The sequence below is a fragment of the Diplotaxodon limnothrissa genome, linkage group LG19, assembly GCF_057381915.1.
Source record: "Diplotaxodon limnothrissa isolate DT_005_m linkage group LG19, D_limnothrissa_male_GT1.1, whole genome shotgun sequence".
Taxonomy (NCBI): Eukaryota; Metazoa; Chordata; class Actinopteri; order Cichliformes; family Cichlidae; genus Diplotaxodon; species Diplotaxodon limnothrissa.
Window position 1 is genome coordinate 31,411,025 of NC_140614.1, and position 122,094 is coordinate 31,533,118.

Below are 122,094 nucleotides of genomic sequence, written 5' to 3' on the forward strand. Positions count from 1 at the left end.
ACAATGGGAGATTGCGACTAATCAGATCTACTGCCCTTGTCATTTTGCACACTTTTTATGTGTACTTTTTACTTTTGGTACTGTAGAATTATACAAACAGGCGACAAATCGAAGGGAAATCCATCAGAAATATGTCTTGGGTGTTGGGCCAATACATGCCAGAGTCGGAGTAATGCAGCTCAGTTCTTGTGGAAAATATTACCTAATTTTGTGTGAATAATTGTAGTGGCAAGCAAACATAAGATGGCCAAAATCTCCTCTTTATGGTCAATGTGGTTAAATTCTGATGACTTTAAAGGCTTAACACATCTTATTTTTTATAGTCATTAAGTGTCCCAAGTGTCCAACAGATGTGGCCTGATCTGAGCACCACTTTGCACAGTTGTGCACCGATCCTGAGTGGACCTAAACAGTGCCAATCAAATGCCCTCCACCTGTTAGAGCCCAGGGTCAAAGGCTCAAGTGGTTTAGTGTTTTCCTTCGTTTTGTTGCCTGTGTGTATTTTATGCTGTGTAACCAGTAGTTGTACAAATTTTTACTTCAGGTATTTTTAGGAAGTTGTCTCGAAATGTTGATATTTAATTAGGACTTTTATGTGTCTGTGAGAGGTTCTAGTTAATCTTAGTCTTAGGCACTTTAAAGTGCTGTGAATTTTCCACACCCTTAGAGTTTTTGCTATTTTGGCATGATGTGTAGTTGATCCAGTCAATAAGGAAAAAATGAAACTGCAATACAAACTATGGGATTTTGAACACTGTACCAAAAACAGAAACTAAATTAAGAACAAATCTATATATTTATAGATAAATAAGCCCTAGCTAAATGTGTCTGTGTATTTTTGTATTTCACCACAATGTGGCCATGTTTAAATCAGGAGATTTATGCTTTCTTTAACCCAAATATGAGAACAGAACAAAACTGGGATTTCAGTCTTTAGCACAAACCGTGCAAAAACACAATTACACCTTGAAGGACACTTCAAACAAAGGACTACAAGACTACAAAATACTATTGCCACAATTATTACAGCAATAAAAAGCATAAAAAATCAAGATATTTTTAAAAATTAAGTTTTATACAAAGTTATTTGTGCATAAATTTCCAGGATGTACAAATCTTTCACAGCACACAACAAACATCAAACCAACCTCTGCTGTATGATTTTTCTAATGAGGTGCGTGGTTTTCTTCTGCGTAGCCTTCCGACATCTTTGGTACATCTGGGCTTGCTTTGATTGAAAGACTAGAAAACTGTACTTTCTATGCTCTGGTGCAATAAAACAATCATGGTGACGAGAAAATGTGTACTGTGGTTCTGTTTCTACGGTCAGTCAGCGGCACCATAGCAAAACCGAGACTGAGAAAGAATACGCTATCTGTGCTGTTAAGACAACATAAAACTCCAGATATTGCTCTTTTAAATATGAAATTATTACAAATTCTAAAGCAGCACACATTGACCACTGTATTGTAAGATATACACCAATCGATCACAACATTAAAACCACCTGCCTAATCTGCTGTGTTCCTCTTGTGCTGCTAAAACAGCTCTGATTCCTCATGAAGGCAGGGTCTTTGAGGATGTGCTGATTGGGAGCATGACAGCAGCAGTTGTCCCCAAAGATCAGCCTTGCTGGGGCACATCCTACAAAGGCTCATTTGGATTAGGGACTACTAGCGTCTTCCTGTGTTTGAGCACATCATCAACTGCAGTCGTGGACCAGGAATCCCAGGTCCCGACGTTTCCCAGCAGAATATTGCAGTTTCACAAGATAATGTTATTTATTTGACCTGTGAGGGGTTTTAATGTCATGGCTGATCTGTGTAAATGTAAATAATGTCACAGTAGAAAGTGAATTTACATCAGTATATCCTGTTCTTCAAGGCAAGAAGCAGCACACGAGGACCAGTTCACAGAAGGCTGGTGGAGGTGGATTCAGTTCAACAACAGGAAACTCCAGATTGCTGGGACTCAGTTATGCTTTTTCTGTCGCGCTCCAACTTCCTCCTGTGTTTCTGGAAAACACTGGAATCCAATGAGCATTCCTATGATGGAAAAACCTGCAAAAACACAGTGATGTACTTTTAACTGTGTATTCCAGTGTGTTGTGATTTAACTTAAGACGTCCTGATGGGGAGTCCAACAGAGGTTATTATCACTATTATTCATTACTCACTAGCCACAATGAGAGGGGCCATGACTCCGATAGTCAGCGGTGCAGTTTTATAGATAAAAGCCTCAGATAGGAAGTGGCCCAATGCCAGGACAAACGTCCATAAGGTGATGTGATACAGCCTGCAAGAGCCAGGGTTACACAGTGAATAACCCATAGACTTCCACCAGAAATGAGTTTTTATGGTGCAGGAAACAACACGATGGCTTACGTTCTATTCTGGATATCAATGGCACAGGCACAGCGAATGATCGATGACAGCAGCGTCCAAATACCAAAGGTTCGAGCTTGGAGACCATTTACTGAGAAATTAAATAAATACAGATACAATATATCATGATAGAGAGCATCCATTATTAGTTGAGAACAATGCAGGAGGGTTTCTTGGAGCATTTCTTTCTTTCTTTTTTTTTAACCTTTTGAGCAGGTTTAGCTGAGGACATTGATTTATTATCTAATTCTAAGATCCTATACACTAACCAGACACTTTATTAGTTACACCATGCTTGTACCAGGTTGGACCTTGTTACGTTTTCAGAACTGCCGTAATTCTTTCACAGCATCCCAAACGTGTTTTATTGGATTGACTTCTGGTGACTACAGAGGCCATTTGAGCTCAGTGAACTCACTGACATGTTTGAGACCAGTTTGAGATGATCTGAACATATCCAGTAGATGGGTACACTTATGTAATCATGGCCACAACAATACTCAGTCAGGTCGTGGAATTTAGCACTCAGTTAGTGCTAAGGGGCTCAGAGTGTCCCCCCCAAAATACCCCACATCATTACACCATCGCCACAAGCCTGAAAATTTGGATTTTGGATGGATTTATACTTTGATGTTGTTTTACAACAAATTCTGACCCTATCATTTGAATGTCAAAGTAGAAAATGAGACCACCAAACATTTTTCTGGTCTTCAGTTGTCCATTTTAGCTGATCCCTTGTTACCTCAGTTTCCTGTTCTTAGCTGGCAGTGGTAGCATCTGCTGCAGTCTTTTGCTGCTTCAAGGGTCCACATATTGTACTGAGTTGTTGCCACATGTTTAGGTGGTGAGATAGCAGTTGAACAGGTATACCTAATAAAGCGTCCAGTGAACGTAGAGCGGTGTCTGGTTTGTTATGCCACCTGTAAGTGCATTTTTCTGGAAATGTGCCGCAGTACAGAAGTTTTCTGCAATACTACTTACTATGGTGAAGATTATAAAAAAACAAGATTTTAATGCCCTAAATTACTATGGTTTATTCAAGTTTTTAATACAAAGTAAGAAAAGAAATTCAATATTGTGATTTCACAGGATTAGAATTATTGTTGCAGTCCAGATCAATGGGAATAACAGCAGCTAACAGCAGCTTATAAAAGGCAACATAATACTACAAAGGCTACAAGGGCTAATAATTATTATAAATGAATGCTTTCAAACTAAGTATATATTTTCCAATCTAAAGTGAAGTCTTGCTAATAACTACTACTATTGGTTTGGCTCCTATTAGGGAGAAATGGCCTTGTATATTCTGATTATGATTAATAAAACATTTATACGTGCTCTATATAGACTCTGCACGCCAGTGATATGCAGGCTAATAGGTAATTAGTTGATGATCATCACGTGCATTTTAACATAAAGTGTTGCTTGGTATTCGAAGCGTGTGGTGTTTGCCTAATTTATACTAATACTAGAGTCACAAACTAATAATCACGTTACTTTTAAGGTTGTCAGGTTGCACATTCCACTTCTGTCAGAAAACAAAATCCAGTTTTCTCACCAAACTCTGGCATGCCTGTGTAGAGCTTTTCGGACAGAAAACTGTGATCTCTGAAACTCTGCACGGTGTTTCCCATCGCGATGACGGACACCATCACCAGCCAGCTCCGCAGGACGTTCAGAAAGCGACTCATCTCTTCTGTGTGGAAGAAGCACCTATCAGAGAGGAAAACTGCCGGTTCACTGCAGGACACACCACTCCGAACTACAGGTCAGTACAAACCCCGGTTATATAACATTAGCATTGGACGGAAGAATAGATGTATTTCTATTTCATGTCTAACATAAGACATTAGCTGGCAATACATCAGTAACTCATATGACATAACAAGCTAACCCTGGATTAAGCAGGTTTATACAATTAGCTAGCCTATTATACTTTAAAACATCACGAGTACGTCATGTATTTACCTGACTGCGCCTGTCAAACTATCATATTCCCGACAAAACAGGAGTATACTGGCGCTATAAAAAGTGGGACTGAAGCCAACCGAGTGGCGAGTCTTTCAATCTTGGCTCGTGGGGTTAACCAATAAGAGCGCTTAAAATGGCTCCTGTTAATCGTACCATGATTGTGATTGGTGATTTCAGGCGTTAGGGTTCCGCCTATTTTCCCCTCTAACCAATCTACATATAGCAATCCTGTCGCGTGTGGACAGTGCTAGACTGCGTCCAAACAAAGAGTAGCTGTAGAGCAAGAGAATTATGCAGGTGACGTGCCTCTACGAGCAAGGCTTGCCACTTGGCAGCCACCTTTGTAACGTTTCCGAGCACTTATTCCGAATCTAAATCCCAATTAATTATATTATTAGGTAATTGTGAACATGAAAAACTGCATCTATAGAAAGACCTATGAAATAATGCAAAAGACGTTCGAATTTTGACTCAACTAATCTACGACTAAACACGGTCTAAAATACGATTTTAACAAGCATTTATCCACTGGAAGTATATATACATTCTCTCACAATCTTAATTCAATACTCTTTGAAAGCCATGCATTTCTTTTATATAAAAATAGATGTAGATTTGAGGGGTCCCAGTATTTTGGAAAATGCTTTAAAAAAGTTATAAAATATTATAAATGTTATTAAACATTAAGGCACACCAGCTCACTGTGCAGCAACTGAAGCAACACAACAATATCAAAATATAAAGAACATATGAAGGAAATCGCTCTTTGTAATATTTCTATTGAAATGTTTTTGCCTATTTATTTTAAATGTACGGGCAGTTCAAAGTTTCGTCACGTGGATCAATATTGTCGCGCGCATGCGCCTTTCTCTGTTGCTATCCACTTGTTGTAGTTACAGGAAGATTAACGGCGATTGCTGGACTTGGCGATACCAACTAGCTTACTGTTAGCAGCCTCCACAGAAATTCAAGGCAAGTTTTTGTGGTCCGGGTATAGTGGTTAACTCATTTGCCTTGCATGTGAAAGGTTCCCGGTTCGTTTCCGGGAGGAAACAAACCCACCCTCAGAGTGTTATAAGCTAATGTACTCTCAAGTGCTGGTCCCAGCCCAAAGGAAGGGCATCCGCGCGTAATAGTCAAAATACGCGGATCTATTTGCTGTGGCGATCCCTTGGGAAATAAGCGAGCAGGCGAAAGTACCTTCTTTCTGTTGCTGTATGTATTTGTACTTCATTATAAAAACCTCAGTGGTGTCAAATTAAGCAGACTTTGCGTAGTTGACAACGCGTGCAGGCATAAAAGTAACGCTTTATTTAGCAGTTTGGTTTTGTCTTAACCATAGACTGTCTATAACGTGTTAAGATGATTTCACTGCCACAGCAGGCAGACTTAGAAAGCAGCAGCGGTTCTCAGGTGAGAGCATGCTAACTGTAAATCACTGTAGGACGCTGTTAGTGTTGCAGTCTTCGTGTTAAGCTGTCGTGGAGCAGAGTGTTATTAATACATCGGCGTTTTTATGAGATCATCTTAGAAGTGACTGTTGTGTTTTCCCTTGGATGTTGCAGATGCCAGGGTAAACACTAGATACCGGTACTTGGTCCCACGAAGATTTCTCCGGGCAGATCGTACCCCCCTTTGCAGTGAAAATGCCAGCCGTGATCCGTGATAAAGAGGACTCTGAATCCTCCTCAGAAGACGAGCAAGAGTAAGTACAAGTTAGCAGTTCATATTAATATGTCTGCTGCAGAATAAAGGACAGCCTGTGATCTAAACAGAGTCAAGGTCAGAGGTTATAGAAGCACCTGGGATTATCTGCTTTATATCACAAATAAAACAAGCTGCCTCAAATCTGTCTTTTCTCATTTAAAGAAAAAAGCAACAACTCTCTCAATCAATGCTATTGGTGCCTTTGTTTTGAGTATTTTGTCCTTCAAGAGGAGCTACTGTTGCTTGTTTGCAGACACACTGGAGAAGAGTAGGATATTGCTCACAGTCCCTGCAATCCCTGTGGGACTTGGCAAGTCAGTTAACTTCTTAGCCTACTGATCCTCTTGGCATACTGCATAAGATTTCCAAATAATACATCTTGTAATATGACATTATGGTGAACTAAAAGCATTGTTCATTTTCTCTCTCATTGCAAGTTACCAAATCAATTTAAGGTGAAATGTAATCGGTGAGGGATTACAGAAGATGTCCTGAGCTCTGTTTAATCATTTATGTCAAGATACATGCAAACAAAATGACACCTTCAGGTGTCTTTCATTCTGTATAATTGATGACTGTCATTTAGACAAATGAGTATATATCCCTCTGCTGTGGATGCACCAGCTGGTCTTTGCTTTCTTGTCTCGGTCTAATAATTCCCTCTTAAGCCGTGCTTAGTCATACCTTTCTGGGTTCCTCTGTATCTGCTTTTAGGCTCCATCTCCTAAATTAGTTTGGATTGCTTAGAGTTAGCATTTAACCTTCAGGCTACCAACGCTGCATTTATTGACATGGCAGTAATTATACATTGAGATGCTACAACATGGTTGTTCAAAAATATCTACCCCATAAACACATCTCAGTTCCATTGCAAGAGTAATATTGCAGTAGTTTTTTTTAAACAACTGCTGTCTGCAATTTTTTACTTGCACACAAAAAGTCTTGACACCATGAAAGAAGTGTTGACCTTCCTCAAAAACACAAAAGGAAAGTCACCATGACTGTGATAAAAGGACAGTACTGTTTTGGTGCGAAAATGAGAAATAGGTGCCGCGGTTTACTGAAACAGCAAACACACAAGGTAATATAGTATATAAAGCAAAAACAAAGTTTTTACAATTCTAAAGAGCTTGAAAGTCATATTTTGTTTGACCGCCTTTATTCTTCAGCACAGCCTGAACTCTCTTGGGCAAGTTCCGGGCATCTTGAAGGACTTTCAAAGCTCTTCTTTGGATGCCTTCTGTTCTGTTCTCTGTCAAGATGATCCCACACTGCTTCAATAATGTTGAGGTCCAGGCTCTGGTGAGACTGATAGTGTTCCACTGTGGGTTTTTTAATCCAGGTATACTTGTACTGCCTTGGCATTGTATGCGGAATCATTGTCATGCTTAAAAATGAAACTGTTTGCAATGAGATGCTTTTCAGATAGTGTTGCATTGTAGAAGAAAATGTGAAACCACTTTTCTTTGTTTATAATTATATAAATAATCCACAACATCACTGGCTGAAATGTAGCCCCAAACCCTGACAGAGCCTTCAGTGTGTTTTACAGATGGCTAAAGACAAATTCTGGATTCACCACTCCGTAAGGCCTGTTGCTGTGCAGTTCTTTTGAATTTTGGCATTTTTCTGTCCTTTCTCCCTGTTTCTCTTCCTTAAGACTGGCTTTTTGACAGCCACCCTTCCACTTAAACCATTGCTAATGAGGGCTTGGTTTAGAGTAGCAGATCAACTGAAGAGCCAGATGCATCTCTCAGGTCGTGTGTCAGATTTGTACTTGTCCTATTCCTTAATGAACATTTCATCTGCTGTAGATAGTTTTTTTAGACCTGCCACATCTTTTTCTTCTTTAACTTGTCCAGTTTCCCTTTTAAGGACACACTGCGCATCTCGCTACACAAACAGTTCAGCTAATAGCTCTTTGGAAACAACACTGGTTCACGCCTTGAGTTTGGTGCCTTTTAATGCTTGCTTGTATTATAGTGAGCAAAATGCAAAGAAATTGTGTACCAGTTTTTCTTAAGTTCAATTTAAAATGGACAAAATAACAGGAGTATGCACAGTTTCACTTCTGGTAAGTAAGGTTGCACTCTTTGCCTTAATTACAGTGTATGCGGACCTTCATGCCACATGGGATGGCTACATGGTATAACATTACAGGCTGTCACAAAAGATGCACAGCACACATAAAGGCGAAACCATCCATTGGAAACCTACCATGGCAGAAACACAAGTCTACAGCACAGGCCTTTATTTCAACGTTTTGTTGAATTTAATAAAAACAGAAAAATCATAATCATGAGAATAAATGTTTTACAAAATGCACCCTGCACATGCTGATAGATGTCTGTCCAATAAGCCGTTCTATTTAAAATAAGATAAGATATACTTCATTTAGCCCATGTGCCAAAACATTAAAGACAACCTATAACAAGTTTAGATAAAGTACAATAATGCAGTAGACGTGGGACTGGAACCAAAATGTAATAGAAAAAAATGTCAGTTCCTCTTTGAATTTTACTGTTACAAATATCAACAATGCTTTAAAAGTACTAATATTGCACGATCATATTCAGAGATGATGGTGGTGATGTTAACACATTCTTCTGTATAAGATCTTAACATCTTGTGTGTATGCAGGTGTCTGGGTAGTCTCGGTGATGGCTTATGCTCATGATAAACAACAAGCTTAAATACTATCAAAAGACTCCTCTTAACAGTGAGCAACCCAGCCGTGTCAGTGCGATAATCTGCGATATTGTCTCACATACCTGGATACTTGAGCTAAGGGCAGCAGTTGCTTGCATGCCCCACCTCTCCCACTTGTCAAGGCTGGTCATACCTGATTGACTTCTACTCCATCATCATGTCACCTTATCTTATTTTGACCCCCTGATAAGCAGGCTGTGTCTGGTACTGTTAGACATTCTCGACTTTTACAAGGGTATTTGGAGTACTGTACATGGGTTTGTTATTGCCCAGCACCTCACAAAGCTCTGTGTGGTTCTGCCTCTATCTGCTTGACTGAAATAAACACCACGTCACGAGGCATTCCCGCAGCCTTAGGTAAGATGCCCATATAGGTCAGTTCATGTCATCCTGGAAGATTTTGGGCACTGAAATTCACCCCAAAGTGCATCTCTGAAACTTTGCTCCTGTTATTTTTATTAAGTGTCTGTATAATTTGTCACCCACTAGAGACCATCCCTGCATCTCATGGGGCAGCCTTAGCAAGACCATCCCGATTCTCCTGTTTTTCCCTGAAGCTGTTGTTTCAAAAGATGGAAGCATATCTTCTGTTGGAGGTACAGTGCAGAGTAATAAAAATGACATTTTGGGGGGAATAAAAATGTCATTTTGGAGCCTATAAAAGTTCAATGCTAAGAATATCTTGTTGTGCTTTTTGCACAGAACGATATAATATGGCCTTCAAGATTGTGCGCACAGAGAGCCGCCTGGTACGAGAAATACTCACCAATCACGGATTCCATGAGGTAATGTTCTCACTTAAATCGTACAACTTTAACAGATAATCTTGTAAAAATACATTGTTTTTCTTTTTTTCTTTCTTTTTTTTTTTGCGGCACATGCAATTGTAGGATACGCTTTACTGTAGGTCTGTTAATCTTCATTTGACTGCTGGTGACAAAGCCCGGGAATGCACCCATGGAAAAAAACAAAATGACCTCAAAAAGCATTAATCTGGTTTCACGAGGGCACACAATCCCCGTTATTGCTCTCTCCAAGCAGCTACAATTAATTCCCTTTTTATTTCATTTCAATGCTTCTCGACTGCTGCTAACCCATCATCAAAAGGCAGACGAGTGTCTACCGCAGCCCGGACAGAGCCAAACTTTAATAAGCCTTTATTGCGAACATCTGGCTCTCCACGGGACGCGGACAGAATGGCCATGTGAATCCCGCCTCCTAACAAATTGTTGGAAAAATACACAAATAAAGAGATAAAATAACATGACAGTGATGGAAATCTGTGAACTGGCCTTCCCTTTTGAGATCGTGTCAAAAGCGTAAGTCGTACAGTAGTTCGTGGGGTTAGTGATGGGGTAATGGTGGTGATGCTGGAGTCTGTTTCTTAGATTCAGCCGAGCAATCAAACGTGATGGACGTCAGAATACGATGCTTCTGTTGGTGGCTGGAAACTCTTGAGAGCTTACCCTTTTAATGATCCCTTTGCTGGTGTATTTTACTTTTTGTGCGCTAAATCAAAATCATTTCATCTGGCTTGTCTGCTCAGTTCAGTCTTGCTATTTTTCAGGTTCACCCAAACAGCAATGACTTCAACCTCATGTGGACAGGGTCTCACCTCAAGCCTTACGTACTACGCAGCCTTCAAGACTTCCAGAAGGTCAACCACTTTCCCAGGTATAATAGAGGTTTCAAATATAGAGTGTGTTTCCACTGTTTCCTCTGTTATAAATATCGCCGTATGAGGCAATGTGTTTGTTGGCTTTCGCTTGCAACGTGCGATTTATTTGGGACCGATGTCTTTATGAAGCATGAAGTGAATCATACCGTCAGGCCCAGGGTGTTCTGTAGCCGTTATGTGTTCCTATATTTGTTCTTCCACACGTCCAGATCGCACGAACTGACACGCAAAGACCGTCTCTATAAAAACATCCAGCGAATGCAACAGACTCATGGCTTCAAAAACTTCCACATTGTTCCTCAGACCTTTGTGCTTCCCGCCGAGTACCAGGAATTCTGCAGTAAGATACCACCCACACATAATCCTGTTCGTCTTAGAAGGGCTATATTTATGACATGTTTACAGTCATTTTGAATGACTGCAGTTCTCTGCGTTTCCTGCTTTCCTCTTCTTCTTTTCTTTCTTTTCCTCAGATTGCTTTGCCAAGGACAAGGGCCCGTGGATAATTAAACCAGTAGCATCTTCAAGAGGACGAGGTATCTACTTGGTTAGCAATGTGAGTTTATTTTATTCTTAGACTTCTGTGCCTTTTGATCCTTAAAATGTGAACACTTCACACTTTTCTCTCCTTTCATTTTCCCCTCTCCCCAACCGGTCACACCAGATGGCCACCCTCCCCTGAGTCTGCTGTCATGGCTGCCAAGTGCTTGTTCATAGCAGATAATTGGCTCCCTGGCCTTCTGTCTGTAGTGTTTTAGTCTTTTCCTTAACATATAATGTGTACTGTGGCTATTACACTGTTTTAAATGGCTCTGAGTCTAATTACATTTTTTAATTCTAAACTTCAGTTGTCAAAACCTTCAGAGGACTTCAGTGATATAATAAATATAATTTGACAGAAAAATACTTCTACAAATTCCACCTCATTGTTTGTTCCTGGTGCTTTGTGGCTACAAACCTGGGTGGTCATCGAGGAAAAAAGAAAGCAAATTAGTGGACTTTGTGTTGCAAGTATGCTGCCAACCTAGTGTTTTTGAAAGGTTAAGAGTAAACCTTAACCTTTAAGTAAAGTAATTTTGAGTCACGGTTATAGGTATTTTTCTTTCTTCCTTAATTCCCTGTGTAGTTTAGTCTTGGTATACTTGGTACTGCTGATCCCCAAGTTTGGAGGATGTCAACTATTACTTCTTTCCCACCTGTGTTTGAGCTTGGTGTGACTGCACTGGCGTGTGTTTGCAAAGATGGGGAAAGTTATTCCACATCGCTTTTATGTCGGACTAGTGTCGGATGTTGGAACTCGGAAGTGATGTCACTCCAGAGTTAGTGCATTCCAGTGCTAAAGTTGGAAAAGCGAGAACAAAAACAGGATTTGTTTTGATTCTTAGCGAGATAAAGCCATCCAGGGCCCTGTGCTTCGTACGTCGCTTACTACATCCAAGATTAAATGAAACATCCAAGACCAAATCATCGCGCTAACTCTGAGCTCGCTATTCCGGTTCCCCGAACACACCTGTTGTTGACGATTAGTATAGCTGGATGAAGTAATGTGAGATCACTGGGTGGCCCAACAGGGGCTACGCATCGATAGTAGAAACATTGATCGGCAACCCTTTGATTGGTCGGCGAAAATATCGAAGGAGCGCGCTCGGTATTTTTCGGCAGCAGAGCAAGAACTCTTGAGTGAGGGATTTCAGGAGTTTCAGAGTTTAATTAAAACGCAAGGGAACACTGCAAAGGCTGCAAAAGCAAGGAGAGAGGGCTGGCAGAAAGTTGCTGACAAATCAAACTCGTAAGTAATTCAATAATAACAATAATAATGGAGTGGATTTATATAGCGCTTTTCAAGGCACCCAAAGCGCTTTACAATGCCACTATTCATTCACTCTCACATTCACACACTGGTGGAGGCAGCTACGGTTGTAGCCACAGCTGCCCTGGGGCAGACTGACAGAAGCCAGGCTGCCATATTGCGCCATCGGCCCCTCTGGCCAACACCAGTAGGCGGTAGGGTAGATTTATCATATCACACCATATTATCCAATATTATATTACATTATATTATATTATAATATGTTATATTATATCCCCTTTCACATTAGAGCCACAACAGGACCCACTAGAACATGGGAACAAGTAAAAGTGAAATATAAGAATATGCTACAGAATGGTAATATTTATCACTTATATTGCTTGTCGTCTCTTGGAAAGAGACCCTGGAATACTCTGTTTGTTTGTTCATAACAGCAACCAAGAAAAGGGCAGAGCAAAAAAAAAGACAGGTGGTGGTCCTGCACCCCCTCGTCAACAAGTTGGTTAAGTGAATAATACCCTCACGGGAAAATCGATATCTCTCTATGAGCACACTGTCGCGCTGAGCTAAAGGATCCTGTCTGTCCCGCAATATACGCTGAATTCTGAGGACTCTCCTTATCAATCTTGCACCTTCCGCAATGGGTGGCTCGCGTAAACGGACAGGATATGACTGCGACAGACTTCCCAAATCCACCTTTGCTTTTATAGCCGTGGTCTCTCATCTTGATTACACGAAGTAATTTACAATTACTACTCTGAAATATGAATTACATCTGTAATAATCACATACATGTAATAGAATGTTAATAGTACATTTCCCTTTTTTAGGGAATGACCTGTATGTATCTGTGTGACATCAATAAAAGGATCAAGTGCTGCATTATCTTTAGTTACATTGATGTTATTTATTTATGGTGAAACAGTGGTGGAATATCGCTGTTGCTTTCGTATGAATGACGCGGACATACCTGCGTGGCCACGATCTAATCCTGTTTACATAAAGTAAACCTGCTCCCCAGCAGGTTTACGCTTACGGCTCTGTTGCTATGACAGCAAGTCCCGGATGGGCTTCGGGGAACCGAACGATCCAGGATCACGCGAAATCGTCAACAATCTCATCCAGCTAACTCACTTAGCGCGGTACGAAGAACAGGCCCCAGGTATCACAAGCAATACAACATAATACTTGTTTTTTATGTGGTGTTACAGGCATGGTCCTTTAAGGGTGAAGCCTGATGGGAAATGTATGCGGGTGTGTGTAGCGGAACTGCCTGTCGGGTGTGTGAGGGTGAGCGGAGAAGGAAAAGAAAAGTAACGGTTAACTACAGAAGAGACGAAGAGAAAGTAAATAAAAGGAATATAATAACTCCCTCGGCAGCCAAAGTTGTATCGGCGATGCCCGCTGTGAGTAAACTGTTTCAGCCCACTGTACGCGGTGTTCGTGCCTTGGAGGAGAAATAAAGGTTCGGTAAAGCAGTTTCCTACGCCTGCCTCGATCTTCTTGCTAGCGGAGTTGACCTGTATAGTAAGCTGTTGCCGGCTGCGAGTCAAGTAACTGCCAGAGGTTTCCTTACTACGGTTCGGGGCCGCGGATCTGGCGCGGTAACACTGGGGGCTCTTTTCCGGGATAAAACTCCGCAAAGCGCCGAGAGAGAGGGAGCGAACTTTCTTTTTCTCCTTTCCCTCGGACGACAGAGAAAATGGCGGCTCCGAGAGATGCTGAAGGGGATGGCATGGGAATGTACTTCAGTAAGAGCAGCAACCCATTTTTGCCAGAAACCCCAGAGAGTGGCACAGCTAATGTGGACCGTGCCACTTATGTAAACAATAGAATCCACAGCAGCAACCCCTTCATCACGGACATAGAGTTAACGCCAGCGGCGAGCATAGCAGCAGTCTATACGACGGAGTTTGAGGCTGCATGGCATCTCACCCCGCCACCTTCAGCTCACACCAACCCTTTCTTAACACCAATAGCGAAGCAGAATGCAGTGTGCAGTGAGTTTAAGCAGTTGCAGTGCTCAGACTGCGGAGGCCCTGGTAACACTGCATCTACACCGCTCACAGTGGGACAGCATGGCTCGCATGATCACCCACCTCGGATTGTTACATCTCGGCCATGCAGCCAGCCATTCACCGCCGTGAACTGTACCTGCAGTGTCCCTAGAAAAACGCCGTTTACTGAGCCAGCGAAGCTACACATTATGCCGGGTATACCCCAACCTGCGCAGTACAGCTATGAAATGCCAGCTCAGGGCTATTTTTCCCCAACAACTCGCATGGCAATACCAGCACCAGATGGGGGGTGTGGGCTTTGCAAGCATGACCAGGGTCACAGTTCAAAACAAGCCATGCCAGGGCCACGCGGCTGTTTTCCTGGTGTAGTGCAAGACGGGGGTTTTGCAGATTGTAGTGCTGATGGACAGACGAGGGGCAAGGAGAAAATTCCCACATTACAACCAGACCATTTCGATGGGTCAGGGTCATGGAAAGACTTTCTCTATCAGTTCGAGACCTGTGCAAAGGCCAACTGCTGGACGGAGAACACCATGGCTGTCCAACTGAGATTCAGCCTGAGGGGCGCAGCTGGAGCCATAATCCACAAAAACCCCAAATCTGCTCGCTGGAGTTACCAGAGGATTGTGGAGGAGGTGGAGGCTGCCCATGGGCCGTGTTCAGAGCATGCAGCAGCCATTGGCATTGAGCTACGGCAGAGAATCCGGAAACCAGGTGAGGCCCTGCACACCCTCAGAGATGATATATACGAGAAGGTTTCCATTGTGTATGCCAACCGCTCCGAGCTGGAGCAGGACTGCATTGCTGTAGAGATCTTCACTAATGCTTTGGCAGATGCTGAAATGGTCCAGAAATTGTTGGAAGAACAACCACGCACCCTGGCAAGAGCCTATGAAATCGCCCACAGGTTCGAGACAACGAAAAGGGCCGCCAGGGCAGTCACACAGCTTATGCAGCCAGGGCCACGAGTCTCTACAGCACAGGGGACCCGAACAGCTGCATTACGGGAGAGTGTTCATATGCTAAGTTATGAACCACCGGAGAGGGCCCAAAGACCTATCCAGCGTGGGCGCCAAAGCTGGAGCACATCTAACAGGTCAAGCAGGAAGGAGGCTGTTTGCCATAACTGCTCCGGCATAGGACATCTACAGAGGAACTGCCCCTCTCCTCGCTCACCTGCCCAAAAGCCTGTAAAAGCTGCTAGAGGCCCAGCCCCTGACCCAGGCACAGTGTTCCACAACGGAGGCCAAGATGTGATGTGTGTCCAGATAGCAATACAGGGACGGGAAATACGGGCCTTGCTGGATTCTGGTGCACGGCGGAATGTGCTGCCCCTCCACTATTTTAACACCATCCCCGCAGAGTCAAGACCTCAGGTGCAGGCATCCATTGCTCAGACTCTACAAGGCATTGGTCCAGAGGGATTGGCCGTTCTGGGCGAGGTCATCCTGCCTGTACAGGTGGGGAGCGGTGTTGAAAATGTAGACTTTCTTTTGGCCGACATGGCTGAAGGCACTGAAGTTATTCTGGGGCACCCTTTCCTGCAACAATCGTGCGCTTGCTTAGACTACGGCCGCCAAGAGATAACCCTGTTTAATGAAAAGATACCATGTTCTGGCGTGGGCCCTCGACCCCAGGTGCTTGTTGTTAGGGTGGCACGCACTACGGTTTTGGAACCAGGCTGCGAGTATGTGGTCCCCGGGTTTTCCAGCTCCCACTGTGCCGCCCATAGAGACATGATGCTAAGCCCTACAAAGGGCTTTGTGGAGAAGCACCAAGTACTGGTAGCTCACGCAGTTGTGCAACCTAGTAAACCCTCTAGCATCCCAATCAGAGTCTTTAACCCTGGGGCCGCAGCTGTCACCTTAAAGCGTGGTGCCGTGGCAGGGGTTCTTCAGCCCGTGCAGGTCCTGGAGGGGTCGGGGGGTCGCCCACCAAGGGTCCTGGCAGCCCTCGAACTTAATGGTACTCCCCCTGCTTCTGTACCAAGCCATTTGCAGGCCCTTTACGCCGAGAGCAGCCCCGGTTTGACTCACGTTGCCCGCTACGATCTGGCAGGCCTGCTGAGGTCCTACAGTGATGTCTTCTCCACTGGCCCGAATGACCTTGGTCGCACTGGTGTTGTCCAGCATGACATCCTGACCACGCCAGGGCCACCAGTTAAGCACCCGCCGCGCAGGATGGCAGGGGACAAACAAATAGCGGCCGACCAGCAAGTACAGCAGAGCTTGGAGGCTGGGCTAGCTCAACCTAGCAATAGCGGCTGGGCTGCTCCAATTGTGATGGTGAAGAAGAAGGACCAGAGTCCCAGACTATGCGTGGACTATAGACCACTAAATGAGCGAACCCTTAAAGACGCTTATCCCCTGCCACGCATCCAGGACACCCTTGACACGCTTTCTACTGCCAAGTACTTCAGTACACTAGACCTGACTTCAGGGTACTGGCAGGTAGAGATGACCCCCAGAGCCCGAAAAGCAGCTGCATTTTGTACCCGTAAGGGATTGTTCGAGTGGAATGTGATGCCGTTTGGACTGTGCAACGCACCGGCCACATTCCAAAGGCTTATGGACAGAGTCCTGGCTGGGCTGCAGTGGGAGACATGCCTAGTGTACCTAGATGACATCATTGTCCTGGGCCAGGATAGCACCCAGATGCTGGAGCGGCTCGAGCAAGTGTTCATCAGATTGCGTGGAGCCAACCTAAAACTGAAGCCATCTAAATGCTGCCTGTTTCGGGAGCAGGTGGCCTATCTGGGCCATATCATCTCTGCTGGAGGTATTTCCACAGACCCCCAGAAAGTCCAGCAGGTGACGGACTGGCCTGCACCGCGGACCGTCACAGAAGTGCGTCAGTTTGTTGGCTTAGCCTCATACTACCGCCGGTTCGTGGAGGACTTTGCCACAGTGGCTAAACCCCTCCACGAACTTACTAAGAAGTATGCCCGTTTTAACTGGACTGCCGACTGCCAGGGAGCATTCCAGGAATTAAAAAGACGGCTTACGGCAGCCCCTGTCCTGGGTTACCCACTGGACCAGGGTGACTTCTTCCTCGACACTGATGCCAGCAATTGTGGGATTGGAGCGATTCTCTCCCAAGTGCAAGGGGGCGAAGAGCGGGTCTTGGCCTATGGGAGCAGGCGGCTGTCGGCTACCGAACAAAACTATTGTACGACCAGGCGAGAGCTTCTGGCGGTTGTGGCGTTCACTTCCCACTTCAGACAGTACCTGCTGGGTAGGCCGTTCACTGTCCGGACTGACCATAGCAGCCTCCGCTGGCTGACCAGGCTGAGGGAGCCCGAGGGCCAGCTGGCCCGCTGGTTGGAGAAGCTGGCAGAGTATAACTTCCAGGTGCTGCACCGACCTGGGAAAAACCACCAGAATGCGGATGCACTTTCCAGGAGACCCTGCCGCGCTTCATGCCCGTGCACACTCCCAGAGCCCACCATCAACAGCGACCGGTTCGAGCATAAAGGTGTGCAGTGTAACTTAGAGGACTGTGGTACCAGCATGACCCCCCCAGGGCAGCCCCCAGTGGGGGTAGTGGGGCCTGATGGTACCGATGGGAAAAGCCGGGTAGCAGAACCAGAGTGTGCACCCGTAGCAGCAGTGGACTGTTGTTCCAGTAGTAGCCACGACACCTGCCCAAATATCCACCGGGTGGATGAGTCCCATCACACTAGCTTGTTCAGTGGCTGGACCCCAGAACAGCTCTTGGCTAGCCAGAAGAACGATGTGGATATAGGCCCAGTTTGGGAATGGAAGGAAAAAGGGGAAGGTCGGCCCGTCTGGGCCGATGTAGCGGCATGCAGCCCCGCAACCAAAGCCTACTGGGCGCAGTGGAAGAGACTGTACCTAAAAGATGGAGTGCTGGTGAGGAAATTCCACTGTACAGAAAGTAATGTGTTTTTCCCCCAAATCCTTCTGCCTCACGCCTATCGTCACTCCGTAATGCAGCAGATGCACGATGGCCCAGTGGGTGGCCACTTTGGGGCAGAAAGGACCCTGGCACGCTTGAAGAATAGGTACTACTGGTACAACATGAAAGATGATGTGACCCTGTGGTGCCGCACTTGCACCAGTTGTGCTGAAAGGGCGCGGCCCCCAAAAAACCCCCAGGCAGCGATGGGCACGGTACGTGTTGGCGCCCCCATGGAGAGGATTGCAGTCGATCTGATGGGACCGTTGAACGAAACAGAAAGGCATAACCGATTCATATTGGTGGTACAAGACTACTTCAGCAAGTGGGTGGAGGCTTATCCAGTCCCCGATGCACAAGCGCCCACGGTGGCAGGAAAGGTTGTTGCGGAGTGGGTATGTAGATATGGAGCCCCACAGTCTCTGCATAGCGACCAGGGCACCAACTTTGAGTCGGCTGTGTTCCAGGGGATGTGTGAACTGTTCGGAATCAAAAAGACACGCACCACGCCCTTTCATCCACAGTCCGATGGCCAGGTAGAGCGTTTTAATGCTACCCTGCAGAAGGCCTTAGCCACCACCGCGGAGCGCTGCCACTGGGACTGGGATATAATGATCCCCTATGCTGTCATGGCTTATCGGGCAACTAAGCACAGTTCCACAGGATTGACCCCAAACATGATGCTTCTGGGCCGAGAGATAACCGAGCCTATTGACCTGGTCGCGGGTCTGCCGGCCGACGACACCCCCAACTGCACTACACCACAGTATGTGGTGCAACTCAGGGAAAGGCTGGAGCTTTCCCACCAACTGGCACGGGAGGCTCTCGGGAAATCTGTTGAGCGCGCTAAGAAACAGTACGATAAGAATATCTGCCAAGTTCAGTATCCAGTCGGCGCTGCAGTGTGGCATCTGATCAAAGGGACCAAGAGAGTGCGGCACAAGGTTCGCAAGTTTCTGCCTTCCTATGAGGGCCCCTACTTCGTAGTGGGCCTATTGGATGATTTAGTCTACTGCATTAAAAAGGGGCCCCGAGCAAAGGCTAAAGTGGTTCATCACGACAGACTCAAGCCTTATCACTCAAGAACGCCGCTGGACAACAGCTGGGTCTTCCAAGACTCCGACCAGGCAGCACCCACCGAGGTGCCTCCTCCAGCGCTCGACGAAAGCGATTCTGACATTGATTTCGGCCCCTTCGACTTGTGGGAGACCCCAGCTGGGGCAGATCAACCAGATACTGGTGCTTCCCTGAGAGCTGGCTCTCCGCCACCCGCTCAAGGAGATGGTAGTGGGTTGCCAGCCAGCCCTGTTCAGCCTTACATGGATGGGGCTGAAGGACCAGAACAGCACCCTTCCTTCAGGTCCACACCCCGTTCCAGACCACAGCGTGTGCGGCGGGCGCCGGACATGTTTGGTGACTGGGTCAGTCACTAGGCTAGTATGTCCTAACTGAGTCGGGGTGTAGGCGGATCGCTGCCCTGCTCAGTAGTTAAAAAAAAAAAAAAAAATTGTTCATGTTACATATGTTAAGGGATATGACTGTTGTAAATTGAGTTGTTACAGGGGGCTATTCTTACGTGTACTGTTGGGCTTGTTTGTCTTGCTGTTTCCTGGCAACATGGCTGTCGACGGGCTGCAAGTTATTGTTTGAACTGTTTATACTAATGAGGTAAAGCTGGATATAGGGGTAAACGTTCAGCTGTAGTGCCTTAATGTCTTTCTTTATGAATACTGTCTATGTGAAGGGCCGGATATGGACATTGACTTGCACCCTCCTCAAAGTGAACCCTGTACATCCTATGTTTTCTTGTGCTTAAAATATGGACAGTTGTCTACTTCAAGATTGTTCCATCCTAAGGATCGCCATTTTTGGACTGGGGGCACGAATGCTGTATGTTTCCTTGTTAATGGGGGGTTCATGTGCTGGAATGATGTTAAGGGTTTAATTATCATCCAGAGTGGGGGTAGTGTTACAGGCATGGTCCTTTAAGGGTGAAGCCTGATGGGAAATGTATGCGGGTGTGTGTAGCGGAACTGCCTGTCGGGTGTGTGAGGGTGAGCGGAGAAGGAAAAGAAAAGTAACGGTTAACTACAGAAGAGACGAAGAGAAAGTAAATAAAAGGAATATAATAACTCCCTCGGCAGCCAAAGTTGTATCGGCGATGCCCGCTGTGAGTAAACTGTTTCAGCCCACTGTACGCGGTGTTCGTGCCTTGGAGGAGAAATAAAGGTTCGGTAAAGCAGTTTCCTACGCCTCCCTCGATCTTCTTGCTAGCGGAGTTGACCTGTATAGTAAGCTGTTGCCGGCTGCGAGTCAAGTAACTGCCAGAGGTTTCCTTACTACGGTTCGGGGCCGCAGATCTGGCGCGGTAACAGTGGGGTGGCTGTAGCTCAGGAGGTAGAGTAGGTCATCTGCTGATTGTCTGCTGATCAGAAGGTTGGTTGTTCGATCCCTGGCTTCCCCGGTTTGTATCTATTAGATTATGAATGTTAGTTAGAAAGCACTGAAAAGCATAGAAAAGAGTCTGTGTGTGAATGGGTGAAAAAAGTGCTTTGAGTGCTCCAGGAGAACAGAAAAGCACTATATAAGAATCAGTCCATTTACATACTTAAAACCAGCATTGGGGCACATTCTTGGGTAGAGCCTGGTCAGTGCTTTGTGTATAGCTTTTTTTAACAAGTCACAAACATACAACATTGGCTATGGAGATTTTACAGTTCAAGTTGTACTACTGTTTACAGTAGTACACTTTACATTCATTGCCACCATTGCAGACTGTTAACTGGAGGTTGGTGGGGCTTCTCTGACTTTCCGAATAGGAAATATGAGTTGAAGGGGGCATTCGAGATTAAATTTCGGACCAGGGACTCAGAAATCCTGATTTCTGACCTAATCTGAAATGCACAGTTCTTCTCCCCAAAATAGCCTTTTCAAAAAAATAAAAATAGTGTTGGCATATTTGTAAAGTATGAAAGATAAAACAACACTGAACACAATTAACTGAATCTTTCTTTGTTAATGGGGACTCCAGCACTGGGACTAGTGTTTAATAGTAACTACAAAGCTAAAGCCAGCAGAGTTTAAGAATAGGTTAACACGGACTGAGAAACGGGGAGAAGAAAACAGCTAATCTTAATGCCAAGCAAAGCTCAAAACAATAATACTGACTGTCAGTCAGCTCTTCTGTTGTGTGTGTGTGTGAGAATAAACCATGTGCAAGCATGAATTCGCATTAAGGGTAAAACCTTAGTGGGAGTTAACTATAAGCACACTGACATAAAAAAGTACCATGTGAACTCAAACAGTCACTTGGCCAGATGTTATCTAAGTGTGGGGGTTGCACTGATACAGCTGTCTTCGAAGTAAGTATCAACCAGCGTTTCAGACATTAATAAGCTTCGCGGAGTAAATCACACACTTTCAAGGCCCCGGGCTCTTGGAGGAGCTCAACAAGGTTCTCACCCTTGGAAAACATGTGCACGATTCTTCTTCTTCTCAGGCATTTTTATGAAACAGTGGAAAGAATGTCAGAGCGATATTTGGAGAAAAGAAAGAAATACGTTCATCTTTTTTGCTTTGCTTTTTCTCTGAACTGTAGCCAGCGCTGAGGTTACTCCAACTCCTACCCCCCCCCCGCCCTTTACCCCATCTCTTCTCAACTTCACCACCTGCAACACATTTCAACCTCATAAATGACCCATCTCCCACCACCAGATTGTGTTTTTATAGGCTGTTATTGAAGCTTGACCCGCTATGACCAGCGTCACTGAAACTTTTCTTCATCTTATTATCCTTTGATGTTTATGGTTCACTGCAGCGTCTCGTCAGCCCAATGAACTTGAGTATTTAATGCAGTTCTATATGAATCATTCGTGGTGTTGTAGCTTTAAACTTGTGATAAAATACTGCCCGCATTTTCTTCTGTGTTCATCATATCTTCTTTTGTGCGTCCTGCTTCTCATCTACAGCCAAATCAGATTTCCATGACTGAAAACATTTTGGTGTCTCGCTATATTAATAACCCGCTACTCATTGATGGTGAGTTGTTACAGTTATATTTTTGCTATTTTCTTTTGACAGATTTGCACTGAACAATTTTATGACTTAATCTAATTGTTGTTTTTACAGGGTTCAAGTTTGACGTTCGTTTGTACGTGTTGGTAACGTCTTACGATCCTCTCCTCATCTATGTGTATGAGGAAGGCTTGGCTAGGTGAGTGTTTTTACCTTTGAAATGGTGACTAATACAATAGAAGCTATCTCCTGGTGCTTTTACATAAGATTTTATATTGTCTTTTTGGTATCCATCCATCCATACAGCCATACATCTTGCTGTTTATCTGCTTTTAGCTGATAGAGACGGTAATTTTATTTTTTATTTTTTATTTTTTATTCCTATTTATTCTATTTATCCCCTTTGTATATTTTATTTATATTTGTCTCTGTATTTATATATGTGTGTGTGTGTGTGTGTGTGTGTGTGTGTGTGTGTGTGTATATATATATATATATAACAATTCTGTAACTGTAACTTCGGTCGTTGCTGTGCTTTTTTTTGGAAGTCGAATTTCCCAGAGGAACCCACCCGAGGGATTAATAAAGTTCTATCTTATCTTATCTTATCTTATCTTAATTTAAACAAATATATTAAACAAATATATATAGACTTCCCTTTCTCCAGCCACTTCCTCAGCTCTTCTGGGCTGTGTTACCAAAGTGTTCCTGATTTAGCTGAGAGACAAATTCTTTTAAGTGTGTCCTGGGTCTGCCCCAGGTTCTCCTACCGGTATACCCCAAGACACCTCACTTAGGAGGCACTCACAATGCTTCTTATGTAGAAGTCACCTTAACTTGATGAGATGATGATCAAAGTCTTCACTTTTATTTTTTTGCAACTGAAAAATAACAGTATGTTACGTCTTTATGATTCAACACCTACATTTCCACTCTGTGTTGTTTGCTGTTGCTGGCGTCGCCACATCACGATGCATTTGATTGACACACTTCAACTGCAGTTCACACACTTCTCAGAGTCATCCATAGGGTTGTATTTGACTTTCTAGTTGGTCAGTTCTGGCTGGATGGCATAGATAGAACAATAAGTCACCATCATCTTCATGTCCATTCAACACATTCTTTTACTAAATATAAGTTCTTTCTCTCTTCTAAAACCACCAGTTATCAATTTAAAATTCAGTGATGTGAGATTGTCCTTGCCTCTCACTCTGTCAGCCCTGTGAAGGACTAGCGAGCTGTCCTCTTGGCTTCTGACAGTTTGAATAGGCTCCCCTAATTTAGATAAGTGGTTAACCAACATGAAACTTCCTGTTTATATGTGTCACGTTATATTAGGTTTTTGTGCCACGTTGCGTGTTGTTAAGGAAAGTCTTGTTTATTATTATGGATCCAGCGGGACTTTGTGAAACACTACATTCATCTTCCTTTAGCACCCACAAGAGGGCATCCTAAACTTTGCAGACTGCCTGTGTGGAGCGTGTGGCTTTGGCCACTTTAAAACAAAGCGCTCTATTGTTTCACTTGTAGGATGTGCTAATCAAATGTTTGCTGATTGTGACATTGTTCAAAGCTCATATCTATCACGACTTTATGTAATTGCGCTCGAGTTATTAGGCCTGGGTGTTCAGAGCAATAATAATTTCTTTAACAAAGAAAGGCTATTGTCAGACACGGTTGGGTCAGGAGAGGGTTGATGATTTATAGAATGACTGGCTCCTCACCTCGCTCTGATAGAGGTGCGTGCTCATGCTGGAAACACAGTGCCACTTCCCTCTTATTTGCTGGCTTCATTATCAACTGTTTTCAGTAAATCATGGCCGAATCTTGAATCCCACTTTTATCTCCTGACATTCCTTCACATGTGTTGGTATTCAGGTACATGGTGTGTGCCAAAGGAATTCTCATTATTGCACATGTGGCATCCACTCCTCTCAAACACTGCCAGAAACTAATCTCTTTCCCAAGTGCCCTTATTATTTATAGTCAAGTGTCTTACAAATGTGGATGTTACGGCACATGGATATGTAGGGGAATAGTTGGATTACGTAGAAGGATTTTTCCCCCCCCTTTTTCCTCTTGTGTAAATAAACCCTGCTCCTTCACAGATTTGCCACAGTTAAGTATGACAGGACTTCAAAGAACATCAAGAACACATTCATGCACCTCACCAACTACAGCGTGAACAAAAAGAGCAGCGATTATGTCAGGTAAGTCCCTTCAGTGATCAAAATACAACGCGGTGCTGTTACGGGAAGGCTCCCCCTCTGACTCATCCATTTATTACGGCTGGAGTGTTTGAAGCTCATTTCTTTCTTTTCAGTTGCGATGACCCCGAAGTTGAGGATTATGGGAACAAATGGAGTATGAGTGCAGTGCTGAGGTATTTGAAGCAGGAGGGGAAGGACACCACATGTGAGTTAGACCTTCACCTTGTTCTTTTCATTTTTAATATCCATGCAATGACGACAGAAGTAACTTTTCAATCTGTTTTCTTTTTTAAAATATCTTATTTTCCTTTGATGTTTCTGTCGCAGCGCTGATGAAGCAAGTTGAGGACCTCATCGTCAAAGCTGTACTGAGCGCTGAGCTACAGATAGCCACCGCCTGCAAGACATTTGTTCCTCACAAGACAAACTGCTTTGGTAATCATTTCCTATTCTTCTTAAAACTGTCTTTTTTCCCCAGCCACAGTTAAAACAATCTAGTCCCCCAAAATATGCTTACACCTGCTACAGCCACTGTGAATTATGGGATCCAGCTGCGTTTCCAAAAGAATTTGCTAAAATTCTGAAAGACTAGTCTGAATGTGAAGGCCATCAGCACAAATGTGGCTCCTCAAGAATTTCTTTTGAATGAAATTTGAACTCCGGGGGGAAAGAAAATCTCTCTTTTTGCTCACGGTGCAGAAGCACTCACACATACTTAGTCATACATATTACCACACCCCTCACATTTCTCTTCAGCTTCAGATTCATTGTCCAGCAGCTCCTCCATACTATTTGTCCACTGAACCGTGCTGAAGTTGTAGACATTCATTCCTCAGTGTGGAACCTTCCTGCATGCTTGCTGCCCTCTGACTGGCTGCCGGGTCGTGGACGGCCTGTTGACTGAAGCAGGAATTTGCTTCCTCTCCTCTGTTGCCATTCAGCCTGATTTAGACTGACTGTTTTCTTGGCTAGTCTTGCCTTGCAGTGGGCTCGTGTGAACTCCATTTTGGAGCCATTACCCATGTTAGTGTTGGCACTAATTGTCTGCGCTCTTTCTTCGTGTCTGGCAGCCTTTCTGAGATTTTGGGTTTGAAAGCGAGTACGCTGGCCTAGCTTCTCTCAGCACCACTGCCTCTTTTTCACTCTCTCCCCCCCTTTTCTCTTGCTGTTTCTTCTGCCGCGTTATGTTTATAATTCGCCCTTTCATGCTCACATTCTCCTCACCTCTCAGACGTTAGAAAAATAAAGGACTCCACAGTTGTGACAGGCCTCTTAGACGTAATAGTCCTACGATGGGCGGTTGTTTGGGCTGTACTGGATGCATATCAGCAAAATATAACCATCAGACATTCGCCTGCATAAAGATGCTATCTGCACCCTGAGCATCACTGCAAGGTTGAGAAAACACACATTAACCCAGGGTGTAAAAGGTGACCATGCAGGTATTTACTTACCAAGCCTCAACCTGGCTTTCATACATACCTGAGAGACACTGTATACAACGCGATGACATATTTTTGGAGAGAGGGGGTGAAAAACAAGAATGGATAAACAGGTTTGCTCCTGTTCTCATTCATTATTTTTGTCAGTGCTTGTATTCTGTTTTTGTGTTTTGTTTTGTTTTACCGGGCGATCGTGGCTCAAGAGTTGGGAGTTTGCCTTGTAATCGGAAGGTTGCCGGTTCGAGCCCCGGCTTGGACAGTCTCGGTCGTTGTGTCCTTGGGCAAGACACTTCACCCGTTGCCTACTGGTGGTGGTCAGAGGGCCCGGTGGCGCCAGTGTCCGGCAGCCTCGCCTCTGTCAGTGCGCCCCAGGGTGGCTGTGGCTACAATGTAGCTGCCATCACCAGTGTGTGAATGTGTGTGTGAATGGGTGGATGACTGGATATGTAAAGCGCTTTGGGGTCCTTAGGGACTAGTAAAGCGCTATATAAATACAGGCCATTTACCATTGTTTTGTTTTTTTAAATGCATTCACAAAAATGCTCCACAGATGCATGCAAACAGCACACTAGCAACTGAATCTGATCTTGCACCAACCTGTAGACGAGTAAGAATGTGTTCCTGTTTTATATTGTTTTGTTCATAGCCTGCTTTGAAACTGAACTAAAGGTGAACAAGTGGTAAGAGGTGTTTACATTAATATTGCAGAAACCCAAGTCTGCTTCATGTATACAGTAGCTGGACTGAACAATAACAATTAGGTACTGCACCTTTTGATTAGGACCCATAATACTCTGGAGTCTGTTGTGAGCTACTTTACTGTTGAATTTAGTGCAGTTTTGTTGTCTTAGATGGCCTCAAGCAAGTTAATTACATCATTCATAGTCTATTTACAGGATTATATTTCCAAAGATAGACAGTAGACCACCCTCATCCTTTCTCTGTTGATCTGTCTCTCCCAGTGTGGTCATGTTGCTCTCTGTGTGTATGTGCATACATTATGAACACAGGAACATGTAGAAACCAGTATAAACCATGTGTTTTCCAAACATACAAGCTTAAAGCTGTCTAAGCTTCAGGCAGTCCAGTCCGATATCTTTGTGGGCTTCTTTTTCTTGTCCCTGAAATAAAAACCCACCCTAACCACCTGGGAGTCATGTTCACTCAGCCACTGTCAGCTCCTTTGCTTCTCCTCTTTCACTTATCCTTACTATATTTTCCCACTTCACAGCCACCACTATCCTCAGCCTTCTTCCTGGCATGCCTGTAATAGTAAACAGGTAAAGCGTCAGAATGCGTGGCAACAAATGCATGTGTGTTAGCTCAATGAACGTGCTGATAAAAGCAGCCATTGTTTAGAGTTTTAATACAGTCTGTTGCTTGTCTGGAAGGGAGCCATGCGAGACCATAAAGCACATTATAATCTTAATTTACTGCAAATTGTTCCCTGCCATTTTAATGTCCATTAATGGCTTTAATACAATGTTTATTGTTTTCCAATTGGATTTCTTCCCTTTGCTTGAATTGCACGGTGTGTCTAAATGCACATACTGTAACAAAATCTTTTTATAGCTCCGTAATGTCTCATGTGGGAAGAAATAAAAACAGCAGTTTTTTCGTTTTACATTGTAAGGAGTGGGTGTAAGTGTGTGTGTGTGTGAGTGTGTGTCCGTGGAGAGAAAATGCCACCCATGCAGCTCTTTACCGCTGCTGTGTGATTAATGGACAGGGTTTTTTGCTGAGAGATGCTGATTATGAGATGTTTTGACTAAGATCTGATTAGCCAAGCCAAAGGCCTATTTTATTACACACAAAACATTCCACTTACTGGTCCTATGTTTCACTGAACGTCCCTCATTAAGTGCTGAGTGTGGTTGGATCTCCCGTCTGCGAACCACTCTGCCTGTCTTACATTTGTCAGATACTCCCACACTTCACTGCGGCACAGTGTTTGTGTTCCTATGATGACAGTGCAGCTGCTGTGTAACTGAGTGTTTTCGAGAATGATTAATGGTTTTGGGTCCCACTATAACGCTATAGAGTGTTAACAGCGACTTAATTTGTTGTCCTGGGAGTGTTTTCTCGATTGTGGCTCTGAGGCGTGCCTGTTAAGCTCCTTGCGACAGCAGTGAAACAGTTCAGCGCCATTAATTTATTTCTGAATTTAATTGTCCTTGCTGTGAAAAGAACACACATGAAGGAAATACTTTATGTTGATGTTGTTATTGTGGACCAACAAGCTGCATGGGCAGGGTGGGGGAGATCATTGTTTTTGGGCATTTGTCTGTTGTGGTGAATTTTCCAGCAGCGCCCATCCAATAACAAAAAAGAAAGCACACCAAAAAAAACCCTCAAAAAACTCTTCATCATCCCTTTTCTCTGTCATATTTATTCTCTCCCTCCCTCTTTAATGGGTGTGATGTGGATGTTCGCTGCCTCTCGTCTGCTTGTCTGTGATGCTTGTTGTGGGCTCTCTGTGGGCACATTTAAAAGTGTTCCCCTGGCAGCGGTCGAGCCGCAGAACAAACGTGCCTAACAGTGAGCGCTTCGACAGGCTCACAGGGAAGGAATGGCGTCTGCTACTAATTGGGGGAAAATTTGTGACACATGGAGCCTGCATGTCGGGGGGGACGGTGAGGTGGTGTAACACCTCCTGTTTTTTTTCTTTTGTTGTTGTTGTTTTTTCTCCCTGTTGTTGTGGTGCCACTGAAGTGAGAGCGTAAGCTAAGCCATTTTATTCCAGCGCTCTTGTCTATAAGCTTTATGATACACACACTCTCTCCCCATCTTCCTATAAAATGGATTGAATGGTATAAAGCTAGCAAGTGGAAAATAAAATGCTTTGCTAAGTGAGCACTGCTTAGCAGTGGGGGTCCCGTCCATCCGCAGAAGTTAAAGAAGGTAAAGATGGCAGTGGCAGCTTATGTTGCAGCTTTTGGCTTGTGGGCGTAAGGCAGACTTTGCTCATTTCCATCACGAAAATAGTGTTTGCACTTTCACCAATTTGGACCCTATGACACTACCATAAGTTCAGCTCTCAGTGCATGTGATATACAGTGACCCAGTGATATTGTGCTTCCCTGATGTAAAGAAATGTTCTCAAGGTGTGTCCTGAAAAAATTACATTTAACAAACTCATTCAAAGGTACAGTAAGTCATTCTTTGTTATTTAATAGAAAAAAGAATGTTGGACTCATTAATATACATAGATTAATGTGCAACTAAATCTTCTAGCAAACTGATACATTCTCATGAATGTAAAGAATTAATCCACTAAAAATATATAGGAGCAGGTGCCAGTGTGTGGATTTCAACATGTTGCCCATCATCTCGAATAAAGTGGCTGAGATGGACATCGATGTTCCGTCTAATCAAATTTTATATATGTGGCGAGAGATCAGTCACTAGCTATTCAGGATATTCTCAACAACTTATAGTATCGCTGTCAGTAGACAGAAGTGAGCTTTACTGACTCATCGAGTTCTATCAGACCTTTTCAGCCTTCTCCAGTGTTGATCGATGTGGACACAAAGCATGTAGACAGCTGAGGTAAACAGAGGACTGACCGCCTATACTCACTACACATGAACAACAGCCAGAGTTGTTTGTCCTACAACAGCCACTATATCTGGGATTATGAATTGAAATAAGACAGGTAATGCCGCGTTCCAGATACCTCGGAACACTCCCAAGTTAGGATCTTCCAGAAAAAGCTAGGAGAAACAGGATTTGTTTTGGTTCTTGGCAAGGAAGAGTCATTTAGGTATCACTAGAAATACAGCATACTTATTTTTTGCACTTAAAAAACACATTCATGTATCGAGCCTGATCAGTTCTGTGTATGGCTTATTTAGCAGTGGAAGTACAGATTAAAAATTCACAATTTTACAAACATTTAAATTCAGCACCACCTTCTTGGATTACTAAGTTGGGGTATGTCGATTTGTTCTGATTTTTCAAGTTTCAGTCCGAGTTGAGGGGGCGTTTCACAAAAAATCTCTGAATGGGAACTTCCGACTTATTCAGCAACGCACCATAATAAAAGAGAATTCAGTATTCAGTTGACTGCAATCTGAAATCTATTAACACCTAGTGGAGAGATTTTAAACACTGTTCCTTTAATGTTGAAAATAATTTTATTTACAGCAAACAAGAACCCTATGCCACAATTTCAGTTCAACATATTTTCTCTGTTGGTCCAGAGCAGATTTGTTTCTTACAAAAACTGCATGGCTGTTGCATTTCTTTTCAACAGAAACAGTTTATTCATTCAAACACGAATGAGCAGACAGCTTTACATTGCATGCGGATAGCCTATAAATTACATACACCAAACAGACATGTTTGTATGAGTCATGTTTTCGCCATATAACGAAATCCATATAACCTTTTATAAGCATATGCTCCTATAACCCATTTGTCACTCACAGAAAGGAAATGTAACATCTGTCCTCAGATACAAAATGCATTTCATTCTAAAATGAATTGAAAGTAATAAATGGAGACCCGCATTTTTTACCAAAATGAACAAAACTTCTTGACCATTTCTGATGAATATCAAGCAGTTTTACTTGACATCTGCCTCCAGGATTTTATTTTTTGTTCCAACATCTGCAAGTTATTTAGACATGCTCCAGTGTACATACTATACACATCTCATACAACTCATGGTTTGTTTGATGGTTAACTTCACGAGTTTTTAACTATATACAACATCACATAATTACATTTACTCATCCTTTTAAACTTGATCTGCTCTGTTTTATCAATGTGATACTGAGTGTAAAGCTGGGGCCACTGGTGGCTGTCATGCTGGCTTTTGTGTGCTTAACACTGGCATTGACCTGAGATGTTAGAACAAACAGTGCTGCTTACAGCAGCTTTGAAACCTCCAGCCACCCAGGCCTATTCTCAACATAGCCTGTTCTTTTGAAGTGCCATTAGAGGGATTTTTTCTCTGCCTCTTTGGCTGGGCTTCACGCTATCCCTGTAAAATACTGCGGTTTCCCTGCACGCTGCTGCTGGGGCTGATGGCTCGTTGGCTTATTGGGTGACACTCCCCAGAACAGTGTGAGAGCTTTCATATGGCACATAGGGCAACTCTGCCACTGTGAGCCATATATCAGTCAGTGAAACAGGAGAGAAAATTGGAGTAGAGTGGATTAATTTTTACATGGGGAACTGCCTGACCACTTTTTTATTGTGTCACTCAGTGCTCAGCTATAACTGGGGTGAAATATATACTATAATAATATATTGTCTAAGGCTTTCTAATTCCCTAGATTTTGCCACTGTAAGTCATGGTCCCAGTTTAGTATCTGAATTTATTTTCCAAGTTAAAAAGATACTAACTTATGATGGTGCTGGAACTCTTTCTGGTGACCATTAGGGCAGTGTCCTTCTAGGTAATATCTAATGAAACTATGTACATTTGACTTTAACCTTCTCAACCAAAATTATTTGCTGGACAGTTTGTTTTTGAGCCACCATCTTATGTAAGAATCTTCATGAGAGATGTGTATATATATGCTTGGTTAAAGCATTTGAGCCAGTCCCTCAGTAGCAGGCACTGGTAAATGTTTCTTTCTTGAATGATTGGGTATATAACATGCGTGTAATCAATAGCAGAAAGTCATGGGCCATGTTGCCAGATGCCACATAATGAGGTTATGACAGAACTCTGGAAGTGCTTCTGACTTTGATATCCTTCATCCTTTAACTGAGCAGATCTGGGAGATTTTTTCTTTTTTTTTTTTAGTAATCCTGTTTCTGCTGACTTCTTTGTCTGCAGTAAAACCTTTTGATTCATTTTGTGCTTCCCTCTATAGAACTGTATGGTTTTGATGTGCTCATTGACTCCAACCTCAAACCCTGGTTGTTAGAGGTGAACCTTTCTCCCTCCCTAGCCTGGTGAGTGACTCAATTACTGTATTAAATTGTTGTCATTTGTTATTTCAGGAGGATCTCTTTTCCAAAACACGCAGTACTTTGCAAAAGTATTGAGACACCCCTCATTTCTTTATTATAGTTTGCTTCAAAGGAGCCAGCCTTTCTTTTATTATTTTAAAGTGCTCTTGAGCAGTAGTTCTCCATGTAAAATGTAAAGCTGTAGGTGTTTTTTTTTTAATCATCTCAAGGTTGTAAAATGTTCCTAATTTCAGTGCCATGTTGAAGGCACTCAACTGATGAGCATTTTAGTCTGACATTATATGCCAATAATGTTTTTGTTTGTGAAATCTGCTTATTTACAGTGATGCTCCCTTGGATTTAAAGATAAAGGCCAGCATGATTGCAGACATGTTTTCACTTGTGGGTGAGTGCATCCGGCAGGAATGAATGCAGCTTATATTTAATTCCACAGTTTTGCACAAGTGGGTGGACTTTATAGACAATCACTTCATTTAAAATGTGCACTTTGAGCTTGATGTAGACTTGCATAGGAAATGCTGGTGAATTAAAGTAGCCTCAGGCCCTGATACCTCACACATTGGTGTTTGACTATTAGGAAGCAAGTGCTTAGGCTTAGGCATAGATAAAAGCCCTTGTAAGAATGTGTACAGGTATTGGTGAATGGGGCTTGTAGTGAGAAAACACTTTGAGTGCTTAAATAGAAAAGCGCTATATAAGTACCAGTCCATTTACATGTCTGTATCTCCATATTATCAGCCACTAAATAAAAATCAAAGGACAAATCTTGGGAGAATATCGACATTAAAAGTTATGGGGAAAAAGTAAACATTAACAGATGTCAGGTTTAAAGCAAACAGTTGCATTGGTACATGTTAACAATGTTAAAAGGGCAATTACGGGAGCCTTTTTGGAACTTTGTAGGCATCGATCTGACTAAAGTCAAAAAGAATAGTTGTTATAATTCACAACTTGTGACAACAAAACAAGATTATTTTTTTATTGCCTTTTCATATTATCCTAATAAGGACTTATAAATAACTACACATAAAATATTAGCGAAGTCTGTTGATGTTTTATGTCTCTAAAAGAAAAAAACATATCTTTCAATGTATTGAATTTTTAAATCACCAAATATCGTATCAGTATGAATCTTAAAAATACTATAACGCTGACGTTCCACACCTACAGTAAGCCATCAATATACAAATCGCAACGCAGAATGAAGCTAGATTAACTGTTGAGTAACAAGGAGTCAGAGCCTATAAACAAATTGAACTGAAGATTTAGATGTTCTTTAAGGTTAAATTTTGCATTACTCATGCTTAAGCTCTGGATGGAAAAATACTTAGGCACAATTAAGAGATCATTCAGTGAGCATTTATTGCACAAGTATATATTTGGGGAAAAGACATTATTTTGGCGAGGCTAACATGAAACGAAAAGTGCTGCAAGTATGCTTTTTTTCTGTGCTAGTGTCACTAAAAGCCATAACTGCTAGTTGCTTCTTTTAACCAGCAGGTTTTAAGTGGAGACAGTCGACTATTGTTTAATGCTTAATGTTTTCCTGCATTCCACGAGTTGAGTTTTGCAAAGTGCCAAAAATAGCTGTATGGCTTCCTAATGGGCGCTCCACTGTTGAAAGAACAAATCGTAGCTTTCATTAATTGACATTAAATGACTTGCAGACAAAAAACGTTAACGTAAGCCTACTTTTTGTGGTCATTAAGCCTGGCCCAAGGCAGAGATCAACATTGTTTTTTAATGTTTGCTGCAGGGAAAGAGAGATACTGTGTCTTTGTTATGTTTCCTCCCTTCTTAATTATAAATTCTCATGTAGATGAAGACTTCAGATATGAAACTATAGGAGCCCACATAGTTTTAGACTTTATCCTTTTCTTTGTAGATACAAAATAAATCCGTATACGTGGGGAAAAAGATCTTGATTATTTAACTTTACTTAATACTCTTCTTTATCCTTGTTACCAGTTATATTTTACACAGAGCATACTGATTAGCAGGCGTCCATCTAAAATGGCACCGAACCATTAAGTCTATCTGTGGTCACAGCCTAATGATATTAAAGGAGTGGTGATTACGCCCATGTGAGTGAATGTGTGCACACATGTGCATGTGCGTCTTAACCCTAGGCCATACTGTGGCTTGAAACCCTCTCCACTGGCTCATTAAATGAAAGGGTAGAATCATAAATTGCCAGTTATCTTTGGACGGAGACGTTACTGCGCGTCTGGGGAAAATAAGCGGTGGCATGTAAAACATAGCACATCTATTATGTACCAAACAAACTAAGTCGCTGTTGGCTGATAACACTTGGGCTGCCTCCCAGACCTGTAAATAATGACAGCATTCCATTTGCATTAATTTTCTGCTTGCGTGTAGCTGTCAGTTCTCTGTCACCAGTGTTTGTAATAATTGCCGTGTTTAGGCAAGAGCATGGTGGGGGCCTGAAACTTACCTGACGGCTTGGATGAGGTAGAATAAATAGCCCAGAGCTCTAAGCTGTCAATAGATTTAATTCACCCAAAGTGTGAGAGCAAGATAGAACATAAACCTATTTATTTAAAAGGTCACTGTGACAACTAGTTAGCTATGAAGGAATGTGGGAATCAATAAACAAAAGATTCTAGATTTAAATCTTTTAGACAGGGTGGGAACGTCTTGCTAAGACTGGGGCTCCTCATGGTAGTACATGCCCAGAAGACCTTGCACAGGAGGCGCCCAAGGGGTGCCTGTCCGAACAGATGTCCGAACCTCCTTTCGATGTGGAGGAGTAATGGCTCTACTCTGAATCCCTCCTACAGTAAATGACTGAATTCACTAAGGTAGAGCCCATTCATCTTTAGCCAGAAGCTCATTTACACTGTTGTATCCACGGTCTTTTTCTTTTGGTCCCTTTACTGTCACGTCTCTTTCCCATCACTCGTGAACAAGATCCAAAGGTATTAAACTCCTCCATTTGGGGCAGCATCTTGTTCTTGACCTGGAGTTGGCACACCACCCTTTTCCTGCTGAGAACCGTGGATTCAGACTTGGGGTGCCAATTCACATTTCTGCCGCTTCACACTCAGCTCCAACCTACTCCAGTGCAATCTAGAGGCCACCACCTGATGAAGCCAATACAGCCACATTCTCCCAGGAGGAAAATGGAGTCCCCACCCTTGAGCACCACACCCATTATCTGCAAGAAGTGTAAATGACATTCAGTTTCCTATCCTTAACCTAAACACATGGTGGAAAGTAACTGTTTTGTCCACCAGGGAAAACCCCAGCATATAGGCAGGGACCTGGGGGGATACTAGTGCCCCTACCTGCTGCCTCTCCTCGAGGGAAACTCCAGATTGGAGCAGAGTCCCATAGATGGGTTCTAGACCCAATGTGTGTGTTCAGGTGAGCCCAATTATATCTAGTGGGTATCTTTCAACTTCACACATTAGCTCAGGCTCTTTCCCCATCAGAGAGGTGGCGTTCCATGTCCAAAGAGCTTATTTCACCAGCTAGAGATCAGACTGCCGAGGCCTCCACCCTTGAAAGTCACCCACCCACCATACATTGCACCTGAACCCTGTAGTGCCTTCTGCAGGTGGTGAACCCAAAAGAAGGTGGGCACATGTTGCCTCTTTGGGCTTTGTCCGAATGGGCCGAATGGACTAAAGTTTAGCCACCAAGCACTTCCATGCTTCCTCAAGGGTGTGGCCCCAAGGTTACTGGGGCCTCAAGGGTGTGGCCCCAGTAACCTTGTACCAGGCAGGGTTAGAATCAGTCTCGCACAGAGTCGCAAAGGTTTGAAAATAATAATGTTTAATTTATAAACAAAAACAGACTGAATGCCAGTTCTTGCGATCACTATGAATCAGTCTGCACTGATGAGCAGAATTCATCTGCAGGAGACTTGGCTCAACTTGTTGCCAACTTTTTTTAAAGTAGTTATATTCCTATGTAAAAGCAAGGCAGCTGAGCATCTTTGCCAATTTGCTGTTAAATAGCTGATTTTTCCTAATTCCTCACATTTAATTACCAATTTATCCCAAACACATTGCATGCAATTGTCAACCTAACCCTGTTCAGTTGTAAAGTCATAAGGGACTAACTCTTCTAACTCATCTTGATGCACCAAAGTTTTCAACTGTCTGCGAGTAGTCACAGACCAACTCCCCATCTTCAAAGCAGGCATTTCAAAGGCAACAATATTGCAAGTTCCTTGCATATAGTCGCAGTAATTTTAGTTGTACAGTGATCTCCAACTACTGTTTTCTATAGTGTGACTGTAGCTTAAGAAACAAACCCATTCAGCATCAGGGCCTGGGTTGCATTATGCTGCAGTGGGTCCCTATTTTGAAACACTTCTTTCTGACCTAAATGTATTTTTAAAAAATTCATGTATTTGATATAGCATGATATTGTTTAATTTATTGCCTTTCTGTCGCTCTATGCTCCACATTGGTTTCTTGCACAAACATTAAGAAGTTGATGCAATACATGAAGGTCATGGGAATGTAACATATTTAAGACCTGATGTCATAAACATGCCCCTTTATGGCTCTTCTGTATCCCTGCAGGCTTTGTGTGTCAGGACCCCCTGTCGAGACAGCCTCGCTCTGACCAAAGAACACAGGTAGTGGTGGACACCAGCACACACGCGAACACAACCGTCAAGCCAAGCATTGCACTCATTCACCCTTCCTTGTGAAACATTCCCATTCTTGTCTTCATGTCTCTGTAGTTACACTACATTCCTGCCACTGCCACTGAGCTCTTCTCTTACCCTAATGGAAAACTCACTGTAATGCAAAACAACTGCTAATGCAATTACAGTGTTTGAGTGACCTCAGTTTGTAAGTGCTACACTCTCAGTGGCTTATTGTTTTATCATTTCTAATCAAGTGACTAATGCTCTCTCTAGGCCTTGTTGCCTAATGATGCCACAACAGCTAATACACTTGGCTACCTCCACTCGACTACTGCACTAAGATCTGGCAAAGGACCTGCTGGAGGGATATTACGAAATCAGACAGATTTCTGCTCCACCTTATATTGTGTAAAAGGCCTGTTTAGACATAAAGTAACAATGTTTCATTGTTGTATGTTGATGTGGTTTGGATGTTGTCTGTATGTGCCTTGATACAGGCTCAATGCTGATGCAGTGTGTTCACCCATTTCCTCTTAGAAACTTTTTTCTGCACATCCAGCCACTACACACAGCAGAGTGGTAAGCTTTTTTTTTTGTTGACTCAGACGTATTAATCTTCCTTTGCTTTGTCCCTTTGCAATTCCCTGATGCCTGTTTCATTACCGGTAAGAAATCGCTTGCTGCTTTTTGCTTATTTGATTATGTGGCTAAAGCAATTTTTCACAGGGACAGACAGATGGCTTATATAAATCCTTAATGCTGCGTTTATAGTCAAAGCTTCGTTAGCAAAAGCACTTAACAAGCCGCAATGCGCTACTTTGCGTAATGAGTCGAAAAACTTTCTTCCCGATGCTTCAGGCACACCTAAATCAAGCCAAACACTAGCTGTTGAAGAACTTCAGGGGCCCATAGAGAACCTGTCCTATCCCTTCACTCTGATCAGGGGCAACAGTTGAGACCTTTTCTGAGGGATTAAGCCTTGTCACTTTTTGGCTGCCTTTGTATCCCCACTATCCGTGTCAGGGTAATTAAATATAATCCCCCTGCTATTCAGATGACAAATTTTATATGTGATCATGCAGGGTTGTGCCCCTCTATCTGGCCCGAGTTCCAAAACTGCATGCCAAAGTTGTCAGTCACAGCCTAGTAGTGCATGCAGCAGGGAGACAACCAGAAATGCCACTGCTTAACAAAAGCACTCTATTTCTGTGGCGAAGACAAAAGAGGAGAACGGGGTTTTGGTTATCTGTGATGTAGCTTCTACATTTTCAACTTAACATACAAATAGATTTTTGTGGATTACCCTTACGGCCTTTTGTTCATCCTGATTATGAAGCACCTGATTTGCTTTAACAAAACTGGATTGAAAAGAGGAAACATATTACACCGTTTTTATCAAAAACTGTTTGCATCGTCTCCGCTTCTTGTAGCGACAGAGGCCGACGTCAACCAACATCTCAGAAACCGAGGATCTTAAGGACAAGCGAGGAGCTAAGCATGGCCAAGGAGACAGCACTCTGAACCTAACTGTTGAGGAGGTAAGGTCTTAATAAAGATGTTGTGTAAAGTACTTTTAGTATAGGCTGTGTAACTGTATTTTTTCTGTATAAACATTGCTTCTTTTTTTTAATAGATGGTATTTTACTTTCCTTCACTAATATAGATCAGAGTGCTGCGGAGGATAAAGGAAGAGTATGAAAGACGAGGAGGTTTCATTAGGATCTTCCCCACCGCGGATACATGGGAGCTCTATGGGTAATCTGAGCCAGGAAAGAACAGACAGATCCCTTGTAGGCCGCAAGGGAAGTTTGTCTGTAATGTTACTCATTACTGATACTGTGCTCAGATAAGCAGGACATTTAGCTTAAAGCCAGACTAAGCGACTCCTGTTTGCATTTGCTAATTTAACCACCAAACTACGATATAGCTCCAGAGTCACTGGAAACTTGTTGGAGTCTATGTTCCAAAAAAAATGATCCCACAGTGACTTTATATTAAAATGCTATTAAACTCCTATTAAGAGAGGAAATCCATCATTGTGCTTAAAATTTATATTCCTATATGAGGATTAGTTGCATGATTAAACCTCCGTTAGCAGCAGGGTATTTTGTGGCATTTTTAAAAGCGTTTTATTGAGCGGTCTGGGGAGCTATTGGTGCAGTTAAGACCCGTTCCTTCCACAGGATCACAGAAGTCTCATTTTTAACACATTTGCCACAAATAAAGACGCTGGAGCTCACTGGGGCCCCTGCCTTTATGATTATTGTAATTTGCTTATTATCTTCTTCTCTCAGAGGATATCTTGAGTCCAAGACATCAATGAACTTCGTGTTGGCGAACAGACTTTTCCATGGAAGGTAAGCATTTCCACTGTGGTCGGGATGGGAAATAAATCTCTCCATCAGTTTGTGGAAATGGTGGGATTGTAACGTGGCATTTGTTTGGTCTTTTGACTGGATAGGTGAGACGAACAGCTTTTCCAGCGCGCGCCTGTGTCTATGTGGCATTGTGGCATTGTGGCATCGATTCGGGGGCAGGAAGGGAAAGATAGTCACAGATGAATTGTGCCGTTTTATTGAACCGCATTTTTGTTATTGTAGTACAACGTTCATTTAGGTTATTTGAATCTGCGCAGGCTTTCAAAATTTAACCACAGGTTTGACTGTATTGACTGGAGATTTGTCCCCCGACTAAGCTAAGATTTTCCATATTCATTAGGTAGTGAGTTCAGGGAGATGGTTGCTGCTGCAGTACCTAACTTAAAGTTGAAATTTACAGCTGTTTCTCTGCTTTATACTTGTTGATAATATCCATATAAATCATTATTCTTGTTGTTATTATCATTGCGTTGACACGTCTTGCTCTGCCTCGCAGGAATGTGAATGGGAATGTGCAGCTGCAGGTGGACGTGGTCCATGGCTGTCACGTTGTCCAGTATGAGAGGAAGCTGCTGTCTCTGGAGGCACGAAAGAGGAGACAGCGCCACCTGACTCATGGCTCTGCTGCAAGGAAGAAAAAATCGGGTAAACTCAATGTGTTCTTTCTTTTTTTTTTCTCCTTCAGTTTGAAATAACTTTTTTTTTCCAAAACTAGGAAGAGTGTAGCTAAGTAGAACAACATCTCACGCTAATGCACTTTTGGTTCCAATAAATAACTCCCCTGTGTCACGGTAAGGTTGGCCAAATATGACTCTGTATGAGTTCATTTCATTGCAGCAACAATAAAAAGCCTATTTTGAGTGCATGTGTGTATTTTATCCCAAATGCCAGTGATGCAACTGACATTTGTCTTTTCTTGCTGTGTTGCATACCTCAGGGAAGGAATCCAAGGCCTCCCTGACTGAGAACAGCAGTCAGGAGGGAGAGGAGTGTGCTCAGGAGGAGGTGAAACAAGCTCTTGAGCCAGTTTCGCACAAGGCTTTGGTAGCAGAGCAAAGAAAACAAGTGGCCACACCACTGGAGCGATGCCACAGTAAGGCTCAGTCCAGCTCAGAGGCAGCCGTGCACAATGCCAGCCCTACAGTCAACCTGCTCAACATCCTTCAACAGGGCTGGGAACTCAGGTCAGTTTGCATTCTGGGCTGCTGCTCCCATTCGTCCTCATTGAGTAAGGAGTACTGTGAAGTTGCAGGTAGAAACGAGGACGAACATTTACACGTGTTGATGTTTTAATTCCTCTCACTACCTCTGACTGGCTGGGCCTCAACGAAAGTCAGTGTTATTCTTGTACGCCATTGAGTCCAGACATAATAGTTTACTTTTTAACTTTTTCTGCTTTGATGAAAACACAGTTTTAACTTAGATTGAAGCACATGGCACTTCAGTAAAAGGGGGCATGAAAAAGTGTTAAGGTTCATGATGGGTCTGCAGAAGGTCCCGCAATTTAAGTAGTTTGTGACCGTCTAGTAAATAAACGTTGGTTTATTAGCACAGGCAGTAGCTTTCCTTTTCCTGAGCTACAAGTAAACAGTCATTGTTTGAAAATGGTATAAAAGCAGATGTAAAGGGTTCAAAATTTGCTGAGGATCAAGACACTCACTTTTCTTTAAATAAAGACACGCAGATACAATATGCTTTCACCACTGTACTTAGACTCAACAAAGGCTGCAGTCTCCTGTCATTTCAAACGTGTGCCTGAAATTATAATTTCAGGAAGAATTACGATAACAAGTCTGAGTTTGTAGAAATTCCTTAGTGCTTGCCAGGACTGTGCACGAAGCTGGGAAATTATAGTATAGCATGTCTTTGTTTGTGTTTGACAGCTACAATGTTCTGGCAGTACTCTCTCCAGGTTCACCTGGGCCACGAAGACAGTTTGTCATTTTGATACTGATACAGGACAAGATACAGACAAGATGCACTGTGTTCCAACAGCATTCTGTTATCAGCTATTGTTGCATATTTCTATTTTTCATTGCTTTATATTTGCTTTGCCTTTGATGCTTTTTCCTCTCTCTTTTCTGCTTTTACCTCTCCTCTTCAGCAAAGTGCAGGCTCGTATTGCTTTCTCCTCTTACCTGCAGCGAGTCCAGCAAAGACTGTTAGCAGAAAGCAGAGACAACACCATCTCAGCTTGGCCCGACAATGGCAACGATCAAATGGTACAGCTATAGCATTTTTTTTTAACTCCTTGTAAAAAATGAAAGCAATCGAACACTCTGTAACTTTGTTTTCTCTGTATGTATGTGTGCATGTCAGTTTCCCTTATTATTCCTCTGTTACTCATCTGCACCGTGGAAATCTGCACGTGGCATTTGTAGCCACATAGAAGGAAAACGTGGACTCTGTAAAAGAGAGTCTGTTTGGAAAGTTTGCATTGTAATGGCATACATCATCATCATCATCAGCAACCTTAAAAAACCTGAGGAAAATCAGTGTAAAATCGTGCCTATCTCTGACCTTTAAATTCAAAAGTGTTTTAAAGTGAGTCAGACCCAGAGTTAAGACGACAGAGACGGCTCAATGAATCAGTGATTCGGGAAACTGATGATAAAAGTTTTTTTTCTTTGTCTTTACAGGAGCTCGTGATTTGCTTTCTGAGAAAAGCAGCCAGTAACCTTCAACAAAACATAAAGGTAGTCTTGCCCAGTCGGCAGTTACCACTCCAAGACCGCAGACGCATCCTGTCCCATCAGTTAGGGGAGTTTATCCACTGTTATAACAAGGTACCCCTTCCCAGACTGTAGAGTCATTGCAGAATTACAATTCAGAGAGGTGCTTGAAACACAAAGGACATTGAGCTGTTTATTTCCAACAGTCAAAGTACATCTGCAGTTCTGTTCTTTTCTCTATGTTCCCAGGAAACTGAACATATGGTGAAAAAACAGGAGATTAGTAAAGAGGAGCGTTGTGTTAATCCTAAAGTGTTTCAAGAGTACATCAGTGCAGCCAGGTTAGTGATTTGGCTCAACTTTTTTGAGCCAAGTTTTCTGTTACACACATTTATTTCATGTCTTTTTTTTCTTCTTGAACTAACAGTGAAAACGACCTGGAGGAAGTACTGACATTCTACACGCAGAAAAATAAATCGGCCACCGTCTTCCTAGGAACAAAAGTCAGAGGCATTAAGAAAGATGTTCGTGAAGCAAATGCCTCAAGAGATTCAGGAAACTGTGATAATTCTAAATGTGAGTTTCTTGTTTCTTTTCCCATGTATGCTTTTTGTTTTTTCTACTGTACATCTGGTTCATGTTTTAATTTTTTATCATTCAAGCATAGTAAACAGGAACTGTTTAGATTTGTGAATCTAGAACAGTGAAAGGAAAAAAGATTGAGTCATCTGGGGTGAAGAAAAGGTCAGCTTCAAATGATTAGAACTTACTGCGGGAAAACAAATGTGTGTCAGAGCTGAGGAATGAGTAACTGATGATAAAGGAGCTCTGGCTTATTTCCTCCTTTGAACAGCTTTGGCCGTGGAAGCGGATTCAGAGTTGTCGCTCCTAACAGGGAAAGTCAGCTCCGACTCAGACAATAAGGCCACTGATGGTCAGCCTTCTTTTTGTTTGCTGCCTGAAGACATACGGGCTGAAGTAAGAATGGTTAAAACCCAGCCAGAAGTCCAGTCGTCTCAACACCGCTCCAGTTTTCCTGTGACCTTGGACTGCGTGCACAATCATGTGCAGCACTGCTCTCCTGCATCCCTGCCTCTTCACTGTCCACCGCCGCCTCCACCTCCTCAGCCACCATCTTATGCACAGTCCTTGGCAAAGTCTCACCTCTGCCATTCTGAGAGTATTTCTGACCCTCCCGCATACACCTCTGCCCATGTGGTCACACAACCTCCAAGGGTCCTGTGGACGGCTGCGCCCACGGGCTCAAATGCGGCGACTACAGGGCCATCGACACAGGTGCTCAGAAGAATTCAGTCCTTTACCTCATCCATGGCTGGCTCTGCAGCGGCCTCGTCCGTTCCAAGTGCCACACACATCTATAGCCAGAAGCTCTCTAGACCCACATCTGCAGGCCAAGGTAATCTTTCCTGCACGGCGTGCTGGTGTTTCAAATCAAATTCACAAAGATGTTCTCACCTTTTCCTTTTTGTTTTTCTTTCTCAGTGATCAGGAGGAGCACTTCCAGTAAGCTCAAGTCAAACTCAGTGGGAGCTTTCAGGGAGTTGAGCACTCTGACCGCCCAGGCCCAGTCCAACCAGCAGGCCTTCATCTCAGCCCTGCAGAAACTGGCAGACAAGCAGGTTGCTCACCACTATGCCAGCTCCAGTCACATCAACCTGCTGACACAACATGTAAGTTTATTATGCTCTCAGCTTCTGCAGCCCTGTGACTCAACAGCTACAACTACTTTGAGTAAGAAACTATGTTGAGTTATTAAGCAACTGTAAACTGATCTGTGTAATGGTTCATGTAAGGAAGAAGAATCTGGCCTCTCTGCAGTAGTCCTCTCACTGTGAGGTCTTTGATATTTCTCTTTGTTGATGTGTAAACCTGGCTCAGGCCCCACGCTGATCGGCGGCATCTAACTGCTTATTCATTCAGCAGACCTGTTGGAGCCCGAGGGTCTGCACCTTCCTTCTTCAGCCTTCAGCTCGCCTGCAGTCTGCGGGCTGGGGTTGGTATGGGGGTGGGTCTAGGAACTGGAGTTTGAAGCTGGCCGGCCCAAACAGTGGTGAGCAGCGTCAGCCCCTCAGCTCTGTGTGAGGTCTCATTATCAGAAGCACCATGGGGGAGTGATTTCTGTTGATACTTAACAAGCAGCCACCTTTTTTTTCTTCTTTTTTTGTGGTAATTGATGCTTATAAATCAAGGAATGTGGCAAATTGGCACCAAGCAGGGGAGTGGCAACTTGGTTGTCTCTATCACCACCTTGTCGCATATTTCCCAAAGGTTTGCCCTTCAGCTTTGGGAGCCCATCAACCTTTCATTCTTCCTCCTGTTCCTTCACCTCCTCTTCTGCATCGCTGGATTATTTATTTATTTATTTTCAGTCAGAGATTTTTGCGATGGCACCAGACCACACAGGCGGCAGTTTTATGGCTTCCTTATGACTGTATATTATTCTGTCTATCTGAAAGGTGTTTGCTGTATTTCCTGTCGGTAGTTAATCCTCAACATGGCAGCAGCTTATTTTTCAGAGTAAAGTAGTTCAGTGTTTTGCACTTAAAGGCTTAGAGTACATTTGCTTTTTGCTTTTTTTTCCAGGACTGAGATTTGAAGTCATTAAATCACTTGCTGGACTAAATGGAGAACTTTGTAAACATGAACAACACCCTGTTGCACAGTTGACTCCGTAATTACTCACTCTCATGCTAGGGCACATATACAAAACAGAAACTGAAATTGAGTAAAGCCAGACATGCTGAACATCAATGAAGTGAATATACTCCTGGGCTGTGATATATTGATGGGCATATATGTGCATACACAGCTTGTGCCTTGAGTGAAAAGATTTCTTTTGACAGATCTATACTCCCATTTTGGTCTCTTGACATGTTATAATACATGTTCTCCAAAGGTTGTTTTAATTTCTGCAGATTATATTAAACACTTTATAAAAAAATATGACCAGTCTACCTTAATAAACCCCAATAAACCAGAGCTGTAGCTATGTAACAAAACGCCAACACTCTCTTTATTAATGCCATGCAAGGCCCAGCAGCTTCAGTTTTTTTCCCATTGGTCCTTTAGTGCACAGAAGGAAATAAAGTAAATAAAGCACCGCAGCGTTATGTTTAATTCTCCCACCAGATTTCATCGAGCATCATTCCCAGGCTAGCACAGAGCAGTACTGGGGCGCTTTTGCCACACAAGTGCTGATGTGGTTGCAAACACTGTTGGCCTGGAAAGTCATGATAGCTGATTCTGTTGAGGATGCAGGAGGGGGAGGGGACCGCTTAGATTTAGTGCTGAGCGGAGACTGGCTGCGCCATGTGCTGTGTGTACATTTCACACAGCCCCCAGATACGAAAGATGGAGGTGATTGGCGTATGAAGAAACACAATGTTCCACCTAATCTTATTCATCACTTCTCTGTATTTAGACATGGGATCACTATTAGCGAGATGTTTGTTTGTACTTATACAGAAAGTGCGGTTACAAGTACATTATGCTTGTAAAATGCAATCAAGATGAATCCTCCCTTCAAGTTTTTAAGCCTTCCTCTCTGCCCACAGTTGACCAACCTGAACCTGGCGAACAAGATGCTGAGCAGAGAGAGCTTCACACTGAACCCTAAAGCTGCTACAATCCAAGGACCAGTGAGAGCTGTTCACCCTGAAACAGATCTACCGAACAGCACTGGGTGAGTCCAAGGAAGTATAACTTACAATAATCTCCCCTTGGAATAATGGTTTGGATCCAACATGAGTTCTCAACAAAGAACTCTTAAAATCCAGATATCCGAGATGCTTTCTACTGCATTGTAAAGTCTGTATATGCACAGAATGTAAGCATAAATAAAGTCCCAGTACAGCAAAGGCCTCAAGCTAATTTAAGACGACCAGTAGATGGACAGCTGTATGGTTTCAACTTTGGGCATAAAACACTTGAGACAGCGTCAAACATGTAAGTAAAGTAACATTCACCAAAATCCTGACAGTGAAGCAGAAGAGGAGGTGAAGGAACAGGAGGAAGAACGAAAGGCTGATGGGCTCCCAAAGCTGAAGGCCAAACCTTTGGTGCACAGCGACTGGAATTTCATTTTAATACGACTCTGTTCTTTAAAAGAAAAATTGGTTTAGCCACATCTGAAAATTGCATTTGTTGGATATAGATGCACTGGAAAGCACACTTTATTTACATTTACTCTTCAGAATTGGTTCACAGATGCCTCTCTGTTAGCTCGCTTTTGCATTTAGCACATATGGTGTCTCTGCTACTTTGCAAAAGCTTCAGTGCTGCTTCTGGTCAAGTTTCACCATTGTGCTCATGTGTACTATTTATTTGCTCTCCCCTGAGGCAGCAGACACAGATTAGTGCATTACAGTCTCAGTGGGGTTCACTGCCAAGGTAAACAGCGTGTCCTTCCTTTGACAGACTTAAGTTTGAGATGTGCACAGATGTTGGAGTCAGGACACACAGAATCTAAGAATGCCTGAAGCATTCAAATTAATGTTTAACTTTCATGAATATTCTTTGCTATTCTCAAGATTAATGTTTGTAAAAGCTTCAGAAAAGCTGTTCAGTGTGACTCCTTTGGCTAAACTACTGTCTTGGGGATTGTCTGCATAATCACTTTTATGCTATAATTACTATAAGTACTGTGCTTTAGTGTAGTATATACAGTAAGTATAAAGCCTGTTTGGTGAGGCTCATTACATTCTAAAGACTTTTTAAAGGCTTCTGACAATTTATTAGATTAAAGAAGTTTGTCTCTGGAAAGGGAATGAGAATTTCCAACACCTCTTTGGGCAGGCTAGTTTATCTGCAGGCAGGGAATTGGGTCTTTTGTTCCCCTTTTTAACTGTGCTCCGTGGACATAAGTAGTTGTAGAATTGGCTGCTGAGTGTCGGCGTTATGTGGAGCACGCTGGCAGCTGAAAGCGTTCTGTTGGAGCGGTGCTGGAGGCAGTGGTACAATGTCAACACCCACAAAGTCTGTCTACTCAAGGCTCTCGCCTCAGTACCCACTGAAATTCCTCCTTCTTCACCCCGGCTCACTGCGCTGAGAATAGGAGGAAGGAAAGAGAAGGAAAATGATCGCATCATCATGGCTTATGGCACCAGACCAGGATTATAAACCTATAGGCAAAGAGGGGAAACCTTAAGTGTGTCATCTTCTTCTTTTATTTGCTTATGTGTGAGTGGCAGTGTCTCAGACTGCTTGGCCCTGATTTTGGACTCTGTTTTTCCAGTCCTGCCCTTCCTTATGTATGGAGCTGTCAGGGAATTCCTGGAATGTCTGGCCTTTTCCCTTTTAAAAATGTTTTTATTCCCACAAACTAAAAAGAGACTATTAATAGCTTATATCATTTTTACAGATAGATTCACAACAGAAATCACGCTTTGAGCGATGCAGTCCTCTGACGGATCAGAGTTACAGTGTGATTTCAGACATTGCATTTGCTTTTCCATATCATGTTTAAACACTTCATTCATCAGAAAATAAACTGGCCCACGATGCTCTTGCAAAAGAGATTCTAAGATTTAAAAATGTTTGTTTAGGTTTGCCTTTCAGCTATTCACATTTCAGAATTACACTTTCACAAATCTAAAGAGAGAATATAAATTAGCGTTTTCTTGCAATACAAAAAGCTCTTGAGGGCCCCGGAACACCGAGCCCTTGGTTAGGAATTATCTACATGAAATGTCTTTAATAAGATATTAGGATAAAATGTCTTGATTTCATCCCGACTCTGTTTCTTAAAACACAGAATTTCCTGAGCCCCCTCCCCCCTACGTTCGGGCTCATGGCTTGTGCCAAACATACTGAAACTGTTAAGCGCACTGGCTCTTAAAGCAACCACAGGGGTGAAGTATGATGGGTTTCAAAGTGTAGCATGGCTCTTTGAAGTGCTGCTGCCAGGATCTGCCAGGTATGCTGCATCAGCACTCTTAGAGCTCCTGCCTAAATTCAGTGTGCTGACAGTCAGGGGGCTTTGAACCCATACGGCCCATCTTCATATACTTATGGGGTAAGTTGGTGATCTCTTCCGGTGTTGGACCTCCTGGTACATTTATGATAATTTACATTCAGTGTACCTATAAATTGAGGTATTGGATTACTTTGAAATACTTGACACCTTTTACTTTGTTTAAAAGTATTTTCTGTTACTTAAGTTTGCTAATACCGCTTGTGGTCTGAGTTTGCACTGGACCTCCATGTGGTCATGTATTATTATTAAGTCAGCAGCTGGTCATGGTTGGTTCTCACCATTTGTGTTTGTTATGTGAATAGTTATTGCTGTCTTATTACCAGAGCCGCAAACGTTCCTCTCTGTTTTCTTCCCCTCTACGTTCATACCAGCTTTGTGTTTTGAGAAATGCCACAACCCTGCTTACACAAGGTATTTTTAGTCCTGTTCAATACTTTGTTAGATTGGTGTTTTACTTGGTTGAATTTTCTAGAGGCGAATGATTCCAAAGGGTTTTAAGGCGGTCCATTTTCTAAACCAACAGCTCGAGTAATCAGAAAAACGCTGGTGAAAATGTAAAAATTCTTTGATGGGGGACAGATTCCCACAAAATTGGTCTGATGTCTCTCTTCCTTTGAATTTAAAAGGAGAGATGTTTTTATTCACGTTGATTGAAACCAGATGTGGCAATGGGAAGGCAAACCCTTAAGGTAAGAACAAGTGAAATTCCAGGGAACAGATTTAGTCATTCAGCAGAAACATGCACCTTTAAAGCAGTTTTCATTCCCACAGTGTGCAATATGGTTATATGTACTGTATATAATCTGCTTTATGGAACTGACAAATGTGTGACCGTGAATTAGGGTTGGGTTGCACCAGCTATTTTTAAATCCATTGCAGGTTTGTGTGGAAAGCCCTTACTAGTCTTAGGATCACTAACAAGTATGAAGTTACTGCTCAAAATTTAACCTTTAAAGCTGGTAAATACTTCATATTCTTAGAACTACTGTCAACAATGTAAACAGGACATGCAATACAGAGCACTGAGTTTTAATATAATTTCTAAATAACATATATGTGTTTGAATGTTTGTGTGTGTCCCTTCCCTTGTCACAAGGACTTGCTGTAGCAGGTGGTTCCACATGTTTGATTTGGCCCTTCCTGACATAACTCCAGAGGGGATTTGTGTCTCAGGCTGGAATTCAACCAGTGACATTTTGCTTGCCAAGGGAATCTGTAAACTACGCTACTGAGTCACTAAAAACAAATAAACTAGTAGTAATTTCTAGATGTATGTGTTAGTTTGTTTTACATTAGACATGCAGGGAAAAATCTTTGTTGCGTGTGCAGGAAATGTTAATATCCATCGATGCATTGTAAAAAGCATGTAATTTTATTATTGATTACAGCAGAAATTCCTTTGTCGTTAGAAAACTCTCTGAACTCGACTTTACAAAGAGAATCAATTGGCTGCTTCTCTTTGTTATCAATCATAGTAATCTGAAGGTCTTAAGTTTTTGGATTACTGTTAAGACAAAATCATATGTTTTTTTATTTATAAAATAAAAATAATAAATGTATTCATTACAAAATATGCAGGGAAATTCATCATGATAGTATTTTTGGTTATTATGAAACAGGAGCATACTATTTCCATCAGGTAATATGTTGTGGTATCTTGGCCATCATATGTATGCTGCCATCAACCACTTTAGTTACAGTTTGCCTTTTGTCTTCAGATTTCTTCATGGCACAGATTTTACAAGCTGCTGGAAACATTCCTCAGAGATTTGGGTGTATGATAGCAGTTGGCTGCACATCCATGATGTGAATCTTCCATTTCACCATATCCCAAAGATGCTCTATTGGACTGAGATCTGGTGACTGTGGAGCACTTTTAAGACCAGTGAACACTGTCATGTTCAGGAACTCATTTTGAGATTATTTAAGTTTTGTGACATGCCGTGTTATCCTGGTGGAAAGGACCATTAGAGGATGGGTCCAATGTGGTCATAAAGGGATGGAAACGGTCAGCAACAACACCCAGGTGGGCTGTGGAGTTTTAGAAAATTCTCAATTGCTCCAAAGGGGTTCAGAACCTATCCTCCACCGTATTACACCATCACCACCAGCAGCTTAAACCACTGATACAAGACGAGATGGATTTCATTTTTTTTTTACATCAATTTCTGTTATATTGTTTTCAGTAATTCAGGTGACCCTTAACCTCCCTTAGTTACACTACAATAGGCATAAGCTGCTGGGGGCTGGAGTATCATGGGGCTTGACCTTATAATATAAAGCACTTTGAGGTAACCGTTGTTATGATTTGGCGCTATATACTAGAGCAGGGCGATATGGCCAAAAATATTTATCACGATATATATTTGAAAATTTGCGATAACGATATAACCGACGATATAATTGATGCGAGACAAAATACAACTCCACAACATTACTAGCGCAAAAAGACAACCTTCCATTTATTTTCACTTAAACAAGAAGCTGGTTTTTATGTACATTAAAGCTTTATAAAAATGTAACAGTGCAAATGCAAATTCCTTGCTGAAAGTTTAACCAAAAGGCATTTCCAGTAGAAATGGGCTGACATATCCTGAGCATAACCATGTATAATATCCACTGAAGTTAAAAAGAGGTGCTTTGCAACATTAAACTGCAGTGTGCAGTACGTATTTTTCGGACCATAAGGTGCACGGGATTATAAGGCACATTAAGCGAAACAAAGCAGTCAGATAAATCAAACTTTATTAAACTCATTCTTCTTGCTTCCTCCACTTCTGTACCATTGATTCATTAATGTTGAATTCTCTGGCAGCGGCTCTATTCCCATGTTGTTGCAGTATATTAATGACTAACCTCGTATTGTGGATGGATTATCTCAGTTGTTCTCCTGACTGAAGTTTGGTCCGTTTACAGCATCCTGCCATGCGATTGCATTTGTCTCTAACCATGAAGAACCTTCACGTTAACTTTTATAAGTGGAAAAGTCTTAGTGTTTGTCCTCCAGCTTCACTGTTTATGTTATGCTAACATAGCTGTGTCGCTAGCGATCACGTAGCACATCATTATATACCAGCTAGCCCAACTTCAGTAACCCTACAAACGTCACTGCTGTTTAGTTTCCTGTCTTCATTTATGTTGGAAGTGATAGCAGAGCTGTACGTTTGATTTTTTTTCAGAAATCTCTCCGTCAGAACATGCTATATCATGCTTAGGTAACTAGCGAAACTAGCGAGCTAACTTCCGCTAGCTTCCTGCTAACTTCTAACTCCGTTAAATGTAATAACTTTTGTTTTCATGGATGCCTGGAAGTTAAACTTTATAGTTACACCTGGTAAAGCAGCAATGCTGATCGTTTTATTAAAGATGAAAGAATTTAGACAGTTTTTAACTCTAAGTGATGCTGCAGTGTTGTTTGACCTGAAGGATACGGAGTTTAGGACCCAGATTACTCCCAGATTTAAGAGCATCTTAGTCCGACAAATATGACAATAACAACGGCCGCTTGCATGTTCTGCAAAAAAATGTGCTTTGTTGTGTATCTGACGGACAAACACCAAACCAGTTCCACATCACTGAAGTTGCACCATTTTTACAAACCAATTCTGGTTCATCTGTTTCACTCAACAATCGGCCATGTGCGTATGAAAACAAAGGCACTGCGCATGCGCGTTTTACTCCCATTCTATCGCGATATTTCATTTTCCTATCGTTGCCTAACATTATACCGGTATTACCGTGAACGGTATAATATGGCCCAGCCCTACTATATACATAAAATTGATTGAATTTGACTCAGCCTTTAGTGTAAATGGTTATAATCCCTGTTTTGTTTTGTTTTTTCATTTGTTTGTTTTTTTAATCCATTGATTTTACTTATCCAGAACTGTTTTATAGCTTTCCTTTTTTGGATTTTCAAGTGAAGTTGTGTGAGTTTAAAACAGAAGTGTTTAAAAAGTAACCTATCATCCTACTTGGAAGAAAGCACTTGTAGTTTTCAGTACCCCACATTGCTCACCACTGCCCTAATGTAAGCCTCATCATCCCCGGCACTGCTGAACTCAACAAATTGTATTTTAAGAACAGACCTACTTGGTGTCATGTTTTTGCAATAAAACACGATAAACAAACACTGATTAATGGTTGGAAATACCCCTACACTCTTGAGGCTGCTAATGTTTACACTGACCAGGCAGGGCTTTGAGATAATCTGGCATGATGTCATCTCAGACGGTACATTTTCCCACATTCACACTGAGTTAGATTGATGCCGCACATGTGCTCAACTCGCACGGCTGTGTTGTTCTACAGTAAGTTATATCAGCATATTAAAGGATGGCGAGCACAGCGGGGAGTAAGCTGACACCCACGAGCAGAGGTCCGGCAGTGAGGGAAGTCCCAGATAGCTGAAGCTCCGCACATGTGCTGTGATGAGAAACTCAGATGTAAAACTATTCCGCTCACTCATTTAAGAAAAAATAAAAATCAGATTTTATTGGTTGCTGTTTTGGACAAAAGTGCTTCCTCCTGTTTTTAAAATTCATGGTCATCTGTAGTAGTTTTTTTGTGTGGTGTTGTGTTGACAAGTTTCCCCCCGTCACCCCCCTACCTTGTGAGGTTTTATAGCGACATTGTACTCAAGGAAAGCCTGTGCTTTTGACCTGAGACAGTCCATTTTAGACCATATGGTAATAAAATGGTAGCACTGAAGGTCCCCGCGGTCCAGTCTGCAAACTGCAGCCAAGTCAAAGGAAATCGCTGCTGTAAACAAAGAACAAGTTCTTGTTTTGTCTCCTGGTGATGTAGAATCTCTGGCCTTGCAAAGTTCACAGACGAGCCTTTGTTTCCAGGAGCAAAAAAAAAAAAAATGTATTGGCCTTTGGTCACAGCAGTTGTTTTTGCAATATATGTGCTATTATGTGAACTGAGAAATGCATGGGCGGATAACATGTTCACATGAGTTTAAGATCCCTTGTGTCTTGGCCACACAGGGAAGGAATTTATTTTTTTCTTTTACATTTTAGCAACACAAGATTATTATCCCACACTATGCATTGTTGTTCAAGATTAATTGAATTCTAATTTTAGCACTTATCATAGTTTGGTCCTAAAAATATTGTAGCTATTGTGAATCTAAGTGTGCAGTGTTTTCTTTAACTGTAGACCAATAGACAAATGTTATTGCATGTGGGAGGAATTTCCAAGAGCTTTTTTGTCATTAAGACCTCCAGGGATCCCATTTCTTTAGCTGTACGCGTATCTCTTTCTCTTTTTTCCCCTTTTATATTTTTCCTCGCAGCTCCCAATAGTGCTCTTTTATGGCATTATTTTTGGCTGAGGTGGTGTATATATACAACAGCACACCAGACTCCACAGACTCGATTTAAGCATGTCTGAAGGCTGAGGCTGGTCACTTCATTGCTTTAACAGTGGTCAAAAATGGTTGAAAAAAAAAAAAACTGAAACAGGCTTAGGCCTAATGACAGATAATCCAGTTACAAACTTGTGGAGCTCGTCAAAAGGTTTGCTTTCCAGGTTGTGGTTTTGTGATGTGGATGGAACGTGAAGCGAGGAGGAAAAGTTTTTAGTTCAGCCTGTGTTTGCCACAGGCTTGCCCTCTGCTTTCACTCTGATTTGCACACTTTGATTTGAGGCTCTGTGGGCACAGCGGCCACTGGTTAGGATGTTGTGAGATGTCTTGTTGTTTCACTTTTTACTGGTGGTCTTGCATCTCAACATGGAGTTTATAGCTATTGTCACATCTGCCTGGAATGCATGGTAAAATAACTGACGAGGTAGCAGTGAGTAAATATATTAAGCTATTTGTGGACTCATCCTTTGTTGTTGTGTAACAAAGCATGAGTTATAGTAGAGTAGTAACATCTGTGTTTCAAGCAAGCATTTCCTTATTTTCTGTCATATATATTAAACAACAGTGGATGGCTTGAATCACACCAAGGCTTGAATGTGTGTTCTTCAAATGGCATGCAATTGCTAGGGTGAAATTGGTTGCAAAGTTATATACAGTGCTGCACTAATAAAATACCTTGTAATTGGTTTGGTTGCTAGCTGGTAGCCATGGTGGCCCCTCAAACTGCTTGCCAAGCAGCTGTAAAAATGTAAACATTGTGACATAAAACAGAAACACCGATCGACTGCCTTCAAATGAATAATTGGTTGGGAAGGCATTACTTTTATTTTGAAGGTGAGTGTTCTCTGTTTGTTGTTGGCATTGCACCTTTTCACATTTCAGTTTTGACGGTTAATGGTTAGTAAAGAGAGTAAATGGTGAGTGTTTGCAGACAAGTTGTCATCTTCCTTGCAAACTACAGGCAACCGTAGAAACCTTCTAGATCTTCTAGACTGCATCTGATCTCACCTGGTGACCAGTTAGGGAATAATATTTTACTCTAGCAATCAGCGGTTACTAGGGGGTCACCAACAGGTCTCTAGGCCTGTGAAACTGAGGCCTGGACATGGTCAAAGTTTCAAATAATGATGTCAGTGTATGCATAGGTAACCCCTGTGAGTCAAAATGTCAGGATTCAGGCTACTCTAAATCCTTGGTATCAAAGAGTGTTTCCTGTCTTGGATCTGCACGCTGTCAAAGAGACTGGATGTCATAGACAGAAAGCTCTAGCCGTGAGCACGACAGCCCCACCCATCTGCTGTTTACAAGGGGTAGCCAGCCAGTCGAAAGTTGATCTAAAGAGAGCGAAGCTAAAACTGTTTGTTTGTATTCTTGCCAGAAAATGTCTTTAAAGAACACTTTTTGGGGTGCAAATGTCACTGATATGCAATTCAGAAGAAAGAGTGACTTTGTTTTTTTGTTGGTTTGAAGTATATTACTTTTTCACCCTGTGTATCTGTGTCACTTCTCTCTAAGCCACAGGCCGCTAAAGGAAGAGGACTGGCAGATGCACAATGACTACAGCCTGGTGAGAGGGGTGACACCCAAGCAGCACTACCAGCCCACCCAAGGGAGCTACCAGCTTCAGTTTGCTATTCAGCAGTTGCAGCAACAGAGACTTAAGGCTCATCATCAATTTCTGGACCAGACCCGCTGCGGACATCAGGTAAGATGTATCATTTTCTTAGTAAAGAATGTTTGTTTTCATTTAGCATCTTGGATGCTAAACAAGTGCACTGCTCATTTTTCCATTGGTAGTATTTGCATTTCTATTTTTTCTTCTTTCTTTTTTTTAAATAAAAATAGCACAGACACTTGTCTGTTAACACAATAAGATTATTTTTCAGATTCTTTTCTTTGTTGGTTTTCAGTAATGGCACCATGTAGAACTTAACCTTAAGAACTTTTAACCCATAAAAACCTCAATATTTGTGTCTGTATAATTTGTGTCCTTACCTAAGCTCTGCACTTTGCAAAATAGTGCAAAATGCACCCACGTTAAGAGAAGAGATTCCATGTTAGCCTCTGGAGAGCTATTTAGAGGTTCGCCTTCCAAACTGTCTAATAAAACAGTGTTTGGTGGAGACAGTAGCTTAATTCTAAAGACCAAAATGGAACAACTCTCTCCAATATCACATCATTTGAGTGAATGACTCTACTAGGCATATGGGAAGGTGAGTAGACAAGAAATTCTACTCTTGAGGGTACCAGCAAATCTTGACTTTTCAAATAGCTCCATTAGTTTTCCTATTTTAAGACAAATAAATTCGGAATATGATTTTCTTAGCAGTAGAAATGTAGCGGCAAAAAACCTTTTAGTTATGGCTAACAAGCCGTGACAGATGTGATTTGGCTGTTTTTACAGGGAGATTAGAAAGTTAGAAAGGCCTTAGCGTAGGAGTTTTTTGTTTTTCTTTGTTTTTTTTTTTTTAAATGTTTAGACTAAAAAAGAGTGGCTCTCGCTTTTAGCGCAGTGACTTTGAAAGGAGATCTCACCAAGAAGGAGGATGTATGTTTCCATTTTCCAGAGGATTTGGTGGACTGAATCTATGGATTGAGAGAAATGGAGACAGGACAGTGCCATGGGACAGCTTAAAGGCTGGAATGACTGGATGCGCCCAATTTTTTCCGAGTACTGGAGTTGGCCTCACGTCATTGTTGCTCATCTTGGTTGGAACTTAATTAATGCAATTGAGTTGATATTTCTTTTGGCTTGGTCGGCAGCCTTACGTAAGGCACTTTATGATTCCTTCTCTGTTCCGTTCATCTCTTCTCGTACTTTAAACACATTTAACCACGTTTGTCTTATCTGTGACATGCTCCACCATAATTCAGCCATATAGCGGCATGAATATGTCTTACAATTTCAAATCCCTTGTGCCTTTAAGGACTTTATGTGTACAGAGCAGTACAAAGAGTCAGAAGACAGAGCTTTTTTGTTGTTCACCCTCTTAAACTGAGGTAATAGGAGGGCTGACTCTAGATATGGTTGTCTCACCATCAAGTCAGGCAACCCTCCCTAAAATCTTGGCTATCCCACCCCATTCATTCCCTTCTCCCCAGCTGTCATGGCAATGTGTGCCACTGCTTAGCTCTTAGGCAAAATCGTTTTGCATGGTATAGACCTTAATCTGCCAAGGAATTTGTCAGTGACTTGATTTCATTCTTTAGTGCCATTAGATAGGGGTTTTGATCTTTTTGATACAAATGTATTTTATCTCAAATTCTTGGATTTCCTGGCCTTGGGAGAAAGTTACCAATACTTTTTGATAATATAAATACACAAAAGGATGTTCTTAGTCGAATGTGGGTGCTCGTGTGCATACACGTTCTTCAGTGTGAGAGAAAGAGACAGGGGTCTGTTCCGGCACTCCAGTCCACGTTCCAGTTACTGGGTGCAGACTGCACGGCTCCTCCACAGGATTGGCCCGGGGCCACCTGGCAGCCAAAGAAAGGTGCCCTTCCTGGCCCCGCTCAAGCTGAATTGTGGCCATAGGCCTTGCAACCAGGAAACTTAGCTTCTCATTTATCAACACAGAAATTACATCAGATATTCCCTGTCGGCCCTTTGAACGGCCACACTGTGAAACTGGAAAACCATTAGCTCGTTAGATAGCCGTATAAAGCTGCAGAGAAAATAGTGTGGACGTGAGATGTGGAAGGAATGTATGCGAGCATTCCCCGGCATTGCAAGGACAGAATGAAATGTGGCTCTAAAATATTATGTCAGAAAGACAACAGCATTTTCCCTCTTCACAAGCCTTTGAAGAGATCTTGTATAAACAAATGAATAATGTGAAGAATTTGCTTTTCACTGGAGCCAGCTGCGAAAAAATGTCGAGCTTGTTTTGATACCGGATGGCATTTCATTAATATCTGCACTAATTTATGTCAGGCACTTTGATATTTCACCTTAATGACCAAAGGCCACATTTTTTTCCATGACTCACCCATTCCAAATTTGCTCCAACTTCCTTAGGCCTTTTTTGGGAGGGAGTTTGATTTTTATTTTGTCCTAAACAGTTCACTACACACATGTGAGGAACAATCCGCATGTCAGTCTGTGGCACATTTAACCAACCGAGGGAGAGTTGTTTTTCTTTTACTTGGCCTTTTGAATTTTGTGATGAAGCAAATGGCCCAACAGTGATCTACCGCTACATGATGCCAAACAATTAAAATGAAACGTTTATTAAGGTTAAAATAAACAGGGAGAAAAGGCTGAGATATTTTAAATTACACAAGAGGTGGACTGAACATCAGCGGCAACACGTCTGATGAATGATGGAATGAGGATTTGAGGTCAGGAGAGATGTACTACAGTGATTGTCTATAGCCGTCTGTAAAACACAGCAGAGGCTCTGTCTTGGTTTTGTGGCTCCATTACACCCATTGGTGTTGGAGATTTTGTCAAAACTGACTACAAGGACTACATTTAAACATGTTAAAGAATGAAGGCAGTCTTACCAAATATTGATGTTCAAGCTTGTTAGAATTGAACCAAGTCTGTTTTTACATTATACATTATATTATATATGTGTATAACATGTAAGTTTACACATGTTTCAATAAATCACTGCACCCATTTCTCAGTTTCAAATGAGAGGTGGCTCAGTACATGAGGGAACATACTGTATATGTTTTGTTTCTTTTGCAGCTTTGTATACAGCCTGCGGTTGTACACAGTTAATGTCTTGACCAAGTATGTTTCAAATTACACATCAAATTTGAAACTTTGAAACTGGATTTATATTTCAGTTAAGATCTTTGTAACATGTTTATGTTCTCTCAAAAGCTGAGTTTTACAAAAGCTTGCTCGTTTTTAGGGTTAGTAATCACTCCACAGCCACCATCACTGGTCCAGTATCATTTTAAACCATTGAAGCCACAACTGTATGCTCCATGTTAACCTCTCTCAGCTAGTTATTGAAAATCCTTTGAATTCCTTAAAGCAAACTATAATATCACTAGATTTACCAGTGAGTAGTCATCCTTTGTAGTTGCTCTTATTGTACTGTACTCTGCCCAAAGTTTAAATTAAAGGTCTCAAACCTCTTTGCTTTGTTGGTTAAGTTTCAAAGTAGCTTGATTATTGTAGTAGTTTGATATTGCCCATAAGTAACCGACTTTTGTTTTCTTTTTGGTTTCACAGGCTCAATTTCCAGACCAGACACCACATAGCCAGGCTCTCACAAAATCATCCAGCTGCCCTCCTTCCAGCTTTCACACTCTGCCCAATCAAAGCCATGGCCTAAGCCATGTCCAGACCTGTGTTAGCCCAGCTCTTGCTCCAAAGCCACCCAGCGGTGCCCGAGAGGGACAAGTCAGGAGAACGACTGCAAAGCGTCTCGTCAAGTAAGACAAATGTTGGCTCTGGATCACTCTGTTTATTAACCATATGACAGTTATAGAGCATTGTTAAGTTAAATGAAGCCAAGGTCATCTGAACCTCTACTGACATCACCCGACAGAGGTAAATGTCTGAATGTGAAGGTACGTCACAGCTGGACTGGTCATTAAATGATCGAGCGAGTGGGTGTCAGTGGTCCTGCCTACTGTCCGCTCTGCTCAGAAAGCTTCTTCACAGAAACTAAGTGCAGTATTTAACAGCAATGAAGAAGAGTGAAGCGGACTAGCTCCATTTTTTTGCTACACGTGAGAAAGGGCAAGATCGGACAACGTCCCAGCCTCCTTCGCCCTATTACACTTCCCATAGTTCATATGTGAAAACTGCTCATTTAATTTATCGCAGACATAGTGCAGTGTGGTGGCAGGCCCTCCACCACCCCCCCGCTTGTGGAGTGAGACAGAGTTCATGGGATTGGTGAGCTCAACAGGACATGGCTAATGCTAATGAGAGTTCGAATATGCGTGTAGTGGAGTGCTCCCAGTCTTTTGGCCGCAGGGTGTATCTACCCGTTCAGTAAACAACCTCATCACAGGCCTGATTTCTGCCTGAACCGTAAACAAAACGTGGTTCAGTGAAAGGGCCTGGACTCGGAGCGCCGTTTAAATCCTGTTTGGTTTGGAGATAAGCTGAAGACTGCATAAGGAAAAATAAAAGGAAAGCAGTGAAGCCGGGCTGAACTGCCAGCTATTTTCCTCACTTATTTTATGACTTTATTACTGCAACATCTGGCAAAATTACCCAACAACAGCAAACCTTTGTGATCGGCGCTGACTGTTTGTTTAAAGTAGGTTGTTGCAGCGGTGAACTGCTCTTCACACTTATTTAATGTTTAAGAGGAAAGGATACCGCTGGACTGGAACACGGGCTGTTTTTGTAGTATTCCGGGTAAGCCCTTACAGTGTGTGAATTACCCCAGAGTCCCAACAGTGCATTTCTCTGTTTGACTTAATTCATTCATTGCAAGTTTGCAGGCCTGCTGATGCCGCAACCGAGCAGAGCCCTGGCTCTGCTGACGTGTTACATCCAGTCATCTGACTGGACTGGACAAACTGTACCTGGCAAGAAAATAGTTAAGAGGGCAGTGCCGTGGTGTAGGGGTTGTATAGAATAGGTTAGCGAGGCCATGTAGGTGCCGTGTTTGCTCGTGTGTGTGCATGTGTGTCTTCCTGGCAGTGGTTGTGTTTACCCTCTGCATGTGGAATTCCTGAGCCCCCTCACACTCTTCTCTGTCCTGCATTTTTGCGGTCGACTAGTGTGACAGTGGAGAGTGTGGGAAAAACGGAAGCTTCAGGACCAAAAATGCGCTGATGGAAACAATGAAGAGAAAGAATAAAGAGAGGAGAAAAGAAAGAATGACAGAAGAGAAAAAAAAAAGGTTAACTCTGTCCAGGAGAACAGAGATGATGGTTTGCAGAAAACGGTGGGATAATAAGTTGCTTCCCTTTATTTCCAGCCCACATTTTAGGGGCAACTTAATACCCCTGTTATTGAGGCACATCTGAAACACATCCCAGTATAGGCTTAAGCCCCTCCAGCTTATAATAGTATCACTGTGCTGGATGTGTTCAAGCAGTTCAAGGTTATCCACCTTGAACACCTTCCTCCAGCCAACTGTAAAACTGTTGTTCGATATAAATACACCAGCACTGGCTTTGGCTGGTTTCCCCACCGCTGATGATCATCGACAGCTTTTAGTTAAATCTATTGATCAGAATGAGATTTGCATTTTTGAACATTTGTGATCCAATTTGATCCAACCAAATAGTTTCCTTCAAGTAAAAGTTTATTGGGGTTGTTTTTTTGGTCCCAAAGTTGGAAATATTATCCACCGAGCGGGCAAGGTGACTGTGTAAAGTCACTTTTAAGTAAAGCTGAACGGAGACTGGTGCACTCTCATGAATGACAGTGCCTTTGATTTTAAGCTCAGCTAACACACTTGAAGCAAATGTGCAGCTTGTTGGTATCACACTCAACAGGGCAGGGCTCTGTCTGCTCTATCAACATACCACAGCTGCCAACTCGAGGGGCTGCAAGAGCTCAAAGTGGTATGACTTCAGTGAAGGCTTTGAAAGGAGCAATTTGTAACACAAATAAATGAGCCTGTTTGGTATTTTGTTTGCAAGGTTTGGTTAGTCGCAGCTGTAACTACGGAAACCCAGGCTGTCGTGTGGCATTACTAATAGGGTGACAATTACAGCAGCACCATTAATGTCAGCCTAGCTGCTGCTTTCACTCCCTATTAATCAGCCACAACAGTAGTTATTTTCACGGGATACTGTATACACACAGAAGCTGCCAAACGTGTGTTTATGGTTAAACTTTATCCCCTTTGGTCAGTTTGAGTAACATTAAGTCACGCTAACTACCTGAGCGCACCGAAAAGTAAAGCCGCACATCTGCTGTGTTTACATAAGAACTTCAGCTCTGTGAGAATAGCGCGAAATTTTCGGCACTGGGTCATGTGTCATGTGCGCACACTGCAAGTTCAGAGTCGGTTCTCACCAGCAGTGTTTCTGGCTGCTGTCTGACTCTTGAAGTGACAGAGTGAGACTGTTGAAAGTGATGTGAAGAACCCAGAGGTCAAGTTTTTTTTTTTTTCGCCCCCCTGAATATGAAAGGGGTTTCTTCCTGTTGAGTTATGCCTCGCTTAAAGTGGGCCAGTTCTATTTGTGGTTGTGTAATGGTATGAAAGAACAGCTGTGCAGCCCCTTACAAGGAGGCAGTGTGTACCCTCATTACCTTATTAATGCTCTTTTGGCAAGCTGCTGTCCTGGGGCGAGAGGTTAATGCCAGCTAAGCTTTATTTATTGTTCCCTCTAAAAAATGGTTAGCAGATTTAATGTATAAGGTTGCAGACACGTCTGCTCCTGCTTTATGCTTCAGTAGCTCTTATAATGATTTTCTGTTTGAAAATGTTATGTTTGCAGCCGGATTATGTGAAAAGGGCAGTGCAATTCCTTGTTTACGGTTGTCAGACTGTATGTATGACGCATTGTAAGAATTCTGGGCTCTGCCTCCGTGTTCCTTTTCTCTCTGTAATCTTTGCTCATAGTCGACATAGTCCCTAATCACTACAGTGTTCTTGCCAGTGTGACAATCACATCACCAAGGACAAGGAGAAGGAATTTCTCCCCTTCGTGTCACAATAGCTCCTGTGAGGCACTCAGTAAACACAGTAAACAGCCTCACCAACACTGTGTGCAGTCACTCTCCAGTGACTGCACACAAAGAGCAACTGTTAGATGCTGACTTCACTTTTCTTATGACAGAAGGTGGCTTGTCAGGCATTTTATACACAAATGAGTCTTAAAAAGCAGAAAAGTGTCTTGGTTAGGATGACATGAGCTGCGAGGATCAGAACATGTAGCCTCTCTGACCAATAGATACTAATTACCCAAGTGATACTGTAGTTATTATGACATTTTATTTCATTTATAGTATAGTATCAAGCGATATTAACGATTTGCAATCTATTGGTATCTGCTTTTCTAATAACCAATAAATGATGGTTAAAAAAGTAAAGAGGAGACAGGAGAAACACCCTTCAACTATATTATAAATGTTGGCATTGCATAGCTTGCAATCTGCAGCTTCCTTGTTGGAAACGCACTGCTTGGAATGCCACAACACAACCAGCTGATCTGAGCAGAGCCTGGCAGATCATAAATGAGTACACAAATAATTACACTTAAAACATTTAAGGGCATCTGTTTTTTGTTTCATGTGTTTAAAAGAAAGAAAAATATCAGCTCATATGTCGAATCTCCAAATATCGGTATCAGTTATTAAACTACTATAGAAAAATACCACACTCCACCAGGTTCTGCTCCGAAATATTTCAGTGTTGGCATTTATCTTCTTGGCACAATTTGAATTACCACAAAGGCTGTTTGGAGTACTTTGGCATGTGTGTACATGTATATGTGCGTCTCTTTAAGAGGACAGATTTTGTCCCTGTGGATAGCACTGCAGTCCACATTATACCTGGATTTGTGGTGGCAAACATACAGCCCGTGGGCTATAACCGGCCCATTAAAGGGTCCCATTCGCCCCACTGGAAGGCTTTAATATCAATGAAATCCACGGTTTACTACACAGCAGTGAAAATCTGTGCAACATTAAGGGCATTTCTAGATCTTTAAAAATTGTTTAAATAATAAATAACGCTGCTATGTTAATGAGATTGGGCTGTGCGTGATCCATGAAGTAGATTGATTTGGATGAACTCTAGATGAACTACGATGGGAAAAGGTCTTTTAGCTTTAGGGAAGGAATTGTCAGCGATCCTTTGGTACTCCTGCTTCCAGCACTCTTTCATTCAGTACTCACAGCTTTTGCAGCACACATTTTTGAGCTCTGGCTTAACACACCTTTATAGCTTTGTGACTCTGGGGCCTGTGCTTCGTACCGCGCTAAGTGAGTTAGCTGGATTAGATTGTTGACGATTTCGCGTGATCCTGGATCGTTCGGTTCCCCGAAGCCCATCCGGGACTTGCTGTCATAGCAACAGAGCCGTAAGCGTAAACCTGCTGGGGAGCAGGTTTACTTTATGTAAACAGGATTAGATCGTGGCCACGCAGGTATGTCCGCGTCATTCATACGAAAGCAACAGCGATATTCCACCACTGTTTCACCATAAATAAATAACATCAATGTAACTAAAGATAATGCAGCACTTGATCCTTTTATTGATGTCACACAGATACATACAGGTCATTCCCTAAAAAAGGGAAATGTACTATTAACATTCTATTACATGTATGTGATTATTACAGATGTAATTCATATTTCAGAGTAGGGATAGCTCAGTAGGTAGAGTGGTTGCCCCATGATCGGAAGGTCGGGGGTTCGATTCCCCTTAACAGCTACCCTGAGGTACCCCTGAGCAAGGTACCGTCCCTACACACTGCTCCCCGGGCGCCCAATGGCTGCCCACTGCTTCACTGAGTGAATGGGTTAAATGCAGAGAGCAATTTCCCCACGGGGCTCAATAAAGTACAATAATGTACACACTTTCTTCTTCTTTCTTTCTTCTTAATTGTAAATTACTTCGTGTAATCAAGATGAGAGACCACGGCTATAAAAGCGAAGGTGGATTTGGGAAGTCTGTCGCAGCCATGTCCTGTCCGTATACGCGAGCAACCCATTGCGGAAGGTGCAAGATTGATAAGGAGAGTCCTCAGAATTCAGCGTATATTGCGGGACAGACAGGATCCTTTAGCTCAGCGCGACAGTGTGCTCATAGAGAGATATCGATTTTCCCGTGAGGGTATTATTCACTTAACCAACTTGTTGACGAGGGGGTGCAGGACTACCACCTGTCTTTTTTTTTGCTCTGCCCTTTTCTTGGTTGCTGTTATGAACAAACAAACAGAGTATTCCAGGGTCTCTTTCCAAGAGACGACAAGCAATATAAGTGATAAATATTACCATTCTGTAGAATATTCTTATATTTCACTTTTACTTGTTCCCATGTTCTAGTGGGTCCTGTTGTGGCTCTAATGTGAAAGGGGATATAATATAACATATTATAATATAATATAATGTAATATAATATTGGATAATATGGTGTGATATGATAAATCTACCCTACCGCCTACTGGTGTTGGCCAGAGGGGCCGATGGCGCGATATGGCAGCCTCGCTTCTGTCAGTCTGCCCCAGGGCAGCTGTGGCTACAACCGTAGCTGCCTCCACCAGTGTGTGAATGTGAGAGTGAATGAATAGTGGCATTGTAAAGCGCTTTGGGTGCCTTGAAAAGCGCTATATAAATCCACTCCATTATTATTGTTATTATTGGATTACTTACGAGTTTGATTTGTCAGCAACTTTCTGCCAGCCCTCTCTCCTTGCTTTTGCAGCCTTTGCAGTGTTCCCTTGCGTTTTAATTAAACTCTGAAACTCCTGAAATCCCTCACTCAAGAGTTCTTGCTCTGCTGCCGAAAAATACCGAGCGCGCTCCTTCGCCAATTTCGCCAACCAATCAGCGGGTTGCCGATCACTGTTTCTGCTATCGATGCGTATCCCCTTTTACGGCACCCAGTGATCGCACATTACTTCATCCAGCTGTACTAATCGTCAACAGCAGGTGTGTTCGGGGAACCGGATTAGCGCGCTCACGGTTAGCGCGATGATTTGATCTTGGATGTTTCATTTGATCTTGGATGTAGTAAGCGACGTACGAAGCACAGGGCCTCTGTCTTGAACAGTTGCAAAATGATAATATTTTGAATAAAAGTTGGGGGGGGGAAAGAAAACTCTTTTGCAATGGCAAAATGTATAAAAAACCTTTCTCTGTAATAGTCGTAGATACAGAGGGTGTCTCCAGGACACACACAGGGTGAAAACCAAACATGCTACAGTATTGCAGCTGGAAACAATCACACACGCTGAAAACCAGTTTTCTTTATATATTTAGTTTGATATTTTGCTAAAAGCAGAACATTGGCATGAGACATGTGATGTGTACCACAGCTTGGATGAGCGCTGCAGAGACGAATTTGGCCTTTGCAGTGCAGTTCATCTTTGCATAACTCCTCTGGGAATGATAATTTTTGGTCTTCACGGATTTTTGTCCTGTGTCTGATTAACAGGCAGATGTCCTCAGAGAGTTCAGCCAGTGGAACCGTTGCCAGCAGCAAGCAGGTGGTCTACGAGGCCATCTGCAGTAAAACAGGTGGGTTTAATGTTGCAGTTCCACATATTATGCTTAGTGCTCTGCTGTAGTCCTCAGGCAGGAGTGAAGTTATGCCCACTCTATGCCAGTGTTAGTGATTACAGCTAGGCATAGTGGACATTCCCCATGGAGGTCTGACTAACACCACATGATATTTTTACCCACCTCCTGCTCGTTCAGTCGTGTGCAGGATCCGTAAATGTTTTCGACACACTGTAAGAAAGTAAATAAATAGATACATACATACATAAAGGCATTGTTAAGTGATTAATTAATTACAACCCTGTTAGAGGAGTGAGGCTCTATTAATTAGGTCTTACAGTGATTTGTGCCCCATTAAGGGTTTGTGCCAAAAAGAGTTAAAGCAGCCAGAGCTGGAAGAGCAAAAGCAAAATTTCCATTGCAGTCATTTTCTGTTTGAAGAAGACCTAGCATGCCGTTTGCCAGCTCCATGTTTTTTGCTTCTTGTGCTTTACTAGAGAAGTTTTGCACCAGTAACTGTTCAAAATAGTTCTTATTTATCTTATACTGGGTCTTGGTGCAGGCCCTGAGTTCATGCTCCATCTGAAACAAGCTGATTTAGCTCCTCCGCCTTAAAGGCCGCTGTCCCTTTAAATTGAATCAAAATCAAATCAAATTTATTCACAGGACAAGTCAAGACATAAAACACAACCAGAATACTTTTCTCTTACGTGTTTAGTAAATACTATAATGTCATTATTTGAAACTTTTTCTGTGTGACAGTGTATAACAGAAGATAAGGTAAAGCATAAAAGGTCCTCTGTAGTTGTACAGTCCTGTGCAAAAGTCTTGCATCACCCTTCATTTCTTTCTATTTTTCCAGGAAAATGTCGTTTTTTGAAACCTGTGCAAACATACATACTCTATTTGTATGTTGGCTGGTTCTGTTCTCTGTTAAGATGACCCCACAGTGTTTATAATGTCGAGGTCCAGGCTTTGGGGAGGTCAATCCATGATAGTGTTTCATTATGTGTTTTTCTATCCAGGTATGCTTTTACTGCTTTGGCAGTGTGTTTAGGATCATTGCCATGCTGAAAAATGAAGCTGTTGCCAAACAGATATTTTCCCTGTGGTATTACTAGTGAATCAAAATCTCATGGTACTTTCATGTGTTTGCATTTTTGTATTAGTGCTGACACCATGACCATGACAGAGCCTCCGCCATGTTTTACAGATGGCTGTGAATACTCACTGTTGTACCTCTGTCCTTTGTACAAAAGAAATTGAAATTTGGATTCGTCACTTCATCCGATTTGTTGCCAGATGCAGCTCTCAGGTCTTGTGTCAGGTCTTTGCTCTGACTTTTTTCTTATTTCTTAAGGACTTGACTTTCACAAACTGTTCATCTACTGTGGATAGTTTTTTTAAGCCTGCCACTTCTTCTTTTGGCCTCCTCTTGTTCAGTCTCCTCAACTTTTTTAAAGATGCTGTACATGCAGCGCTCACATATGCCACGTTTTGGTTAATAGCAAAAAAAAATACTATTTTATGTCTGAAAATGAGGGGTGGCTCAAAGCTTTTACACAGTACTGTGTGTTCTGCATGTGTTCAGATCCAGAGGAACGACACCACTCTGGGATTAAAAGGCACAGCAGTGAAGACATCTTTTTTTGAGATCAACGGATGGGAACATTTGGGGCATTTCCATCTGTTGGCCATTGCCATGCAGTTGTAATTACTGTCCATTTGCCAAATGCTGTACCGAATAAATAACACCTCTCAAGAGAATGACAAATGCAACTCAGACTTTGTGGGTTCGTGCACTCACGTGTGTGCTTCTGTCATCTTGCCTTATTTCCACAGCTCTTTCCATCCTGAGAGAAGTGTTGAGCTTATTGCAGTGATATTAAGCAGTTTGCGCTTATGCACACATCTGTTTGCCTGATCACGGGCTTTTTCCACAGCACTACTATACATTAGCATTAGAAAATCACACCATTCTTCACATCATGTCAGTGTCGCAGTCAAGCGAGATCAGCTTGTTGGAAAAACGCAGTAGCTGTGCATCGACCTGTCATCCCTACAACTCCTATCCACACTAAAACACACACACACACACACAAAATATTTTTTTAGTTCTCCATTTTCCTCCTCTTCCCAAACTATGAAACCTGGCTAAGGTTAACAAACATCTTACAAACTCATCAATTACTGTAACTGGATCCTTTGGGAGCAACTTCTGCATTTAATGAATGCATTTTTTTCCACTGTTCAGGGTGCAAAGGGTGCTTCACTCATGAATTAAAACATATCACTAATATATATATATATACATACATACATACATACATACATACATACATACATACATACGTGTGTGTGTGTGTGGAGAGTTAAACCACTTAGTGGTGCAGGTTTAACCATGCGTTTTTAAATGAGGCTGAGGGTAAAACGGAGACTCTGTGTGGTGTTTTGGCAGAGGGAGGGGTTATTGAAAGGGACACAGCCTTTGTGGAGCTTCAGAGTGCATCAGGTCTTTCTGCCTGCCCGGTGTACCTCTGTTATGAGATGACTGAGCTCCCCTGATCGACTCTGACAGGCAGTTAGAGCGAGTCCAAATGGAGAGCATTCTCTCTGATCAGCTGTCAGCCGTCATTAATCACACTCTCCCTTTATCTCTCTCTTGTGCTCTCTCATAATATCTTCCTCTCTTTGCTCCTGAAACCCTCCCTTTATCCTCTGCAAACCTTTTCTGCTCACTAACCCCCGCCTCGCCCTTTTCCCCACTTCTTCTGTGTTGATTTTTGACATGACACGAGGGCGGGATTTTGATGAAGACCAACCGGAGCTAACAAGACGAGATCGTATCGGCCACATGTGTTTCAGAGTGCTTCCCTTGAAGTTTCCTTGAAGCTCTCAGTGCTCCACAGTCGGTGACTGTGAGGAGATTTATTGCTTGAGTTTGAGAAGGAAATGAATGCTGAACTTGGGTCAATTTAATGGAAGTCTGATCATGTCAGGACAGATGGCTTAGGCCTCTCTCTATCAAAATAAGACTGTGTGGTGTATTGTTAGGATAGGAAGGTAGTTTTTGGCTGCCATCCCTGTTTTCAGATATATTATGTAAGTTACTGGATTTAATTTACCAGATGGATTTGTAATTGACTCACTCTACTGAACTATGTATGTGAGTAGGCATTTTATTGGTAGATTAAGATTTAGTGTAGGGTATGTAATACAGTGGTGTGAAAAAAATGTTTGCCCCTGTCCTGATTTCCTATTTTTTGTATGTTTGTCACACTTAAATGGTTCAGATTGTCAAATAAATTTAAATATTACACAAAGATAACACAAATAAACACAAAATCCAGTTTTTTGATGAAGGTGTTTGTTATTAAGTGGGGAAAAAATCCAAACCTGCATGGGCCTGCGTGAAAAAGTGATTGCCCCCTAAACCCAATAAGTGGTTGGGCCACCCTTAGTATCAACAACTGCACTCAAGCATTTGGGATAAGTGGCATTGAGTCTTTTACATCGCTGAGGAGGAATTTGGCCCACTCATCGTTGCAGAATTGTTGTAATTCAGCCACACTGGAGGGTTTTCAAGCATGAACCACCTTTTTAAGGTCATGCCACAGCATCTCAATCAGATTCAGGTCAGGATTTTGACTAGACAACTCGAAAAGTCTTTTTTTGTGTTTTTCTTAAGGCATTCAGAAGTGGACTTGCTGGTGTGTTTTGGGTCTTTGTCCTGCTGCAAAACTCAAGTGCACTTCAACTTGAGGTCATGAACAGATGGCCGGATATTCTCCTTCAGGATGTTTTTGTAGATTGCAGAATTCACAGTTCCATGTAGCAGAGTAAGTCTTCCAGGTCCTGAGGCAGCAAAAAAAGCCCCAGGATATTACACTACCACTGCCATAGTTTACTGTTGGTATGATGTTCCTTTTCTGAAATGCTCTGTTAGTTTTGTTCCAGATGTAACTTGACTGAAACCTTCAAAAAAGTTCACCTTTTGTCTCATCAGTCCGCAGAATATTCTTCCCCAAATCTTGGGGATCATCAGGATGTTTTTGGCAAATGTGAGACAAGCTTTCGTGTTGTCAATCTTTCTTACTGTTGAATCATGAACTCTGACCTTAACTGAGAGATGTGAAGCCTGTGGTTCTTTAATGTTGTTTTGGGTTCTTCCGTAACCTCCTGGATGAGTCGTTGAAATGCTCTTGGAGTAATTTTGGCTTCACCATTGTTCCAAGTTTTCTCCTACTTCTACAACGGCTCTCACAGTGGTTCACTTGAGTCTCAAACAGAGCTGGGCAGTAACGCGTTACTGTAATCCGATTACTTTTTTCAAGTAATGTAATTAGATTACTGTTACTTTCCCGTAAGCATGCTGCTGTACTGCGTTACTAAACTGTGATTTAGTTTGTGAGAGTGTCTCATGACAATGACGTACAAGTGTGTGACGTCCATGGCAGCAACAGATGTGTGTAGATCAACAATGGATAATATGGAGTCCGGGAGAGAGCACGACCGTGCAGTGTTTAAAGCTTGGAAGTACTGACATTACTTTAAGTTTGATTGCGTAAAAAGTGATAAAAACATTAGCGTCCACAGTACAATCTACATGGGAAGAAAACTTCTTTCCGCAGCGAAAAATTAAACTTCAAATCTGAGCAAGTACCTAGCACGCTGCCACGAGAGTGTGAAATTCACAGGGAAAGGGGTTAGGGGTTGCAATGTGCATAAAGTTAACAGATTAAAACTAAAAAAAAAAATTTAAAGGAGACTTTTTCATTTGATTCAATTTTATATCATGAAATATGCAGAAAAATAGAATTGGGCTTTAAGGTCTATTGCTTTTGAATTACTTTTGAAAATAAGTAATCAGTAACTTTAATGTAAAGTAACTGGATTGCCTTCTTGGAGAAGTAATCAGTAATTAGTAATTAATAACTATTTTCAAGTAACTTGTCCAACACTGGTCCCAAGGCCATTCTTTGAGACCCTTTCCAGACTGACTTTGTTTCTCAGGTCTTTCTTCAGATTGTGACATGATGTACTGCCAGGTTCACTTTGTCAGACAGCTTCTATTTGAGTGATTTCTTGATTCATCAGGTCTTCCAGTAATTGTTTTTGTTTTTAGTGAAGCTGAGCACGGCTTTCCAAAAAATGTGATTAATCACAGGTAATTCATGATTTAACAAGAGGGGCAATTACCTGGTCCTGTGTGAAAAAGTAGGCTTGTATAACCTTTCTCCTATAATCAATGATCATAATCAATCATCATTTAAAAACTGCATTTCCTATTTACTCAGGTTATCTTTGTCTAATATTAAAATTAGTTTGATGATTTGAAACATGCAAGTGTGACAAATATGCAAAACACTAGAAAATCAGGAAGGGGGAAAACACTTTTTCACACCACTGTGCAGCGTTTGACTGAAGTTGTTGTTAGTTACCGTTTCAACCTTTTAAGTTTAGCTTGCTTGACGATCCCTTGATTTCTCCTTCTCGTTTCAGTTTCATTCAGAGTGGGCTATAAAGCAGAGAATATTGTCCCTTTATCTTTCTTTTGCTGAGCTAGAGGAAGCCACTTCCAGCAGCCCTGTCATCGGGTTGGAAGCGAGGGAGATGTTTTTCGTTTTCCAGCTCAGTCAGTCAGTCCTCGCAGTGTAAAAAAGCACCAAAACAAACTGTGCAGAGAGGGAATGAAAGGGAATACTGTTTGGGAGCACAAACACAGCAGCTCCAACTGTACTTGGAATGTCTTTTTCTACCGGATACCTGGCTGCACGCCAGCCGATAGGATCAGGGGGTGAAGGGGTTGAACACGAACAACTGAGCTGACTGACGAGATCAGCTGGTATCCACCTTGACCATGAATAATTGAAGAGGTGGACTCCACAACGGTTTAGCAAACTCTTCTGAAGAAAAACTCTTTTGGGCTTCTGTTTCTGTACACATGAGGGGTAGACCTTTGACTGCCTTTCTCACTCTTGTTATTTCTTCTTCTTTTTTTTGTTCTTTTAAAAAAAAAAATAAAGGTCTTTCTGCATACCGCAAGCTGTTCCAGGATCAGGAGCCCACTCACAGATGACACGAAGGCGACCAGAGGCACGTCCTGCCACTCTGCAGGCCTGACAGGTGTCTCTGCATGTAACTGCATCTCACAGAGGTTTATTCTGGGACGGGACAACAGATAAAAGTATGCCACACATCGAACAGGGTCCTATTAATTTCTCAATGATACAGCCACAGACATGCAAGAGGATAGTGTGCCAGGCCAAAAATGCCCGGCTTTGACGCAGGTCGGGATTTTGTTGCGCAGCTCCACCCCCTCCCCTCATCGCCCTTGGCTACAATCAGTCCGTATCCCACAGTGCCCGCCCTCATTCTCTCCATGCTGTTGATGCCACAGGAAGATTTCACTGACAGATAGCCTTCAGCAGATGGTTCTTCAAGCCCTGTTGGTATTTTAACTACAGGATTCGTTGTTTTATTCTGTGCTCAGGCAGTAGCATGTCCACCACAACCATGCGTGCACATTTTTCTTCTTTTCTCTTTTTCTTTTCTTTTTTTAAACACAGGTGATATGCGGGTTTTGGTAATGAGAGACCTCTGTTAAGTTTTTGACAAGCATTGTTCAGCCCGCATGAGCAACTTCTCATTTTACAGTCATGAATGATAAGTGTGCAGAGAAGTTCTTTTCATGTGTGGCTTTCCAGCGTTAGACACTCCTGACTCCCACTCCTCGCTGGAAGCCACACAGTTGCCAAATCTGACTCCTCTGCCTTTTCGCCCTGAGGACATGTTAAGCATAGCACCCTTTTTCTTGTGGGCCTGATAATAAAATGTGATTGTATTAATGTTGTTCCCTTGTTTGTATCTACAAAGATGACCCAACAGGGATGTTCAGGTTTCATGTAAAGAATGCAGTCGGCTTGTGATTATTCCTGTAAACTGTTGAGATGCTGATATTGTTTTTCTGGATGGACCAAATTCATTATTTTTGATTAAAAAATAAATAAATTATTGTCATTACATCAGTATTTATTTACTGTACATTGTCCAGCGTAACCTTTTTGGCCCATTTCTGTAGCTCAAAGCCTAAAATAAAAAGGAAAAGATCTATAATGAAGGTCGATGCTGCACCAGGAGACCAGTATCCTCACAGATATTCTGTGGCTTGGGACCATATAGTGAGTTCACTCAGGGGTGTGTTTATTTAAAAAAAAGAAGATGTGAGGTAGTGGTCAGCAGTTTTACCATGTGTTTATAATAACTTTGGCTGAAATACTTGAATTTTGTGCATGATTTTCTCACATCAGCTGATGACTATCACCTGGGTGAGTGTGCACAGATTGTAGTTTTCAATGCAGTACAACAGGTCAACTGTTTTAACATGTAACTTGACGGTGAATGTTTTTGTAACATGTGCTCTTTGACGTCATGTTGTGAAGTCCGACCTATTAAAGCCAGAACTCCCAAAAGCAAGATCCAAATCAGTGTGTGTAATGTAATGTGGTGACAGCGTTGTTTACAATGTAAAGAAAAGAAAACTGAGACGAAAAACAACTCCTTTCCTCTAATAGTAAATATTTATGTTTTATTAATACATTTAACAGTAATTTGCTCATACAGGTGTCCCCTCTTGGATTTTCCCTTTATAGCTAATGTCTCTCCTATTCAATTCCCATATTAAGAAAAATACAAAGAGGCCACTAGGATGAGTAAATCACTGTATGGGATGTGAGTTTTTGAGACATGCTTAGAAAACATAAACATTTACTACAGGTGTTTTTTCTTTGTTTATTTTCCATATGGGCTGTACCATGTTATAATCTCTTTGACTGTTTACAATATGCATGGAAATGTAGTATTTTTGGGACCAGTGAGGCTGTTTGTAGCAAACAAAACTGAAATGAATACTTGGAAAGCATTAAAAAACACGATGACTGTGACTCTAACCACTTTTGTTCATTTTGTTCGAACACTTGAAATTCAGCCCCTGACCTTTTGAAATAAAAACACCCTAAAACATGTGTAAACTAAAACATAAATACCACAACAGTAAAGGAGAAAAAAACGAACTGTCCAACATTTTTAATTAAAAAAAAAAAAGTGTTTCCAAGAGTAATAAGAAAAACATTTACAGTTTGTGATCTATTAAAGTTCACTTAGTGACATTACATCATCTCATACAACAGAAAAGGCTTCATTTAAAAACAAAACAATCCCTGGAATCACCAGTCCTGTTGCATTATAGAGGTAAACATAACCATGGAAATACTACTTTGAAATAACGATCGGTTTCCAGCATGTTGTCTTTTCATTTAGATCATTTTTAATCGACAGCATTTAATCCTAAACAAACAGTGTAGGGAGCCGCGGCGCGCACAGCGTCAGTTTCCAGCTCGGACTTTTTGAATGTGTCCCGTGTGATGTGTTTGCTCTCTTTTGGCGTATGCTGAGTTTAGTCTGCATTCTGAGTCCTTCTCTGTCTCTCCCTCTCTCTCTTTTTAATGCATCCTTGAGAATGGATCAGTCATTTATTGTTCTGTTTCTCTTTCACTGAAAATGGCCTTTGATTACCAATAGTCGTGGACATGAGGTACAAAATGCTGGAAAAACAAAAAAATATGAGAAACACTGATGTCAAAAAGTAATTAACTACCAAGAGGTCTGATGGGTTTGAGAGCGCTGTTGGTGAAGTGGTGTATGACAGGTCTTCTAAGTATAGCTGTAGTGGACTCCATCTCTTTTTTCGTTTGTTTTTTAAGAGCTTGGGCAAAGCTAAAGCATGGGAAAGAGGTACTCATGGAGGCCAAACTGTACATTGCCCGCTTTAATTCCTCATACCCGCTTCGGGCAGTGCTGGGAGTGATCAAATCCCATGCCTTGCTTCTCACAGGGCACCCCCCCCCCCCCCCCCCCCTCCCTCGAAGACCTTGAAGTTTAGCTGCACTTGCAGGACTTGACGACCATGTTTGAAAGCTGCTCGACTTTCGGGGAGCGACCCACGTAGTAGAGGATGGTTAGGGGCTCCAAGTCCTGAGGAACACAGCAGGGAGAGGCGGACGCTTCGGGGTTCAAGGTGTTGTACAGGCTCAGCAGCTGTGAAAGGAAGATGACAAAAGAGATGAGGGTTGGCAAGCACATTTCCAAACACCAAAACGGATTCGAGAAGTGGCACTTTTTCTCACCGAGCTGTGGGTGGTGTCTGCACTGCGTAGGTAAGGACAGGGACCAGAGCAGAAGTTGGCATAGTACCCTTCGGGCTGGTGTATCCACCTCCATCCCAGATCCTCACGGAAATTAATATATAGTTGTCGCACGCAGCAGTTCTCCTCGTAATTGCTGCAGAAATGAAAGGGGGAGACAATGATTACCCTCTTGATTTGGAGGATAACACGCAAATTTAAGTATACATTTTCCGCCCCGTGGCCTCAGTCAGAGATGAGACTCAAGTTCAGAAATTCCAGTCTTAGGTGTGCCCTTTTTTTTCCCTCTTGGAGTCAGCCCAGGTGTCTTTGGTACTGCCTGTCATAGGAAATCCAGAGTTGAGGAGACGGTGTGTAAGAGGCGGTAGTGTTTGCTAGTACCGAGACAGATCCTGACTTGTATAATCTAGTACCTCCGCCATGCTCATCTGGGTGATTAACAAGTTTATTGCATGTATTCTTTGTGTGTTCTGCGCTTATTTACACGTCTTCCCTGTCATGTTTTTTGAAACGTGACAGCTGATATTTTAATTGGATGCGGGTGCTTTATTCAAGTGTCCCTGGAATATTAGCCCAGTAGGCAAATGTCTTAAATTGTCAGCGCAGGTGCAGCCAGAGAGAAACGGTTTTGGGAGAATTTATTTTAAGATGATGAGCAATAGTCTAAGTAGTGCATTACATTTTCCAGGGGGAGCGAATGAGGCTTACTTGAAGCAGTAATTGGTGTCAAGTGCCCGCTTGCGCCTTCGGGAGGAAGCCTGGGCATCCAGCCTGTGGGGAGGGAGCATCATGAGGATGAGGTGGGGGTACAGCTGCTCCTTTTGGCTTTTCACACGGCTCTGCTCGTCATACTCTGCTTCCATCCCTGCAGGAGGAGGGTTTTTTTAAAGATATCAAGGGGAAAAAAACTACACATTTTTTTTAAAGACTCTTCAACAGCTGATGTTAGTGAAAGTAAGATTTAGTTTCAGTCAGCATAATCAGTTGTAACTCTTACATATGAATACTCTCCAGGCCCAACTTCATTCACTTCTGTCTCACTTTTCTTCCCTTCCTGGATTTCACACTGGTCCCTCTAACTTCCTTTCTTCCCCTCCATTCTCCCCCTGGGCCAGTGTCTGCTCATCCACTCTATCCCTGATAGCTAAAGCAGTGGATATCTCAGGAGAGATGCTGCTGGTGGATATGTACGGCCCTCTTTAATTTGGGGCCAAACGTCTGAGCGCCGTGGCAGCACATTCCTTGTGGCCAAGCCAGTCAAGAGCGTTCCCAGGACCGAGGGCCTGGGGGCCCCAGCGCTAAGTGAGATACCAGATCGATTGTATTCCCATGCTCTGTGCCTCTCTCTCTTCCTCTTAGAAAGGAAACCCATTATCTTAACAAAAAGACCTCAGTGAGTTTTGCTGCTAGAGGAACATGTTGATGACTGGACTGGAAAGTACTTTTATAGACCGGTTGCATAATAATAAAAGTATTGTGAGTGATATTTTATGACAAATGCATCCTAATTCACCATGAGAAACATTTTTGTAGAGCACACGAGGACTCCTCATCAGTGCTTCAGGCAACTTTAATTGAGGCAGTAAATGCACTAAAACAAAAGATTTCTTTTTGAAATGTAGGCCAAAAATCCAGAAATTTCCAGTCTACCTCCTTTTGTACAAGTATCTCTCTGCCAACTCGACACAGCATCAGCAAACAGAGCAAAAGATTTATAGCTGTTATTCAACATTAATACAGGGAGTGCAGAATTATTAGGCAAATGAGTATTTTGTCCACATCATCCTCTTCATGCATGTTGTCTCACTCCAAGCTGTATAGGCTCAAAAGCCTACTACCAATTAAGCATATTAGGTGATGTGCATCTCTGTAATGAGAAGGGGTGTGGTCTAATGACATCAACACCCTATATCAGGTGTGCATAATTATTAGGCAACGTCCTTTCCTTTGGCAAAATGGGTCAAAAGAAGGACTTGACAGGCTCAGAAAAGTCAAAAATAGTGAGATATCTTGCAGAGGAATGCAGCAGTCTCAAAATTGCAAAGCTTCTGAAGCGTGATCATCGAACAATCGAGCGTTTCATTCAAAATAGTCAACAGGGTCGCAAGAAGCGTGTGGAAAAACCAAGACGCAAAATAACTGCCCATGAACTGAGAAAAGTCAAGCGTGCAGCTGCCAAGATGCCACTTGCCACCAGTTTGGCCATATTTCAGAGCTGCAACATCACTGGAGTGCCCAAAAGCACAAGGTGTGCAATACTCAGAGACATGGCCAAGGTAAGAAAGGCTGAAAGACGACCACCACTGAACAAGACACACAAGCTGAAACGTCAAGACTGGGCCAAGAAATATCTCAAGACTGGTTTTTCTAAGGTTTTATGGACTGATGAAATGAGAGTGAGTCTTGATGGGCCAGATGGATGGGCCCGTGGCTGGATTGGTAAAGGGCAGAGAGCTCCAGTCCGACTCAGACGCCAGCAAGGTGGAGGTGGAGTACTGGTTTGGGCTGGTATCATCAAAGATGAGCTTGTGGGGCCTTTTCGGGTTGAGGATGGAGTCAAGCTCAACTCCCAGTCCTACTGCCAGTTTCTGGAAGACACCTTCTTCAAGCAGTGGTACAGGAAGAAGTCTGCATCCTTCAAGAAAAACATGATTTTCATGCAGGACAATGCTCCATCACACGCGTCCAAGTACTCCACAGCGTGGCTGCAAGAAAGGGTATAAAAGAAGAAAAACTAATGACATGGCCACCTTGTTCACCTGATCTGAACCCCATTGAGAACCTGTGGTCCATCATCAAATGTGAGATTTACAAGGAGGGAAAACAGTACACCTCTCTGAACAGTGTCTGGGAGGCTGTGGTTGCTGCTGCACGCAATGTTGATGGTGAACAGATCAAAACACTGACAGAATCCATGGATGGCAGGCTTTTGAGTGTCCTTGCAAAGAAAGGTGGCTATATTGGTCGCTGATTTGTTTTTGTTTTGTTTTTGAATGTCAGAAATGTATATTTGTGAATGTGGAGATGTTATATTGGTTTCACTGGTAAAAATAAATAATTGAAATGGGTATATATTTGTTTTGTGTTAAGTTGCCTAATAATTATGCACAGTAATAGTCACCTGCACACACAGATATCCCCCTAAAATAGCTCAAACTAAAAACAAACTAAAAACTACTTCCAAAAACATTCAGCTTTGATATTAATGAGTTTTTTGGGTTCATTGAGAACATGGTTGTTGTTCAATAATAAAATTATTCCTCAAAAATACTACTTGCCTAATAATTCTGCACTCCCTGTAGAGACAAGCGTGTGTCAAGATCCGCTGATAACTAATGAGCAAAAAGACATAAAAGAGCACCACCACTGAATCAGCTAGTCCTGAGACCCCCTAATGTAAATCATCCGAAAAACCACCTGTGCCTCTGCAGCACTAATGAGAATAAATGGAATTTTTCAACAGAAAAATAGATGCCTATCTTCAACGCTCGACAAATCAAACAAAAGCCAAACAAACTGAAGCGCTATCTGGCTCGTAATCATTAATACAACATCTCAAGAGACTGAAAGATCAAAAGCAGAGAAAAATCCTGACCAAACACAGACTCAGAGACCACAGTCTGGGCCAGGGAGTTGGGACAACACACGAGTCTCGGAAACCTATAGAAAGAGGCCGAGTCTGAGACTGAATTCCTGGAGCTATTTGTTAGATTTCTGATTTCACAGTGAATGAAAGCAACAACAGTGAAAGTGTTGCAGTGGAAGGTTTTCAGTTAGACAGCCGAGGAGAACGATTGTGTATTTTTCTTGCTTCCAGTCATAGTGCTTGCGACGTTAAGTTACACTGCTTCATATTCATTGTGGAGAGAAGAGAGAAGCCTCGTTCTCCTCATTTAGTTCTTCACTTGTTTTCCTAATTTTACCTGAAAACACTCTTCTTGATTTATTTACCTGATCACAGTTTAAAGCCTTGTTAAAAGCACAACATTCATAACTCTGTGAAATCCATCACAAGTTGGGTATCAAATGCAATCTCACCTTTGAACTTGACCTCTAGTACCTCATGGGCATTCTCAATTATATCGCCATTAGGCCTGAAGGTGTGGCAGGGGCAATGCACACTGATCTCCAGGCCGAGATTGGTCCCTGAGGGTGGGGGGAGAGGAACAAGAGCAGAGAGAAGTAAGGAGCAGACATTTTCAGCCCTGAGGCCGTTCTCCTTTGTTTCACACGAGCCGGTTATTATTTGGCAGGACATGTAATAAGGTGTGATGCGAGGAAAATGTGGTGTCCCACTCACGTCGATTCATCAGCCACTCTCTCACCGTCTCCGTAACATCAAAGGAGACCCACTCAGGCGTTCCCTTGGTCAGGACGTTCTTGCCCCCAATGTAGCGCTGTTTGGCTTTGGGGTCATCTTTCTGGAGGATCTGCGAGGAAAGATGAAAATGTGACCCAGCTGCATAAACTCTTTTTATTTTTACACACACATGCGCGCACAGAATCGAGACTGTCTGTCTGAGCCAGACTCTCCAGGATGCCTTTGGGCCAAATGTCTACTCTTCATGGAAAAAGTGACTCCGTGTGTTGATATCCCCATTTTGCAAGTTAATGCCTGTGTCTTACCCTCTTGCCAGTGGGAACCTGGCCGTCCTTCGAGTCAGCCGTTTAAACTTTGACTTATCCTTCACACACAGTGTCAGAAAGTATCTCTGAGGGCATTTAAAGCTGCCGCTCTGTTAGAATGTCGACGCTCCCACTGGGCAAAGACTGACAGCGGAAAATATAGTTTGTATCTGCACCAGCATGTATTTGAACAAAGGTGTTTATCTGTAGGGAGAAATGTGTTTGGGTGGTGGGTATGAGCGGTGCTATGGATAACCAGGTTTCTGAACAATGTCAGCATCTAATCTGTCTTCCTGTGGGAACGAGGGGCGGCAGGGCTGCCAGCGTCAGCCATCTGCCAGTCAGTTCCAGTCTAAAAAATGTGGGGGCGAGTGAGTGGCTCCATTTACTCCCCCCAGTGGGCGACCCTGCCTCTATCTCCTCCTAGGCTCCTGGAAACAATCTGAAGCCCTGACAGTCTGTATTCAGCACTGGCCAGAGCCTTGCCTCAGAGGCGGTATGCAGTCCGGAGACGCTTGTCTCCCTGGCAGGAAATGTTGGAACCTGATCATTACTTCTAGTCTCTCATGGGAGATTAATGAGGAAACAGAAAAAGAAAAAAATCTATTCCTGCCACCCCACACGAGCCTATACCAGATGTATGCATTAACACGCTTCTAAAATGCTTAAGATCACAGAGATTTATATATATATACTCCGTGCTTAATCCTACATGGATGGACAGCTGCTTTGATTGACAGCTGTGAAAGAAGAAACTGCCGAATGGTAATCTAGGGTTTCTTAAAGACGGCTGCACAAGCTCTTAAATCTGTCCTGATGTAGAATCCATTTGATTTTAACCACACGGAATAATGATCAGCACTTGAAAAGAGAGGTTGAGGGAGCCGGACACCCTAATATAAATGTTTTCATCTTTCTCACTGACCCACACAGGCCTTCTGAGAGAAATTCAGCTCTCCCCCTCTTCACCCCACCCCACCTCTGGACTCTGCTAATAGTGGAAATGAACGGCCAGTTCACACACCTGGTAGAGCTCAATCCTCTGCTCGTTTCTCCTGGCGCTGGGGTTGGGGATCCGCAGGGCTCGAAACTCAGCCCGGAATAAGTTGGTGGCGTTCTTCTCCATGATCGACACATTGAAGCGGAATATCTTGGGGGTGATGCCCCTGGGGCAGTTGGGGAGGTCATCTGCAGGTAAAATGGAAAGAATGACATAAAAGATCTGATTTGTTTTTGGTTTTTTTCTGTATTCCCTTAAGCTCCTACTTCACTGTGAAAAGCATATTTTCACAGTGACATCCTCACAGGGGTGGACATGTTTATTGAGCCGATAATTGATAAACCTTTTGCCGAGGATTCCCTTTCTACAAATTTGAATAGTTTAAAGATAAAAGCAAAAGTTCTATTTTTTTAAAAGAAAAAAAAACAATTTCTAGTCTATCAAGGGAGCCATTACCGCAAACCATCTGCTTATGCTTTGTGCGGTCCGAGTTAGCAACAAGTTGAAGTCATGAAATGAAAACCAAATGTCCCATGTGTTAGTGGAGCAGGCTACAGTGGGACAGCAGCGTGCTCCTCCTCCCACCAGCACTTGAACCCAACAGGTGCTCCGAGGGCTCAGCCAGAAGCCAAGTATTCCCTGGAACTCAGAGGTTTAGCTGGGAACATGCGGGCTCACGTGCTGGAGGAGAACAGCACCTGAGCAGGCACCGAGGAGAGAGAGAGACTCCACCACACCAGGGAGAAGCAATAACTCACTGGACACTGTAACATGGTGCATGTGTGTGTTTATGACTGAACACTGACCTTTAGCACAATCGGCCCAATGAATGGCCACACCGCGATCCCATCTGAAAAAACTTCCTGCTGCATTGAAGCCTTTCTCCTTTTTATACCATAATACCATAGAGCAGTTTATTATTTTAACAGGCCCAGCACATGCACTGTTGAGCAAAACAAGCGCATAGCAAACTTTTTATGAGCCAAGTGGAAACAGTCACTTACAGCCAAGCCATGGCTAATTTATTACTTCAAGCTTAAGCTTTATTACCAAAGCCTCGGATTTGCTGATGGTTGAAAGGGGCACTGCACCTTTATCTGATTTGCACCTCGAGCAGATTTGGGACAAATGGAAACTCAGAAGTGAGGCCGTTTTCTGTGTCATGCAAAAGGAACTTGCACATCTCCGAGTATCTGTACTTCATTTGACCCATAATCCTATTTCAGTGTCCTCCCAGTCATTATCTGATATTTCCACAAAGTTTTTTTTTCTTTTTGATTTTATTTCAGCTTTCCCTATTTATAGTTTGACCTTTCAGCATTTGTCCCCAGCCAGATATCTGTCCAGCGTTTCCACACAATCTATAAGGAGGAAACCTCAGTAGCCCTTTTCCTCCCCTCACTCACTCACTGCTCCGTCTCCCCCACAGAAGGTGGAAAGCCCCACTTCGAGGGGAGATTTGAAATTCTAATCAAGTCTTTGGTTTCCTTTTTGGATGACCTCATTTTTCCCATTGCAATGGTTTTAGGTGGATTTCACATTATGGCTTATTTTTGCCAAGGGTCTGAAAGGTAATTTGTTCCATGTTGGTGAGTGGAAGGGGATTGCTTGTATAATTAAAGTGAGATACAGTCACAAATTGATTTGACCACCACTCCCGACTCCCCCGTCCATTTTTAGATGATAGAGTTTAAGGCTGAGTATCAGGATGCTGACACAAGCTTAATGTATTAACTGTTTGACACGGCACAGGTTATGTCAATAAGCTTCTCCAGAGTTTAATTTCTACTAGTAAAAAAAATCAAGGTGTATAGTTTTCCATGCCAAACAAAGCAACACTCTATATTTTAAACACTGTATAAGTAATTAAAACAACTTCTCATGTTATTTCTAAAAACGCTGTAAAATAGCACACTGCTCTAAGGTCAGAGCATGCTTATTTTGAGTTTTATTGGGAGAGGCTGTCATTAACACATCTGCAAAAGTATATTTATAGTCACACTTTTAAAAAAACCTGGATAACAAAATGATGCCCGCCTGACTCCATTCTCGCATTATCACCCAATTAATTTGAACATATGGGTTTCAAAGGATGGATTAGGGAGTAAAGTTGTCCAAAATGCCCGAAGACAGACATTTGAATAGTTGCTGCTGCCTCGCCCAGACGCTATCGACCACACCTCAGCTCCTGACACGCGTTCAGCCTCCGGTGTCTGGGATTCTCTCCATGACACGGAATCTCCCGGAACGAAGCTCAAAGGAATCACCTCTCTTTGCTCTTTTGCCCAAAGGATACTTGTGATGTCAGTCTCTCCACAGCTTTGTGGATGTAAACAAAGGAAACAGAAAGCACAAGTCAGCAGGTGCTAGCCAGCTGCTGTGGTGTCTAGATCTCATAAAGCAGAACAGAAATTGCATTAGCTGGAGTTCTCTTATTATTTTCCTGAAATTGCTGCATCTGGGATGTGAATTTGCATCATGCTCTAATGGAAAAGTTTGATTTCCCCTCCCCAGTTAGCCGAGGGTTTAATGTACCAAATTCAAACGTTGCTTTTCATCAGAAATAAGTCCATTCCTACATCGGACTGCAGATATCAGCTATGGCAGTGTGGAGGAAACAATGCAATGAGTGACGACCCCCCCCCCCCCCCCCCCACACACACTCTCCTCCTACTGGATTGAAGATGAGGAAGCAAAAATGGTAAAGGCGTGGGAGTTTGATGGAGCCATGCTGTTTCTTTGGAAGCAGACCAAAGACCTCTGTCTCTGTTTGTACAGATGACATCATCTTTCTACTATCCCATATATCAGACACTCTGCTGTCCTCAGAGTTGGTCCTCATTTTTTCTCTACTGACCCAACACTGAGGCAGTGATTGGCTTGAAATTTCACTGAGGCTGCAGGCTCCAATGAGCTAGTCAAGGCCAGTCAGCAGACTCTTAAACTGTTATTGTGTTGCAGGTCGCCCCTCAGTTCAAATATGTCTTTATCTAATTTCCTCAGCAGCACTATCCCCACCGGCTTTGTGATGCACCAGGAAAAAGAAAAGGAAAGGAAGCTCCAAATTCCTGTTCTCACTCAGTTTTGTTTCATCTGCTCATAAATGGCCAAAGCTTTGAATTGCATCGCATTGCATTCGCAGTCGTGTCTAGCAAAGCAGTCTGGGTGCAAGCGTCGCATTAAAGAGTGTGTGAAAGGTTTCTGTTTAACTTCCTAACTAAGCACGAAAAAAGCCAAACTTGACTTTTTTCCCTAAACACTCCCACCTTCCAAAAAGCAGCGAATGCAAAACTCATTAGATTCAGCAGGAATGAAAATGAACTACACAGCAGAAATACCAAGGTGACAGACATTATGTTTCTGCATACTGCAACATGCCCAGCTCTCCTTAAAATTACATAATGGAAAGGAAGAGAAGACTGCTAATTAATGCATGTGGCACCTTCTGTTAATTTAAACAATCTGTGACTCTAGTAAGCTGTTTGGGAAGAAAGTGCTGCCAGTGTGTTCATGTCTTGTATTATCACCTACATTATGGCCCACGGTGTGAGACCAGTGATGTGTCCTGGGCACCTGGCCATCACTGATCCCACTCCTTAGACCTCTGTTTGTTTTGGGAGCTCTGACTACCTCTGACCAGTGGATAAACCCGGAGCTGTGTATTTTGAATGTCAGAAGCACTTTGTGGGACCTGTGAAATGGATTTGATTCAGGGCTTCTGCTGGAACCGGCAGAGGTTCTGCTCAGCGTCACAGCATTGCACAAACACCTGTTGATTTCAGAATCACTACACCGTGCGCTAACCGGCCTCTGACCGTGAGTGGGCACCAATCCAATTGCTCCACTTAGGCTTTCTCTGGAGAATCTGCAGCTCAGCGGGCTTCTGCTTCTGATTTCTGGAACAATCAATGGGCCATAGTTTATACAGGAAATACCAATATGGATGAACGAGGGAATTAGATCATAACGCGGAGCTACTTGAAGGAAATAGTGGGGGGGAAATAGAAGTGAGTGACAGTGGAAGAAAAAATATTGGGGATCTCACGGCCAGAAAAATGGAAATGAGGTATTGGAGTTGGCAATAAATAGCAGATTTAACAGCCTGAGAATTTTCCTCGCTTAGGAATGTGTCAGACTAAGGCTGGGGTTCCCATGGATTTGGTGTGAGGTATGCATGAGGAATTGTGCTCATTCCAATTAGACTGTTTACTTTGCCCTTTCCTCTGCGCGACGCCACGGAGCGTCTGCGCGTAAAAAGCCGCACAGAGAAGAATGGACTTTCACACCAACCGGAAAAAAATATTTGTCTTTCACCCCCCCCCCCCCCCCCCCCTTGTAACCTCGCGTAATAATTAGGTTGGACATCGTGACAAAGATAAAAAGCGTTTGCGCAAGTAACTGGAATGATTTGGGATTGCGTGTGGTCATCAACTCTTCTTTAAAGTTCAAAATAAACCACAATTATGCATCTACACCTAGAACAGGAGGAGTTTCTACTTTATTGGCTTATAAAGGAAAAATTGGAACATTCATAACCCCAAAACAGTACACTCACTGTTTTCTTGTGGCCCATTGATCATGTTGAACTTGTAAATCTCTTTGGCGTAGTACTCTGTCTCCGTGTTATCCTGTCCGCAACTCTGCTGCCGGTCTCTCCCCAGCTCCTCAATGAGCTCCTTGGTGCTGTTATAAAGTGCCAGAACCTGAAACGGTACTTGACTTGGACCTGTTGTTTGAGGCGGACTGGTCATTCGGAGTTTACTGAGAATCTGTCCCCGGACGGCCTCCACTCTCTTTTTCTTTATGTGTTTGATGTCCACTGTGGTGCAAGTGGATAGCAAGAAAGTCACTGTCACACAGTTTGAGAGGAGGAAAAACACAAGTGCTTTGCCCAGATTCATATTTTAATCTGCGTTCGCTCACAGCCGAAGCCTTGTCAAGTAATATTAGAAGAAGGAGAAGAAAAAAATATCCCTTTTTATCTTTTCATTGAAGTCGCGAGTGAGTACTGTTCCTGGAGGAATCCCATTTTCTCGAGTGCTATGTCATCTTTGCCAAATGCGCATTTCCATGGGAGCGAATCCGCGCAATTGTGCAAAAAGGTCTCGACTCTTCAACAAAACTCTTAATTACACTCTTCATTCCCCCTTGTCTCATTCAGGCACCTCTTCCCCTCTCCTTTCTTTGTAGTTTACAGGGACCCGATCTCTCCACCGCCGTTTAGTTGCTCCATTGCATTTGGGGTCTTTCCATCCACTTGTGCAAATATATATATGGAGTCAGTGCGTCTTTGTTGTCTTCTTGCAGTCCAACCTCAAACACACTAAAGACGCTTTCCACGCTCACTCATACTTTATACCCACCATCGGTGACGTTTCTGAGGGAGGGGCCGCGAGCTATAGACCGAGTGCGGACAATGTGCTCAGTCCCACTCCGTAGTAAGATAAATAAGACTTTGAATTTCATGCTGCCAAACAGTGTTTGAATCATACGCAGCGTAATATTGGGCAATGAGATTTCGCAAGAGAGAAGGGTTGCATTCATTTGTCAAGTGAATAGCAGCATTTTATGGATGTGGCTGAAATTAAGTCACGTTCTGTTGTGTGCCCCACGCGCGCTCACAGCAGTTCAAAAATCTAAACCTGAGGAGGTTTACGTGCTTAATATTTTTAATCGTGGGCAAAATAAAGTGCCAATGAAGTAAAGTTCAGAGTTAACATGCAGAACTTCTGAGGGTGCGCAAGGGAGCTGCGGTCCTCTGCAGGCTGCTACCGTTCAGCGCCTCCCCAGTATCATAATGAAAGGAGACAGCGACATCTCGCGGACCACGCGGGGAATTGAAGGTACAATTTGATTTCATCTTTATTTTTTGCCTGCGTCCTCAAATGAGATATTTTGCACTGAGGACAAGAGTATCACTTTATCCATTTAGAAAAAAACAACAACAAAACAAAGAAACAAACAAAATAAATATAAAAATAAAAAGCGACAACAATACCTCCTGTTTTTCTTTAGTGATGTAATTTTTACTCTTAAAAATGAATTCATATTATGAGTTTTAAATATATATATATTTGCTTGTTTGTTTGTATTTCCGGACGTAATTATCCAAGGATTTTTTTTAAAATTATTTTTTATTTTTTGGACACACCATAATTATCTGTTGACTCACCATTAAATCGGAGAGAAAAATGGGGCATATATTCGGAGTAGGCGTCTTATTTATTCAACAGTAATGTCTGGGGAGCTCCAGTAGTACAAGGAAACATTGTTATCATTACTTTATATACGTTCTCACATACAAACGAGCAGTAGGGGCATTATAGCAGATTCCCTATCAATATCAATACACGCATCTATTTGTTTGTTTGTTTGTTTGTTTACTTACTAACGATATTTGGGGCGGTCCAAAGGCACTTTCCTCCTGATTTGCGTTACCATGGAGAGCGTTGCTGTGTGACGCCTGGTGGTATCCAGGAAGAAGGTGAACTAGCTGGTAGGAGGAAAAAAATGGACGATAATTTCCAACAAGAAGATGGTGGAACGGCAAGAAATGTAAGTAGGGTCTTATATCATTAAAATGCACATAGCAAGGTAATGGGAGGAAAGTAGCATTCATTCTGAGCTGAGTTGTGGGCACTGTATGACGGTGCAGCGATGCTAGTTAGCTAATTAGCTTTCTGTTTCGCTAATGCGAGCATCAGTAATAGCCAGTCAGTAAATGATATGCCAGTTTAACCTGTCAGTTACCTGCTCAGAATCATCATCATTCACTGTTTTTGAGCACTGGCAGCGGGAAGGTTTGTCTGCGTATTCAGCTAACTTTAACTTCGGGGTTAGCCACAGATGATGCTAGCTGAAATTTCCCCCACAAGCATAGCTCAGTGTTTTGGTAGCTCCGTGTAAACTCTGACCTGGTTCTGTGTCTGGCATTACTCCCTCAGAAAACGTACAGGGAGCATGCATACTGTGTTCCCACTGCTACCGGTTTTCTCCATAAAAGGCAAGAATGCCTGCTGTCCTGATAATGTTTCGGGGATACACTCATCTCTTTTTGTTGGTGCTTGTGGTTCACACACGTTCACATTTCTATAAACTACACAGAAAACATGACTTCAAATCTGAAATAAGACCAACCACTTTTAGTTGACAAAAAGACAATGTTTTATTTGAATTATACTATGTGTCTTTGGACTAATGTAAATATTGATACGTTTTTATTGATAGTAAATCCAATTTTTTTTAAAATTAATCATATAGGTGATATTCTTTGTGAATCTACTTTTTTTATTCCTCCAACATGTAAGCTTCACGGGTCACTCCATGGAAAATGGGTGCCTCCCACCTGAACCCCTCAGAATCAGATGTTTTGTTTTAATAACTTTAGTTTATATTATATTTAGCTTATATATTGAAGCCATACAAAATTCTGCCTATATGCTATAAATGTTTTCCAAGTTACAGGTCCTTGAAGTAAAAAAGGGGTGGGTTGAGATTTGACGCTTTTTTATTTCCTAATTTTTTTCTGGCAGTTTGTGCCATCATACTCTGTTACATATACTGAAGCTAGGCACTTACGATTTTCATGGCTGAAAAACAGTTTTAAAAACTGCAGCCACATCACTTGTACCCACTCCAAGTTTCACAATCTAAAACCAAAATCTTGTTTTTGTTTTGCGGCTATGCAAACCACACCCATTCATAGTTGTCTTTCACTCAGTATTGTCATGGTTTTAATTCCTTGAACAGATTAAATGGGAGTGGTAAGAAGTGATTATGTTGAAACCGAAAGAATCATGGCTAGAAGATGAGCCTGGTATCAGAATGTAGGTAAAAATGTATCTTTGTTTCTGTTACTTTACATCATAGACATTACTTTGATACAGTTTTGCTATTTGAACAATGATCTGTGGAAAGATATTGATCCTCAAAGTTGTAGAAAATGTCATGCTGAACCAAAATAACATTTTGGTTTCAGATTGTAATATTTGGAGTGGGCGCTGTTTTTAAAACTGCTTAAAGGTACAGTGTTTTAAAATCTCACCATGAGATATTAGTAGATTGCAAATTGGTACATAATCTGCTGTCAAGAAGGAAGGTGTGATTTGTTTAAGGACACTTGAGCCTAACATTAGCTGGCATAATGTTAGCTTATATCCAGCTGTTGTTGTTGTTTAGCCGGCTTGTTGTCAGCTGTCTGGAGCAATGACAGTAGAAAACAGTTTTCTACTGTCACTTGTCTGGAGATGGGAGGGTCCCATGTCTAATCTTCTGATAGTAAGTAATTGCGACAATATTAGGAATAAATTAGCATGTTTTCATGTGTTAGAGGATCAGGATTGAGGTGAGGAGGAAGAAGGGGAAATAAGGGAGAAGAGACTGCACTGATGGCAGGGAAGGACATAATGAGAAAGATATGAAAAATCTACATGTGAAAGTGTTAAATGGCCACATATAATTTGAAACATCTATTTTTGATCTTTAAATTAAAAGTGTCTTATATGGTGTTTTCATTTTGGCCAGTCTTCTGCAACATACATAAAAAGCAATTAGGCAGAAGTACGATGTCCATCTCGGCCACTTTATTCAAGATGGCGGGGCAATGTGGGAACTTCCAAAAACCTAATTATTTTAGTTTATGAAAACACATCAATTTGTTGGAAGACACAGATAAACACTATTCAGTGTATATTTATAGTACTACATTGTCTTTTTTCTGTAACCTCAAAAAATTACTCACTGTACCTTTATTTTCTTTTATTCCAGACAATTTCTTGTGCATCTCTTGTACTTAAGAAGTGATGAGGGCTGAATAAACCAAATCAAAAAGCACCAAATTTTGACCTTCTGCTGCTTTCTTGCTCCTAGGACCTGTAAAATGTTCACAGTGGTGTAGTACTTCTAGCTGCTCGGTTATTCCCAGTAGGTACTACAGCAAATGGATCCACATATGGGATATGGCACAGAGTTTACAAAAACGGTCCTTTCTGACACAACCCTCCAATTTATCCTTATCTTATGACTGTCTGAGGCTGGGTTGTGTTTTCCCATATGGAAAAGATATATATAGATCTTATAAAGTTTGTATCTGTCTTGTGTGAAACTTGTATGAAAAGCATACAAGAGTGAAAACAGATATAAGATCCCTTGAAGAATTATATAATGAAACTTGTATGTTTTGGATACTTACTAAAACAATATATGAAAGTAATGAGAAAGTGGCCACTTTCATGAGTAAATCATGTAAGTTTTTACTATTTCTTTTCCATATGGGTTTTCCCAGGATGTTAGGGGAATGTTGAAAACACTACACCACTGACCCACCGGACGTTTTCATAGTATGGAGGTAAAAGTTTTCATGGCTTCGTAAAATATTCTGAAGTTATTGTGGAGAAAAAAAAGCAAACAGCTATTTCAGATTTTTGACATCATTTCAAATCTTTAAAATCTGTACATGTGTGCATGAGTGGAAAACAAATGACTCAGGTGTGCAAAAGCTCCACTTCCATGAATTTGACGTCATTGTTTAGCAATGTGCAGCTGTTGGAAAAAAGAAAACATGCCAGGAATTGATAAGGTTGGATGCAGAAGTTTCCAGAGAATTAGACCGTTTGGAACCTCCTTTTAACTGGAACCCGTTCTTGATTCCCATCCCATTTTCAGAAAACATTTAATGTGACAGTTAAAGCAAATTAAAACCACAAATTATTTTATAAACCCCAAATAACTGTGCTAATGTCTGTCACATACAGTGGTTTTACATGTTGAAATTACACACATTTCCCAGGTTGCCAAGTCTGGACGAAGAGCTCGCCCTGCGGCACACCAGTCATCGTTTGAAGAGACTCGTCACATAAGGAAGTCCTCCACCTCTGCTTCAGCAGGAGAGGTATGCAATCATGTGATAATAAACCTCTGCGTGTTATAACATTCATTTACAAGGTCATAAATATGCATTTTGGTCTTGTCTCATACATGAATTACAGGATGATGATGAGGTAGGTAGCATAAATTAAGCGATGACTTTGCATGGCTTCTAGTCCTAATGCTCAGCTTATCAACTTTATACCATTTCCGGTTATCTTACATTTCTTTTATCATGAAGTGTTTTACTTCAGTTCATCTGATTAGATTTGATAGGACTCAAATTACAGCTCACCTCGAAGAGCCAGCTTGACACACATGGTATAAAGTTTGATTGGAGTGCATAATGCAGGTGATGAGATGTTTGAGTTGCTGTTTTTCTACTTTAGCAGGTTTTAAAGTGCTCCGAAACACTCAGAATAGCTGCTCTTTATTTGTTGGCCTGTATATGTTGGCTCTTATGTGTTGCATTAAGGGTTTGAAGTGTTACTTCATATAAACTCTAAATCCTTTTAACCTTGTGAGTCACAAAACATTGTAGTTGTCTTCAGTTGGCTTATTTAGTATCACCAGCAACTGATAAATCCTCTCTTTCTACAAGTGCCTTTTTTACACAAATCACTTCAAGTCATGGCACAGTTTTCATTGTAAAGTTTGCTTCTTGTTGCCCTTGAATCATGTTGCATGTAATCATAAGAAATCAGATCATAAGTGACAGTTGAAATACAACAAATCACTTCACTGTCGTTGGCATTTATAGGATCAGTCACATCTCCTGGATTGGCAAACTGTAAACCAGCCAGCATTCCCAGAGCAAATATTCCAGCAATGCCCTTGCTTTAGGCTAATCTTCCCAAATTAGGCCAACTTTCCTAATGTATGAACCGGTATTCTCGCGCCCTCTCTGACCTGCTGTGCACATGCAGTACATTTTTCCAGAGTGTCGTGCGACTGGGTGGCGTTTTTGCAGTCTTCGTTTATCAAACCCGTTCTCTTCTGCCCGAAATACCCAACTGATTGGTCGCATTCCCGACATCCTTTTAAACAAAGACTCATTGCTTTTATGGGCTCATAGAGTTCGGTCACTACAAGTTCCTCGCCCTAGAGACCATCATAGAATCCCAAATTAGAAACCTTAAGGCCTAAGCTAATTGGCATAATAGCCATAACTATTTTACTACAGCTGTGAGCTTCATATTTGGTCATGAGGAATTGGATGCTCACAGTTTTTGTTTTGTTTCTCAGGACTATTTTGGTCCTCCCCATTTTTGTTGAGTGAAATAACTGCCACAGGATACATTTATTGCACACAGGATGCACTTGACCTTATTATCTCATCCCTTATGAAAATTCTCCATTGTTGAAATGCCACATATGAAACATCAAAGAGATTTCACATCATGTGAAAAAAATGTTTAAATGCTGCTCTAAAAAAGCCTCCATAATTGTAATCCCTTTTTTGTTCCTATTAAAGAGACAGTTACTAATTGCACAAAGTTGAGGGAGCTCGTTCAGCCTCAGCTCTCTCGATTAATGGTAATATACAGTGGAGCAGAGTGGGCTCCCCCTCCCTCTGCCCTGCTTAATGGTGACATTCAGATTTATAAATGGCTTCAGTAAAGGAACCAGCCATGAAAGATTATTTCCTCTTTCATCATAAATGAAAGAAATTCTTCACGAACACTTTGTCCTCTGCAGACCCAATTTAGTAATGAGAAATGTTGTCCCTCTTTTTCCCTAATTCATTTGTCTAGTGCCCACCCTTGTGCGCGCTGAGGAATTTATTCATTCAAACGCTGGCCTCAGGGTCCCGGTCTCAGGATCAAGATTCTTACTCCGTTTACTATTTTCAGAATCAAAGAAGTAGACAGAGTGGGAGGTCATTTTTTTCCCCTCTGGCTCAGTTTTAGGGTCAGACTTAATTCCCACACTCTGCTCTATACGTTCTAATGCTTCAAATGGTTACTGCTGAAAACTATAATAAACTAAACTATTTAGCGCACATGCAGTAGACAAGCGGTCCCCAACCCTGGGCCATGAACCGGTATCGGTCCGTGAGTCGTTTGGTACCGGGCCTTGGGTGTGAAATTCATGGTTTCGCCTTTTTTTTTTTTTAATTGTTTTTATTGTTAACTCAGTTTCCCTGGGTCTTTTTCCGTGTGTTATGTATAAATCTTCTTTTTTGGTACCGGTTCTGGATTTATTTTGTTGTATTTATCCGCGACACCTTAATGGCCGGTCCATGAAAATATTGTTGGACATAAACCGGTCCGTGGCGCAAAAAAGGTTGGGGACCGCTGCAGTAGACGATCCTTTGCTCAGCAGATCAGGAATGTTGTTTACTCCACAGGTGGTTCGATCAGCATACCTTAACAAGACAGTTTCTTTTTTCTTTTTTTTCTTAACAATTTGTGGATGAATGCTTCAATTTTGGAATACCTATTTATGAAATGTGTGTTTAACATGAGGCCACTGATTCTGATCAAGTTTACCCCAACATCTAATGAAAACATGCCGCTTCTGTGCTATATTTTCCGAGACTAAAGCCTCATAGGAGTTTGAATGCTTTCATATGTATTTACTTATCGTGAGTGTGGGTGAGTAGATATTCAGTGAAGCTGTTATTGAAGTTCTTCCTCCTTCCAGGGCCCTCCTCCTAAACCAGCCCGGCGACAGGGCGGCTGGGCAGAGGACAGCTCTGGATCTGGTTCTGCCAAGTACGTATTTTCACGTTCGCCCCCTCCATCTCTTGCGACTATAATGAAACTAAGCTGGGACTCCAAGCCGTGGTCTTGTTTTATGTGTTATTAATGAACTCTCATGCTGTTGAATGAGCTTATTTATCAGTGCATATTTGGCACTCGGGCTGTGAATCAACAAGGTTAGAGGGAGCCTGTCTGAGCAGGCAACTCTCCATTCGTCTTCATCTGTGAGCAAGGCGGTAATTGACATGGTTAATGCATCAGCCACAGGAGGGCACTGTTAGTCAGCTAGCCACTTCATCATGGGGGTTCAAGCCACTTAATCACCCCTTACCACTGCAGTCTGCTCTTTACACAAGGATCACAACATGGAGAATTCATGAAATATGTTGAACAGATGGAAGGTGTTTGCCAAAAGGCTTCGTCTCAGACTAACACATCTAAATCGCAATATTCTCCTTCACTGACTCAATATGAGATGTTTTAATACACTGTAGAACAGTTTGTTCTTCCAACTGCCATTGTGCTTCTTTTGCTCGGTCAGTGGAAGTGGGAGCACAGGAGATGCATTGAAGTGAACAGGCTGAGTCAATTGTATTTATTTGCGTAGTTTGCTGCACCGTTAGTGCAAGCAGGGAGAACGGCAAACTCAATAGATCTTTCCTTTCTCGCAGAAGGTCAGCGTGTCGCTTCTCCGCTTTTGCGTAACCCCCGCTTGATTCCCGGTCTCAAAGTGATTGAAATACAGGAGGTGTAAAAGGGGTTTGCACGTGCATTGATCCTCTCTGAAACAAAGTAAGTAATGGTCCCCCCTGGAACCAGCAAGGACTTTTCCCTTCAATGTCACCCCTCATGCTCAATCACCACCGCCCTCCTCCCACTAATCCCAGCGCAGAAATCCCAGGATTTGTCGATCTATCACTTCTAATTGACACTAAATGATCTGTCAGTTTATTGATGAACCTTTGAAACCAGGTTGTCACAATATATTTTATCCCTAACAACTTTTTCCAGACAGTTTTACCATGTCTATCGCTTTGCCTTACATGAGTCTTAATCAAGGGGCCTGTAATGTGTCTTAAGTGTCGCCACCCCCGCCCCGCAGACAGGACACCATCCAAGGGCAGGCAGGTAGGCTCCCTCAGCTCCTCTCTCGCTCTCCTGATTGGACTCTGCTGGCTTCAGATCGGCTGGTTTGGCCGCAGATAGTGTGCAAAAGATGGACAAAGCAGTAAATGAGCAGAGAACTGGCAAGATGAAGTGTTTAAGATAATTTTTCTTACTGGAAAAAAATATTATTAACGCTACTCATAACAATATAATATAAGATATAGGACTTATAGTCCAGTCAATTTCATTACGTTGTTAAAGCTTCACTTTGGATTCGCAGGTTTTGTGATCTGTGATTAAAAAAAATCATACCACATCATCCTATGAACTTAGACCCATAACTTCAACCAGGAAAAACATCCTTTAATACCAACACCCCCTCCTGCCAAAAAAAATAAATTAACCTCAGGCAGATCAACAGGAAATGAAATCCTCATGGTGAAAAAAGATGATAAGATATCACCTTTGAAAAACAAGCTATGAATAAATGTTCTTATTTGTTGCCATTGTCGTTATTGTCCCAATGTTGGGACAGATTTATTTTTATAAGAACCTCTTAATACTTGTTCTTGATAAAAATACAAAAGGATTTATTTATGGATTTAAGTATGAGCTTTGTATCGATCTGCACATAATAGCTGCTTGTGCTCTTGAGTTTTGGACATGCTAAAGAATTAAAAGAAAAAAGAAGTAAAAGGTTGATTGAATCACCTTTAAAACCACTAGGGGTCACTACTCAACCAGGAGAACCAACAAATGTATTTAGCTCTATGAAGGAAGATTAAAAATGATATTGGAAAATTTTTTTTGGGTATGCTTTAAAAAATACACATAACTTACAATGTTTTGTTTTATTCCTGCATTTGTGTGATTATATGCTTTGCATATTAATAATGCTGCATTTTTGGTATGCCAGCGTGCATCTTTTCATACTGAGGGAAAATAAATGGAGAGAAGTCTGTAAATAGTTGCTGAGGCTGTTAAACTGGTATTATAGGCTGAGAAAACAGAAGACAACTACTGTCTACTCCACTAACACGGATGAAAAAGATATGCCTACTGTTAGTTTGAAAGAAATACAATTTAATATGTGTGTGTTATTAAATTTGTGTGAAAATTATTTTTCTCTGGTGACGTACAGATCTTCGAGAAGACCTGCAGCTGAGGACCTCGAAGAGTAAGTAGGAACAATATTTTATTCTTTCAGCTGTCAGATGACTTTCATAACTGTCAGCACTTGTGGTATAAAAATAGGCCAGTTTAAATTTTTGTTCTTTTCGCAGTAAAGTGGAAATGGCACTCTACTTCCCCAGTTGTCCTTGGTCGTAACTAATCCTCGCCTTTCCAAGAACAATCACTTAATATGATTAAAATCCAGCATGACTGAGTTGCCGTCACTTTTACTGCTGTTTCCCTGTTATTCTAGTCCCTTCCACCCACCCTCACACAATTGTGTGACCAGAATAGGCATCCACATGAGAAGAGGCAGGTAGAGGACATAGTCCTGTATGTTTGACTCATCATTGCAGCTGGAGCTTGGTGCCTGGATGGCTATAGTGAGACAGAGGCTTTGTGTGAAAGTGATGATGTTACTCTGCCGAAAAATCCCTTAGGTTCTGCTTCTGTCACAATTGTCTTGTCTTAACAATACTTATTCAGACTGTGCCTCCAGCTGGGTTTTTTTTTTTTTAATTCTTAGAGGTGATCTTGTCTAGGACAGTCAGGCTGTGTTAACCCAGACAGCACAACTGTGTGTCTCATAGCAGCTTTGTCAGAGGCTGTTATTCTAAAGTCTGACTCAGACTGTAGGAAACTGAACAAGCACCCTACCTATCATAAGAAAGAACAAAAACAGGCCCATCATCAAAGAAAAGTCTAGGAGCCAACTCACTCACTCACTCCCTATGATGACTGTTAAGATAGGGTTTGAAAGCATTAAATAATTCATGCTCTCATACTTCCTGTTTCTACAGCCGCCGTCTGCGACCACAAACTCCCCAGGGATCAGATGATGAAGGAGGTAAGAGCACCCTTGCAATCCTCACTCTCTGTGCCTCCTTACGGGCAAAGTGGAGCCCTCCAGTGCCTCACCGGCACATTCATCCTCAGAAAGTAGAGCAGATAAGCAGGCGGTCAGATCATTGCTTTTCACTGGTGCTCAAACCATATTTCTCCCTGAATATAGCATGGATTTGTGTGTTAGAACGCTGACTTTGACCACTGAAAGTATGAGCGCGGTCCTTTTGATTAACGTGATGAGGGAATATGCTCATTTGATGGAGAGTTGAGGTTGTCCAGCCATCAGCCAGAACAACACAGTTAATCACAAAATGCACACACATGGACACAAAGTGTCAGACTGGTGCTGTTGAATACAGATCCAGTGGTAACACTGCTGCATTGACTAAGTGACCTGAGGGCTCGTGTGCACCACAAACAATGTTTGGACTGAGGGAGGAATTTTCAGCAAGGTGCTGCTGAAGATAAATGCAACATTTTGCAGTGCAAAGCAGTAATGGAACAGGGTTAAATAGGCTAAGTTAATATTAGTTGGCATGCATGCTGAGAGACGTGCACATGAACAAATTGAAAACCTTTTCTGTTAAAACAGCCATATTGTCATTTTATTAGGAAATAAAATAAGAATACTACTACGATTAATAAGAAGAAGATGAAAAAAATACCTAGTACGCTGTAGAGTGACTTTTGAGAAGATGACAAGAATTCATGTTTAATTCTTTGTTCATGAATCTGCTGAGTTTAAAGAGTACCAATGTTGTCACAATGACATGCAGAGATTTTAAACTGTATTATTTATTAATAACTCTTGGTAATTCCACTCAGTTGTATTTTTCTGATGTGTTTTATTTGCTTAATTTAAAAAGTAGAAATCTATTCCAAAATACAAATGATGTTACAGGGCAATAATAACTATTGAATTTCAATTTCAGAAACTGTTTTTTATATACATGTAATTAATGTACTTCTATATTGTTTGTACACACACGATTGTACTCGATATTGTCGGCACACTGGCTAAAATGGACAGTTGATTGAAGGGTCCAGAGGTTTGGTTCTCTTGCAGTTAATGCCGCTGGAAAGATTATTACTCTGTGAAGGGAGACCTCTTAATACAGAGCTGGAGGCAGGGGTATTGGAAATTACAGTGCTGAGGGTTAGTGAGATAGCCCCTCCGATCTTGATTATGTCCCCTACCCTTATCCCTTATGTCCACTGGCTACAAGCACAGAGAGAGACAGAGGGAGAGAAGGCCAGGCTAGCCCCAGTCCCCTGCTCCCTTCTCCCTATCAGCTGCCCCCACAGCCTCCTGCTGGTCACATAAAATAGCACCAGTGTCGCAAAGACACTCATCTATTTCATGTCTCACCGTCTCCCACTTAAACTGTGACGTGTTGACTGTTGCTGTCCCGTAAGCCTTTCAAATGGATTCTCTGGCTGGGTAATCATTCGACTGGACCCCTGCGTAGATTATAGGGGTCCGAAGTAAGGCGAGGACACGGCCCGTTTGCCAGAGTCGCTGACTGGCATGTGCTGCCGGGAGTATGTCTACATTCACAGCAAATTATCCCCTTTTGATATTTACATGCTTCAGCGAGGAAGCCGGACGCGGCCGTGTAATAAGAATACGCGTGGCCTCTCGCTGCCAGACAAAAGCCACCTTGATACATGTCCAGCTGAGTGAAGGAAGCCAGCATGGATAATGCGTGCCAATCTGAGGGAAATATGCTCGTCCTGATGGAGTTGCCCTTTGCGTTGGAAGAAAACATTGGCTTGTTTGCAGCTGCTTTTATGGGCCACTTGACCTCTAGTAATAGGTTGGATTTGAAGCTCGTTTTAAAAAATGTTGTTGCTTTTTTTTCTCTTAATAATAGAGTTTGCACATAGACAGCATATGCTTCCGTGCTTCACGTCGAACTCTCACGGAGTGTGTTATTAGTGCGTTACTCGCTGAAATGGAAAGAAAGAGAGTGTGTGTGTGGACAGATAGACAACACAGGAAGCTGTTTGCAGAGCTGGATGGCAAAGCTTTTTGATGTCATTGCACTAAGACCATTAAATTTGATTGGGGGTCCAGGGGGGACGGATTCTGCTGAACGCTGTGCTTTGTAAATGAGAGGACAAAGTGTCACCGGGGCCTCATGAATATGAAATACCTGCGCCCGCATTTATTTGGATATCAGAAACACAGATGAATCTTGTCAGCGGCTAAACGAGCATGGCATTTTTAATTTGGTTTAATTAAAAAAAGAGAAAGAAATAAGTTATCGGCAGAGTGTGAGGCTTTTGGGCTTCAGCAAAACTTGGGGGGTAAGGTTTTGACCGGTCTACTCTTTTTTTTTTTTTTAGGATTTATCCATCTCAGAATGTTCAGAATCAAAATATTTTTCTCCTTCTTACATCTAAATTTATGTTTGCTTGAATTCTTTTTTTTAGGGGCTATTTTGAAGGAATGGTGACATAGATGCCAAGATATTTCCTCACATCAGATGCAGACTTCCATCTCCTCACCTCTATTTAGCTCCTCTATTGACTTTCCCCTCAGGGTGCAGTACTGTGGTTAGAGATTACTGACAACCCTCTTCATGCAGTCCAGCTCTCTCTTTTTCTCTCGCTATCTGTCAGGTCTCTTTTCCCTCGCTTCCACTCCCCCACTTTCTTTCTCTGTCACTGTCCACACTCTGCTCTAGAGCTAATAAGGATGTGCACTTTGCTGCCACACCAGAAAAATACTTTTCAGGAAAGACACATCACACCCAAAGCTGGGACACCTGTAAAGCCTCTACTGTACTTTTTATTTTTTTTGAAATATATATTGTTTGTTATCTGTACAGGCACCTTTTCTGTCAACAAGCGGCAACTTACTCACTATAAAATCGTTGGAGAGACTTTTCTGTCTCTTTACTGCTTATGTCCAGCTATCCAGACTACTCTCCATCCCTCTCTTATTTCCCTGCCTTGATATGTCCATCTGAAAAATGCTGTGAAAGTTTGCCCTCTCCTTCTTGGGAGTGAAGCCATCCTCTGTCCTGTTGCGTTTTGCCAATTAAAGCGGGTTCCCACTGTTTGAGCAGCGGGCTGGCGGCTCCTGGCACCGCAGCCCCTGCCAGGCCGCACTGTGACTTCCGACCCCACACAGATGGGCCCGCAAGCAAATACTCGTGCACATGGCTGGATACCGCTCCAGTCGGAGTGGCAGAGTGGACATGGAGGTCGGCCTACCGGCCACCGCAGGTCCTGGGGGTGGGCGGCACTGACAGGGCCCAAATGCTAAGGTAGCAGGGGGTGCTTTCTGGGGAGCCCCTGACCAGCACCCCTCTCACAGCAGGATGAGCTGCTGCCTTGCCTTCTGAATATTCATGGCCGCATGGCTATTGTGACAGGGCAGCTCTTATGTGGATGTAGCACACAAGAGGGAGGGGAGGAAGTGCCGCTTACAGGCACGTAACCTTCTAGCAGCCGTCCACAGGGAATTTACAGTAATTTAAACAATGTGTTTGTATTGGTAAGAATACTAAATGGTCGTTTGATGATTATTTGATGTTCTTAAATGTGCCACTTCTACAAATGTATCAGATGGACTCTGCTTTTTTTATTGTGTGTATTTAGACATCCCAACGATTCCTGATCTGGATGAAGTGCAAGAAGAAGATCTCACCATGCAAATTGCAGCTCCACCATGGTAGTTAATTCCTTAAACTGTAAACACTTTCAAACCACTTAATCACTTTGGACACACACACACACACACACACACACACACACACACACACACACACACACACACAGAGTGTGACTTACAGAGCCCCAACTCTATGATCTTAAACCTCTGTCCATGCACAGAGCAGTGGCTCAGTAGACTATTCTAGTGTCTTTCATGTTAACTGTCCTCCATTGATGCTGTTGCAGAGTGCCTTTGCTATATCAGGCTGAAATGGAGAAATAACAGTTGGGTGTGATTTATGCAACTCTCTTGCCAGGGTCCTTACTAACCGGGCCCTTTGATTTACAGGGCAGTGAGAGACACGTCGACATGTGTCGAATATGTTGCAAGGCTATGACAGCGGTGGAGGTTATTAGGCTGGGGCTTGCTCTCTGTGCGAGATAATATCCACATTGAACTCATTGCGAGGGCAATGTAGCGTGTAATGTGCAGTAAGTAGGACTGGCATGCACTGCTAGGCCCCGGCCACTTTGAGAGCCCCCCCACTTAATTCCAACCCACAGATAAGCAGCTGGGTTTCAATTTAAAGTGTTTAACACTTGGCAACCATCTCCTGCTCTCTCTGGCCTTTGCTTGAAATCTTAGAGCTTAAGTGTGTGAAAACTTCAAGCTCATCTAAGCCACTTTGCAGTCTTGCTTTGCGTGTATTCTGAAAGCAGGATTTTCTCTGTGACATGCTGTTTTCACCGAAATACAAGTTTGTTTACAGTATAAGTGCATCAGAAGCCTGACTTCCTGTCACTCTGTTAGTGTTCAGGTGAACCGAGTAATGACCTACAGAGATCTGGACAATGATCTGAAGAATTATTCTGCATTCCAAACCTTAGTGAGTCAAGGACACCTTATTTTTTTAAAAATACCTTCAATGTTCTCCTGCGCCTTCTCTTCAAGGTGGCAACTCTCATCACCTCTGTTTGTGCAAGCTAAGTGAATTTTACTGCACTGTTTCCTCAGGATGGAGAGATCGACTTGAAGCTACTCACCAAGGTTTTAGCACCCGAGCAGGAGGTGAGGGAGGTGAGTGAATTTTTAGTAAATATAGCTTGTGAGCTCCCAACGAAAGGCCTGTCCAGCTGTTTCTTGAGCACCAGGGGAGGTTGCTGTCTGTCTCTCAGGTAATCAAGATTTATGATGTGTACATTAACACCCTCTGCTCCCCCCCACCACTCTCTATTCCCCGTACTCACTTTCTTGGTATGTCTCGCTCTGCCTCTCTAATTCTTCTTTTCTTCTGTCTCTCTTTTGCTCTGCAGGATGATGTGAGCTGGGAATGGGATCATCTGTTTACAGAGGTGTCCTCGGAGCTGCTGATGGAATGGGATCAAGGAGAGAGTGAGGAGCTGGCTGTGTAGCCTGCAACTCGAGGAGGACGCTTGAACTGAGACATGAAGTTGCTCTAGTAGGAGTGAACATCCCACTACAGAGAAGGGCTATCAACTTACAAACTTCAATTACTGTTATTTTGTATAAAGTGTGTGTACAGCATTTGGTAAATTTTATAAATAAATAAAGTTGTCTGTGCATGGAGCAGTACAGTGTTACCTTACCCTGTCTTTTGCTTTTTTAAGTTCACTCGCTCACTTTTTTAGTTTGTTAGTTTTAACTCAAACAGCCAAAAGGCAAAGTGAAAATAGCAGGTACAGATAAAAATTCCCCCACTCTACTAACAGCATTATCAACACCTTCATACAAGTCCAAGGTTGATAATCAGCTAAGCTGAAATCCACTTGATTGTGTTCAAATTAACATTCCTCATTAAAGCCTACAACCTTATTGTTATTGACTGTGCCATTGACTTTATCTTCCAGCTCTTCGATAGGAGCAACCCCTTCTTCACTATTATCTCAAATGTATTGAACAGAGTTCCTATTGACACCTGGGGGATTAGCATACATTATACTTTTTTACTGGATAAAGAGGAATAGATGTGAGATAGGAACAAGGCAGCTGCTAGTGTGAGGTGTGTTTTCTTTAAAGCCAGAAGGCCAGGACAATGGAAAGGAGATGTCTCCATGTCTGAATTTAAAATGGCATTGTGTTCTAATGGGATCACAGTTGGCGTAACGTGTGGCTTCAACATGTGGCGATCATGTGTATCAGCATTCAGTTTTGCCTTTGGTTCATGTGTGCGAATATAAATGCAGACCTCCAAAGTCAGGCCGGGTCTATTAGGGAAACGGCTGTAACATTTACAGATTGTGATTAGGTTTATTTCTGAGGCAGAGAGCGGTCTCGTGACATTTGGAGATGCACAGAAAAGTCCTCAAGGGCACACAATCTACGCATCCAACAGCTCAATCACTGCCCATCACAAATAGATCCAGATTCTTTTTCGTTTGGTGGGCCTTGAATCAACTTCATCAGGAGTAATACCTCAGGACGAGGCTATCACGCGGGATATTTGTGCTCAGAATATTTGTGTGTGGCAGAATTTTTAAGTGGGGCCCTCAAATTCTGTGAGTGCTTTCTCTCTCTCTCTTTTTTGTCTATCAGATATACAAATGCACACTTTTTTACCGCCTCCACAATTGGCTTATTTAGCCAGACTTAATGAATTCTGCCCATATGCCCTGAGCAGCTGCTACGTTGCCCCTTCCTCCCGCCCCTGCCGAGCTGCGAAGTGCCCATCCATGTAGAGACAACCTCTAGCTGTCTCTCTGGAGAAGGCTAAGCCTGCCACTCCTCTGCTGGCAGCCAGCCGGTGCTGTCTGAGGTGGACCGCGGACGGGCTGAGGACTCAGATTAGGGCCCAGTGATCACGGGTTGCGGTCGTCCTCAAATGATTGGCCCAGGCGTCGGTGGATCAGAGAGGGGATTAGAGGGAGAGAGAGAGTTGCTGTTTGGCATGTGCTTGCATCCAGCTTCTCAAAGTGACCTCTCTCTACTGCCTCATCCTGCTGCTCTCTTACTTTATTCTCCCCATGTCTCTCTCTGTGTATACTGTATATATCCTGATGCTGCAGCGAGGCTAAGGATGACCTCTCACTGTCTGGGTGCAGTGGATTCAATCACATCAAAACAAGCGCAATGCACGCATCATTTCCAGCGAGGAAGACAATTGTGTTCTTTAAGAGCTTTGTGGTGGCTTTTGGATGAAAACGGTGTCGCCGGGAGGTGAGCCGAGTCTGAGGCCATGTTGATTATGTGTATATCAGATCAGATGATACAGGCCTCACATGGGTTTAGGGTGCAATTTATTTTTCCCTTGACATTTTTCTATTAAAATAATGGAGCCATTACCGCTGCAAAAAAACATCCACACTGCTCCGACGTGTGCTTCCGTAATCCGATATTTCACTGGAAATGCCTCAGTAATGATTTTTGATTTGATGGGAAACACTTTGGAGGAAAGGGTTTCCAGAATTTATGGGGTAAAAAAAGAAGTTTTCTCACTTTAAACTTTATTTATAAAGCAGCAATGTTTGTGAAACCTTAAGGCAAGCATGGCCCAGCTGAGCACAGTGAATTATTTTGGGTTTAAGTAGGCTATTTATCTTTGTCTTTATTGGGTCCCTCATTGGAACCGACTTTTCATTTTGTGGCAAAGAAAACACATGAGAGGAAGTAATAAAAGCTTAACAGTATTTTAAAAGAAGAAGAAAAAGTAGAAAGGTCCGTTTATGTAATGTTTTTTCCCTCCGCCCCTGTTGACTGGCTTGTCTTGATGTATTTTGATATTGGGCACTAATTGGAAGGATAGACTAGAGATAATATCCTTCCAGCTCTACCTAATATGCTAAGGTGCTGACAGGAGTTTATACATCTTATCTGTTCTCAATATCTCCCTTCCATATGGTTCAAATCCAATATGCTGAGGTGTAATTAAAGAAAATGGGGAGATGTAGAGATAGCTTCAGCCCGATGCCGGGGCCCCTCAGACACAGAGTGAGGGGTGAGGACAGACACGCTAAAGCTCAGAGCAATATTAGGTCCGGTTCATTCCACCAGGGGCCGCGTGCCTGTAACAGGTTCCCTATCAGTGACCTGCCCAGCTCTGCATCAGTCAGGTGCCGCGAACCAGCCACAAGAGGACGATTATCAGTTTAAAAGGAAAAAAAAGCAAGAACAGAAAGATATGCCCTGCTTTTAAGCCATGTTTTACTCATTAATTTATAACAAAGAAAAAAAATATATGCAAGGTCAATTTGAATTCTGAAGCCAGAAATAATACATGCAAATGCAAGCATATTCAAATGGAGCTCGTGCCCTTTGAATCAAACCTCAAAAAGCAACCTCGGTATTGATTCGCAACAAAGACTCCATGATATTTCAAGTTTAAAGGAGAGATCCTCAACACACCACTAAGGCAGTCAGATCAATATCATTTTTTGATCAAAAGGGGGATTTGCCTTTGAAATGGCCAGATTAAACAGATGTTTTATTTTTCATTAGTTATACTGCACCTTTAAAAGCCCGCGGGGGGGTTCGTGTGTGTGTGTTTGGGGGGAAAGGAGGGGAGGGGGAATTACTTCACAGAAGAGACAATGAGAGTGGTATTTTTTAAGACCTAAAGTTTGACGGCTGAACTTTTTTTTTTTTACTCTTTACTTAATGTTCTATCGTTCGAAGTACCAATTTCTTTTCTTTTCTTTTCTTTTGTTTACCCCAGGTGGGCTCGGACATGAAATGGCTGGGATGGTGGCAGCTTGGAATGCCCCTGGGTATCTTGCTGCCATGGTGTTGTCAAAAGACCTGGGAGGGGGAGTGAGAAGGCTAGGATGGTCTCTTTTCTTTTTTCTTTTTCTTTTTTTTTTTTAAACCAAGAAAAAAGAACGAAACTGAGCTTCTGTTCTCTTCGTTACAAAGAGATCGGCTGAATTCATTTATCATTATTATTATTATTATTATTATTATTATTATTTCCTTCTTATTACCCCTCATATGTTTTGGAACCGCTGCGGGTTGGAAAAGGCAGGACAGGACAAGGGTTTGAACATGAAATACAGTCAGGCTCCACATTTGTCATGTATTTTATTATTTCCCTTCCTCACCTCTCAGACCTGTAGGCAAGGTCCTTCATTTTTCACATGACTGGTTTTCTTATCATTGTGGGCCCTCTCTGCTGGCCTACGAGTGACTTAAAGGCAATAAAACACAAAACATTCTGTAAAACACAGATGCCTTACAGTGCCTTTCCGGGGAATTATGATAATAACTCAGGGATGGTTGGAGTGGCCAGGTCATTGTGGATGTGGGGAAGGGGGGCTAGGGGCGATGGGAGTAAGTTCACCGAGGTTCTTTGAGCAGGGACAGGTCAAGGTGGGCTGTTGGGCCTCCCCATCCGCCCTCCCTTTCCCAGCCTCCCCAGTCATAAACTCTTCCTATCATGCAGGATGCCGGCTACAGAAGGTACAAAGCAGAACCTCTTTGTCTTGTAGCTGCTGGGGATAAAGCAGTGGCTGATGGGAAAGCGGTTGCGTTGGCCCCCTGGCAACGGCGAGGTCAGCTGAAGAGTTGATCATAGCCAGGAGAGGAAAAACTCCTGAGTCAACACGACTCTGCAGTCTGCCCCCTGAGGGTCAGCTATCCTGTGAACTTGGTACTTTGTAATTTAGTTCCTCTGAAAGAGAAGACAGAAGGTGACAAGATTTTAAGTCGTCTTATTGCTGAACTGTCTGGTTATGATTTTTTTTTTTTCGGTGTCTGGATTTGTTGCAGGGTGGAGGGAGGGGCTGGATGTAGTCCTACAACACCTTTCGAGTGTGTGAATGAGAAGGAGTGAGGACAGGAAACGAGTGTGGGCTCCACCACTGAGGTGCTGACAGAGGGGGGATAGAGGGGGCTGAGGCTGCACCTGTTCCGGCCCAGCACCCTCCCAGCAGGGCTTCGTCAGAGTCTCGGCCTTCTCCTGGCATCTGGGATGGGGGCCAGGCCCAGTCCCACCTCCAGCGTTTGCTCCACCTCTTCGCTGCTTGTGGATGAGAGACGAGAAACGCTGGAGGCTCCATCTGCCGAGGGCTCGCTGCGGTCTCCGCGGCCCGCCTGGGGAAGGGTTGCCGAGCCTCCACGACTCTGCCACGGGGGTCTCACAGTGGTAGACCACAATGCGGCACATCACGCGTCACATGCCAGCTGGCCAGGATTTCTCTCCTGTAAACAGAGACTAATGACCACTCAACACACACACACACATAGAATAAATATCCCTTGGTGGAATGGAGGCGGGTGAGACTATGTAGGTGAAAAGACTTGGTTTGATTTCGTTAAAGGAGAGCAGCAGAACAAGGGGGTTCGTGTCACAGTGGGACATTGCTAAAGCTTCTCTCAGATGCTGACTATAAGTCCACTACATCACAGTCATGCAGTTTCCTGCTTACACGCAGCATCACAGGCCTCCCAGTGCTCTGCAAGCCTCTGGGCTCCAACAGGTCCACCCGCTGAGTCTGTAAAGCTCCCCTGTTGGATTTCTATCGCGTGGAACTGCATGGAGCAAAGAATTCAGCCAAGGAATCCTGTGATGGTTGGTTCTCCAGGCTGAAGGACATTAGTATCTCTATACTTCCTATCCGGTCTCCCTAGAATCTCCTTGTCCATGTCTCCAAAGCTCCGTTTTCCCCACAACCCAGTAGTTTCATATATATGCCCCTCTGTCTAAATTGCCCCAATGTCCCAAGCATACACTTTCATAGGCATATTTATTTATATTCCTATATATAATTATATCAGTTGCAGGCTAGGAATAATGTGACATTGAGCGTTATTCCCCAGTTAAGCAGGGAGAGTGTAGAGAGGTCGCACGAGCTACACTGAGCCACTGGCAACCCAGGCCCTGCTGGTCCAACAGAGGATCTTGGCTTCATCTGCAAACTCGCAGTAAATATCTGGCCATCATTTATTTTAATTCACTCCTTTCTTGCTCAGATGGAATGGATTCTTAACCTTGTAGGACAAGGACACCCGCATGCTGCCTGCCTTGCCTTAGCTGCTAAATTATTCTTCATTCTTCCGGGGGAATAAAAAAAAAAAGGGAAAAAAAGGAGTCCGGCGTTGTTCAAACTGTTAGCTCCAATGAAAAGCGTGCCTGAAAACATTGTCACTGAACCCTTGGACAAGGAAAAGAAGGGGAGTGGGCAGTGAAAGACAGAGTGGGAGAAGTGGGGGAGAGAGAAAAAGGGGAGGAGTGGTGGTGGGGTAGTCAGCAGCCTCCAGAGTGATTTATTTGCCAAATCAGGACACAATGAGTCGATTATGAGTCCTCTAATAAGAGAGAGTGTTTGGGGACCCACTAATTGGGCATGATTGAGTTGCAGTCTGGGAGCCGGGCGAAAAGGGAACCTGGTCGGCGGCTGTCATGCAATCATCAGCTAATCAGAGCTTTGAAATTAAAACTGCGTGTTTAGGGTAGAGGACGGGATAATGGCAGGGACCTGCCGGTGCTCTGAGGCAGCCTGAGGAGCCTGTCACTGTGTGTGTGTGTGTGTTTCTGCATGTTTGTTTGTGTTTGTCTTTAGGAGTACAGTATATGAGTGTGCGACGTGAATAAGGCAGATTGTATTGACAGTATGTGTGTGTGGCTGTGTGTGTTTGAGGCCTCTCGTCTCTGACTGTCATCTGCACTGGTCCTGATGAGGACAGTGAAGGAGATGTAATCAGCCCAGCCCTTGTACTAATGCTCATACAGTGTTTGTGTGTCTCTGAGTGCACATGTGTGTCCGGCTTTGTATTTCTAGATATACTAAATGCATGTAAAAGGCCAGTGTATTTAAGTGTGTAGGTCAGTCATTTGATTTTATTGAATTAATTACATACAGTGTTTTTCGCCGATAATTTCATTGAAAGGAAGGCTTTGCCGAGCAGATCGTTGTCCTGTTTCTACCCCCAAAACTCTGACATTAATCTCAGTTTTGAGCGGCTGTGCTCACATGTTGTCACTAGGGGGCAGTGTTTATCTGCAGTGCGTCGCGAGAGCACACGGACAGGACTAATTGATGTCAGGCGCTTCTTCTGGTTGTGTTGTTAAGAAAGAGATAGAAAGCAGAATATACCAGAAAAGAATGCGGTTTGTGCTTGTGTCTGTGAGGTAAGAAGGAAACAAAGCTTTTATTTAAGTAAGTAATTAAAAAGCGGCCTGTCGCACAGCTGACAGTGAAACATTTTCTTGATTGGCGCGCAGAAACCTTCAACGTAAACCGAGGCCATTATTATTATTTTTAAGTCATTAAACCTCCAGAACACGCCACACATTCCCCTCACTATGCCTGTGTCTTCTTCTTCCCCACCTTTAGTTTAATGTTAACGAGGATTGGGTTTGTAAGTTCAGATTTAGGTTTCTCTGAATTATTCCCCCTCCCCGTTTATATTATTAAACGGACTACTAGCTACCAGTAAACTTATCCAGTTGGAGTATTAAATTATAAAATATCTCAAAGTTTTCTTTTTTGTAAACACAGAAAACAACTTGGGTTGGTGGTAAATGGGGATTATAATGTGTGTTTTTATTTTGTGAAATCTTACATTTTTTATAATAGGTTATATACATGCATGCCAAATCTTCGTTTGCTGTGTAGAAGTATTTACATTTATAATTCATCTTTAAATTTCCATTTATACCTCTGGTTGCTGTTTATTATGATCCAAAATATAATTATATTAATGCAGCACTTACACACTTACTGAGTGACTCATAGATGCCTGATGCTGAGTCTATAATATGTAAAATGTGTAACTCTTTTTTTTCTTACACACCCAGTTTTAATGTGTAATTTATGATTCTCTGAGCCACCTTGTATTCAGTCTGTATCTACAAATTACCTGCCTAAACAAACAAACGCACACAGTATTTTTCAATCCTCCTAAGGCCTTGTCTAATTGTAAATGCACCTTACATCTAAAGAAGGCCTCACTATAAAAATCTGAAGTGGGTTTAGGCATAAATGGGATTAATTCCCAAAGAATGTCCTTTGCTCTTCCTCCCATAATTTCATTTGCAGGGTCCACAGGATGAATAGCCAAGCAGGCAGTGATGTGGAACTGGAGGACAGGCCTTGCGGGGCCTGGTGCTGCTGCACCACAGCCTTCAGGTTATGTTACCTTGATAATGTCACAGCTGCAGGAACCACACCGCCCACCGTACAGGACACAGGAAATCCAATTATCTGTCTTCTAATGTGTGGGAATTTTACGCTCTCATTTCTTAAGCTTTGGCTTGAGTTGTGCCTTAGGGCAAAACCTACCTGAGAAAGATTCCTGGGATTGTTATTTATTTATTTTCTAAGAAAAGAAACACATCCATTTTCACTGGAATCAGTATAGGAAAGTTAGACTGCAGCGGAATCCAGAATGGAATTGTTTTCCTGATAAAATGCAGAATTATAGCTCATTAAGTTGGATTATAATGTAAGAAATACTTTTGCTGGTCACGTGAAAACAGGTAAAGAGGAGCAACCCTAATTTGTCCTGGAGTTCGGTCGCTGTGATGGCTTGCATATGGGAGCAGGTCCTCCCACCTGCATGGGCCCCCCAACTGTTTTTGATTTAATTAAAAGGAAGAGAGTGCATCAATTTCAACTGCGTGGCAGGGAGATGACAGTACACAAATTGAAAGTAAGCATCGCAGCGGAACAGGAGACGGGACGCTGGCCTATCATTAACATGGAAGACAATTCTGTGTGCAATGTAACAAAATTAGAAACATTATCATCAGTCCACCGCTAGACATGAAGCTCAAGCACAGGGAAAAAAAAGTCTCAAGAAGGCTTTTTATTCGGGACAGGACTAAGTGAGACCGGCTTTAGAAAACAATAGAAATGTGGCATGGCTGTCATAACATTCAGCTGATTGCACACCTGTAGAGAAAAGTGGGGGTTTTTTTGGGGGGGGGGTTTATAATGCCTGGGGGGAAAAAAGTGACACTCATCCCTTCGGGAGGTTTAATGTTTCCTGCTACTTTACCCCACACAGCAGCGATTATGGATCTCATAAGTGATTATGGATCTGTCCCCCCATCCCCTCCCTGCTGAATCTCCAGCACATATCTTTTGTTTTAGCGAGAGGGTTTGGTTTCGAGCAGATCCGAAGGAATGTGAATGGGCTCTGAGCTCGAGGAGGAGCCCCCATTAATGAACAGTAAAGACAGATGAGTCTCGCTCATGCCAGGCAGGTTGCCTCAATTGGATTAGTGAAGCCGGGGTTGGGATGGATAGCTGTCTATGTGCCAAGTGGCCATTAGCTCGGCCAGGATGCCAATATGAGTGTATACAAAAAACAGGCTCAGGATTCCCCTCGGCAATCTCAAGCTAGAGTCAGCAGCTGACAGTATCTGAGGCAATAAACTTTAGTTACGTGCTAATATAGTGATAAACATTTATCAGCTATGATAATGGGGGGGTTAAATGGTTGATTTAATCCTGCTTTTATTGTCCTGAAAATACAAATATCAGAATCTGTTACAGGTCATTTGTCAGTGGCTGTCACGCTGCACTTTATGAATGGAAAGCCGCTCATTCCTGGCATGTATCAGAGCGAGCTGATGTGTTTCCAAGGCTGATGTCATGTTCTCCGTGGGGCGATGATGGGCACTGTACATGTCAGTGGACACCAAGGGCCCTACTCCAACCAACTATACAAATGGGCAGAAGTGCGAAGAGCTGGGGAAATGTTATCAATCACTGTACCTCTCAGAGGAGCTGCTGGCGTTTGTGTAGAGAGTCCCGCTCATACTGATACATATAAAAGGCTGTGTGATGTATTAGAGCAGATGAGCAGGGGCTGGGTCTGACACATGACTGACAGCTCATATGACAGCCCCAGGAAAGTGTGCAGGGAAGTTTCAATCTAATATAATGCTGCTGAAGGAATGAAATGGTGGTGTGAGATTATGTCTTCATGTTATATCCCCTCTAGGACAACGCAGACTGAATGGGATGAATATGATGCGGCTGACCCCCCCGCCTCGGTCGAGAAGGAACAGGTGCCTTATGGGTGCCAGACGCCACAATCGACTCTAGGTTGAGACCTCCTGACCCATGACTTTCTCCACAATCCATTTCAGTCTAGTGAACCAGGTTTCTGAAGGAGGGAAAAACAAGAAACTGAAACCTTGATCAAACCTGTACCTGTGGGTAAACAAAAACATGTTTGTTTGTTTTTTTTGTTTGTTTTTTGTGGTGTCCTGCATTATGAATCAGCTGTCTCATGGGGATTTCCACATAGGTAATCTCTGTCATTCAATCGCTCCACTGCAGAAGCTGGGTCCTCCAGAAACAGGATAGCCACAAAACAGACATTAATATTAAGTGCCAAGGAGATCAGCTTCTCTTTGACCTGCTCTTCTTTCTCCTTTTTTCATAAGAGCAGAATATTGTTAGGTCACATGCATCTTGAAATCAATACTCCGTACTCACCGGTGTACGTTTACACTCATAATTTTCATGCTAAGCTACTTTTTTGTCTTTTTTTTTTTTTTAATACAGAGACCATTTTTATTGATATAATATTAATGGAACCAAAGCTGTCTTCTAAAAATACTCCTGCTTACCAAACTCAGAGGTCACTGAGGTCACAGAACTTTCCTTAATTACACCAGAAATGTAAAATTATTTTACCAGAAAGCTATTAAAGCCCAGGAGACTCAAACCTCCCAATGCGTGTGCCCACAAAGATCAATCATAGAGGGCTAATTAGCCATTTTACAGCTATTTAAAAAAAAAAAGAAACTCAGCCCTTTTCATTATGGGCCATCTATTTTTCCAACATTATGGCCTTTTTTATTTTTCCCCCCTCAGCTTCTGGAAGTTATTAGAAACTTCTGCTGCATGGAGAAATAAAGCATCAACTTTCCGTATTAGATGTGTCAGGCTTTCTTCCTCTCCGTCCACGTTTTATTCTTAGAATGAGGTCAGCAGTTGGCCCGCGAGCGTTGAGTGTCAGCTGCTGTTTTTCCATTGAAACAGACTATACTCGGGTGTTTAGCCCTCTGACAGGCCTGACGTCGGCCTCCTAGCAGCCCCAGTGACCACAGAACCTGATCTCACACAATCAAGCAACTGTGTCAGCCCAGTCTAAACTCGCTGTTCCCAAAGGTGTCTCTCTCTCTCTCTCTCTCACACACACACTTTTTACTTTTTACTTTGTGTACGTCTCCTCTTTTTTTCCCCCTCCTACATTTCCTACACTTCAACTTTTGCACCTTCTGATGGCGTCCATATTTCCCTGCTAATCTGCGGAAGCCCTGCAAACATTCGTATTGTCTAAGTGATCATTAAAATTTATGGCAAGCTGACTTCATCCAGCTTGCTAGGCCTCGTCGGCATAAGTCATAATTATGTGATGACATTGTAAGACGGAACGTCCACGCTGGCCCACTCGCCCGGGCTTGTTAAATGATGTAATTAGCCTACCTAAGAGGTGAACACTCCAGATTGGATAAGTTATTAAATGTTTGGATGAACCTGAGCTCCATTTCCCTATCACTGTCTTCCCCTCATTCTCGCCCCCTCCCTTCTTCCCCCATTAGCCCATTAGCAGTTATGTGATACTATATGCTGATGGGGCAGTGGACAGAGAAAGTGGGTAAATTAAGCCTGACCACTGGTTGTGTTATGGGCTGCTCTTATTATAAGGTGCCACTGAAGGACACTGCAAGGCTTAAGTGTACAGCGCATCAGTGACGGACACGCGACCAACAATGACCCGACGGTACGGCATATTTGTGCCGTCAGTTGCATGCTATGTGCTGATTACGTTCATTAGGATCTTCTATAAGTCATGTGACTCGCTGTTCTCACCCCTGGAAACTATTGAAAGTGACTGTACTGTACAACAAACACAGGTCAGACGTGTCAAATTTAACCCATCAGATTGCTCAATTTGTCCCCAGTTAAGCTGTAATGGAAGGCAGCGCACTGAGGTTGACAGCGCGCCTGCCACCGGGCCCTTGAGCCTCGGTGTGTGCGTCACTGTGCGGCTGTGTGTGTGTGTGTGTTGTGCTCCACCAGAGGGTGTCACCAACCGTGACTGTGTGTTATTCACACTGACGAGTTCCACTGTTCACTGTCACCTCTCATTGTGAGGGGAAATAAGCCTGTGGAGAGAGAGCCTGCCACCAGGGGGGAGGGTGGAGGACAGAGTGGGGCCCCCTTACAACCACAGCCCCAAAGACTGGCTTCTCCTTCAAGCTCAAGATTGCTAAATATCAGCATGCATATTGGGGATAAGAGGAGGATGTTCAGATAGACGCTGAACAGTCTGACTGTGGTTTCTAACACATTTTTACAGACAGAGGCGGAAGCTGATTTGTGTGTGTGTGTGTGTGTGTGTGTGTGTGTGTGTGTGTGTGTGTGTGTGTGTGTGTGTGTGTGTGGGGAGGGGGTGGGTGTTATGGTGTTTGATTTGTTGTGAAGACTCGAGCAGCAGGACTCAGCAGAGTCCAGGTTGGCCCAGCAGGCCCGCCGAGAGTGACACTTCCTCTCTCTGTCTCGTCCTGCGGAGAGCCTTGACAGCAGGGACCTGGTGCTGAGCCGCGTCCCCGTTCATCATCACCAGAGCCAACCACCCACAGCGGGCAGGGTTGGGGGGGGGGGACTCAGTTAACTCTGTCACCCCACTGTCCCTCCCCCCTATGTGCCTCTGTCCCCCCTCCTCTTCCTCCTCTTGCTCTGTCTTTGGCCCATCTCCAGAGAGACTAAAAAGCCGGTCTCTCTCTCTCTCTGCTCCCCTGATTGTTTTTGTTCCTGTGAGCAGACAAATAGAGTTTGGCCTCTTACAAAAGAAAATGCTCAAGCTCATCTGATCTTACTGCCCTAAGGAGTGGCCTGGCCTGAAGGGCTAGTGATTGGAAAATTACAGTGCTGCTCCAGCCATATTGTCAGGGAGTCTAGTCCAGTCTCTTGTGTTTGTGTGAAAGGCCATCAGATGTGTGGCCAGTTGTCCGCTTTTAAGACCGCTGTTGGCTGTAATTGTGTAGGAACCGTAACCGTGGTAACTTCACCAAGGATAATATGCAGTATTTATATAGAGAGTAAATATTGCTGATTGGTTATGTTTTTACAGAGCAGGTAAGCCTCTCTTAATTTTCTTGTTTTTAAATTAAGGAGCTTTGCGTTTACATGCTTTATAAAAAGAAAACATAAATTAGCCAAAGTCTAGTCTGCAAATTCAGTGACAGACATCAGAAATTTGGTCTTTGAGTGACGATACCTGTTGCAGCTCCAGAGTGACGCTGAAGCCCCCTGTCCCTGCCTCACAAGTGGTTCTCTGATAAGTGATTACAATTGGGGAGAAAGGAGGAGTAAAACAAGGGCCTTGTCAGCACAGACCCTCCAGATTTGAGGTCAATTTCGCTCCCTGATTGCGTCTATTTTTGTGGCGGTTATGCTGGGGGAGGGAGAGACCAAGTGGGAGAGTTTACCGTCGCCCGTCGAAGCCAGCATCATCATCATCAGCTGACGAGCAGGCGCCGACCCCCGACTTGCCTGACGGTTTCCTGCCCCCCCGCCACACACTCCGCTCCTTTTACTCTTCACGCCCGCCCCTCCAGCTTTTCCATCGTCCCCTATCTGCGCTCCCCTACCACCCCTTGGCCCTGGCCCTCTGCCTGCTCTTTCGCTCACCCCCACCCCCTCCCCATGTTCGCAAATCACTTCTTCCCGTGTCAGCAGGTAAATTGTTTTGTCCTCCCATTCCCAGCTTTCATTACCTTGTGTAAATTAAGCGATATGTCGTCCACCGGTGCGCGCCAGAGCACTCACCGCGCCAACGCCAAAATCATGAGATTTGGCATAATAAATGAAGACAAACTGGCAGTAGCAGTGCTCCTCTCCGCGCGGGCTCGCCTTCATTATTCGCTTAACTTGCCGGAGAAAATGACTTAACCCTGACCTGTGTATTACGTCCCATATTCACTCCAGATAAAAGCCTTTTTACAGCACACAACAATTTATATTCCAGCAAAGAGGCTGCTTTTCTCTGTCAGTTTTCCAATCTCAGCTCCTGAACACACGTCATTAAACTTGTCTTGCCTTCCTGTATTTGTCCATCAGTCCTTCTTTTTACATAAAATCTGGCAGCATTATTCTGGGATTTGATGGCACCCACTCATTTTTCCCCTTGGAATGTTTGATTGGAAGAAATATAGCCGGGCCGGGGCTATCTTCTCTCTTCTGTGGAATCATGCACTTGATGAAATAGTGTTCCCTCAGCAAGAATAATAAAAACAGACTTGTGCATTACAGGGGGCTCTCAATCTGCCAGCCGGGCTGAGCTGAGCCGAGCGAAAAAACCCACCCTGCCCCCTGACAGATTTTTATAGTTATCCCAGCAGATAAATGGAAACGGGTGACCAGGCTGGGGAAGGCCACTCTGGGCTGCAAGCCTGGACAGAAGCATGATGTGTGGCGCGAGCGTTAAAGGTTCGGCTTCTGAGACGAGCATGCTGCCACCGCCACATTTGTCCTTTTGCAGCGTTTATGAAGAGAAACCTCTGGGAAAATGTTCCTTGTGGTGCAGCACAGATATGTTTGACTGAAACACCCACGTTAATGCAGTTTGCATTAGAAAACCTTACAATAGCGAGGGAGTAGGAAGTTCTGCGTCACATGCTGTGGTCTAGCTCCATTGAGAATGAACTGTAGAAGATGAAAAGGGTGATTGCAACTGTCCTCTGGGTGATAGGTGTTCACTTTCCAATTTGGAAGTGTCAGCATTACTATAATATCAAGCTCACTTGAATGTAAAAGGTCATAGACACTTTACATAAAGTCGTTCATTCACTGTTACTGAAGCACAGCCTGCAGTAGTTAAAGTGTTTCAGTTTGTGCTGGAGCACACGATGAAACTTTGGTGTTTTCACACAATGTAGAAGGCCGCTGCAAAATCAGTAATACAGTTACCTTTTAATGCAACAGAAAAGAGGAAATACAATAAAAATATTGTGCAAACATTACTTATTTGCTACATTCACCTAAATAAATTGGACTTTAAATATGTAAACATTTTAGTTGTTTTTAAGCTGCAGTCTTGTTCAGTCTTTTGCGTCTCAGTGACATTACATTAAATACAGAACAGCTTCAGTTTTCTTGGACTAAAGTGACGAAGGGAAGAAAAAAAGTTGCTTCTCTTGTGTATCCTGTGGAGCTGGGGGGAAAAAGTTTGACTAGCTGTATTATATTCACACACAAAAAATGTGAAATTAAATGAAACCAGGCATGTAACAAGGATTATGATTACTGAAATAAAGAGAAATTCTTAAAGGCTTAAATGGAGGTTAAAAAGTTCCACTGTGGTTTGCACCTTAAGGTTTTGCCTTCTGGGAAGATAATCAGCCATAAATGGTGCTCGTTTCCACTTAACAGGCCCTGATTAATCAGCCGAACTGCATGGGCTAATCAATCGACTGCTAGTGCTTTCCACACTGGACCTGGAGAGCTTCATGTAGTCTGAGTAATCCTCCTTCTCTTACTCCTCTGTTCAGCGGCAGGCGTCGTGGAGAGCAATACATTTGTGAGGGATGAGCACAAAAAGGCCCACAGTTGTGATTTTGTAAATTGGTGTGAAATTCAAGGCTTCTTTCTATAACCCTTAAATAGTGCACGTGCATCCCAGTTACATTTTATTGTCTTGTTTGTAATTTTTATTAAAAATGAAGAGGTTTATTAGAAGCAAATGAGTAAAGAAATTGCACTTTTTATTTTCACAATATAAGTCAGTTACCTCCTTATTTAGCTTATAGTAGTGTTAGCTTTTTTGTTTTACTGATATGAAATTGACCAGACACACTTATATAATATATATAAGCATACTTAAGCATGTAAAAAGGCTATCAGCGGAATTGTCTTTTTGTTTTGTTTTTACAGAAATGGCATCAGTGAAATGTTAAAGTCTTCAGGAAAGTTTAGATTTATCTTCAGAACTGCCAGTTTTAATTATTTCTACTAATGCGTCTGTAATAGACAAATCAGAAGAGCTCAATATTTCCCTCATCCCTTCCCGGGAGGTGAAAAAAGATCAACTTATTGGCTCAGCTTCACCTGCTCACCTGCTAAATTGAAATGTCAAACATGTAAAGCAGACTGACATGGCTACCTGTGGCACTGATGCAGTTCAGACAATGTACAAACGGGTCTCCAGATACGCAGCACAACAAACACTGTGAGTGTTTGATTTGCTTGTCAACAAAACTGTGCTCCTGAGGTTTGTGGGCCAGCTTTTTAGATAGTGTTGTTAACGGCATATGTCATTTGAGGATTGAAAACTGGAGCCATTGAATCTTAATGAGAGACCGTTTACATTCAGCCCTCTGCACTGTGCTTTCAATGTGGTTAAACTAGGCTTATGTTAGGGAGTTTATAACCAGTCTAGAAGGTAGGCAAAATTTAAATGTGCAATGTTTTACAGTGTATACAATGTTTATGCTCTAATAATTAAATTACATTCACTTACAGATGGTCTACAACGGTGCTGTCACCCATTTATTGTTTATGGAGCCAGAATGTAGCATATTTGGAGTGGCTGTTAATTTACAAGCGAATGCTAGAAAGAGTTGTTAGCAAGCTGCATTTAGAGTGTATTACATGGACATGGATACCTGCCAATTAGTGCTAAATAAATCAGTGAAACAAACAAGTTACTAGATGTTCACTTACCAAAACTGTACCACAAACTGTTGGCGCATCTAACTGCAACATTATTGGCTTGATAATTGCATTAAAAATACTCAAAAGGCAGCGGTGTCGTAAAAATGGGTGATGGGTCCAGTTCAGTGACTCCACTTAATGGATGTGAAGCCAAGGAGACAGCTATTGGCTACAGCCACCTGCCTTAACTTCCACCTGAAAGTTAAAGTGGCCACACCCACAAGAATCTTTTATAAAGTGAAAATGGAGCCTGAACACCTAATTGCCCCCAGTGCATCCACTATGGTGTGTATGACAGAAAGCACTTAAAGACAGAATGAAGAGTTAGCAGGTTGGTAAGTCACATTCACTTAGGACTTCTGGAAGTAGTTCTTCAGCTGGAGCGACGTATGTTTTTAGGTTGTCATCATGTTGGAAGATCAGACTAAATCTTCACATTTATTCATGATTCCTTCCACCCTGATGAGATTCCCCTCCAGAAACACTCCGAAGCATCCCCACAGTATAATACTCCCTCCCCTGTGTTTCACAGTGGGGATGCTTAACCTTCGTGCTGTAGGCCTCTCCCTTATTTCTCCAAATCGAGCTTCCAGTATCCATAATGTTTCTGCAGGTTGTCCTCAGCATATTTTAGTGTGGCTTAAAAGTGTCGCTTCTGTAGAAGAATTCTGCAATTCCCGACTTTCAAAAGTCGTTCACTCGTGTCTTGACAGTTTTTCTGGGGTCTGTAGACACATCTCATAGTATTTTTTCCAGACTTCTTACCTTTGCCAGGTTTTTTCTTTACTATGTGGCTCTCTTTGAATTTCTTAGTAATGCTTCTGGCTTCAGCTCTTGACCCTTGGAAATGCTGTCATAACTTTGTATAAACATCTCCTGCTTTGTGAACGTCAGTAATTTTTTTTCTCAAGTCTAAACTCATTTTTGTTTTTGGCACTATGCTTTCTTGAGTGATAGCTCAAACCATTGCTGAAGTCTTTATAATGTGCGTAAATTCGAATGTAACCTGAGTTTCAACTTAATTTTCCAAGATTAGAGGATTACAAAGTTAAAGCAGTTAAAAGATCAGTTTTTCAGGGGGCTAATAATTTTGACCATGGTATTTTTTTTTTCTGGAATAATTCTGTTATTTTGTTTAGATTAAATTAATTTATTCTTTTTAAAAAATAAAAATTAGTATATATAGAAATGTTGAAAATCCTTTGCTTCATTGCTTTTGACAAAAAAAAATCATAGTGGAAGCAATACATCTGTCCTCATCTGTAACTTAAGTCTTCTTTTACTTGCAGTTAAATATTTTTGAGCGATGAAAAAGATGCCACATAACAATAATCGAAACATATTAACAGACACCCTCGTAAGATTAGTTTTTTAAAGAGAGACAGATCTGTCAGAGAACTCTTCAAATCGTTCCCAGATCGGTCTAAAACGGCTCTGACAAAGAGGATTTAAAATGTAAAGAGCTGGCGCTCAGCTCTGTAACCCTTCCCCTTCTCTAAAAGGACAGAGAAAAGAATGATACAAACAGAAGGGGAAAAAACTCAAATCCAACTCATTTTTTACTGTATGAAAGTTTCACAAGGTCGTTGGGAGAGTCATGTTAACACAATACCTGAATACAGATTTGTTTCCTTGTTCTACAAGTCACGCAGACTCGAGTCTTTAAGCGATCATTATTACCATACAAATAGACAGATCTATTTAACAACCCCCTTTTTATCGCATAACACTTATTCTTTAGTGTTGCTCCCTGAAAGGCACTGAAATGTGTCTCTCCCCCTACTTACTCTTCCCCTCTTTCTTTTTTTCTTTCTTTTTTTCTCCCCGGGAAATCGTCTCCGGGTTGATAAAGGCTCAGAGCAATAGAAGAAGCAAGGCTGACATCTTCTTAAGAGATGATAGGAGAGCCAAATCAAATAGGATGGAGCAGTCACTCTTTTCACAGATAGGTAGCTCATTTCTGGTGGCTGAGAGTTTGCATCCCTAGTGACGCTCTGCCTGGGAAAGATAGCTCGCTCGGACTCCATTCATTATTTCATTCCCTGTCTCCTCTTTTCACATCTTAGCTACTTCTTTCTTCTTCTTCTTCTTTTTTTTTTTTTGCTTTAATGAGTTGCCTATTTTTCTCAAGTGTTGATGGCGATCTTGGAATTTAGATTTGGAGACAAAGTGTTTAATCACAAGCGTTTTTCATTTGCCAAGAAGAGGCAAAAAAAAAAAAAAAATCAATTATTTCTATTAGACAATGCTGATTGAAAATGAATGGAAGTGGTAACATTTTGAAACAAAGGCTCCACGGAGACAAAGATAAGTGTCAGTCTGCTACCCCTGAGGTGTGATGTGCGGTTTGGCTTAATAAGCAGTTTGCAAAAACATTAGCTATTAAATCTTTGCAGAGGGTTGATACAAACACAGAGCAGTTTATTAATAATAACAGCTCATAATTCTGTACTTTTAGTGTCACATTGTTCCTCGCAGAGTCCATGTTGAGCTTCCGATGTAGCGAGCTTCTTTATTTTTTTTGTTTTCACAAACACGTACGTTGACGCATAAAGATGTAACTTCATCAGAGGAAATTGCAGGAACTTTCCTCGTCCAATTATTTATTGCAACACTTACTGAATGAAGCTTCCAAACTCCATATGATATTCACTTTGGCACTTTGTGAAGAGCACTTTGCTATCGCATCCCTCACATTCTCTGCAAATCCCTTAGAAAATTATTTCTAAATATTAACTTCTCTTGCAGAGAGCTCATTCAAAAGAAGAATTACACGACAGATAAAACACTTTATCACCAGTGAAAGACTAGACAATGTACGTTGAGAAATTGGGAAGAAGGCAGAAACAATGAATATTAAGTGCCTAAGAATCCAAAGCTGCTGACTAAATTGAAACAGTATATCCTGAGGGGGTACGGTTTCCAAATTGCTAATTACTGCCTCTGAAAGGGGGCTGTTTCTGATATGTTTGCTTGTGAAAGGCTGCCACTTAATGAAGCAGTGGCTAAAGTTTTTTCCCCCTTTCTTTCTTTTTTAATATTCCCACACTCCAGCTTTCAGGGCTCTCTCCGGACTTTCCTCCCAGGCCAGAACAATGGCGGGCCCAGGAGCCCAGCTTCCCCACAGGCCCAATGAGAGGAGGCCGGGGGCTGGGTACTGAGGGAGCCGCTCAGCATGCTGAAATATGGAGGCGACAGATAAGGTGGCAGCGGCACAGAGAGGCCCTCTCCCATGGGCCCAAGGGGAAATTTGCAGTTATTAAGAGGAAGATGAGAGCGATTAAATGGCTTTTGTACTCATTTTCACTGACTTTTCTTTTTTATTATTTGGGCTGCCTTCATCTGATAGATGAAAGAAATGGTAAATTACTTTTTTTTGTTTCATTCAGCAACAACACTAGCATTGAGAAAACATCATTACAGTGAGCTTCAATCATAAAACACTTATTAGTCTACTATTGTTTTAAAAAGTGTGGCTGCAACAGAATTACTGTAATCTGACATCTGGAACTACAGTAATTACAAATTTAACATGGTTTGGGATTTTGGTTTGAAGAAATTGGACAAAATGTAACATTGATACATACACAGCATGTGCATGTTTCTATGTATGCAGTCATTTTATGGATGAACACAGCTGGGAGCAGCTATAGAAGCTTGTGCAATTCAACAACAGCCATGCAGCAAATAGAAAGCTCTTTGATTTTGCTTTTACTCAAACTGTGTGACAGATAATTTCCCACTGAACAGCTATATGACACACTGCTCTGCAATGCACTGTGAGGTCTAACAGTGCAATCCAACACAACGGTGCCTTAAAAAGAGAGTGAGTAAATTGCATACTCACAACACAGTGCAAACCTGTTGCTAATAATACCTCAAGCCTTCACATAGTGTTAGATATGCTTGAGAAAAGAGCAGAACAGTGGTGCAGTGTCACCTAACAGCAAGGAGATTCCTGGTTTGAACCGCTTCGTCAGCTGGGGCCTTTCTGCCTTGAGCACCCCCACTTACCCACTCACCAGTGCAAACCTAAGCTGGGCAAGCAGTTAAGAAAATGGATGGATGCTTTAAAAAGTCTCCTTCAGGCATTTTTTAGTAGGATTTTTTACCTTTCGAGATGAAAAAATAGGACGAAAAATGTTTTCCCCCCGGTTTACTATAGCATCCAATATTTTTCCTCATTCAGTCAAAGTCAGCCCTCACTGTTGGAGTATTTGCATTGCTGACTTCAGATTTAGGTAACACACTTATGAAGTTAACTTTGGTTAATGCTAATATTACACAGTGCTGTGCAAAAGTCATGAGCCATCCCTTGTGTCTTTATTTGGGGAAATGGGTGAAGAGATTAATTGAAAAATGTGTAAGCATAAATGGAAATACAGTATATAAGGAAAAAACACAGTTTGAACAATTCTATTAAGCTTGAAAGTCACTGTGTGGTATGACCACCTTTATTATTCAGTATAGTCTGAACTCTCTTAGGCAGCTTTCTTGTAATTTCTTTAGGTAGTCTTCAGGAATAGTTCTCCAGGCTTCTTGAAGACATTCAAAGCTCTTCTTTGGATGTTGACTGTCTTTTGTTCTGTTCTTGACCCCACACTGCTTCCAATAATGTTAAGGTCCAGTCTCTGTGGAGGCCAATCCATGACTGATGGTGTTGTAATTGTGTGTTTTTCTATCTACTTATGGTTTTACTGCATTGGAAGTGTGTTTGGGATCACTGTCATGCTGCAAAATGAAGCTGTTGCCAATCAGACACTTTCATCCTGAGGGCCAGATGCATCTTTCAGGTCCTGTTTCAGGTCTCTGCTGGGTTTTTTTCTGTTTCTTCGTGCATATTAAATACTATCAGACTATCAGGTACAAGGACTGGATTGAAAACGAGTGAAAAATCAGCCAATGTCCAAAGAAGAACTTTGACAGAACTTCTGAAAGCTTGAAGAACAAATCTTTAAGACCACTTCAAAAATGGCAAGAAAGTCTGGCTACTTGCAAGGAAAATTACAAAGAAATAAGGGTATCTTAAGACATTCGCACTATATCTCCAACTCACGGGTGCACAATTTTAAGTTTCATTTTTGACCAACATAGAAAAACAGTGCATTAGCAGTGTTTAGCAAAGATAACAATCCATAGTTTCTAAAACCTCTGAATTCTACACAGTGGAAGCAAAGGTATCCAGCTAAAGTTACCCAGCAAAAAAATCCCAGCAAAACAGGAGTAGAGTCAACCTACTAACACTGAGAGGTGGTCTGACGTTAACATGGAGCTATTTCTTTAAAGATATACAAAACATACAAGATGCAGTTTTACATTTAGTCTATGAAAAACACAC

General features: G+C 42.5%; 4 protein-coding genes across 7 annotated transcripts; 2 read left to right on the forward strand and 2 right to left on the reverse strand.

Moving 5' to 3' along the window:
* Nucleotides 1-1,095: 1,095 nt before the first annotated feature.
* Nucleotides 1,096-4,403, reverse strand: erg28 (ergosterol biosynthesis 28 homolog). 2 transcript variants are annotated; one of them, XM_085343311.1, is made up of 5 exons: nucleotides 4,353-4,403; nucleotides 3,943-4,080; nucleotides 2,385-2,475; nucleotides 2,177-2,295; nucleotides 1,096-2,060 (listed from the first exon to the last, which is right to left on the reverse strand). In XM_085343311.1, the coding sequence occupies exons 2-5, from the start codon at nucleotides 4,073-4,075 to the stop codon at nucleotides 1,972-1,974; spliced, it is 432 nt and encodes a 143-aa protein (XP_085199437.1). In that variant the 5' UTR covers nucleotides 4,076-4,080; nucleotides 4,353-4,403; the 3' UTR covers nucleotides 1,096-1,971. The 2 variants fall into 2 exon arrangements, with proteins under 2 accessions (XP_085199437.1, XP_085199438.1); XM_085343312.1 differs by having other exon boundaries at nucleotides 3,943-4,097; nucleotides 4,353-4,378.
* Nucleotides 4,108-66,814, forward strand: ttll5 (tubulin tyrosine ligase-like family, member 5). The gene is made up of 32 exons (XM_085343313.1): nucleotides 4,108-4,152; nucleotides 5,921-6,060; nucleotides 9,261-9,367; nucleotides 9,474-9,556; nucleotides 10,339-10,445; nucleotides 10,659-10,789; nucleotides 10,923-11,005; nucleotides 22,164-22,233; nucleotides 22,324-22,408; nucleotides 24,318-24,419; nucleotides 24,533-24,624; nucleotides 24,747-24,854; nucleotides 31,690-31,771; nucleotides 32,113-32,174; nucleotides 36,346-36,401; nucleotides 36,954-36,995; nucleotides 37,847-37,954; nucleotides 38,080-38,171; nucleotides 38,711-38,773; nucleotides 39,291-39,439; nucleotides 39,732-39,978; nucleotides 40,899-41,016; nucleotides 41,434-41,580; nucleotides 41,716-41,807; nucleotides 41,894-42,042; nucleotides 42,320-42,883; nucleotides 42,970-43,157; nucleotides 45,042-45,169; nucleotides 54,348-54,537; nucleotides 58,024-58,226; nucleotides 64,874-64,956; nucleotides 66,530-66,814. Exons 2-32 carry the CDS (start codon nucleotides 6,002-6,004, stop codon nucleotides 66,589-66,591), a joined length of 3,852 nt encoding a protein of 1,283 aa, XP_085199439.1. The 5' UTR covers nucleotides 4,108-4,152; nucleotides 5,921-6,001; the 3' UTR covers nucleotides 66,592-66,814.
* Nucleotides 66,815-73,852: 7,038 nt separating this feature from the next.
* tgfb3 (transforming growth factor, beta 3) lies at nucleotides 73,853-85,253 on the reverse strand. Its single transcript, XM_085343310.1, has 7 exons — nucleotides 84,323-85,253; nucleotides 79,792-79,955; nucleotides 78,442-78,571; nucleotides 78,180-78,287; nucleotides 74,850-75,006; nucleotides 74,124-74,277; nucleotides 73,853-74,034 (listed from the first exon to the last, which is right to left on the reverse strand). Exons 1-7 carry the CDS (start codon nucleotides 84,666-84,668, stop codon nucleotides 73,876-73,878), a joined length of 1,218 nt encoding a protein of 405 aa, XP_085199436.1. The 5' UTR covers nucleotides 84,669-85,253; the 3' UTR covers nucleotides 73,853-73,875.
* An 871-nt stretch (nucleotides 85,254-86,124) lies between these two features.
* On the forward strand, nucleotides 86,125-100,709 carry ift43 (intraflagellar transport 43 homolog (Chlamydomonas)). Of its 3 annotated transcripts, none has more exons than XM_085343087.1 (9): nucleotides 86,212-86,322; nucleotides 89,555-89,668; nucleotides 92,278-92,348; nucleotides 94,585-94,620; nucleotides 95,417-95,463; nucleotides 99,072-99,144; nucleotides 99,937-100,012; nucleotides 100,141-100,203; nucleotides 100,440-100,709. In XM_085343087.1, the coding sequence occupies exons 1-9, from the start codon at nucleotides 86,278-86,280 to the stop codon at nucleotides 100,536-100,538; spliced, it is 624 nt and encodes a 207-aa protein (XP_085199213.1). In that variant the 5' UTR covers nucleotides 86,212-86,277; the 3' UTR covers nucleotides 100,539-100,709. The 3 variants fall into 3 exon arrangements, with proteins under 3 accessions (XP_085199215.1, XP_085199213.1, XP_085199214.1); XM_085343088.1 differs by having other exon boundaries at nucleotides 89,555-89,656; XM_085343089.1 differs by having other exon boundaries at nucleotides 86,125-86,322; nucleotides 100,141-100,507.
* Nucleotides 100,710-122,094: the final 21,385 nt, after the last annotated feature.

Excerpts from the sequence above, each read along its gene's own strand:
- erg28 (XM_085343311.1), bottom strand. The coding sequence starts at position 4,075 with ATGAGTCGCTTTCTGAACGTCCTGCGGAGCTGGCTGGTGATGGTGTCC. Across the intron at positions 2,476-3,942 it reads CACAGGCATGCCAGAGTTTG|TAAATGGTCTCCAAGCTCGA; the intron begins GTGAGAAAACTG and ends TTAATTTCTCAG. Across the intron at positions 2,296-2,384 it reads ATTGATATCCAGAATAGAAC|GCTGTATCACATCACCTTAT; the intron begins GTAAGCCATCGT and ends TGGCTCTTGCAG.
- ttll5 (XM_085343313.1), top strand. The coding sequence starts at position 6,002 with ATGCCAGCCGTGATCCGTGATAAAGAGGACTCTGAATCCTCCTCAGAA. Across the intron at positions 22,409-24,317 it reads TATGAGGAAGGCTTGGCTAG|ATTTGCCACAGTTAAGTATG; the intron begins GTGAGTGTTTTT and ends GCTCCTTCACAG. Across the intron at positions 24,420-24,532 it reads AAGAGCAGCGATTATGTCAG|TTGCGATGACCCCGAAGTTG; the intron begins GTAAGTCCCTTC and ends CTTTCTTTTCAG.
- ift43 (XM_085343089.1), top strand. The coding sequence starts at position 86,278 with ATGGACGATAATTTCCAACAAGAAGATGGTGGAACGGCAAGAAAT. Across the intron at positions 86,323-89,554 it reads ATGGTGGAACGGCAAGAAAT|GTTGCCAAGTCTGGACGAAG; the intron begins GTAAGTAGGGTC and ends CACATTTCCCAG. Across the intron at positions 100,013-100,140 it reads ATTCTGCATTCCAAACCTTA|GATGGAGAGATCGACTTGAA; the intron begins GTGAGTCAAGGA and ends CTGTTTCCTCAG.
- tgfb3 (XM_085343310.1), bottom strand. The coding sequence starts at position 84,668 with ATGAATCTGGGCAAAGCACTTGTGTTTTTCCTCCTCTCAAACTGTGTG. Across the intron at positions 78,572-79,791 it reads AGAGGATTGAGCTCTACCAG|ATCCTCCAGAAAGATGACCC; the intron begins GTGTGTGAACTG and ends CTTTCCTCGCAG. Across the intron at positions 75,007-78,179 it reads ACTAGAGGTCAAGTTCAAAG|GGATGGAAGCAGAGTATGAC; the intron begins GTGAGATTGCAT and ends CTCCTCCTGCAG.